This window comes from Anomaloglossus baeobatrachus, chromosome 5 (assembly GCF_048569485.1).
Source record: "Anomaloglossus baeobatrachus isolate aAnoBae1 chromosome 5, aAnoBae1.hap1, whole genome shotgun sequence".
Taxonomy (NCBI): Eukaryota; Metazoa; Chordata; class Amphibia; order Anura; family Aromobatidae; genus Anomaloglossus; species Anomaloglossus baeobatrachus.
This window is the reverse complement of record NC_134357.1, coordinates 182,070,673-182,214,851: the sequence shown is the minus strand read 5'-3', so window position 1 is coordinate 182,214,851 and position 144,179 is coordinate 182,070,673. Positions and strand designations below refer to the sequence as shown.

General features: G+C 45.8%; 1 protein-coding gene across 2 annotated transcripts; it reads left to right on the top strand.

The window, feature by feature from the left end:
- The first annotated feature begins 45,824 nt into the window (after positions 1 to 45,824).
- PRXL2A (peroxiredoxin like 2A) lies at positions 45,825 to 103,471 on the top strand. 2 transcript variants are annotated; one of them, XM_075349026.1, is made up of 7 exons: positions 45,825 to 45,940; positions 62,773 to 62,896; positions 75,273 to 75,452; positions 78,964 to 79,055; positions 81,507 to 81,647; positions 85,265 to 85,429; positions 102,963 to 103,471. In XM_075349026.1, exons 3-7 carry the CDS (start codon positions 75,275 to 75,277, stop codon positions 103,065 to 103,067), a joined length of 681 nt encoding a protein of 226 aa, XP_075205141.1. In that variant the 5' UTR covers positions 45,825 to 45,940; positions 62,773 to 62,896; positions 75,273 to 75,274; the 3' UTR covers positions 103,068 to 103,471. The 2 variants fall into 2 exon arrangements, with proteins under 2 accessions (XP_075205141.1, XP_075205139.1); XM_075349024.1 differs by lacking the exon at positions 62,773 to 62,896.
- Positions 103,472 to 144,179: the final 40,708 nt, after the last annotated feature.

Sequence of the window (144,179 nt, the reverse complement as noted above, 5' to 3'; positions counted from 1 at the left end):
AAAGCTAGATCTTCAACTCAATTGTATCCAATGACTGGGTCACCGGAATATACAACCTCCAAATCAATTGACCCAAAACCACAATAAAATTATTAATTATTTATTAAACACTAAATACATATATCAATATATAAAAAAAAAATGACCAGAGAAAGGTCTCCTGAAAAATCAGCAATCTAGAATTAACAAATTATTTATACAGAAAAATTCTATTTGTGTCTGTGTAATTTCATTGGTCTCCTGGAACCCATATATAACTATATCCAAAAGTGTCAATGTTCACCATTACGTTATAAAGCTATACAAAAATTATATTTAATAAAGTGTCAGTGCTTATCAATAAAGCGAAAAGTTAAATTTAGTTCATGAAACATTTATAATTTAATAAAATGGAGTCCAGGAGATCAAAACATCAAGTATAAATAACAAGGGGTTAATCATTTGATATTGTTACACCTATTGCACCACCCATCATATATATCCTAAAACACTTTGCAAGATAACCAACTAAAGTGCATATGCAATGTGCAAATAGCAGCAGGATTTAAGGTAAATAATATTTTATCATCATTATAGGGTTAAATCCCCATCCTCTTTGCCATTATGAAATTAAAGTGCACAAATAATTACCATACTAGCACGTTTTACAAGTCCAATTAAAATGCATATGCAATGTGCGAATAGCAGCAGGACTTAAATAAGTAATTATATCAACATTACTGGGTTACATCCCCATCCTCATTGCCATTATGGAGTTAAAGTGCACAAAATCATTCGTAGTAGTAACACATCTAAAGCCTGCTTTACACGTTGCAATTAGTTGTACAATCGCATTTGCGATGTGACATGCCCCGGTTGCATATGGGATCTTTTGAGATCGCACGTAGGTCGTTTATTTGGTGTCAGACGTGCGTTCGTATTATGTGTTGAGTTGTACAATTTTGTGTTCGTTTTGTGTGATCATGTGTTCAGAGATGTATTTTTTTTTTTTTCTTCTCAAATATATGCAAATGTGATCACAAGTATACTCCCTTATTTCTCTCCAAGCATACAGTTAGGTCCAGAAATATTTGGACAGTGACACAATTTTCGCGAGTTGGGCTCTGCATGCCACCACATTGGATTTGAAATGAAACCTCTACAACAGAATTCAAGTGCAGATTGTAACGTTTAATTTGAAGGTTTGAACAAAAATATCTGATAGAAATTGTAGGAATTGTGCACATTTCTTTACAAACACTCCACATTTTAGTAGGTCAAAAGTAATTGGACAAATAAACCAAACCCAAACAAAATATTTTTATTTTCAATATTTTGTTGCGAATCCTTTGGAGGCAATCACTGCCTTAAGTCTGGAACCCATGGACATCACCAAACGCTGGGTTTCCTCCTTTCTTAAATTTGCCAGGCCTTTACAGCCACAGCCTTCAGGTCTTGCTTGTTTGTGGGTCTTTCCGTCTTAAGTCTGGATTTGAGCAAGTGAAATGCATGCTCGATTGGGTTAAGATCTGGTGATTGACTTGGCCATTGCAGAATGTTCCACTTTTTTGCACTCATGAACTCCTGGGTAGCTTTGGCTGTATGCTTGGGGTCATTGTCCATCTGTACTATGAAGCGCCGTCCGATCAACTTTGCGGCATTTGGCTGAATCTGGGCTTAAAGTATATCCCGGTACACTTCAGAATTCATCCGGCTACTCTTGTCTGCTGTTATGTCATCAATAAACACAAGTGACCCAGTGCCATTGAAAGTCATGCATGCCCATGCCATCACGTTGCCTCCACCATGTTTTACAGAGGATGTGGTGTGCCTTGGATCATGTGCCGTTCCCTTTCTTCTCCAAACTTTTTTCTTCCCATCATTCTGGTACAGGTTGATCTTTGTCTCATCTGTCCATAGAATACTTTTCCAGAACTGAGCTGGCTTCATGAGGTGTTTTTCAGCAAATTTAACTCTGGCCTGTCTATTTTTGGAATTGATGAATGGTTTGCATCTAGATGTGAACCCTTTGTATTTACTTTCATGGAGTCTTCTCTTTACTGTTGACTTAGAGACAGATACACCTACTTCACTGAGAGTGTTCTGGACTTCAGTTGATGTTGTGAACGGGTTCTTCTTCACCAAAGAAAGTATGCAGCGATCATCCACCACTGTTGTCATCCGTGGACGTCCAGGCTTTTTTGAGTTCCCAAGCTCACCAGTCAATTCCTTTTTTTTCAGAATGTACCCGACTGTGGATTTTGCTACTCCAAGCATGTCTGCTATCTCTTTGATGGATTTTTTCTTTTTTTTCAGCCTCAGGATGTTCTGCTTCACCTCAATTGAGAGTTCCTTAGACCGCATGTTGTCTGGTCACAGCAACAGCTTCCAAATGCAAAACCACACACCTGTAATCAATCCCAGACCTTTTAACTACTTCATTGATTACAGGTTAACGAGGGAGACGCCTTCAGAGTTAATTGCAGCCCTTAGAGTCCCTTGTCCAATTACTTTTGGTCCCTTGAAAAAGAGGAGGCTATGCATTACAGAGCTATGATTCCTAAACCCTTTCTCCGATTTGGATGTGAAAACTCTCATATTGCAGCTGGGAGTGTGCACTTTCAGCCCATATTATATATATAATTGTATTTCTGAACATGTTTTTGTAAACAGCTAAAATAACAAAACTTGTGTCACTGTCCAAATATTTCTGGACCTAACTGTACATGTCGTTAACGCATTTACGTCATTTAATTGATTAATTATCCACACCAGACAGAATTCCGCTAACTTTGTGTCTATAAAAGCCTCTCAATTAAGGTTTTTTGTTGGTAACCCCATTCGTGACATCGCATGTGCGTTTATAAACGCTTTTTCCTTGCAAGTTTGTTCCTGTTTTTTCACTGAAATATCTAAGGTATGTAACATTTTGAAACTTGAAGTATGAGCATTCATGATTAGTGATGAGCGAGTATGCTTGTCACTACTCGGTACTCGCACGAGTATCACTGTACTCGGGCTACTCGGCGGGTACCGAGTAATTTCGCGATACTCGTGCTGTACTCGTGGTCTTCATCCCTGCATGTTGGCGCTCTTTTGAGAGCCAGCCCTCATGCAGGGTTTTGCTGGCAGACCACTGCAATGCCACAGCCCTGTTAGTTGTGTAATTGCAGTGATTGGCCGGCCTGCACAGCGTGACCGAGCCTTTATACCGGCGGGCGCGCTGTGCTCTGCACACAGCCATCTCGTATTCCCTGCTTTCCTGCTTTTTGGCGCCTATGATTGGTTGCAGTGAGACACGCCCCCACGCTGAGTGACAGGTGTCTCACTGCACCCAGTCACAGCAGCCGGTGGGCGTGTGTATACTGTGCAGTGAAATAAATAATTAAATAATTAAAAAAAACGGCGTGCGGTCCCCCCAATTTTAATACCAGCCAGATAAAGCCATACAGCTGAAGGCTGGTATTCTCAGGATGGGGAGCTCCACGTTATGGGGAGCCCCCCAGCCTAACAATATCAGTCAGCAGCCTCCCAGAATTGCCGCAAACATTAGATGCGACAGTTCTGGGACTGTACGCGGCTCTTCCCGATTTGCCCTGATGCGTTGGCAAATCGGGGTAATAAGGAGTTAATGGCAGCCCATAGCTTAAGTCCCCGCACACATTAGGCTGCATTCACACTACGTTGTGTGACGCATGTGACGGATGCCTTGCAAATAGTGTGCTAATAAAGTAACGGATTCCTGTAAAAGAACATTTTGCGTTTTGTTTTTTTGTGTTTTTTTTTTTAATGTTTCGCCGGGAAAAGGAGATTTGCGGTCGGGAGGAGAGAGAGGTAACCGCAAATCCCCTGAGTGACCACAGTGAGCCGCGCGATCAGCTGTGCCGCCACTCAGGTGACCCACGGCTATAGCTGCAGTCCTCCACCGCGGGTCACCTGAATGAGGGCACAGCTGATCGCGAGGCTCACTTCAGTTGCTGCGTGGAGCTGATAGAGAGCGGTTGTGTTCTACTGCCACTCCTGTTAGCTTCATGTATCAGAGCTAAAAGCGTCGTGGGACCTCTGAGCATTACATCGGACCTGGAGGGGTATTTGGGGATTAATAAAGTGGTGAAAGAGGGTGGGGTTTTTGTCTTTCATTACAAATAAAGGATTTTTTCAGGTGTATGTGTTTATTTTCTTTAACTTACAGGTTAATCATGGAAGGTATCTCGAGGAGACGCCTGCCATGATTAACCTAGGACTTAGTGGCAGCTATGGGCTGCTGCTAGTAACTCCTTATTACCTCGATTTCCACCGTACCAGGGCAATTCGGGATGAGCCGGGTAGAGTCCCGGGACTGTCGCATCTAATGGATGCGGCAATTCCGGGCAGCTGCTAGCTGATATTGTTAGAACGTGACGGAATTTGTCAGCGGATTCCACCGCTTAGCGCATAGCGGCAGAATCCGCCACCATAGACAATCATTAGACACCTTGGCGGATTACAACGGAATCTGTCAAGGTGCATATTTTAACAACCCAAAAAACGCTATATGTAGCGTTCCCTCCGCCCAACGCTGCGTCAAAATAATGACTCAGCGTCATCCAGCGGATGCAACGCAGACACTTGCATTACACTGCGTCGTCAATACAAGTCTATGGAGAATAGCACAGTGCATTAACGGACTGCGCTATTCTCCATAGCGGCAGATTGCGCTGAACACAAGTGTGAAAGCGCCCTTACCCCGCAGGATGGGGGCACATGTCAGGATGGTGGCTGCACCATGTTGGGGTGTACCGCCCCGTGCTCGGCAGCCGAGCCGCTTGGATCCGGACCTTCAGTGGGTGGCTCAAGGGTCTCCGGACCCGGGGGTCTCGCGGTCACTTCAACTAAAAGGGGGGTTGTGGTTTGGGGAAGTAGATGTACGGCCGGAGCTGCATTACGTTTGTGACGTCACCCACGGGATGTGGTGAAGGTGGACACCACCGCTGCAGCTACGGGGCACCCGGGGAAGATGTTATGCAGCATGTTGTTAACCCCTCTGTGGGCAGGAATGGTGGCCCCGGGACCTGTTGGGGGTGTTTGGCGGTGCAGACAGATGGGCGACCGGAGGGTGCTGATGTACTCACTATTAGTAAACACACGAGTCTCTGGTAAACCAAGGTGATGGTGGTCGGTGCCCGCAGCCAGCTGCGGTCTGGTCCCCCACCTGGCTGGTGGTCTCTGTCTTTCTCCCACACCTGTGTTGGATGGTGGACTGCCTATGCTTGCAACTTCAGGAATCCGCTCCCAGCTTGTTGTTGCCTAAGGAGCCCTTTGCCCGCAGATGCTTGCCCGCGGGATCTCTGAGCCGTGGCAGTGGCCGTTTATCCCCCTCGTTGGGCTGTTGGCTTCAGTCGGGACTTTGGGTGGGACAGGACCTCTAGTCCTGGCCAAAATTAGTTAATTAGCTAGCCCCCAGTAGCTTCTGGACCTAGCTTCAGGGTCTGAGTACCCCCCTTTGTGCTCCGGTTTCCGAGTCGGTTCCTCGGGTCGGTACCGGCTGGCTACAACCCTGTCCCGGTCCACCTCGGTTCCACCGAGCCGTCTTCCCGGCTCCTGCAGACGGAGACCTCCATCTGCCTCCTAGCCAAAGGTACCAGGGCTCCTACCCCAGCACCTGCTCAAAATGGTTTCTTGCCTCTGCTGGAGCTGCACACAGCTGCAGCCCACACCTCTCCAACTTGAACTCTCAACCTTATCTGGCTACTTTCCCGTCCCAGGCTGTCTGAGACTCCTTGGTGGGTTTCTTCCAATCGCCTGGTTCCGGCCCTCTGGTGTGTCCATCAAGCCCTGAGGGGGGTGACTAGGGTTTAAATGTTTGGCTGTGTGTTACCTATGAGGGACAGGTGTAATGCGGGGCCCTATTTGTGACTACCTGGCCTGGCCAGTGCGTCACACTGGCACATACCAGCATTGGGCCACATCACAGCATCAGCATATTTTTACTTAACTTTACACTGTTCATGGCCTTCTTTCATTACAAGCCATGGAAATCATTAAACATTAGACTCATCTATTAAAACTGTTTCTTCTGTTGTTTGTCATTTTAAAACCAATAAACAATTATAAGAATACTAAATTAAACCTAACCCATCCAGTCCATTCATTACCTTATTATTCAATCTGCTAACCTACATACACATTCTAGACTACCCGATACGTTAGAATCGGGCCACCTTCTAGTATATACAATATCTACACAAAGATATATATTTTTTTAAACTTACAGAAGGGATTATATATGACACTAAATTCTAAACTATTGTGAACTATGACACCAAAATTAAACACCAAATCATTAAAAATTCTTAGCAAATTCTTAGTAATAATTCTTTGTAATAATAATTTGTGATAGTTAATGTGCGTGCGCCGTTGTAACAATCCAATTGGCTGGGACACCAAGTGACAGGTCCTGGAAAATTCAATGCGGTCACATGACCGCCTACTTAGTGTCCTGTACATCTGTATTTTAGTCTCGATGCTCCACTCTAACAGGGATACGAGGGGCTGCTGATAAGTCTTTGGCTTTGGGATCTTTTTTTGTTTCTATAGTAAAGAATGTTACATCACATGAAAGCCTTATGTGTCTAATATATGTTTTCAAAATGTTGTGTTTGCTGCTTGTGTCAACAGTGTTCTACACATGTGGGAAAACCAAATGGCGGAGTCTATTGTGATATTCACAGCAACTGAGAGCAGAGGAGTGATAAAACTCTTGTTTTTGCAAGGAACGTCTGCGATAGATATTCATGGTGATATGTCACAGACATGCCCTTCTTATTCCACAGTTAAGAACTGGATTGCAAAATTTACAACGGCCCACTTCAGCACCAATGATGAGGAATGTCCTGGACGATCGAGAGTGGTTGTTGTTCCAGAGATCGTCGATGCTGTGCACAACCTCATACTGAAGAATCGAAGAATTTCAGCTAAAGCAAAAGCAGACATCATGGGGATTTCCCATTAACGTGTTTGTGTCATTATCCATGAACATTTGGACATGAGGAAGCTATCTGAAAAGTGGGTGTCCAAATGTTTGACAACAGATCAGAAAAGCATGCGAGTGAAAACTTCCCGATTCATTTATCAGTGTTTCCGGACTGATAAGGACTTGCTGGATCGACTGGTCACTATGGAAGAGAACTGGATTTATTTGTATGACCCTGAAAACAAGGAGCAGTGAAAAGAGTGGAGGCACAGTGTTTCTCCTCATCCAAAGAAGTTCAGGGTGCAAAAATCAACCACTAAGGTGATGGCATCTGTGTTCTGGGATAAGGAGGGCGTGCTGCTAGTGGATTACCTTCAAAAGGGTTCCACCATCAATGCAAGGTACTACATTGAACTTTTGGACCAATTGAAGGCAACTCTGAAGGCCAAAAGGTGTGGCAAGCTATCCAAAGGAATCTTGTTCCTGCAAGACAATGCCTCCTCTCACACTGCACAAGCAACCACGGCAAAACTGGCAGAGCTGAGCTTCCAGCTGGTTGACCACCCACCTTATTCACCAGATCTAGCTCCCTCTGACCATCATCTTTTTCCAAACCTGAAGAAACACCTCAAGGGTACCAAATTTCACACCATTTCTGATGCCATGGCTGCTACGGATGCCTGGTTTGAGGCACAACCGAAATCCTTTTTTTTTACTAGGCTTACAGAACTTGGAATATCGATGTAAGAAGTGTGTTGACATCGGTGGATAGTATGTGGAATAAATGTAAAGTTTCATCATCCTATCTCGTTTCTTTGTGGGTAAAGCCAAAGAATTATCAGCAGACCCTCGAAACGTCTAATAGGTCTTTGCACATACAGCAGCTGTAGTGTGGGACCCTAGAGTCAATTCTATCTGTGGACTTTAGACTGGCTGCAGCCATCATAATTCTGTACAAGTAAAATAAATTATGTGAATGTAAATTGTAAAAATTCTTTTGTTACATATATTAATTTTAAATTCTCATTCCTCCTCTAATATGACAGGTCAAACCAGGAAAATCTGTTTCTAAAAATATTCTAAAATATATACATATTTTGTTTACACTTTGGATGATGGTATAATACACTTGAGAGACTTACATATTGCAGTGTATTATTGCTGTCAGTTTTACACTGATACAGAGCCTAACAGACGCCATACATGGCAAATTGAGAGACCATTGGTCTGATAGATGGTGGCCTATGGGTACCTTTGACATATACTGTATGTCTACAGAGCTCTTCTTGCATGTACTATTGAATTGCTTTACTTTGAATTTATTCAAAAAGCTTCATATAAATGAAACACTGACTATGCAAAGTATTATATTTTCTCTCACATGTAGAATAAGTCTTTATATGAACTTTCACCTCTGAAACCTCAATTGCCAGGCAGAAATGTGGTTACAATGCTGACCAGTATAGGGATGTAGCATGTTTATGTTTTTATTGTGGATGTCAAACCTTTACATATTATTATTATGCGTCTGGACTTGAACCTTTACGGCTGTGCTTTGTGATTGGCTGCGCTGTCCACTGGACCAGAGAAGATACATTTTTTGTTGGGTGTTTAGTCACTGTTATCCTTACTTTAGTTCTATGAGGGTAGCAGGTGTATTCATTTACTCATTTGCCTGCCCAATCATCCTTTGGTGCAGCTTTAAATACTTTCCTCCTGCTGGTATTTCCTGCTGGTGTTAGTCTCATTTTGAAGTCCAGCTATATTGCTGTTAGTTTCTGCCAGGCAGTGGAAGAGCAGCTTAGATTTATCTCTCGGCTATTTATGTTCTCCACTCTACATCCTTCTTATGTTTGTTATTAGTAAGTTAGGAAGAAATAACTGTGGAACAGAAAAGCGCAATAGGGTCTTACCCGGTAGGGAAAATGATAATTGTCAGAAAAGGCACACTAGCCTTATCGGGTTGTGAAACAGTCACAACTCCTTAATGCACATGTAGTAATGGTGATCAGCCGGACCCCCAAGGAGTAGACGTAGATATCCAAGGTAGAAGAAATTGGGTTTAAACGCTGCGCTGAAATCACGGATTCCAAAGTTAATTTAATTCCTTTATTGTTTATACAGGTCAACGCATTTCAGATATTTATCCATCTCCTTCATCAGGACATCAAAGGAACAAACCTTTGATGTCCTTTGTGTCCTGATGAAGGAGATGGATATATATCTGAAATGCGTTGACCTGTATAAACAATAAAGGAATTAAATTAACCATGGAAGCTGTGATTTCAGCGCAGCGTTTAAACCCAATTTCTTCTACCTTGGATATCTCTGTTATCAGTAAGTAGCAGGCATTTTCTTTAGCAATATTCACTGCTATGATTCATGGACCTGGGAGGATCAAATAATGCGGAATCCCAAAAGGTAACAGAGTGGCTACAAACTAAACGGACAGCAGACCTAATCCTGACACACAACTAACAGTAGCCGTGGGGCGTGCCTATGATGACCTGGACACCTCGACAAAACCGGAGAACTAAATAATCTCACAGATAGAAATATAGGAAAGCTAATCTGCCTCGGAGTAGTCCCCAAAGATAGATAGATAGCCTCCCACATGTAAAGGCTATGGTGATATAGAAAAACACAATACAAAGCCAGAAAGGACAGATTTCAGCAAAGGTGTGGCCCAAACTATCTTTATAGAAAAGGATAGGAAAGAGCAGCTGTCTTCAGCCTTAAAAACCCTATAAATACCAGCACTACTGATATGGAAAAATCCTGAGGTTACTAAACCTCTCCCCAACTGTACCAGCACTCAGATGTTACTGGGATCCAAAAAACACTAATACAAATGAGGGACTGAAAAATACCAAGCATGACAAAACACAGATCTTGCAGAATCATGGAGCTAAGTATACAGACACTCCCAGCAGGGAATGATCCATTCCACCACAACTCCACACAGACAAAATAGGAATCATGCATAGTATCAAGGCAGAACAACAACAAAAGGTGGTAAACAAATAACAGAGGTACAAAACCACTTATCTGAGGAAAGTTCTAGAAGTGATCAGAGCTGGTTGCAGAATGTCCTGGACACACAGGAGCAATTGACCACCGGCAAGTAACAAGAGAAAGCTACTAAGTTAAATAGCCCAATCTGACCCTGACTGCCAGTCTTCTGCAGGTGTGTTGCTTCCATTCCACACATCAACTGCACTGCCAGCACTGACACAAAAGGGAGCTCCGAACTGGAAAACATATTCACAACAATTCACCTTCTCTGGTATTTTGTTACTTGTCTTACGCACTCTGGGATCACTTTATACTTGAGCACACCTTCCCTTCTGTAAGTAATATGCACTCTGCTCTGCCCTTTAGTTCTTAAGGAAGAACATTAAGTACTCGATGGCCAATCAGGCAGCAAAGGCCCAAGTTGCCATCATTTAGGCTACTTTCACACTTGTGTTCAGCGGAGTCCGTCACTATGGAGAATAGCGCAGTCCGTTAACGCACTGCGCTATTCTCCATAGACTTGTATGGATGACGCACTGTAACGCAAGTGTCAGCGTTGCATCCGCCGGACGACGCAGCGTCGTTATTTTTACGCTGCGTCGGGCGGAAGGAACGCAGCATGTAACTTTTTTTGAGCAGCGGAATCCTTTGGATTTCACTGCGCATGCTCTCTCTGGCTCCCTCCACATGTAACCAGGGTACACATCGGGTAACCAAGGAACCCTGGTTACGTGTGCTGGGAGCCCGACACTTCCCCGCTCGGCTCCGTCCCCTCCCCGCATTCCGTATGTATACACACACACAATCGCACGCACACACACACTCTCACACTCACTCACCTGTCCCCCAGCTATGCAGTCCCCACGGCACTGACGTCCTCAGCCATGGCCCCGCTCGGCTCCACCCACTTCGCACTCCGCCCCCCGCACACATCGTCGGCGACCGAACGATCAGCTGATCACCCGGCGGCCGGCTACTGTGAGTGATCAGCTGATCACCCGGCAGCCGGCTACTGTGAGTGATCGGCTGATCACCCGGCGGCCGGCTACTGTGAGTGATCGGCTGATCACCCGGCGGCCGGCTACTGTGAGTGATCGGCTGATCACCCGGCGGCCGTCTACTGTGAGTGATCGGCTGATCACCCGGCAGCCGGCTACTGTGAGTGATCAGCTGATCGTTCACAATAGTCTGCCGACGGTAAAACTGTAAAAAAAAACAAAAACAAAACGAATTGCGTTGTTTTGCAGCATCCGTTGCATCCGTTGTGCCACTATATGCAACACATCCGTTGCATCCGTCGCACAATGCAATGCAACGGATGCCGTTCAATGCAAGTGTGAAACTAGCCTTAGTCTGTGGTTAGGGCTGTTGTAACTCCCGCAGGAGCCACTAGAGACTGCAGGACTGGGATCTCTAGTCTGTACAGGAATCAGCAGAGTCAGTTGCAGGATTTTTGGTGTGTTACCTTCAGCCATGGTCAGTTGCTGTAAGAATATAACAAATTATCTTTATTTTCACACCCCATTTTTAAATCCAATGAATACTAATTTGTTTTTTGCTTTAATTTGTCACAGTTAACATTAAAACAGGATGCACCCAGAAGAAAACAAATACACAGGCTGTTCTATTTTGTGATTGAATAAGGATAGATAAAGCAGCATGGATAAACTTCTTGAAGCTTTGTTCGGTCATGTTGAAATATAACACAACATGCAGTATATAGTCCATGCATGAAATCCCAGCGCGTTTCTGGTGCAGATATGATTATAGGTGCTGTATGCATCAGCAATGCGTTGATGTTTCGTGGACTGTATTGGATGTATTATGAAATGTTGTCATGTACAAATAAAGCTTCAAGAATTTTCTCAGTGCAGCTCCATCTATCCCTATTGTTTTCCTGCCCCAAGCAGTGGCTCTCATCCGAGTTCTGGAGAACTTCGGGCTCATGAGCTGAGCTGACTACCTCCTCTCTCTTCTATGTTCTTTTTAGTTTAGCTGAATAGATCCAGATTGATCCTGTATTTCTAATAATAGCAGTCAGTAACTGCAGAAGGCAAATATATATTCAGCTTGCTGCATCTTGTTTTAAAGAGGATTTCACAATAGAAGCTGCATAAATTATTAATAGATATCTTACACCTGATAAGGATAATTTATTTACTTTGAAAATCCATGATAGAATGGCTGTCCAATCCATTATTAAAGCATTTACGGGAACCCAGCTGCTCAGTGATCCTCCTGCCGCTCAAATCTCACACTGCTCAGTACAAGCTGCACATTTTAAAAAGGACATTCAGAAGTTAGAGTCAGTTCAAAGGCGGGCAATTAGACTACTACAAGGAATGGAAGGCCTTCCATATGATGACAGGTTGAAAAAGTTGGATTTGTTTAGCTTAGAAAAAAGACGTCTCAGAGATCTGATTTATATGTATGCATACAGTGCCTTGCGAAAGTATTCAGCCCTCTTGAATTTTTCAACCTTTTCCCACATCAGGCTTCAAAACATAAAGATAAAAATTTTAATGTTATGGTGAAGAATCAACAACAAGTGGGACACAATTGTGAAGTAGAACAAAATATATTGCTTATTTTAAATTTTTAAAAAAATAAAAAACTGAAAAGTGGGGCGTGCAATATAATTCATCCCCTTTACTTTCAGTGCAACAAACTCACTCCAGAAGTTCATTGAGGATCTCTGAATGATCCAATGTTGTCCTAAATGACTGATGATGATAAATATAAACCACTTGTGTGTAATCAAGTCTCCGTATAAATCCACCTGCTCTGTGATAGTCTCAGTGTTCTGTTTAAAGCGCAGATAGCAGCATGAAGACCAAGGAACACAACAGGCAGGTCCGTGAAACTGTTGTGAAAAAGTTTAAAGCTGGATTTAGTTACAAAAAGATTTCCAAAACTTTAAACCTCCCAAGGAGCACTGTGCTAGCGATCATATTGAAATGGAAGGAGTATCATACCACTGTAAATCTACCAAGACCCAGCTGTCCATCCAAACTTTCATCTCAAACAAGGAGAAGACTGATCAGAGATGCAGCCAAGAGGCCCATGATCACTCTGGATGAACTGCAGAGATCTACAGCTCAGGTGGGAGAGTCTGTCCATAGGACAACAATCAGTCATGCACTGCACAAATCTGGCCTTTATGGAAGAGTGGCAAGAAGAAATCCATTTCTCAAATATATCCATAAAAAGTGTTGTTTAAAGTTTGCCACAAGCCACCTGGGAGACACACCAAACATGTTGAAGAAGGTGCTTTGGTCAGATGAAACCAAAATCGAACTATTTGGGCACAAGGCCAAACGATATGTTTGGTGTAAATGCAACACAGCTCGTCACCCTGAACACACCATCCCCACTGTCAAACATGGTGGTGGCAGCATCATGGTTTGGGCCTGCTTTTCTTCAGCAGGGACAGGGAAGATAGTTAAAATTGATGGGAAGATGGATGGAACCAAATACAGGACCATTCTTGAAGAAAACCTGTTGGAGTCTGCAAAAGACCTGAGACTGGGACGGAGATTTGTCTTCCAACAAGACAATAATCCTAAAACATAAAGCAAAATCTACAATGGAATGGCTCACAAATAAACGTATCCAGGTGTTAGAATGGCCAAGTCACAGTCCAGAGCTGAATCCAATCGAGACTCTGTGGAAAGAGCTGAAAACTTCTGTTCACAAACGCTCTCCATCCAACCTCACTCAGCTCCAGCTATTTGCAAAGGAAGAATGGGCAAGAAATTCAGTCTGTCGATGTGCAAAACTGATAGAGACATACCCCAAGCGAATTGCAGCTGTAATCACAGCAAAAGGTGGCGCTACAAAGTATTAACTTAAAGGGGACTAATAATATCGCACACCCCAATTTTCAGTTATTTATTTTTTTAAAAAGTTTAAAATAAGCAATAAATTTCGTTCAACTTCACAATTGTGTCCCACTTTTGTTGATTCTTCACCATAACATTAACATTTTTATCTTTATGTTTGAAGCCTGAAATGTGGGAAAAGGTTGAAAAATTCAAAGGGGCCGAATACTTTCGCAAGGCACTGTACATATCTGGTTAATACAAAGGACTGATACATAACTTTTTCCTTCCAAAGACAATACTAAGGACCAGGGGGCATTCACTGCGAGTGGAAGAAAGGCAATTTCAGCAGCAAAGTAGGAAAGGGTTCTTTACAGTTAGAGCAGTCAGACTTTGGAATGCCCTACCATAAGAGGTAATAATGGCAGATACTATAACAACTTTTAAAAAAGGGCTGGATGATTCCCTCAGTACACACAACATTGTTGGTTATAAATGACTTAATGTATAATTGATGGAGGAAGGTTGAAGTAGATGGACCTAGGTCTTTTTTCAACCTATGTAACTAAATAATCTTCAGCTATCAAATAGGTTGGATGGGCAGAGACTGTATGCTCTTGGACTCCTAAGCTATTTCATTCTAAAATTGGACTCATAATTAGAGATGAGCCACCCCCCTAGAGTTCGAGTTCGGTTTGTCGAACGGTGCCCCGTTGGACGAGCCGTTGGACGAGCCGTTGGACGAACCTCTCGAACCCCATTGAAAACAAAGGGAGGCAATCACAAACACATAAAAACACATTATAAATGTACACATACAGTTAATAAACATTGCCATAACACTTACCTGTCCACGCGATGCGTCCTACACTCTGTCTCCCGCAGCTTTTCCATCGGTAATCGCTGCGTCCTCCCGGTAACCAGCAGTGATGACAGGACCTATCGTGACGTCAAAATAGCCATGTGACCAGTCACGTGTCTATTATCTCATTGGCTACAGACTGGTCACATGGCTTTGATGTCATGCTAGGTCCTGTCATTGCACTTTCTGGTACACGGTGCACGTTTGTGTATCGCCGTGTACCGACGACATGCTCTGGCACACGGTCGACTCCCCGTTCTACTTCCCCGTTCCGTTGTTGACCGGCTGACACAGCGGACAATAACGGAGATCACCATTGCCATAGCAACCTGCCTGTTAGCGGTGACGTCACCGCTTACAGCCGCAGAGGCACCGGGAATCACGTGATCGGAGCACCGTTGCTATGGTAACCCGTCTGTCAGCGGTGACGTTACCGCTAACAGCCAGCAGCACTGATCACTCACGGAGTGAAAAGCCTGCACGGGGAGCAGCCGCATCTTTCTCCCATGCAGTGCTGCTGATGGAGCAGAGCTGCATGGGCTGAAGGAGAAAGAAGACAGAAGACCAGGATCATGGAGGGATGAGAGGGAGTAATAAACATGGAGTCTCTAATGTGTCTGTGTATTTATTTCTATTAAAGTATTTTTTCTCTGTGTGGTGTCTTTTTTTAACCCTTTATTGGAGATTCTTAATAGCTGGGTCAAACTTGCCTGACATTAAGAATCTCTGACTTAATACTAGCTAGTAAAACAAAGCTAGTATTAACTCATTATTACCCAGCAAGCCAACCGGCTTCAGGGCTGTTGGAAGAGTTGGATACAGCGCCAGAAGATGGCGCTTCTATGAGAGCGCCATTTTCTGGGGCGGCTGTGGACTGCAATTCGCAGACTAGGGGCCCAGAAAGCTCGGCCTAACCTGTGCTGCGGATCCAATCCCCAGCTGCCTAGTTGTACTCGGCTGGACACAAAAATTGGGCGAAGCCAACGTCGTTTTTTTTTTTTATTATTTCATGAAATTCATGAAATAATTAAAAAAAGGGCTTCCCTATATTTTTAATTCCCAGCCAGGTACAAATAGGCATCTGGGGGTTGGGGGCAGCCCGTACCTGCCTGCTGTACCTGGCTAGCATACAAAAATATGGCGAAGCTCACGTCATTTTTTTTGTAGTTTTGCTTCCCTGGATGTTCCTTTGCCAGTGAAGGTAACACCAAGCAGTGGGGGTTAGCAGCCAGTAGCTGCTTGGATTACCCTTAGCTAGCAATACAAAAAAATGCAGCGGGAGTACATATATATATTTTTTAATTATTTATTTAAATAACCAAAAACAAAAAAGGGCTTCCCTGTATTTTGATTGCCTGACATCACAGTGCTGTAAAAATAAATCTTTAAAAAAATGACGTAGCGCTCCGCTGTATTTTTGATTCTCAGCGCAGATAAAGCAGACAGCTACGGGTTGCCACCCCCATCTGCCTGGCGTTACCTTGGCTGGCAATCAAAATACAGGGAAGCCCATTCATTTTTTTTATTTAAAAAAATAGTAAAAAAAAAAATGACGTTGGGTCCCCCCATTTTTGATAGCCAGCTAGGGTAAAGCAGAAGGCTGTAGCCTGAAAAACCACAGCTGGCAGCTTTACCGTGGTTGGGGATCCAATGTGGAGGTCACCCCAGGCTCTTTTTATAATTATTTTATAAATATTAATAATTACAAAAAAAAAGTAGGGTCCCCCCCAAATTGGGTCACCAGCCAAGGTAAAGCGGACAGCTGTGGTCTGGTTTTCTCAGGGTGGGAAGGGCCATAGTTATTAGCCCTTCACAGCCTAAAAATAGCAGGCCGCAGGCGCCCCAGAAGTGGCGCATCCACTAGATGCGCCAATCCTGGCTCTTCACCCCAGCTCATCCCGTGCCCTGGTGCGGTGGCAAACGGGGTAATAAATGGGATTTATACTAGCTGTAAGGTCTCCTGACATCAAGCCCAGCAGTTTGTGATGTCATGGCGTCTATCAGATACCCGACATCACAAACTGTCAGTACTAAGAAAAAAAATAGACAAAAAAAAAATGTATTTGAAAAAACACTCCCCAAAACATTCCCTCTTTCACCAATTTACTGTAAGGAAAAAAAATAAGGGGGTCCCACGATGACTCTGGACCATCTAGAATATGGGGGGACACGCTCAGGGAACGTATCCTCCATTTTCTAGGAGTGCAGACCCTCCATGTGAGGAGTGTGGGTGCAATGAATCTGCACCCACTCTCCCCAGGTCCACAGCTGCAGAGTCCATGTCGTAACTGTTGCTACCAAAGCTGCAATGCCCTGCTCATGAGGTAAGGGCATGCCTAATCAGGAGAACTATACTAAATTTGCTACTATAGGCATGTCCTAATAATATTACTATTCCACCTACTATATATTGGGGATAGGATCTTGGAGATTGAATACCCCTTTAAGTCCAGTTATCCAGCTGAATGAATACTAAACAACAGAGCTCGCTATTTAGACATGTTTTCTTGTGGCGTATAACGGATGTTTGGTAGTCGTTCAGCAGGGCAACTTTAAAATCAAATACCTCCATTTGGAAATGTAGTATAGCTCTCATGATCAACTATTTTCCTTACCTCATGAGCAGGGCATTGCAGTAGCTTACAGATGCATGGTTACCACCACTCACTGTGTCTGAACACAGGAAGCTGAGCTGACAGCCGCTCTGTGCATGCGGCAGCGTCTATTGTAAAGGAGGGGGCCGCGGGTATCAACGCTGCACAGGTACCGTGGGAAACTGGGGAACACCGGTGGAGTTATAGGGGGTGACCTGGCATGGCCTGGGGAGGAGTTTTCTGTCGCATGTGTCATGGTATATGCGACAGAAATCAGAGGAGTTGGGTGAATGCGGCCGGCGCGCTGCTGTGCACGCGGCCATTTTGGATTTCCGGGAGGGGGTCGGGGGGGCACTTTGGCGACACCGGGGGACCGAAGGGGGCAGGGGAGGAGATTTATCTCCCATCTGACATGTTTGTTCATGCCAGATGGGAGATAAATAATTTTTTACCGGCGCTGTCATTTACTGTAACGTGATCATTGGTATACGGTGTATACCGGTGATTACGTGAGCTGAATCATGATCTCCAGGGTCTCAACTACCCCCTGAAACCCCAGAGATTTTCTGACGCTGGGGGGCGCTATTCACTTATTTCTGCCTGCTGTTTATAAACGGCAGATCAGAATAAGGCTACATTCACACGACCGATCCGTTTTTGCGGTCCGCAAAAAACGGTCCGTTTTTTTCATGGGTGCATCCGTGTGGCATCCGTTTCCGTTCCGTATACGGTCCGTATGTCATCCGTTTGTCATCCGTGTGCCTTCCGTTTTTTTTTGCGTACTGCAAAAAAACTGAAGGAGGGAAAATACATAAATTTACCCAGGATCCATAGCTTCAACCTACATGAGGCGGTCACATGCTCACTCCAGTGCCATTTTCTACTGCTTTTCACAGCGTAAAGCGCTCTGGTGATTTTCTTGTGCTTGTACACTTCATAGCAGTCTTTTCTGTCATTATAATGGCAGAAAGACACATAATGTCCCACTCTCCTGCATTTTGTAATTTTGCACCCTTTGGTGCCTTTCATGTGACACTAAGGGTTTCTTAGCCTTGTATTTAGGCTAAAAAATGAAAAAAAAATGATGTAGGGTTCCCCTTATTTTTGATAGCCAGCTAGGGTAAAGCAGACAGCTGCAGCCTGCAGACCACAGCTGGCAGCTTCACCTTGGCTGGTAATCCAAAACTGAGGGCACCCCACGCTGTTATTTTAAATTAAATAAATAATTTAAAAAAAAAACAAAAACACGTGGGGGTCCCCTCAAAATTGGATCACCAGCCAAGCTAAAGCAGACAGCTGGGGTCTGATATTCTCAGACTAGGGAGGTCCATGGTTATTGGACTCTCCCCAGCCTAAAAATAGCATGCCGCAGCCTCCCCAGAAGTGGCGCATCCATTAGATGCACCAATCCTGGTTCTTCGCCCCAGCTCATCCCGTGCCCTGGTGCGGTGGCAAACGGGGTAATATATGGGGTTAATACCAGATGTGTAATGTCGCCTGGCATCAAACCCTGGGGTTCGTGATGTCAGGCGTCTATCAGATACCTGACATCACCAACCCAGTCAGTAATAAAAAAAAAATAGACGACAAACACATTTTTATTTGAAAAAACACTCCTCAACACATTCCCTCTTTCACCAATTCATTACAAAGAAAAACAAATCCAGGTCTGCTGTAATCCAAGGGGGTCCCATGACGATCCATACCACAGTCATTGTCCCAGTCAATGAAGAACAGAATGTTCCCCATTGGCTGGGAGAGCAATGCAGTGACCTGAGCTAACATCAATAGGTCAAGCCAGGTCACTGCAGGGCATGACAAGTGCTGCTGTCAGGAGCGAGGTACATTACCTGCGGTGACGATCTCCTGCACTGCTGATAGCAGAGCTGTCACTGACTTCAATGACCGCCGCCTTCACAGCCAAGTATCGTGGGAGTCTGTGACGTCACCGCTAGTCACAGTCTCGGGCTGGCAGTGAGAGGAGATGTGACAAGCAGCGGCAATGGAGGACAGTGACAGCGCTGAGGTCGGGAGGTGGGACTTCATCACCGCAGGTAAGCTGAGCGTTGTAATGTGTGCGGAGCGTGAGTTGGGTGGAGTCAAGCAGGGTAATGTGTGTGGAGTGCGAGGTGGGTGGAGCCAAGCGGGGTAATGTGTGCGGAGTGCGAGGTGGGTGGAGCCAAGCGGGGTAATGTGTGCGGAGTGAGAGGTGGGTAGAGCCTAGTGGGGCCATGTGTGCAGGCGGTGGAGTGCAAAGTGGGTGGAGCCTAGCGAGGCTATGTGGCGCTGAGGACGTCAGTGTCGGGGACTGCATGGCTGGGGACAGGTGAGTGTGAGTGTGTGTGTGTGTGTGTACATGTCGAGTGCAGGAGGGGGCAGAGCCGAGCGGGGAAGTGTCGGCTCCCTGCACACGTAACCACGGTAAATATTGGGTTACCAAGCAAAGCGCTTTGCTTAGATACCCGATATTTACATTGGTTACCAGCTTACCGCAGGCTGCCAGCGATTGCCCCCTGCACACTGTAGCTGTGAAAAGCCCTGCTTTTGGTGATCGAACCGTTCTTGAACGTAACTCGAACTGTCGAGCTTTTAGCAAAAAGCTTGAGTTCGAGTTCGATCTCGAGCACCCCCCAAAATCACTCGAACATGAAATTGGCGAACCTCGAACCTCGATCATCGCTCAACTCTACTCATAATATGCTTATCCTAATATTAGGATTATTATTTGCAAAGTAAATACACAGGCCTTATTAGGTCTTAAAGATCTATTTAATAGTGTATGCATTTTGCATTGTGAAATCTGGCGATAGATGCATGTTAAAAGGGTGAATTGATAAAATTTGACCACATTTAAAGGGGTTGTCCAGGACTTCAACATTGATAGCCTATCTTTAGGAGAAGTCATCAATGTCTGATTGGTGGGGGAGCAACACTTGGAAACCCAGACGATTAGCTGTCACGGTGTAAGCAGCAGCTGGTTCTGCTTGGTTATAGAACTGCACAGCTTTATCTATGGTATAGAGGCCACTGCTGGGTGTTGCACATCTGCCGCCTATTCAAATCTACTGTATAAGGGCTGGATGTGCAGTACCAAGCAGCTGCCATAATTACGTCGATGGCGCTGTGCTGTTCAGCTCTGCAATTGAGCAGTTCCGTCCTCCATCGATATGAGGAACAGCTGAACATCTTGGGTGATGGGTGTCACATCTTCACAGGTCAGACATTGGTGACCTATCCTAAGGGTGGCTTTGCACGTTGCGACATCGCAAGCCGATGCTGCGATGTCGCACGCGATAGTCCCCGCCCCCGTCGCAGGTACGATATCGTGTGATAGCTGGCGTAGCGAAAATTATCGCTACGCCAGCTTCACATGCACTCACCTGCCCTGCGACTGTCGCTCTGGCCGGCGAACCGCCTCCTTCCTAAGGGGGCGGGTCGTGCGGCATCATAGCGACGTCACACGGCAGGCGGCCAATAGCAGCGGAGGGGCGGAGATGAGCAGGATGTAAACATCCTGCCCACCTCCTTCCTTCCGCATATCCTATGGAAGCCGCGGTGACGCCGGTAGGAGATGTTCCTCACTCCTGCGACTTCACACACAGCGATGTGTGCTGCCGCAGGAACGAGGAACAACATCAGACCGTCGCGTCAGCGTAATTATGGATTACGCCGATGCTGCACCGATGATACGATTACGATGATTTTGCGCTCGTTAATCGTATCATCTAGGCTTTACACACTACGATGTCGCATGCGATGCCGGATGTGTGTCACTTTCAATTTGACCCCACCGACATCGCACCTGCGATGTCGTAGTGTGCAAAGCCCACCTAAGGGCTCGTCTGAACCTAGCCTAAAGATGGGCCATCAAGGTTAAAGTCTCAGACAATGCTTTTAAAGAGTTTTTGCCACCTAATCTGAGAGCAGCATAACATAGGGGCAGAGATCCTGATTCCAGAATTGTTTCACTTACTGGGCTGCTTAGTGTAGTTTTGATAAAATCACTGTTTAATCAGCAGTAGATTATCATGAAAGCACTACTTGGCCTGCTGTCAGGTAGTCCAGCATATTCATGAGCTCTGTATAACAGCTTGATCTGTAGCAGAGAAAACATTAATTTTATCAAAATGACAGAAAGCAGCTCAGTAAGTGACACATCGCTGGAATCAGGGTCTCGGTCTCTACATTATGCTTCTCTCAGATGGGGAAGCAAAAACCTAGAGACAGATCCCCATTATTAGTACGATAATTTTATGGTAAAAGTTTTTAATGTAGTGAACCTTCTGTATGTGTCTCAAGCTGACTTTCCTGTCCCAGGTTCTACTCCAATACAAGGTAAAAAGCAATGCATTATTTCAAAAATCACAGGAATTGACCCCATCCGTCACACATCACTTGTGTTTCATCTCAACAAGGCTCACATAGCAGCTATGGATCATCGGTTTAGGTTACATCAGAGCGGTAGAATTAATAGAGAAAAACTTGGCAGTGGTATTCATTCCCATTCCCTGCATTGTGTACTGGTACAATGAGTGACCCTCTGGCATTGTGTAATTACAAGCCTTTACTCAATATAGTGTTACATCATATTGAGACATTTTTACTGCATACGTATAAATAAAAGGAGCGACCTGCCCTATCCACATAGGGAAATATCAATGTATACGAGCACAAACAACAAATCAGTGTCCTGATCTATAAGCATAAAGCAGAATTCTTGTTAAATGGTTTTACTCTTATATTTCATATAATGTATTATTTATTTTATTAGAAGGTATATTACATGTATTTCATCTGGTGCCGGGTTAACACGAGAGTATTTCATGGGACACGGACTCGCCCCAGCTCTCCTGCCCCAAACTTACCGAATCGTTGACACATATGAGGCTGTAAGTTCAGATTGTGAGACTCGCAGCCAGATCGGGCAATAAGGTCCGCATAGGCCCGAGTGGACCCGGCCTAAGACTAAAGCGGGCTTTACACGCTACGATATCGTTAATGAATTATCGTCGGGGTCACGGTGTTTGTGACGCACTTCCGGCGTCATTAACGATATCACAGCGTGTGACACTTTTGAGCGACCTTAAACGATTGCAAAAGCAGTCAAAATCGTTTGCCGCGGAGAAGTCGTCCTGAAACAAAAAATCGTTTAATGCTTATTAGCGATGTTGTTCCTTGTTCCTGCGGCACCACACATGGCTGTGTGTGACACCGCAGGAGCGACGAACATCTCCTTACCTGTGTCCACCGCCAACGCGGAAGGAAGGAGGTGGGCGGGATGTTACGTCCCGCTCAACTCCGCCCCTCCGCTTCTATTGGATGCCTGCCGTGTGACGCCGCTGTGACGCCGCATGAACTGCCCCCTTAGAAAGGAGGCGGTTCGCCTGCCAGAGCGACGTTGCAGAGCAGGTAAGTGCGTGTGACGCTGCCGTAGCGATAATGTTCGCTACGGCAGCGATCACACAATATCGCACGTACGACGGGGGCGGGGACTATCACGCTCGACATCGCTAGCTGATGCTAGTGATGTCGCAGCGTGTAAAGCCCACTTCAGACCTATATTAGCCACTAGTAGCTCTGAAGGGGAGACTTGTGTGTTACTTGTTCCCCGGCCACATGTGGGCTGTAATGAGGACCTTCGTAATAGGATCTGAGAGGCATCAATATGAAAATGATGTCTATTATGTATGGAGAAGTTATGACTTAGGTAAAAGGCTGATGCGCACACATTTTTGTGACAAGAGAAGACTTGCTGAAGATAGTATAGATATTGGTTGTCATGCAATTTATCAAACTGATAAAGATGAAAGTTTTTTAACAATGTGTCACCAGGCATTAGTCATTCAGTAAATAGCTACCGAACAGGGTTTGTTTTGAAGCAATTGGAAAATTACCTTTTGGTTTTCTTGAGGAGTAAATACATCAGTCAGGCTGACTACAGACCAGATGTTACATACCTTCCAAATAATCGTGACTCAAGGGAAATATTTTCTAAAGATCCTTATACAGTATCATTGGTTTCCATGAAGTTAGAGTGAATGAACCTGACAGCTGATTTATGCTGCCCCTGATCGAGCAGCCATGTATCATTGAATAAAATAGGACGGGGTGCAACACCCTGAGCCAATGTGGCATAGGAGACACCAGGCCTACGCATTCTGAGTCAGTATAGGACTCTTTATCATGACATCAGCAGGTATCAGACACCAGGGCCAGGTATGTTTGACTCTGATATGCTGCGGTGTCCAGGAGAAATATGGAGTAGAACCACCAGGAACTGAGCTGCACAGGAGACTAGTCAGACAGATGGGCCCCTGGTGGCTTCTCCCTACCTGATCCTTGACTGATAGGTTTTTCCCTGTGTACGTATAAAGGGAAAAACCTATCAGTCACTGGCAATGGATAAGAGAGATCACCAGGGATCCGCCTGTCTGACTAGTCTTATGGTAGCTTCTAAAATATGTTTTTCTCTAAAACACTGCAGCATCTCGAGGCAAACATACATGGCTTTTATCACAGATGGTGTCTGATAAATGTTGCCCGTGCATCGGGCAGTGTGTATCAGCTGTCGGGTTCCCTATAATTCAATATCAGCTCTATTGGAAAACCTAGTTAGTTCAGCTCTACCTTAAAGGGAATCTGCCACCCCTAAAAAACGAATTAATCGAATTAAATAGTTATACCTGGTACTGTCCCTATAGAAATCATATAAGCAATATTCATTACATTGCTGTAATTACTTTTAAAGCTCTTTCATAGTCAGTGTGCACGTACAGCGCTGTAATTGGGAACTGCTCAGTATGCAAATTAGTGTAAAGCTGCACCAAGGGGCGCACCGAAGTCCCCCCTTTGCATATGACATCATAAAAATTGACATGAGGTCTCCCCCATTTTTCTAAAACCAACCAAAGTACAGCAGACAACTGGGGGCTGATATTATTAGGATGGGAAGGGCCATCAATATTTGGCCCTTTCCAGCTTTATAATAGCAGCCCACAGCCACCCCATAAATGGTGCATCTATAAGATGCGTCAATTCTGCCGCTGGGCCCGACTCTTTCCGTTGCCCTGGTGTGGTCGCAATTGGGGTAATAAGGGGTTAATAACAACCCACAGCTGCTACTAAGCCCTAGCTTAGTGATGGCGTCTATGAGACACTCCCATCACTAATCTTTAAGTGAAAGTAAATAAACACAAGCACCCAAAAAATCCTTTATAGGATATAAAAAGACAAAAAAGCCACCCTCTTTCACCACTTTATTAACCCCCAAATACCCCTCCAGGTCCGACGTAATCCAAACGAGGTCCCACGACGCTTCCACCACTGTTACATATCTGATGCTCACAGCGAGCGCCATAGAATAAGATTGTTCGCATAGACCAAGAGGGTGCTTTTTTGCCTTTTATTCCAAATAAAGCATTATTTCGGTGTTTGTGTTTATTTAATTTCACTTACAGATTAGTGAATGGGGGTATCTTGGGTAGACGCTTGCCATTACTAATCTAAGACTTAGTGGCAGCTATGGGCTGTTATTAACTCCTTATTACCCTGATTGCCACTGAATCAGGGCAATGCGGGACGAGTCGGGTAAAGTGCCGGGACTGTCGCAACTATTAGATGCAGCAATTCTGGGCAGCTGCTGGCAGATATTTTTAGGCTGGGGGTGCCCAATAACCATGGGTATCCCCAGACTGAGAATACCAGCCCCTAGCTGTTGTGCTTTATATGTGCTGGTATCAAAATATAGGGGCATCCTTCCCCAATTTTTTTTATTTATTTATTTTTCATTTTACTGTACAATATAGACCCACCCACTGGCATCAGTGATTGGTTGCAGTCAGACACGCTGTCACTCAGGGGGCTTGTCTGACTGCAAGCAATCACAGCCACCAGTGGGCGGGGGAAGCAGTGCATATTCATTGAAAGTAATGAGCAGCCCGGAAATGACTGGCTGCGGGAGTAGTGTGACAGCCACGCCAGTGATTCAGTAAATATAAAAAATATAAAGTAATTGCTCCTACCCTTTTGCGCCAGATTCTGGTCCCGATTGACTTTACGGGAACCGGCATCTAGCCAGATACCAGGGATCAATCTCCCACCGACCCTGAGTCAGCGGGGGATTGATCTGCCAGTCCTCCGAAATGCAGGGACAAGATGCAAAAAGAATTGACATGCTGCAGCTTAGCTGTGTTTACAAAATGCAGTAAAAATGCAGCCAAAAAAGGTGCCCTGTGTAGACAGCAAAATAGAAATCTCATAGACTCTGCTGGGAGAAGGAAATGCATGCATTTAGATCTTTGTAATGCCAAAAATGCACCAAAAACGCAGTAAACATTGCAGTGTGTGAACATACACTGTATGCAGAATCATTAGGCAAGTTGTATTCAAGCGGAATTTTTTATTATTGATCAACAACTATGTTCTCAATCAACCCAAAAGACTCAGAAATATCAAAGCTTAATATTTTTGGAAGTTGGAGTGTTTTTTTTTTTAGATTTGCCTATCTTAGGAGGATATCTGTTTGTGCAGGTAACTATTACTGTGCAGAATTATTAGGGAATTTAATAAAAACCAAATATATTCCCATCTCACTTGTTTATTTTCACCAGGTAAACCAATATAACTGCACAAAATATAGAAATAAACATTTCTGACATGCAAAAACAAAACCCAAAAACATTAGTGACCAATATAGCCACCTTTCTTTATGATGACACTCAACAGCCTACCATCCATAGATTCTGTCAGTTGCTTGATCTGTTTACAATTAACATTGCGTGCAGCAGCCACCACAGCCTCCCAGACACTGTTCCGAGAGGTGTACTGTTTTCCGTCCCTGTAGATCTTACATTTTATGAGGAACAAGAGGTTCTCTATGGGGTTCAGATCAAGTGAACAAGGGGGCCATGTCATTATTTTTTCATCTTTTAGACCTTTACTGGCCAGCCACGCTGTGGAGTTCTTGGCCCAGTCTTGAGATTTTATCTTATGTTTCTTGTTCAAAGGTGGTCTTTTTTCAGCCTTCCTTACCTTGGCCATGTCCCTGAGTATGGCACACTTTGTGCTTTTTGATACTCCAGTAACATTGCAGCTCTGAAATATGGCCAAACTGGTGGAAAATGGCATTTTGGCAGCTTCACGCTTGGTTTTCCTCAACTCATGGGCAGTTATTTTGCTCCTTTTCTGCCTAACACGCTTCTTGCAACCCTGTTGGCTATTTGCCATGAAACGCTTGATTGTTCGGTGATCACGCTTCAAAAGTTTGGCAATTTCAAGACTGCTGCATCCCTCAGCAAGACTTCTCACAATTTTGGACTTTTCAGAGCCCGTCAAATCTCTCTTCTGACCTATTTTGCCAAAGGAAATGAAGTTGCCTAATAATTAAGCACACCTTATATAGGTTGTTGATGTCATTACACCACACCCCTCCTCATTACAGAGATGCACATCACCTGATTTACTTAATTGGTAGTTGGCTCTCAAGCCTATACAGCTTGGAGTAGGCCAAAAGGTGCTGTACTTCTGACACAGCATATGAAAAAGATTGCAGTACCATCTGAGACAGATTTGAAAACAGGGGATAATCTGATGAGACAATAAATATTGCTAAAGATCGGACTGATCAGAAAAATCGTACACAATATTTGGAAAATAAATCTAAAAAATGCTTTGAGAGTTGTCCCTTAGTTTTCTCTACAAAATTCAGTGTGTATTATCATACAGTTACTACCATCATTAAACATTTTTACCTATACTTTCCACTGATGCTGTTTTAAAATCCATATTGAAAGATGGAGTGAAATTTGTGTCTAAACGAAACCGCACCATTGGCTCTTCTATTTCCTCCAGTGATCATACTAACCGCATAAATAGAGACCCTGACAACTTAAAAACATGGCTTTCTACCACAGGCTCATACAAATGCGGCCAAAAATTATGCGGCCTCTGTAAATACATATTTAACACAAAAAAATTCTCCTCCTGCACCACAGAAGGGGAATATGACATTAAAACTTTAATTAATTGTTCAACTAGCCATGTCATTTATGTGATAACATGTACCGCATGTGATGTTCAATATGTGGGTAGCACTGGCCGCACTCTGAGCCGCACAATCTCAGAACACATATATGATATAGGGAATAAAAGCAGAAGTCCATCAGGTGCTTCCCAGCATTTCATCACCGTTCATGGAGGCAGTACCGACAGCTTCAGGGTTAATGCCATAGAAAAAGTTTCACTACCTAATAGGGGTGGCGATATTATTAAATTAATGCACAAAAAAGAATCCAAATGGACTTTGTAATGAAAACTAGATCACCATCAGGGATGAACCTGAGAGATGAGTTAAAAAATTTATATTGAATAAATATTTTTTTTGTATAAAAACTCACCATGTATTTAGCTTTAACTGTGTTAGTCTATGATGTCACATCCTGCAGACTTCTTTTTGTTCCCCACCCTTGTTTGTAATGGTATGGATGCAGACAAAGGGGTACTTTGCACACTAAGACATCGCAAGCCGATGCTTGCGATGCCGAGCGCGATAGTCCCCGCCCCCGTCGCAGCAGCGATATCTTGTGATAGCTGCCATAGCGAACATTATCGCTACGGCAGCTTCACATGCACTTACCTGCCCTGCGACGTCGCTCTGGCTGGCGACCCACCTCCTTCCTAAGGGGGCAAGTCGTGCGGCGTCACAGCGACGTCACATGGCAGGTGGCCGATAGAAGCGGAGGGGCGGAGATGAGCAAGATGCAAACATCCCGCCCACCTCCGTCCTTTCGCATAGCCGGCGTGAGCCGCGGTGACACAGGTAAGCTGATGTTCCTCGCTCCTGCGGCTTCTCACACAGCGATGTGTGCTGCCGCAGGAACGAGGAACAACATCGTACCCGTCGCTGCAGCGAAATTATGAAAATGTCGGACACTACACCAATGATACGATTACAACGCTTTTGTGCTCGTTAATCGGATCAAAAAGGATTTACACACTACGATATCGACAGCGACGCCGGATGTGCGTCACTTTCGATTTGACCCCACCGACATCGCAGCTGTGATGTCGTAGTGTGTAAAGTACCCCTAAGAGCACAAGACACTCGAAACGCGTACCATCATTAACTACCATGTAGTTTTTATAATGTAGAACCTGCAAATTTTAAAGTTTTTTCAATAAACAGGAGTTTTATTATATATTTTTGGACTTGGATACTGGAGCTTTCTTTCCATTTGGATTATCAGTCTGGCTGATTTTCTTCTGTGCACCTGTGACACCCTGACAAAATCAGGGTGTCACAGATGACTGCACCCCTCTTCCAGGTGCAGGAGTCCCTCCTCTTTGGTCCTCCACCACAATCTCCACCCTGGTGCACAACATCAGCCAGGAAAACCCAGTCACCCCACATGACAATAGGGACACACCAGTTGGCGGGGCCAAGCAGATGGCGACGCCCACCTAGGGGTTCTGAGGTGTTATGGGAGGGGCCAGTTTCAGTCAGTGAGACAGAGAGACAGAGAGTGAGACAGAGGGTCGTGAAGAGAGGAGTGTGAAGTGACAGGTTAGTCAGGCGTTAGAGCTACTGGACTACTGGACTACTAACAAACTGACTAGGTGGCAGTCGGCAGCCAGGGCCACAGGCGATGGAGATCCAGCCGTGGGAGACCTTAAGTGGACCGGGGCAGGGTTGTAGCCCGCCGGTACCGACAGAAGGAATCAGGTCTGGAGCCGTGCACGACAGGGTACCTGGACCCTAGAGCAAGGATAGCATCACGCAGCTTACTAATTGACCAGCCGGGGACAAGATTTCAGGTCTTGTCCCACAGGAGGCCCAGATAGAGCGAGACGGAAGCCCAACGAGGGGGATAGGGCTCCGCAATTGCCTGCTAAGACCCCATGGGTCAGTTCTTGCAGGCCACAGCTCCCAACACACAGTATCACCGGGAGTGGACTTCCCGGTTTCACGTGGAGTAGTTAACACAAAGAACACAAACACTAAGTGCAGGAGGAAGGGACCCATGTTCGCTGTACCAGGGTGTGGGATCTGAACACACCCGCCGGAGATCACTGGTCACTGACAATTTGGATTACCATCTGGACTCTGTTTGAATTTATTCAGGAACTGTGAGTATACCGGTACCATCCGGTCCAACCCTGCAGACTGCACCCCGTCACACCATACCACCTGCACCCGGGTCCCGGGCCTACACCTCCCCTACCCGTGGGGGGGATAACATCCAGCTGCCCCACTCCATCAGCCCCGGGCACAACCTCCAGCGGCAGCGGCGATGCCACCAAAATCACCGCACCCCACGGGTGGCATCACTGACAAAACCTCCCCTATATAATAATCCCCTTTTTACTTGCGGGCGATGAACGGGTGCTCAGACCCAGGTCCGGCTTCCCCTCGAGCCAACGCCACGACCCCAGGATCAGAGCGTCTCGAGCAGCCTGCCTGCCGTGGTATGTCCCCTGCCCGCAACACACCATCCTCCTATTTGGTCTCCATGTGGATCGGGTGAGACTAAACTCTTTTTTCTCTTTGAGCTTGGAGTAGGACAACATGTATAAAAATTATCATGTGATCAAAATACTCATTTGCCTAATAAGTCTGCACACAGTGTAGTCTTAGTAATCTCCTTTCTAACCATCACTGACTCTGATCCATACTGAGAAAATGCCAGCTATGTTACATGTCAGGCATCTGCGTCTTACAGCAGAGACTAGAGATAGCTCCATTCACTGCTGTTTAACCATTTACATGTGTCGCGGGCGGAGGAGGGGACGCTGCGCTCACCCACTGCTCGGGTCCGGCTGCTGCTGCTGCTCGGTGGTGGCTCGAGCGGTGGGCCGGATCCCGGGGACTCGAGCGGCGTTCCTCGCCCGTGAGTGAAAGGGGGTGGTTTGGGTTTAGGGATATTGCCCGTGACGCCACCCACGGTTGTGGTGAGATTGGTGACACCACCGCTGCTCTGGAAGGGGATCCCGGGAGCGATGACAGGGAGCAGCTTGGATGTTGGTTCTCCCATCCGTGGGTAGGGGGTTGATTGTCCCGGGGCCCGGTGAGGGAGGTAGGGATGGATGGCAGGCGGGTTATGGGGCATGGTGAGGTGCAGGGTCGCGGGGGCAGCGCTGTGCCGCACGGCACGGTGGTACTCACTCAGCCAGTAATTCACACGGAGTCTCTGGTCAAACAAACGGCTGGATGGACGGGTCCCACAGGCGGCTGCGGTGTTTCTCCTCCCAGCAGGTTGATGGTGACTGCCTTTCCCTGCACCTGTGTTGTGTTTACAGTTCCAATGGCTTCCCACCAGTAACCCGCTCCCCAGCTTGGATGGGTGCTGAAGGAGCCCCTTTTGCCCGCAGGCTCTGGCCCTGGGAACTGAAGCCTTGGCGGTGACTGTGTTTCCCTCTACGGTGTGAGCGGTTGCCTTCAATCGGGTCTTGACTGCTGGGAAACCCCAGAGGTTCCCTTCGCTAACGGATTTGACCAGTTTTACGGCGACTCCTAGCCTGGTCGGGGTCCGTAAGCCCTGCCGGATGGTGCTGGCTTCTCTTTATTCTTCGATCCGGTACCGCCGGGCCACCGCCCGTCCATGGTCCATACGGTTTGCTCCAATTAGCCTCTCCTGCAGACGGTCACCACCGTCTGCCAACCTTGCTGAGTGCCCGGGCCACACACCCGGACACGGTCAGTCTCCTCTGCTACCACTTCACTTCCTAAAACTGATCTCTCTACTTTTCCCGCCTCCAGGACTGTGAACTCTTCGGTGGGCGGAGGAAGGCAACAAGGATTTTGTGTTTGGCTTCAGTGTGCCTAACCGGGGTGTGGGGTGTGTTGATGTAGTTCTGTGAGGACCTGGCTTGTCCAGGGCGCCACACATGCTACTGTCAATAAAACACAGCAGCAGTTAAATGGAGCAATCGCCCTCCTCACTTGCTCATGGGTAACAATGGCAACAGGGGGCTAAGTTTCATAGGAGACAGTGATTTATTTACTGCAATACTGAAGTGCCATAAGAAAGTTCAAGTGCCCTAAGAGGATTAAAAAATAAAGTTTAAATTAAAGAAAAAATAATAAAGGGGACAATGCTGGTGTCACTCACTGCTTCTATCTCCGCCCCCGACAATCTCTTCTTTCACAGAAGCAAATTTGGCGGGGATAGGAGACTGTGGGCACTGCCTGCACTCATCTCCCTCAGTGTCTATCAGCATGAATCCAGGACACCTTCAGAGGGGACGGCAATGATAGAAACTAGTAACTGACGCGCCACCACCTGGTGATGTCCTGATCCAGGCGGGGCAATAGATGCTGGGAGGAGTGAGTGCAGCCCCAGCCTCCTGTGTCGTCACTTTTGTGACTCCTGTCAAACGAAACATCACAAGACGTGCAGTAAAAAACAAGAATTAGGGAGTAGCCTGATAGAGAGAAGTGTACGGTAGTGTGTAATAAAGTAAGTTAAAAAAGTGGTCAGGGTGTAAAGATAGATGTTTAGAAAATACATTTTAGGTGCTGGACTGTAGGGGGTTAAGGGCCCTGCATCTGTACCCGGCACACTTATGTCCTGTTACTGTAAATACTTTGTATAGTTCGCCACCAGGTGGCAGTGTTGCAGTACAGTTGTCTGGCACCTGGGTGGGCAGATATAGAGAAATGGGAGAAGAGTAGGTTAGGTATAGGGAAGTGATAGAGGGAAGGAAAAAGGAAAGTCCGCAGGAAGATGTAGATGAATGAGCCCCCAAATAAAGAATCCTGACCCTATGGGTCACCCCCATAGCTGCGACACACGGGATCCTGTACTGATGGTGGAGCCATGTCCCCCAGGTAGAGGGGTTTAGTTGGACAGTTGGGGGCTTGGCGTTGGTGTCTGCTGGCAGTAACCTAAAGAAGCCTCACTCACAGAAAAGGTCAGTGCGCCTCTGTTGGTTGGGGTATGTCTGGATGGCCTAGCACGAAGGGGAGACCCCTGGATGGATCTGGGCCCCTGTGTGGTACATGAAGTAAAGTGAGGGAAAGAGAGGCCCATACAATCTAGACGGTCCAAGAGAACCGATTGCTGCAAAAGTGTATAAAGTATGAACCCCTATTAGATGGATACCAGTGCCGGCAGGATGTGGACCGAAGTTGTATGAAGATCCCAGGAATAAAGTTGGAATGTTTAGTTTAAGAAAGACCCAAGTCCGAACTTTATTGTCTGATGAAGAGAAGTGAATGTGTGTCGCCTGAGACTGTTACGGAGTCCTCCTATGTGTGGTGCTGCGGCAGGGAGGTGAGGGGTTCAAGGCAGGTTGTGCTGTAACCTCTTGTTCCCCTGCTGCCACGACTAATACACACTGCCTGCCCCATGCCATCAACTACAGGACCACCTCTTGTTTTAAGGGTTCACTAGTTAACCTTACAGAGCGGTACATCTGGGTGTTTTGACAGTTTGTCGCCACTTGTATTAAAAAAGCAGAAACTGCACTGATAATGACAGTCCTGCATTATCAGTATCATTTCTGAGATTAGAAGTGTAGAAGGATCTCTGGTAACATCATAGTCATGTGAGCAAAGGTTCTTCACAGTGAAGAATGCTGAGGACCTGAAAAGGAGGAGAGCCTGGAGGAACAAAGAAGAGGAAAGAGTGTGTGTGTAACATACAGTGTGTATGCAACAGGGATTATGTGTGTGTAACATAGTGTGTATGTGTGGCGCCCTGGCCTAGCCAGGTCGTCACAGATAACATACAAACACCCCCACCCCCATTAGACAGGGACACCAGCCAAACAAAAATCCTTTTTGCCTCCCTCCAGTGTCTGATGTCCACACCACGTGGGGCGGAGCCAAGCGGTTGGCCTCACCCACCGAGGAGTTCACAGGCCTGGAGGCAGGAAAAGTGACAGTAGTTGAGTGTTGGAGTTTGAGAAGTGAGGAGTAAGCACTTGGGTGTCTGGGTTTGTGGCCCAGGCACTAACAGCAAGGTTGGCAGACGGTGGTGGCCGTCTGCAGAAGTGGTAGAGCAACACGGAACCGTAGGACCGGGGACGGGCGACGGCCCGCCGGTACCGACCGGGGAGTGAAGCGAAGCCAGCATACACAGGCCATCGGACCCCGACCAGGCTTGGAGCCGCCGATAATAGTCAGATCCGAATGTAACTGGAACCCCAGGGGTTTCACAACAGAAAAAGTCCAGATTGAAGGCAACCGCCCACACCGTGAGGGTATACAGCTACCGCCTAAGGCTAGAGACCCAAGGACCAACGTCTGTGGGCAAACGGGCTCCTCTGGTACCCATACACCGGGGAGCGGACTACCGTTGGGAATCCATAGTAGTCAGAAGGAGAACATCAAGGTGCAGGGAAAGACAGCCGCCATCACTTGTCCAGAGAGAAGCACTGCAGCCGGCTGCGGGACCCGTCCATCCAGCCGTTTGGTTTACCGAGGACTTTGTACCTTTCTTGCTGAGTACACCCGTGCCATCGGCACCGCACCGCGCTGTCCCTGCAACCCTGCACCTCATCAACCCTGCCTCCCCGTTACAACATTACCAGGCCCCGGGACCACCAACCCCTACCCACGGAGGGGGAAAACAACATCCCAGCTGCTCCTTACCATCGCTCCCGGGATCCCCCGTCATCAGCAGCGGTGGTGCCTATCTTCACCACGTCCCGTGGGTGGCGTCATGGACTAAGGGCGGCTTTGCACACTACGACATCGCAGGTTCGATGTCGGTGGGGTCAAATCGAAAGTGTCGCACATCCGGCGTCACTTGCGATGTCGTAGTGTGTAAATCCTAGATGATACGATGAACGAGCGCAAAAGCGTCGTTATCGTATCATCGGTGCAGGCTCCGACATTTCCATAATGCCGGTGCCGCGACAGGTACGATGTAGTTCCTCGTTCCTGCGGCAGCACATATCGCTGTGTGTGAAGCCGCAGGAACGAGGAACATCTCCTTACCTGCTGCCAGCGGCTATGCGGAAGGAAGGAGGTGGGCGGGATGTTTACATCCTGCTCATCTCCACCCCTCCGCCGCCATTGGCCGCATGCCGTGTGACGTCGCTGTGACGCCGCACGACCCGCCCCCTTAGGAAGGAGGCGGGTCGCCGGCCAGAGCGACGGTCGCAGGGCAGGTGAGTGCATGTGAAGCTGGCGTAGCGATAATTATCGCTACACCAGCTATTACAAGATATCGTACCTGCGACAGGGACTATCGCGTGCGACATCGCAGCATCGGCTTGCGATGTCGCAACGTGCAAAGCCCGCCTAAATCCCCCAAACCAACCACCCCTTTCACTCACGGGCGAGGAGCGCCGCTCGAGTCCCCGGATCCGGCCCACCGCTCGAGCCACCGAGCAGCCGCAGCAGCGCCGGACCCGAGCGTTAGCGAGAGCGCAGCAGCGACGGCATCCTCCCCGCCCGCGACATATGTAACAGGGATTACGTGTGTGTAACAGCGATTGTGTGTCTAACATACAGTGTGTATGCATATCTCCCAACTGTCCCGGATTCTGCGGGACTTCCCCGATTTTAGAGGTGTGTCCCGCAGGCCCGCGGCTCACAGCTGATGTCCCGGCTCCTTCCCTCTCTGCAGTGAATAAATTAAATTCTCATTAGGTCTGGATTATCGGGGCGGTTGGGACTCATTGTTCAATAGATAGGAGCTCTACCACTGAGCCACTGCCTGTAATGAAAAGCATAGGAAGATTTGGTAATCTTGACCTCTGTATTGCAGGTGAAAAACCAGAAGCAGAATATTCAGCTGCAAAGATGGATGGATGGATGGAGGGATGGATGGAGGGAGGGAGGGAGGGATGGATGGATGGATGAATGATAGAGGGATGAATGGATGATAGAGGGATGGATGGATGGATGGATGGATGATAGAGGGATGGATATAGATAGATAGAGGGACTACACTCTGGCCCCATATCTGCAAAGGTTACGCCACCCCAAAGACAGGCAGACCCTGAGCCTGTACAGACTAAGTGCCCACAGCCTAGAGGTGGAAACAGGGCGGCACCGACAGACATACAAGCCGCGGGAGAACAGACTGTGCAGCACTGCCAGCAGGGGGCTCTGGAGGACGAGGTGCATTTCCTACTGCACTGTGACAAATACTCAGCAGTGAGGGCCTCCCACTTCCAGATACTTACCGTGTTTCCCCGAAAGTAGGACCCCCCCGAAAGTAAGGCAGGGTGGGGGTTTCGGGGGGGTCCGCCAATGTAGGGCACCCCCCGATTGTAAGGCAGGGTAGCGGGGGGGCCGGGGAAAGTAAGGCCGCCTATGGGTGGTGGTCGCGGCGTAATGTAAGGCCGCATATGGGTGGGGGTCCCTGGGGAAAGTACAGGAACTTACCGCTGCCGCTGTTCCCTCGCTCCATCCAGGCCTTCTCCAGTCTCGTGCCACCCGTGGTCCGCCTCCGGTGAATGGCCCCCGCAAGGCTCCCTGCTGGCCATAAGCTCGAGCTGTGATTGGCCAGTCAGCCGGCTCGCAGCTGATTGGCCCTCAGCTCGAGCTGCGATTGGCCAGTCAGCCGGCTCGCAGCTGATTGGCCCTCAGCTCGAGCTGCGATTGGCCAGTCAGCCGGCTCGCAGCTGATTGGCCCTCAGCTCGAGCTGCGATTGGCCAGTCAGCCAGCTCGCAGCTGATTGGCCGAAATCAGCCGCGACGTCACTGCCTGCAGGCTCGCTCCGATTTCGGTAAGTTCCGAAACTGTGTGTGTGTGTGTGTGTGTGTACGGTATGTGTATGGGTGCCGTATGGGGCTGTATGTGTCAGTGTGTGTGTGTGTGTACGGTACCGGTACGATATGTGTGTGGGTGCCGTGTGGGGCTGTACCGGTACCGTATGTGTCAGTGTGTGTGGTGGCAGAGTGGGGGGCAGAACCACTGTATGGGGAGGCTGCAGGGGGGAGGATGGGGTGGATGCCGGATCTCAAACAATGGGGAGGCTGCAGGGGGGAGGAAGGGGTGGATGCCGGATCTCAAACAATGGGGAGGCTGCAGGGGGGAGGAAGGGGTGGATGCCGGATCTCAAACAATGGGGAGGCTGCAGGGGGGAGGATTGTCATTTTTTTTCCAATGTAAGGCCTCCCCCGAAAGTAAGGCAGGGTGGGACTTTTGGGGGTAAAATTAATGTAAGACAGGGCCTTACTTTCGGGGAAACACGGTACCACTCATACCCCGGACTTTCCATTCATGGACGAGGAGAGGAAACTCCGCATCCTACTGGGGGAAGAGGAATCAATGGTGGAGATGGTGTCATGGTGTCATCACATGTCATAAGATGAGGGGTACTAAAGACCTCCAAATGGACCATCATTCCCTAAATTGTGGCCCAAACACCAAATCCCCACAACCCTAACCCACTCCCTTGTCACACTTCTTTTTTTGCTTTGGCAATGCTAATAGTTTTTGGTCTTGCCAATAAAGCCGATTTGATTTGATAGATAGACAAATAGATAGATAGATAGATAGATAGATAAAATCATAGATAGATAGATAGAATCATAGATAGATAGAGGGATAAATAGATAGATACAGTTAGGTCCAGAAATATTTGGACAGTGACACAAGTTTTGTTATTTTAGCTGTTTACAAAAACATGTTCAGAAATACAATTATATATATAATATGGGCTGAAAGTGCACACTCCCAGCTGCAATATGAGAGTTTTCACATCCAAATCGGAGAAAGGGTTTAGGAATCATAGCTCTGTAATGCATAGCCTCCTCTTTTTCAAGGGACCAAAAGTAATTGGACAAGGGACTCTAAGGGCTGCAATTTACTCTGAAGGCGTCTCCCTCGTTAACCTGTAATCAATGAAGTAGTTAAAAGGTCTGGGGTTGATTACAGGTGTGTGGTTTTGCATTTGGAAGCTGTTGCTGTGACCAGACAACATGCGGTCTAAGGAACTCTCAATTGAGGTGAAGCAGAACATCCTGAGGCTGAAAAAAAAGAAAAAATCCATCAGAGAGATAGCAGACATGCTTGGAGTAGCAAAATCAACAGTCGGGTACATTCTGAGAAAAAAGGAATTGACTGGTGAGCTTGGGAACTCAAAAAGGCCTGGGCGTCCACGGATGACAACAGTGGTGGATAATCGCCGCATACTTTCTTTGGTGAAGAAGAACCCGTTCACAACATCAACTGAAGTCCAGAACACTCTCAGTGAAGTAGGTGTATCTGTCTCTAAGTCAACAGTAAAGAGAAGACTCCATGAAAGTAAATACAAAGGGTTCACATCTAGATGCAAACCATTCATCAATTCCAAAAATAGACAGGCCAGAGTTAAATTTGCTGAAAAACACCTCATGAAGCCAGCTCAGTTCTGGAAAAGTATTCTATGGACAGATGAGACAAAGATCAACCTGTACCAGAATGATGGGAAGAAAAAAGTTTGGAGAAGAAAGGGAACGGCACATGATCCAAGGCACACCACATCCTCTGTAAAACATGGTGGAGGCAACGTGATGGCATGGGCATGCATGGCTTTCAATGGCACTGGGTCACTTGTGTTTATTGGTGACATAACAGCAGACAAGAGTAGCCGGATGAATTCTGAAGTGTACCGGGATATACTTTCAGCCCAGATTCAGCCAAATGCCGCAAAGTTGATCGGACAGCGCTTCATAGTACAGATGGACAATGACCCAAAGCATACAGCCAAAGCTACCCAGGAGTTCATGAGTGCAAAAAAGTGGAACATTCTGCAATGGCCAAGTCAATCACCAGATCTTAACCCAATTGAGCATGCATTTCACTTGCTCAAATCCAGACTTAAGACGGAAAGACCCACAAACAAGCAAGACCTGAAGGCTGTGGCTGTAAAGGCCTGGCAAAGCATTAAGAAGGAGGAAACCCAGCGTTTGGTGATGTCCATGGGTTCCAGACTTAAGGCAGTGATTGCCTCCAAAGGATTCGCAACAAAATATTGAAAATAAAAATATCTTGTTTGAGTTTGGTTTATTTGTCCAATTACTTTTGACCTCCTAAAATGTGGAGTGTTTGTAAAGAAATGTGTACAATTCCTACAATTTCTATCAGATATTTTTGTTCAAACCTTCAAATTAAACGTTACAATCTGCACTTGAATTCTGTTGTAGAGGTTTCATTTCAAATCCAATGTGGTGGCATGCAGAGCCCAACTCGCGAAAATTGTGTCACTGTCCAAATATTTCTGGACCTAACTGTAGATAGATAGCATCATCGATAGATAGAATCATAGATAGATAGATAGATAGATAGATAGATAGATAGAATCACAGATAGATAGATAGAATCATAGATAGATAGATAGATAGATAGATAGATAGATAGATAGATAGAATCATAGATAGATAGAGGGATAGATAGATAGATAGATAGATAGATAGATAGATAGATAGATAGAAAGATAGATAGAAGGATAGATAGATAGAATCATAGATAGATAGAGGGATAGATAGATAGATAGATAGATAGATAGAATCATAGATAGATAGAATCATAGAATCATAGATACATAGATAGATAGATAGATAGAATCATAGATAGATAGATAGATAGATAGAATCATAGATAGATAGATAGAATCATAGATACATAGATAGATAGAATCATAGAATCATAGATACATAGATAGAATGATTGATAGATAGATAGAATCATAGATACATAGATAGATAGAATGATTGATAGATAGATGGAATCATAGATAGATAGATAGCATCATAGATACATAGATAGATAGATAGATAGATATAATGATTGATAGATAGATAGATATAATGATTGATAGATAGATAGATAGATAGATAGAATCATAGAATCATAGATAGATAGACAGATTAGATAGAATCATAGATACATAGATAGATAGAATCATAGATAGATACATAGAATCATAGATAGATAGATAGATAGATAGAATCATAGATAGATAGAATCATAGAATCATAGATAGATAGATACATAGATAGATAGATAGATAGAATCATAGATAGATAGATAGATAATAGATCAATAATAGACAGAGGGATAGATAGATAGATAATAGATGTCACGCTCCCCGGCTCCTCTGCCATGCTCCCCGGCTCCCCTGCCATGCTCCCCGGCTCCCCTGCCATGCTCCCCGGCTCCCCTGCCATGCTCACCGGCTCCCCTGCCACGCTTCCCCGCTCTCATGTCACGCTCCGTTGCTCCCGTGCCATGCTTACCGGTCCCCCGCTCCACAGTTTCCATGCCCCATCACCTGCGGTCTCCAGGCAGCCCGGTCCCCGCTCCCGGCGCCCATCGGCAACGCTGAGCCAGACCGGCACTCCTGCCTCCTGTGCACCGCTCCCTGCTCTGGCTTCTGGCACCCGGGCCTCGCGCATGCGCATTAGGGCGCGCGCGGTCATTGACCCTCTCTTAAAGGGCCAGTGTCCTCCAACAGGATATTGAAGAATCAGGTACAGGGTATATAGGGGGATCCTTTCCAAGTGGGCGGGGCCTGTTCTTCGTGTTTGCTAAGCTAGGAGTCAGGTCTCCCTGTGTCTTGTTCCATACTTACCTATCTCTCATGTAGAGTCGCTCCTGTCTCGCCAACCGGTCCTGATGATTCCCAAACCCCGAACGGTGACTGTCTGCCATCTCGTCAGTCCATACCATCTCCGATCCCTGGATCCGTGTGGTGACTCACCTCCTCGCTCCGTTGGTTCCGGATTCTGCCCGACATCATCTCGGCCTCCGAACCTGAGCTCCGTCACCCGGACTACCTTCAGAGACTCCGTGGTCCCAGGGTCTTCTTCACTCCACTCCTCTGAACGGACTGTCCTTCTACCCGTAGTGCTCCGGCTACCGGGCACCTTGCCCTCCGTGAGGTGTTCAGCCCAGTGGATCCACCTCCTGGGCCTACCCGTCCACCTGGTCCTAACAATAGATCAATAATAGACAGAGGGATAGATAGATAGAGGGATAGATAGATAGAATCATAGATAGATAGAGGGATAAATAGATAGAATCATAGATAGATAGATAGATAGATAGATAGATAGATAGATAGATAGATAGATAGAATGAATGAATCATAGATGGATAGATACATACATAGATAGATACTGCATCTCTTTGTAGGTGAAGGAAAGAGTCAGATTCATTTGTTCCCACAAAACTACTATAAAGAAATGAGGAAAAAAAATACAAATACAATTTTTTTTTCTCTTCACCACCTTGGATTCAAACCAGCAACTTTCAAAACATGTGTCCAGCAGCCTCCTAGCTTTCCTAGCTGCTCTAGCTGTTGAGCCACTAGGGAGGATTTTACATAAATGAACCTACAATGAAGCCTCTGATTACAGAGTAGATTATACAGGACACAGAGCTCCATTGTACAGAACAGCGTCTCTATGTCCTGTATTCTAGAGGGAGAGGAAAAGAGGTTGTTTTTTTTCTTCTAATAAAATTACTAAAAATAATAAAAAAAATAGAATAATGTAATTTTATTACACTTTTTAATAAAATAATAAACATTAGAAATCAGCAAAATAACATGGTCATATCTGGTGTCCCTGTAATGGTAACGACTCGAACAACACAGCGATCAGATTATTGACGGGGATCGGTAAATGGCGGGAAAAAAATGGCGTAAGTTATTATTTTTTTTATTAAAACCCATAAAAAATGTAATAAAAATGTATCACTGAGGCCGTGTTCACACATGGCGTAAATGCTGCATTTTTTCTGCAGGTGTCTGCACCACGAGTGCAATAACAATCTCCTCTGATTATTGCGTGTCTGCGGTATTTTTTATGCATTGTCCCCCTTATTACATACATGTTTGTTGCTGATGTGAATCCTGAAGCTTATAAAGAAAAAATCACCAAACCGCACAGTTCAGCGGTGTTTTTAGACACAAAAGGGGTGGAGATTTGATGATGTCTGATCCACTTTGCTTGGACAATTAGCCCGTGTTCACATGTAGTGTAAATGCCGCATTTTTTTTCTGCTGTGTTTAATTATCCAAGTAAAGTGGATGTGATTACATGAAAAGACGCTGCTGAATTCTGCTGTTTTGGTGCTTTTTTTTCTCTGGAGGTTTCTATGTGGAGCTTAAAAAAATGCAGGAAAAAGCTTCTCTACAATAAAAACACCTAAAAACGCAGATTCACATCTGAACCAAAAACACATTAAATAATGGAGAAAAGGCAGAAAAAATGCACTAAAAATGGAAAAATCAGAGAAGATTGTTATTGCTTGAAACAATTTTCATAGACAAAAGGGGATTTAAATCATTATGATTATACATATTGAACATGTGTCATCTGACCATAATAGTCCCCATAATAGGATTTACATAATAGGAAAACTCCAGTTCAAACTCTTAAAAAATGTGAAACCACACAATGGAGTAATTGCTATCCAAAATTATTTTATTAAACAATCACAAACATTTAAAAGGGGTGCACAAATACACTCCTATCCTGGTAACAAGAAGTAAGAGGACATAGAGAACCTCACAAACGTGGGGACCAAGGCCAGAAGATAAGTATAAGGGTCTGTGTCTGGGGGATCACAAGGCAAATCGCCTCTCTAATAACCCATAATATATATACCCAGGTACAGACTGTAAAACTCCCCTCTTATTGCCTCACCAACGGGTGTGCGCAGTAAAATCTCCCAGAGTGCTCAAATGAGCAGGGACGGAGACATCATTATCTATGTTACATACCGGAGGCTGGGGTAGGAAGGGAGCCGGTCCAAGGTCCACGCCCGACGCGCGTTTCGGGTACCTTTCTCAGGGGCACCGCACGCTGTCCAACAGCTCCCTGCTCATTTGAGCACTCTGGGAGATTTTACTGCGCACACCCGTTGGTGAGGCAATAAGAGGGGAGTTTTACAGTCTGTACCTGGGTATATATATTATGGGTTACTAGAGAGGCGATTTTCCTTATGATCCCCCAGACACAGACCCTTATACTTATCTTCTGGCCTTGGTCCCCACGTTTGTGAGGTTCTCTATGTCCTCTTACTTCTTGTTACCAGGATAGGAGTGTATTTGTGCACCCCTTTTAAATGTTTATGATTGTTTAATAAAATAATTTTGGATAGCAATTACTCCATTGTGTGGTTTCACATTTTTTAAAAGATTGTTATTGCGTAGTTTGGTGCAGACAGTGGTAGAAACAACCAGAAACAGAATGTATGCAGCGTGTGAACACGACTTTATAGGCACAAATAAGCAACATGTCATATAGTGACACATAGAAATATAAGACAATTCTGGCTGCTATGAATATGAATGAACAGTCCGGGGCATCTGCTGAATGACCCTTACTGCCAAATGGGTGTGGCTAGGGTCGTTATCATAATTTGCCAGGTCACACTTTAACTAGAATCAGGACTGAGCTGACATTTTTATTGCTACTATTTTGGAATACATATGACGTCTTGATCGCTTTTATTGTATTTTTTTGTGCGCAGTTGTGCTGGCTCATATTTGTTTTTCATATGGATTTAATTATGTTATGCTTTGATAGACTGGATGTTTTCGAACACAACAATGCCAAAAATGTTTACTTTTAATTTTTTTATTTTTAAGGGGGAAAGGGTTGATTTGAATAGGAATAACGTTTGGAACACCATTCTAAGTCCAAACTGGGTGCAAAAACCTAAAAAACATCACTATGGGGAGATAAGGTATGCACACCAGTGACTATGTAAGGGGAATACATGAAATAGCAGAAACTGCTGTGTGAATACTGACTTGAAAAATCCAATAGCAATAATGTTATATTTATTTTTTTTTACCTTTTTGTTTATACCTTTTTTTAGTTTCTTTAGTCTACATTCCCATGGTGAGTAATGGTGAGTTTTTGATGTTGCAGTATCATAGACATGCATTTGTTCATTGCGTTTTTGACAATGCATTTTTTTGTCTCTGTTTAATGTGTCAGGTTTTTAATAAAGTTGCTTTGTTATTGATGTTTCTTGATTCTTGGCTTTGACAAAACTTTATTGATACAGTCATGTGTCTATTACATGCATTTCTTATGCGTTTCTGCAGCAGATAAACACTAAAAATGCATGTGCGTTTTTTACCTACAGATTTTCCACATGGACGTCTATGGTGAAACTCTGCACAGAAAATTGACATGTTGTGGATTTATAATACAACTCAACGAATAAAGTTTAATTCCTAAAAATTTAGTTTTTATTTAAATTAATGGTAACAAAGTCTTAAAAATATATGCATAAATTTGCTCAACAGGTGTGGGAGACACAGGGGGACTGAGCCCAAATGCATTTATTGATACTATTCTTAATAGATAAATATATATTTTGCGTTACTTCAAAACATGCGCATATGCCTTTAAATCTCACATATTTACGTATTTGTCTTTAAATCCACACTGGACCATGAGTGTTATTAGCAGTGCTAAAATGTATATGCCTTTAATTCAAAAGTGCATGTATACCTTTAATTACAATAAAGTGCCTTTAAATCCACGATGTGGACTGAATTCCAGAGCGTTTTTAACATTGTTATGTTGGATATGTCTTTAAATGCAAAAATTGCATATATAGCCTCAGATCCAAATAAGTGCATACATGCTTTTAAATTTACAAAGAATTAATAGATATCCTTAAGTACAAATTATGTCTCTGACCAGGAGAGTGGCCTAAAATAGGCAGTCTTCAGATTAGTACCATAACATTAATTCAGTTGAAAAGATTATAGGCATAAAGAGATTTAAGACTTACATATGCAAGGGCCAGTCACCATCTCCACTCCCGCCGCCTCAACGCACGTTTCATAAGTTACTTCCTCAAGAGGCGTGTGTTGGGGAGGAAGGGGGTGATATTTAAAGAGCCTATAGCCAATGTGAAAGCAGTAGGGAGTATGTGTCATTGTGTCATGTGGGTCTTAACGTGGTGCGGAGAGGCGGACAGTGGAGCGCAAGCGTCATCCGCTGTTATGGAGACGTTGTGGATTTAAGTGTGGCTTCTGGACATTTGTCAAGTCTTCCATGTAAATGTGTAGCCTACTGACCCAGACTAAAGGTGGTGTCACACACAGCGACAACGACAACGACGTCGCTGCTATGTCACCATTTTCCGTGACGTTGCAGCGACGTCCCGTCGCTGTCGCTGTGTGTGACATCCAACAACGAGCTGGCCCCTGCTGTGAGGTCGCCGCTCGTTGCTGAATGTCCAGCTTCATTTTTTCGTCGTCGCTCTCCCGCTGTGACGCACAGATCGCTGTGTGTGACAGCGAGAGAGCGACGAAATGAAGCGAGCAGGGAGCAGGAGCCGGCATCTGGCAGCTGCGATAAGCTGTAACCAAGGTAAACATCGGGTAACCAAGGTGGTTACCCGATATTTACCTTCGTTACCAGCCTCGGCCGCTCTCACGCTGCCAGCGCCGGCTCCTGCTCTCTGCACATGTAGCTGCAGTACACATCGTGTAATTAACCCGATGTGTACTGTAGCTAGGAGAGCAAGGAGCCAGCGCTAAGTAGTGTGCGCGGCTCCCTGCTCTCTGCACATGTAGCTGCAGGACATATCGTGTAATTAACCCGATGTGTACTGTAGCTAGGAGAGCAAGGAGCCAGCGCTAAGTAGTGTGCGCGGCTCCCTGCTCTCTGCACATGTAGCTGCAGGACACATCGTGTAATTAACCCGATGTGTACTGTAGCTAGGAGAGCAAGGAGCCAGCGCTAAGTAGTGTGCGCGGCTCCCTGCTCTCTGCACATGTAGCTGCAGGACACATCGTGTAATTAACCCGATGTGTACTGTAGCTAGGAGAGCAAGGAGCCAGCGCTAAGTAGTGTGCGCGGCTCTCTGCTCTCTGCACATGTAGCTGCAGGACACATCGTGTAATTAACCCGATGTGTACTGTAGCTAGGAGAGCAGGGAGCCAGCGCTCAGTCTGCGCGGCTCTCTGCTCTCTGCACATATTGCAGCACAGCGACGCCCGTCGTTATGATCACTGCTTCTGCTGTGTTTGACAGCTAAGCAGCGATCATAACAGCAACTTACAAGGTCGCTGCTACGTCACAGAAAATGGTGACGTAACAGTGACGTCGTTGTCGCTGTCGTTTAGTGTGACCCCAGCTTAAGTGACCATTTTAAACTCTTAGGAAGCCTTTGGGGTGTTTTGTGGTAATTATTCTAATTTTCTGAGATAATGACTTTTGGGTTTTCATTGGCTGTAAGCCATAATCATCAACTGTAACAGAAATAAACACTTGAAATAGATCCCTCTGTGTGTAATGACTATATGTGTTTCACTTTTTGTACTGAATTACTGATTAACCTTTTTGATGATATTCTAAGTTATTGAGATGCAGCTGTATGTACGATGTAGTTGACGACAACATCTTCTATCAATCACAGGCTGCAGAGGTTCTGTGATTCAGCAACAGAGCCGCACAGAACCACAATTTCCCCATATACTGCACAATACTGTCATCAATGGCCATGTGAAAATCGGATTGATCCATTTACATTTCTAGTGTATTTGTAACTTACAGATACTTAGGAGAACACTGGAAATTCCTATGTGATATGACGTAACACGGCAGACTACTACCTGTCGCAAGAGCGAACATTGATCTGGCGCTGAACTTGTGACAGCCTCGGTCTCACCCACGGCCACGCCCCCTGAATACGCTCTATCAGATAAGCGGCCGCCAGAGCTCTGTGCCTGCAGTGTCACCGTTCGCCGGGAGCCTATGCTGCTGCGGTAGAGCCGGACACCTGGGATTACGGCTCATGTGAGTACAGCGGCGATCCGCCTGGTGATGGTGGCAGTCCATGGGCCACTTTAGGCTGTGGCTCCTAGCCTTACAGTGTATTCTGGGATTTGTAGTTCTGTAACGTCACAGCTTCTGAAAGGGCAGTGAGTGCCATGGGTCCTATATGGGTGGCAGCAGCTCTGCGCCCCACATTACACCTGCGGTCTTGTCTTCTCTGATGGCCTCAGTTTCTGGAGCTGCATCTTCTCTCAGGTCCTGACTGTGCCTCATTCAGCAGCAGCTGCCCCCGCCCGGCGCCCCCTGCCCTCTGCTCAGCTGTGTGTATAAGGCAACTGAAAACTCACACGTGTGCTTGTGTATATATGTATATGCTATAGTATGCAAAAGCAGCAGGGGGCCCCTACATGTGTATATATCTATATGGGCACAGGCAGCAGGGGGCCCCTACATGTGTATATATCTATATGGGCACCGGCAGCAAGGGGCCCCTATATGTGTATATATCTATATGGGCACCGGCAGCAAGGGGCCCCTATATGTGTATATACTATAGTATGCAAAAGCAGCAGGGGTCCCCCTACATGTGTATCCATCTACATGGGCACCGGCAGCAGGGGTCCCCCTACATGTGTATCCATCTACATGGGCACCGGCAGCAGGGGTCCCCCTACATGTGTATCCATCTACATGGGCACCGGCAGCAGGGGTCCCCCTACATGTGTATCCATCTACATGGGCACCGGCAGCAGGGGTCCCTCTACATGTGTATCCATCTACATGGGCACCGGCAGCAGGGGTCCCCCTACATGTGTATCCATCTACATGGGCACAGGCAGCAGGGGTCCCCCTACATGTGTATACATCTATATGAAGTCGTCAATATTCGGTCAGGGCGATCGGCCACTGCAACCAGCGTCTGACACAATGTCACATTTCCGCTGGCACAGCAGCCATAGAGCAGGATGGACTGTTTACGTTGTATTACTGTCCTGAATTGATTAAGCTGGGGTTCTCCGGCAGTGGGCTGCCCCTTTACATTGTGGGGGGTTCAATCAGCTGTGGCATTTGTGCCAGTCCAGCAGCCTCTTCACTGTGTACCTTTTTTGCCTCCACCATTTCTATCACTGTATATGAAATCGTTGTGGCTTCCCTGCGGTGATGCCTGCAATGCTCGGGCCACGGCTTTTGAAGCCTGAAGACATATAATGACTAGTCATGAGCAGGATATTTGTGTTTGGCGAACCAACAAAGGGTAAAAAAAATTGGGATTGTCCAGCGAACTTTAAGCCGAAATTAACCCTGGACAATGAACCTCATATAAGTCAATGGGGAGCTCAAGTTCATGGCTGTAAAATGGTCATAGTAAGGGCTAGGGGGGCTGCAGAGGGAACCTGAATGGGGGTAAGAGCAGGACAATTACCCTGCAAATAATTTGCTTCTGTCACCATAGCAATTATGGTTACATAGCAAGTAAATGAAGAAACCCAACATTTTAACCTTGTCCCCACAGAGATGGGTTTCAGAGATTCTCCACAGACCAACAGTTTAAAAAAAAAAAAAATTCCCAGTTCCCTACACAGCACAGAGCCAAGATTGCTCTTCTACCACAGACCACTGAATTGTAAAAAGGGCCCCTAAGCAGACTCTTTCGCTGGGAACTCTCCCAGCCAATTGCCCGAGATCCACCACACAGGACCCAATTAAAACCGAGATTGGCCACAGACTCCATCCAACAGATTGCTCAAAAACTAGAAGTGCCTGTGTGAAGCCCCACCAGTGATGTGTCGGTGCATTACCTTCAGGGACTCCACGCAGCTGGATCCTGTCACAGGTAGGAGATCTTCTTTTAGGATTGTCGTGACGCCACTCTCAGAATTGCGGTCAGTGGGGACCGCCACTGCAGGTTAAGGGATGCCTGGGGCTGATGGTGGGTGCAGCCAGTTGTAATAGCCTCGAGAGTGAGGCAAGCCCCAGGGCCCTGTGTAGGTGTGTAGAACCACAAGGCGCAGAATAACTCCACACAAGCAGAATGTCTTTCATGGGTTTTACTCACAGAAGGTGGCAGGGTGAGTAACCCGGGCGTAGCTGGGATGAACCAGGCTGGAACCAGGTATCCTTCAGGCTGACTGATGAGGGTGGCTACCGACTCGCCTTCCTTAGCCCTTCTGTGGTTTGTGGTAACCCCGACTTTTAGTCCCTATGGGGGTCACCCAGGGAAGTAGCTGCTCCCCTCGTTTGTTTGCCGTTTGCTTGTCGCCTGGACCAGATCACTCCAGCTGCTTGCCTCCTGTGAACTATGGGCCCTAACTGTGGCTGCGGCTTTTGTGGTGTTGTGGCGTGGGCTTTAAGGGCCCCACACCGGCAGGTTTAGCAAGGAAAGGTGGATCTATCCCCGCACCGGGATCTGCCGCCCGTTTGGGCCTGGTACTCCCTGACAGTCTCCTTACTTTCCACTACACTGCTCTCTCTCCAGCTGTGTGTGGTGTTCGGGCAGCACTACCAGGTGACCGTTCTCCCCCGTCGGTAGTCACTGCGCGGACGCTGTTAGACTGCAACAGCTCCAGGGTCTGCTTCTGCTCTTCCTGAGCTGCACACTAAACTGGCTCACTCGTGGGACCTGCACTGCTGCTCCTGTCTGAGCTCCACTTCCATGCTCCTCACTCCTCCACACTCTGCTTCAGACTGTTTACTCCTCCTTCTCTTTTCCCCTTGTGCCTGCCTACGCCACCTAGCAACCAGGCTCTCTACCACACCCCTTGAGTGGAGATGGAGGCTTCGCCCCCTCCACTCCTCAAGTGGAGGTGAAGGCTTTGCCCCCTCCTGGGATCCCCAGGGGTCCTCCCAAAGGTACATGTGTGAGACCTGATCACTATGCGCCTGTGTAGTCACACCTCGGTCAGCCTTCTGGATTACCTGTATTGTACTGTCCCCAGCATGGGTGCAGTACTCAGTGGTGCCTGACCAGGTCAGGGGCGCCACACCTGCCTTGTTGAGGTTCCCAGTGCTTTCCTTGTTTTCAAGTATGTGATGTTGACGAAAGATTCCCTTGCTCCTCAGGTTCCACCTCTGCGCTTTCATCAGGGCACTAGTTCTAAGGCTTAAGACCTACGGCATGAAAATCTGTGCGAGTGGAGTGCGATAAAAAAATTGCATTCCACTCGAACCAATATTATCCTGTGTGTCAGCACCCATGAGTGATTATTTTCTCAGCCCTAATTGGACCGAGAAAACAATGGCAGCATGCTGCGATTCTAATGCGAGACTCTTTCTCTCGCACCCATTCAAGTCTATGGGGAGAGAGAAAAATCGCACTGCACTCGCATACACTGGTGTACCGTGAGTGCAGTGCGAGAATGGCAATAGCTGGCTACAGAGGAGAGAGGGAGATAAATCCCTCCCTCCCCTCCTCAGTGACGGCCCACTCCTCCGCAGAGCCGGCCCGCCCCCCTGCACGGTTGGACCTCAGTCACAGGGACACTCGCATGATGCTCGGCTCTGTGGTACTGCCCGCGTGAGCAGAGTGTCATGCGAGGGGATTGCAGTAATACCCGTGTGTCCCCAGCCTTACACTGCCAGTTTTAACATTTCCACACAGAAACCAATTTTCTCCTCCAGTAGTGCACAGTCCAGTTGCTGCATTTAAAAAGCTCGTAGTTGGCTTTGGAATCGAGCCCGAGGTTCACCAGCTAGACTTACTACTGCCAGTCCCGGCCATTACACCAGAAGCGGCCCACCCATGCTGCTCAGTGTGTATCCCGGGAATGCAAAGCATTTATTTAGAAAAAAATATTGTTCAAAGCAGGGAGCAATGTGTGAATTCAGCAGCCATGACTAATGGACTACGACTCGGTTTCCATTTTGGGTTTTGGTGGTATTGTGGCCACGAAGAGATTACACTGCTTGTACATTGTTTTGCACCCCTTCACAAAGCTGCGGGATGTAACAGTATAAGGTTGCAGAGCTAATGGCACATCAAGGCACGCTGAAGAACAGTTTTTGTCTAGATTGAGCTAATAATTACACCGCCTGTACACTGCTGTTTGTACCGCTACACAAAGCAGCACTGTACGAGTTTATTTACAATGACATGCCCCTATCACGGTCCCTCACTCATACAACATACAATCCCTACAATGTATTTTTTCCCTAACTGCACCTGTCCTTGTCCCTCACTCCAAAAGCGTACTCTCCCTATTCTAGTGAAGGCAAAATGGCGCCACAGCCCATGATCTGGCCTTTATACAGGCCGAGTCACAGGGTGCGCCGGCCAATCACAGTCCTACAAATACTGGCTGCAATAGCTCTGGAAGTGACCACAGCCTAAAAGCTTGCTGATTGGCTGCTCTGCAACCTTTCAACAAACTTTATTCAAATGACAAACTGAAACAGGAACCCGTCGTACAGGTAAGTCTGTTCGGTGTGCAGCACCAGACAGTGCTCAGTACAGACTCCGCGCTTTACAGTCCGGGCTCGCTCATGTCTAATAAGGACTGCGAGCGGAGGACATTTCTCTGCACATGCTCATTATAGTTAACGTTTCTGGAACGTTTTGTCTTGTTAATAAATCCTCCTGAAAGACACTTTCTGCCCTTACTGTGTATCTAATGGGCTAAGAAAAATAAAACACTTGGGGCAATTTGTTTCAAAGCGGATACACGTAAGACCATTTGAAATACAATTAGCAAAAGATAATAGATTGTATACTCCTCACATGTATAAAAGGTTAGTGTGTCATTGTGGCCATGACTGTGGCCCTGGCTCTCCCTGGGCAAACACAGCCTCCCAGTGCCGGATGGCATCTGATTATTGCTTTCAGGAAGAATGACCATTGATGGAAACATATTGGCACATACCGCAACAACGATTGATTGGAAGTGCGTAGTACATTTTAAGTCAGATTTGGTGATCAGTTTTTGTTTTTTACTAGCAAATAAGTGTCCCATCCACCTTTGGACCCTAAACCACATAGGAAAATGAGCTATACACTGTGTGCAGAATTATTAGGCAAGTTGTATTTTAGAAGATTTTTTTTTATTATTGATCAACAACTATGTTTTCAATCAACCCAAAAGACTAATAAATATCAAAGCTTACATTTTTTGGGGTTTGTTATTGCATGGCAGAAATGTTTATTTCTATATTTTGTGCAGTTATATTGGTTTACCTGATGAAAATAAACAAGTGAGATGTAAATATATTTGGTTTTTAATAAGTTGCCTAATAATTCTGCACAGTAGTAGTTACCTGCACAGATATCCTCCTAATAGCCAAATCTAAAAACAAAAAAAAAAAAAAACAAACATCAATTACCAAAAATATTAAAGTGAACCTGTCATCAGAAATGTAGCTATAAAGCTAAAAGCTCCCCCCTCTGCAGCTCCTGGGCTGCATTCTAGGAAGTTTCCTTTAGTTTTTGTGGCCCCTTTTATTCCAAAATAAATACTTTACAAACTTGTACCTTTTTCGTATGCAAATTTCTTAAATCTTCCATGGGGGCGGGCTGCCTGATGTACGTTGCTGTCCTCCTGCCGATTTACGCCGCCCCCGAACACTGAATTTCAAACCTCAGGACGCCGCCCCTGGGCGCCCGTGGTCCCGCGCATGCGCTGTGCTACTGTAGCGGTGCCGTGCACTGTGACCGCTAGTGACACTTTGCGCGGGCACGAGGTTATGGGCGGCGCTGTGAGTGTCATCAGCAAGTGCCGCCCATAACCTCGTGACCGCACTTTCCCTTCTTCCTCCAGCGTTCTGCGCAAACGCTCGCTGGCCAGATGACCGGACGTCACCTCCTTCCCATCCTGCTCAGCAGCAGGAAATAGATGGGAGGAGCGGACGGAGCAGTCGGTGCCCGCGCAAAAGCGTCACCAGCGGTCACACGTGCATGCAGTGCACGGCACCGCTACAGTAGCACAGCGCGGGACCACGGGCGCCCAGGGGCGGCGTCCTGAGGTTTGAAATTCAGCGTTCGGGGACGGCGTAAATCGGCAGGAGGACAGCAACGTACATCAGGCAGCCCGCCCCCATGGAAGATTTAAGAATTTTTTGGTTTTTAGATTTGGCTATTAGGAGGATATCTGTGCAGGTAACTACTACTGTGCAGAATTATTAGGCAACCTATTAAAAACCAAATATATTCCCATCTCACTTGTTTATTTTCACCAGGTAAACCAATATAACTGCACAAAATATAGAAATAAACATTTCTGCCATGCAATAACAAACCCCAAAAAATATAGCCACCTTTCTTTATGATGACACACTCAACAGCCTACCTACCATCCATAGATTCTGTCAGTTGCTTGATCTGTTTATGATCAACATTGCGTGCAGCAGCCCCCACAGCCTCCCAGACACTGTTCCGAGAGGTGTACTGTTTTCCCTCCCTGTAGATCATACATTTTATGAGGAACCACAGGTTCTCTATGGGGTTCAGATCAGGTGAACAAGGGGGCCATGTCATTATTTTTTTTTTTCATCTTTTAGACCTTTACTGGCCAGCCATGCTGTGGAGTAGTTGGATGCATGTGATGGAACATTGTCCTGCATGAAAATCATGTTTTTCTTGAACGATACCGACTTCTTCCTGTACCACTGCTTGAAGAAGTTGTCTTCCAGAAACTGGGAGTTGAGCTTCACTCCATCCTCAACCCGAAAAGGTCCCACAAGTTCATCTTTGATACCAGTACCCCACCTCCACCTTGGTAATGTCGGAGTGGAGCTTTCTGCCCTTTACTGATCCAGCCTCTGGCCCATCCATCTGGCCCATCAAGAGTCACTCTCATTTCATCAGTCCATAAAACCTTTGAAAAATCAGTCTTAAGATATTTCTTGGCCCAGTCTTGATGTTTTATCTTATGTTTCTTGTTCAAAGGTGGTTGTTTTTCAGCCTTCCTTACCTTGGCCATGTCCCGGAGTATGGCACACCTTGTGCTTTTTGATACTCCAGTAACGTTGCAGCTCTGAAATATGGCCAAACTGGTGGCAAATGGCATCTTGGCAGCTTCATGCTTGCTTTTCCTCAATTCATGGGCAGTTATTTTGCGCCTTTTTTGCCCATCAAGCTTCTTGTGACCCTGTTGGCTATTTGCCATGAAATGCTTGATTATTCGATGATCACGCTTCAAAAGTTTGGCAATTTGAACACTGCTGCATCCCTCTGCAAGATATCTCACAATTTTGGACTTTTCAGAGTCCATCAAATCTCTCTTCTGACCCATTTTGCCAAAGGAAAGGAAGTTGCCTAATAATTAAGCACACCTTATATAGGGTGTTGATGTCATTACACCACACCCCTCCTCATTACAGAGATGCATATCACTTGATTTACTTAATTGGTAGTTGGCTCTTAGGCTTATACAGCCTTGGAGTAGGACAACATGTATAAAAATTGTCATGTGATCAAAATACTCATTTGCCTAATACACTGTGTGCAGAATTATCGCCAAATTAATCAAGGAACCAGTGCAGTTTTAGGCCTCATTCACATGTTAGTGTTTAACACATGTGGGAAAAATAATGGTATCGGCATACGGTCCGTGTGTCTCTTTACCATCAGTGTATCATCAGTGTACGATCCATGTGGCTGTTTTTACCATCAGTGCACAATCCGTGTATCCGTTTCGTTGTTATTAGCGTGTCATCCGTGTACGGTCCCTTTTTTTTTTTTTTTTTTTTTTTTTTTTTTTTTTTTTTTTTTTTACATTGGTGTGTTTCAGATAAATAGATGATGAAACTTCACCTATACTTTTCAGTGTTAAATATGCACAGTAAACCGACTGTATGCTGATATCATCGTATACTATGTTTTGGGGTTTTTTGTTTTGGGGGGGGGGGGGTTCGTGGACACAAACTTTTATTGGTTCTTTTCCTCCGCCATACTGGGAGGTGGACCTGACATGTTTCCCTGTGCTTTGCACATTTGCACATACAGTCTGCAAAACATACAAGACTTGTAAGGTATATCACAAGCAAAACTGTCAATAATTTTTGCAAATATAACATGTAGCCACTATAGTCTATAGGGCTGTTGACATGTCTATGGTGTTTTATGAAATTCCCCCCCCCCCCCCCCCCCATACTACTTACATGTTATTATGCACTTCCATTTGTAGGATAGCTGAGTTTTGCAGTATAGTAATCAGTGAAATCTAACACCTCCATACACTGCAGACAACACCGGATCCTCCTTTACACAGGGGTCGTGTTGCAGGTCCTTTCCTTTCCTTTGCATCAGTTCATGATGACCCTGATGAGAACATGCGCAGCAAATATTTCACTACAATTCTGAGAGTCGTAGTCCTTCTGTCTGCTAATGGCCATTGACCATTCTTTGTTCATATTTGTTTAACTAGTTCAAGACCAGAACGTTTACCACCCACTACTGACCAGGCACATTTTTGGGATCTTTTCATGCATCCGCTTTAGAGAGCCTATAAATAAATAAATCAGATTTTGAGTAATTTTTGCATCTAATTTTCATAAGATGGAGCTTAATTTTTATGTTGCTGTCATATACTATTTTTTTTTTTTTTTCTTTTATTTTATTTTACACCACAAGCTCTCTGTAAGGTGAAAGGAGACCTTTTTTAGGCAGCTATTTAAGTACTGCAATATTTTATTTCCCTTGTAACTGGGGCTGGGATTCTAGTTACAGGGGAAATGCAGCCTGATGGTAGCATAGCAGAGCTATCTGTGTGCCATAACCCAGCAGTTCCTTCTCCATCCCTATACACATGATCACATGACTGTAGACCGTGATCGAGAAGGTACAGACAATGAAAAAAATGGTACAGTCTGTGTCTTCTCTATGGGGACTCTTAATTTTTAATGGGGAGGCCTGAAACTGGTCAAGAAGAGCATACAGTTCTATAGTTCTACAGTTCTCCTATCTTTCTTCCTAAGGGCTTGGCCTCAGCTTCTCCTTGGTTGTCTTCTTGAGGACAAAGTCCAGATGGGTAAACAGACTAGTTTTATATACAATGACTAGGGTGCCATATCCTCTTCAATAAACTGTACGTAGCAAGCTGAAAAATAATCATAAACCTCATTGATTAAAATAAAAAACAATTTACTGCCTCTTTCACACGTCTGCGTAAAACACGTGTTTCATGGTCTCTGGTGTAGGTCTGTGTGCTGTCCCTGTGCTATCCGTCTAAGGGGAAAACTTTTCTCCTTGCGGAGACTGACAAACCAATCTGGCTGCCAGTGAGGAGACTTATAGCTGCATTGCTCCTACAAGGCAGTGTCATACTGGAACTAGAATGCTGAATCCAAGCATACGTTTTGTCGAAAGATCGGATGCTTGGTTGCTGAAATATCTTTAATGAAAGTTACAGAAAAGCACTGCACCTTTTGACTGACGTGTGCAGCGGAGTGGGTCTATGTGGGTCAGCTCCTTGGTGTATATTCCTCCTCCTGTGTCCTCTATGGCAGGCTCCCTTTTCTTTATTTAAATATTGTGCCGTGCCTCCGTGCTGGTGTTATCGGAGCCTGCGCATTGCCACAGTTAGGCTATGTGCGCACGTTGCGTAATTACATGCAGTTACGCTGCGCTTTGTAGCAGATTGTGCAGGGGCCGTGCGCACGTGACGTCTTAGAGCGACATGTCACTTCTTCCGTGCGCTTTGCCGGCAGCTCCTGCTCTGTCTATGGCAGGAGCTGCAGGCAGAGCGCATGGAATCGGCTTTTTTTTTTTTTTTTTTACTACGGACATTTTCGGCAGCGATTTGAAGCGCACGTGTGCTCTTCAGATCGCTGCAGAAATTTCTGCAGTGAAGTACGCAACGTGCGCACATAGCCTAATTGTGTCTTCATTACAATGGTGCTGCAGTCTGCCCATGTGGAGAAGGCTGAGTGGTGTGTGTGTGTGTGTGTGTGTGTGTGTGTGTGTGTGTGTGTGTGTGTGTGTGTGTGTGTGTTTTTATTATATTTTTTTTCATATCTCCAAATGTGCCACTGCTGCTCATATGTCTTCACCGCAGTGTCTTCAATAAAATGATGTAAGAGATCCTGGTATGCGCATGCTCGGACTCCAGTGCCATTTTAATAAGGACATAATTACTGTGGCAGTGCGCACGCGCCGGTAACTGCAATGGTGGCACGATATTTAAATAAAGAAAAAAGGGCAGGTAATACAAGATGCAGAAGGAGGGAAGTATCCGAGGACCCGACCCACAAAGGCCCACCCTGATGCACATGTCATTCAATGGTGCAGTGTATTTCTGTAACTTTGATTACAGATATTTCAGCAACCACGCATCTGATCTCTCTACAACAGGTATGCCTGGATTCCGCATCTTACTGCCTGTACGGCACTGCCTTTACTTCACCCATCACCTGACCCCCGGGCTCCGTAACCTCGGGGATCTGGTGATGTCCCATCAACTTCCTGCTCACCTGACATCACCGCGGCCGGCCCCAGTCTCTGTGAGTCAGTGGGCTGTGGGCGGAGTTTCACCGCTCATCACAGCCCTGCGTGTCCCCTGCTTGAGCGCTCTGCAGTGAAGGAGGAGTGAGCAGGGAGATGTGGGGGCCACAATATGTGAAACAACTGAATACATTTAAAAAAAGCCACCACAAAACTAAACTATTTATAGCTGCAGGATTCCAGCAAAATTGTCCGCAGGTTTACCGCAGATATCATGTGACTTACCTGCAGAAGTCCCAGCCTCTATCTCCATAGTGGAAGGCCGGGAATTCAGCAGGTATTTTCCCATAAATAATTGACATGCAATTACGTGCGTCTACGGGATATCTGCAGCATATTCCGCAGCCGCACATACCGCAGCATGGACACACACTCCCTATGTCCCATAGGATAACATGGGGAGTGTCTGTACTTGCTAAAACCTGCGGATTTATCTAGAAAATCCAGATAAATCTGCAGGTTTTCCGCAGCTGATTCAGCTTTTATCTGCAGGGAAAACTGTTAAAGGCTTTGTGCGCACTGGAAAATGGAATTTTCTCAAAATTCTGCAAGCACTGAAAGATTACCGCACCCGCGGTAAAAAACGGTGGAAAACCGCATGTGGTTTGCCGCGGCTTTACCACAGTATTGTTTGCGGTATTGCCGCGGTTTTGCCACGTGCGGGTTGGTACATGTGCTTTAATGCATTCAATGCAATAAAGCACATTGAGAAAAAAATAAAAAAAATTCCGCATATAGATAAATAGAGAGATGGTTAGAGGGATAGAGTCCCTGTGAGCACACGCTGCATTTCTCACGGTCAGTAGTGAGTTCAAATTACCAGCCGTGGGAAATGCTCTGCGGTTACCTGTGCTGTCTCGCTGCGAGGCTGCATTCAGCGCTGTGTGTCAGTCGCAGCTGGATGTAAGCATCGGAGGACGTGGATTACGCCGGAGCGGTGTGTTTCGGGGGGGTGGGGGTTAATAAACGGGTGAACCAGGAGCTTTTTTGTGTTTTATTTAAAATAAAGGTTTTTTTCGGTGTGTATGTGTGGTGTGTTTTTCTTTTTTTTTTTTTTTTTTTTTTCCTTCGGGTTGATCATGTCAGCTGTCACAGACGCTGCCACGATCAAGCCTGGACTTAGTGGCGGCGATCCGCCGCCATTAACTCCTTATTACCTGGATCGCCACCGCATCACAGCATCTAGAAGAGCTGGGGACACTCCGGTACTGCCGCATAATGCATGCGATAGTCCCGGGGCAGCTGCGGCTGATATTCTCGGCTGCGGGAGGTGTGAGAGAGGCGGGGGACATTAACCCTGCCCCTCGTCCTCCCTAGCCTGAGAATACCGGGCCGCCGCTGTGTGCTTACCTCGGCCGGAAGGTAAAAATACAGCGGAGTCCGTGTGTGGTGGTGTTTTGTGTTTTTGTTTTTTTTTTTTTTTTTTTTTTTGTTTTGTTTTTTTTTCTCTATATTTCCGATTTGCTTTCTGTGTGTATTCTATATGTCTGTGGTCTGTGTTCTGTGTGTGTTTACTCTCTGCTCCGCTTCCTCTTCCTGTCATAATGACATCACTTCCCTGCAAACCGCAGGCAGCGATGAACATTATGTCCCCAAACCGCAAAATACCGCATGGAACAACGCAGTGAACCGCACAGCATTTGCTGCCTGTGTTATTCCCTGCGGGATTTCACGATTACATTGCAGTCAATGGAGTGAAATCCCGCAGCGACGTGCAGAAAAGAAGTGACATGCAATTGTTTTTGCTGCGGGAAGCCCGCAGCAAAACATGCAGCTGTCAAATTCCGCATAGTGCGCACAGCATTTTTTTTTTTTTTTTTTTTTTTTCCCCCATAGGTTTTGCTGGTGATTCACTGTAGAGATGTTATGAACATTTTCTGCAGCAAAACCGCAAGAAATCCGCAGGAAAAAACGGTAAGTGCGCACAGGGCCAAAGGGTTAAGCATTTTCCGTGGTATTTAAATTATTTTTTTAGTTTACTATGCCATTATTGGTAGAGATTAGGGTTTCCAGATGTCACCTGCTTTAATCATTTGTGACTCTTTGAGAAGTCACAAATACACTTCCGGCCAGATTCCCCCCCCCCCTCCCCCCCCACCCTTCTGGAGACATTTTTCTGTAACTAGAATATTTTTGTGCAACTGTGCAAAATGTGACTGCGCTAAGAAGTCATAAAGGTTAAATACAGAAATAAAGATAATTTGTGACTTTTTAGGAAATGTATGAACCATGTGCACCTTTTAGGAGGATTTGTCTAAAAAAAAAAAAAAAGGCAAACACAAGACTAGAAAGCAAAATGATTAAAAAAAAATAACAAACCTGGGCTCTTTTGTGTTAATGCATAAAAAAAGACACTATTTTCTAATAATTTACTTTGAGAGCCTAAGGGCACTTTCACACTGTTTTCTCCTCCGTTCAGTGGTTTCAACGGGGCTTATGTCAATCCCCCTGCAAAACGAGATTCAGACTTAAGGTACTTTCACACTTGCGTTCAGCGCAGTCCGTCACTATGGAGAATAGCGCAGTCCGTTAACGCACTGCGCTATTCTCCATAGACTTGTATGGACGACGCACTGTAACGCAAGTGTCAGCGTTGCATCCGCTGGACGACGCAGCTTCTTTATTTTAACGCTGCGCCGGGCGGGAGGAACGCAGCATGTAACGTGTTTTTTTTTTTTTTTTTTTGTTTTTTTTTTTTTTGAGCAGCGCAATCCGTTGGCTTTCACTGCGCATGCTCTCTGGCTCCCTGCACCCGTACCCAAGGTAAATATCGGGTAACCAAGCAAAGTGCTTTGCCGGTATTTACCCTCGCTACGTGTGCAGGGAGCCCGACACTTTCCCGCTTGGCTCCGCTCCCTCCCGCGCTCCACTCCGCATGTATGTATACAACACACACACACTCACCTGTCCTCAGCGCCATGGCCCGCTCGGCTCCACACACTCCTCACTCCGCCCCCCGCACACATTCTCGGCGGACGAACGATCAGCTGAGCGCCCGGCCGCCGGCATGTGAGAGCGCTCAGCTGATTGTTCACAATAGTCTGCTGCCGGTAAAACTGTGAAGAAGGAAGAAAAAAAAAAAGCTTTCCGTTGTTTTGTACGATCCGTAGCATCCGTTGTGCCACTATATGCAACGCATCCGTTGCATCCGTCACACAACGCAATGCTACGGAAGCGATCCAACGTAAGGGTGAAAGTAGCCTTAGGGCAGCTTCTCACTTGTGATTTTCTCGGATGAGTGCAATGCGAGCAATTCTCGCATTGCACTCGGACACCTGTTAATCAATGATGCAGCTCCCAGTTGTAATTTTTTTTTTTTTTTTTTTTTTTCTCTCTTCCCCCTTGACCAAATTGGACTGAGAAAAAAAAATCGCAGCATGCTGCGATTTGGAGAGTTTCTCGCGCAAGTCTCTGCAATGATTCTCTATGGAAGCGTGTAAAATAAAGGAACACGCACCACAACGTTCACATGCGTTCTCTGTTGTATTTAATGTCAAATGTGAAGACATGATAAAATAAATTTATCAATAAAGGATAATGGAACAATGTTCAGCAGCATGCAGTTTAGCTGTGAGATCAAAAATAGCTACTGTTCCATTGAGCCACGTGGGGGCGAGATCATTTACATGAGCGGACATGTCTAAATTATTTAATGTTTGTAGGGAAACATGCATCCTAACGCATCACACACGCATTAAACACGCACTGCTATCATGATAAAACTCACAAAATCGCATAACAGTTGCATAGCATACTGATCTTAACGTGAACTAAACTCATCTGACTTTTTATCATGGGACCGATTTTATCGGACCGATTTTACACGCATAAGTGTGTTTCCAGCCTAATATGTCCACAAGCCCACTTAGGCTATGTCCGCATTTTGCGTCGTCCTAGTTGCAGTTCTAAACCTATCCTCTGGCAGAAATTGCTTTTGACAAAGTTGCTTTTGGCCACAAACGCAATAAAAACGTGTGCGTTTTTAGCGCTTTTTACATGCTTTTTCATTGCTTAAACTCCGATGCGTTTTAAAACGCATTAATCATCCTTAAAATGAATGCGTTTATGTAGTCCAAAACGCATGTTTTCTGCACCTAAAAAGCAGGTAAAACACTGGATGTTTGTTGCTTTTTGCAACTTCTCATTGACTTCAATGTTAGCATAACTCAGCACAAATGGCAAAAACAATTGACATGCTGCTTCTTTGAACGCTGAGTTTTTGCCCAAAATTATGCGAAATTAAACGCAGCGTTGTGAACTGCAAAGTGCGGACAAGACATCCACTTTTCCCATAGACTGCTAGAAAATGAAAACGCTGCAGTTAAAAAAAAAAAAAACAAACAAACCTGAAACGCAGGTAAAAACGCAAAGTACGGACATGGCCTTAGGCTACTTTCACACATCCGGATTGAGCAGTGCGGCTCAATCCGGCTGTGAAAACTATGCAACGGATGTGGCGAAAACACCGCATCCTTTGCATAAGTTTTTACATGAGGCCCGTCCGTTTTTTTTTCCGGTTGCGGCATGCTACTGAGCATGCGCAGTGGAAAAAACCGCATGCGGCGAGCGGATGCGGTTTTTTCCACATCGTGCCGCATCCGGCCTCCATAGGTATGCATTGAAAAATGTGCCGCAGCGGCCGGATGCGATGCGGTGTTTTTTGCCGGAGCAAAAAACGTTGCAGGGAACGTTCGATCCGGCCGCGGCATCGGCTAAATCTGCCGCATGCGGCAAAAACCGGACCGAACGCAAGCCCCTGCAGCACAATACGGCACTAATGTAAGTCTATGCAAAAAAAAAAACGCAACCGGCGTTACAAAAGCCGGTTGCGGTTTTTCTGCAGAACGCCGTATTGTGCCGCAGAGCAAAAATCCGGATGTGTGAAAGTAGCCTAACTGTAATGGTGCAGACGGAATCCCTGTGTGCTTAAGGCTACTTTCACACATCCGGATTTTTGCTCTGCGGCACAATACGGCGTTCTACAGAAAAACCGCAACCGGCTTTTGTAACGCCGGTTGCAGTTTTTTTTGCATAGACTTACATTAGTGCCGTATTGTGCCGCAGGGGCTTGTGTTCGGTCCGGTTTTTGCCGCATGCGGCAGATTTAGCTGATGCCGCGGCTGGATCGAACGTTCCCTGCAACGTTTTTGCTCCGGCAAAAAACGCCGCATCCGGCCGCTGCGGCGCATTTTTCAATGCATACCTATGGAGGCCGGATGCGGCGCGATGCGGAAAAAACCGCATCCGCTCGCCGCATGCGGTTTTTTCCACTGCGCATGCTCAGTAGCATGCCGCAACCGGAAAAAAACGGACGGGCCGCATGTAAAAACTTATGCAAAGGATGCGGTGTTTTTGCCGCATCCGTTGCATAGTTTTCACAGCCGGATTGAGCCGCAGTGCTCAAACCGGATGTGTGAAAGTAGCCTTATCGTGCACCATTTTCAGGCGTATACGACTACTGGAGGCGGGCATTCAAATGCAGTCTATTACGTATGGGTGTCCTCCTCTGGTAGGCCTGTAAGTCTCAAAGTGTTGTGTGGCAGAGCACACGGTAAGGCTATGTGCGCACGTTGCGTAAATACATGCAGTTACGCTGCGCTTTGTAGCGCAGCGTAACTGCATGCGTCATGCGTCCCCTGCACAGTCTATGGAGATTGTGCAGGGGCCGTGCGCACGTGGCGTTTTAGAGCGCAGCGCTTCGGCTACTGCCGAAGCGCTGCGTAAAAAGAAGTGACATGTCACTTCTTTCCTGCGCTTTGCCAGCAGCCCCTGCTCTGTCTATGGGAGGAGCTGCAGGCAGAGCGCATGGAATCGGCTTCACTACGGACATTTCTGCAGCGATTTAAAGCACACATGTGCTCTTCAGATCGCTGCAGAAATTTCTGCAGTGAACTGTACGCAACGTGCGCACATAGCCTTACTCCGTCTGCTCCATTATGCACTGACAGGCCACTGATTAAGGCTGAATCCCATTTGGCGGTGGGTACAGATGTAAGCCGTGACTGGACAGAAAACAAAGCGCGGTGTGATAGGGCCTAAGGTTACTCGTTCTAGTTAATGCACAGAAACTGCTCACCAGTGATAGTCCATTATTGGTGCATAGCACTGGTAATTGGGACGATTCTGAGAAATTAGCACTCATAATAGTCTAGATGTTCTGTTTCAATTTCTTTATTTAAAATAAAACAAAACTGGAAGTGAATGCAAAGTGAGTGATAGGTATGGTGTGAGCAATTCAGGATGAAACAATAGATATTGTTGTTAGCAAGGAGCATGTACTGTGATAGTTGCCAATAATAAACTGAAAGGGCCCACACCTGAGCCGAGCCACCTGACTATTCTCTTATCAGAACTTACAATATTTTGAGGAAGTTGATTTCTCGCCAGACCCTTGAAGCACCTGTCTACTGTAATGTCATAATAGGAGCATTCATCTCTGAAATGACCATCAAGCTGTGGACAAGGAGAACTATTGGGAAGACTCATCAGATGAGCCAACAAAGACATCCCATCTCCTATCCGGGTGTGTACTGGTGTCTTGGTGCCTGGTAAGTCAAACATTTTCCCCAAAAACTCACTGTCATGGGCGTTACTGAATGCTGAAGAAAATGTATCGTTCTTCAGCTTACAACAACCAGAACTTGTGTTTGGAGACCAGAGCATTTCTTCAGTGTTGACTGGGTAGAAAGCGGTGGGTCCTCATTTCACCAGCGAAGCAGATCTTGGACTGTCAGGTGCAATTTATTAGGCAGATCATGTTATTTGGAATGAAATGTGGCGTGCATCAGTGGCACCTTTTGGATGCCACCATCTCCAGTTTCCCTATGTCCATGCCATAGTCATCAGTGTTGATGAACTCCTAAGTTTCCTGAGGTGAGCGATGCCACAAAGTTTCTACTATATTTTGGTACACTATGGGGTGAACTGTGCTACTGAGTTACTTTTAACCAGTTATTCTGCTGCACACTCACCAGCTTAATATTTATTTATTTTTTGGACAGCTAATCTTATAAATCCAAAGAGGTTTTACCAATGTGTCAGGTAAAAAAAATTAAAAATAAAAAAAAATCACACGTACTACTTGATATACTGATATGAACACCATACCAGTATTCACTGAACAATTGAAGCCTCGTCCAACCTTAAAGAAAAAATGGAGGACTGACCTTTTTAAATAAAAAAAGTAAATTTTTAAGATCTGTGTCCTGAACAGTAGGCAACACTTATGTAATATACTGCATATTTTATTTTGATTTTTTTGTATTAGTTCTCTATAATCGAAATAATTCTCTCACGACAAATCTAATTGTAATAAAGTTCATGTTTTAGGGGAATAACTAATATAAGATGTCAGTGTGAGGCAATGATGTTTGCACCTTTTCTGCATCTTTAAAAAAAAAAAAAATTGGAGTTCTGGAAGCAGGATTTATAAAGTCTAAAACCATCCTATGTGTATTGTGATTGAAAGACTTCAGAGTAGTGATGAGTAAGTGTGACGCCTCTGGACTATCAGGTCATCTCAGGGTACTGCACAAACTGCCCTTCCGTGCAGTATTTCGCCTCCCTCTTGGTTCTGGGTCCTGCTGACCATCCTCCTTGACAGGTCCAGAAACCTAGCCGCAATCCCCTGCGACCGGGGGTCAGACTCCTCTAGGCCCAGACCACCGTCTGCAACCTAGACAGCTTCTCTTGGGAGCCACCAATCCCAACCACCTCTGAGCTCCTCACAGCTTGAGGGCCACTTCCCAACTCTCCAGTCACAGACAGACTGACTATACTACTCACCTCCCCCAAATGGGCGACTCTATTCCACTCAAGCCGTCCACTGGTGTGCCTGGTGGGTGTAGTGCAGTGTGTATCTAGGATTTGATTTGCTGTTGGAGGCAACACCATAAGATAGGTCTGGCACTGTCACTGGTCTGGGACCGAAGGCACGGCAGGGTACACGGACCCTAGGTCGGGGAGAAGCTTCAGGCAACCCAGCAATTAACCTGAGGAGAACAGAGCCTTTATGATCTGTTCCCACCCGCTCCAGAATCGGAGCACTAGCGCAACGAGGGGGATAGGGCCTTCCAACCAAACTGTCCCGAAAATCCCAAGCGTGAACCGTGAGAGCAGGCTCCCACACTTAGCCACAGTGGGGAGCGGGGCCTGGCAAGTGTCAGACTACTGGGCCACCACGTTGAAGTTAAACTTAGTGCCAGGAGGCAAGTCATGGATCACCAGGCAACACCATAGGGGATGGGACCCGGACGTGCTCCCCTCAAGCGGCAGCGATACCCTGAGATTTAGTTTACCCGGTTGTCAGCATCTGCTTATTGACTGAGTGAGTACGTGAGTGACCCCTGCATCCCCGAGTCCCGGGGCCTTTCCCTACTTATGGAGGGTGACGACACCTTAGCTGCCCTACTCAATCACCCCGGGTACTCCCAACAGCAGCGGTGGTACTCCCAATTACCGTACACCATGGGGGACGTCACGAACTGTCTCTCCCCTGTAAATACCCCCCCCCCCCCTTCTTCATTCGAGTGTGGTCCCTAGCCCCCAGGTCCGGAGACCCTCGAGCCACGAATAATCACCCCCGGATCCGAGCGGTTCGAACTGCTGCAGGGGTGGCACATAATCGTCCATGCCACTGCTTGATACTCGGTGGACCATCAGGATGCTTGGGTACATTCATTACTTGATTGAGTATCACTGGTGCTTGAGCGCCATTCTAGAGTCCCCGCTCTGCATGTTTCTTGGCTGTTAGACAGCCAATCAACATGTGGGAAATTCCTGCCGTACACTGTAATGCCGTAGCCATATTGGCTATTGGTATTACTGTGATTGGCCAGCTACATTGCGTTATCGGGTTTTATATTTGACCCAATAATGTGATGCTTAGAACACACTCCTGAAAGCAGTTCAGGGAGACTTCATCTAGGAGGGAGAGCTTCGATTAGAGCAGGCATATAGGCAGTGTTTAATTTCTATTGCAGTAATTGTATACCACTGCGGCGCCATTACAAAAAGTCTATTCAGGGCTACATACTGTCTTTTCTCTAGTAAAACCGCTGTTACCAGCATCCAGTGTAGGAATAGCTAGTTGAGGAGGCATAGTTTTGAAAGGCATATAGGCAAGGTATATTGCCTTAGAGTATGTGCACATAAGTGTTTGTTCAGGCCTTCAAGCAGCTCAGCACACCACAACCCTGCACAGTGGTATTTTCCACAAGTACATCAACTACATAGAGGAAGCATAGTCCATGTAGAGTTTTATTGCACACCTGCGCCTCTTGATCAAGACCACATAGGTGGAAACATCGCCTTAAGCGGGCTTTACATGCTACGTTGGGGTAATGGATTTTGTGACGCACATCCGGCCGCTGTAGCGATGCCGTTGCGTGTGACACCTATAAGCGTTTTTTTTTTTTTTTTTTCCCCATCGTCGCAAAAAACGTGCAAAATCGCTCATCGATGACATGGGGGTCCATTCTCAAATATCGTTACTGCAGCAGTAACGAAGTTGTTCCTGTGGCAGCACACATCGCTCCGTGTGACACCGCAGGAACGAGGAACCTCTCCTTACCTGCCTCCCGGCCACAATGCGGCAGGAAGGAGGTAGTCGGGATGTTATGTCCCGCTCATCTCCGCCCCTCCGCTTCTATTGGGCGGTAGTTCAGTGATGCTGCTTTGACGTCACTGTGACGCTGAACGAACCGCCCCCTTAGAAAGGAGGCGGTTCGCCGGTCACAGCGACCGTCGCAGGGAAGGTAAGTCCGTGTGATGGGTCCGGGCGATGTTGTGCGACACGGGCAGAGATTTGCCCGTGTCGCACAACCGATGGGGGCGGGTATGCACGCTGGCGATATCTGTACCGATATCGCAGTGTGTAAAGCGGCCTTTAGTCTCCCACGTGTGTGCTAAAATTTAAAAACTTGAAATAAAAAATCTATTCATACAAGCATCTTGTGTGCGGTGGTTTACATATTTTCAGTTAGAGTACTAAGTAGTCAAGCTTTGTAGTGCTCGCTCATCACAAGTCAAGAGTAGGTATCGAATTCTTAAATCTTACAAAAAATTCATATTCTCCAGAACGCAAAATTATTTTTTTTTTCCCCCTTCCCCCTTCCCACCCATTCCACATTTCTTATGCTCCAGAGACAGGAGAGACCTTTTGTGCATGAGGATCATGCAGTTGATTCTATGATTTTCAAAATCGTAATCTCTGTGGCTTTTGTTGAGTACTTAGATGGGTTGTCCACTACTTGCACAATCCCTTCTTAGGCTATGTGCGCAGCATGCGTTTTGTTGTTTGTGTTTTTTTTTTTTTGTTTTTTTTTTGCGTTTCTGCAGCATTTTAAGCTGCAGCGTCACATTGTTAAATTGCATGCGTTCTGCTTCCCCAGCAAAGTCTGAGAATCATGCAAAATCTGTGTGCACAATTCTTTTTTTAAATGCAGAGTTTTGATTGTCAAATTTTTGACAATCTCTGCATTTAGAAAAGCAGCATGTCAATTCTTTTGTCCATTTTGGCAGCGTTCTACACCCATTGAAATCAATGAGCTGAAGAAAAACGCTACCAAAATGCTAAGCGGTGAGTTTGCGTTTGTTGCGATCCGCATGTTTATTTAACATAATAAACGCAGGTCTCCCTCTCCCTTCTCCCATACTCACCGTTCCACGATCACCAGCACGGCGTTCACACTATGCTACTCCTCTTTTGAAAGTGCCGGCCGCTCATTGATCTCTCGTATTCCCTGCTTTCCCCGCCCACCAGCGCCTATGGTTGGTTGCAGTCGGACACGCCCCCACGCTGAGTGACAGCTGTTTCACTGCAACCAATCACAGCCGCCGTTGGGCGTGTCTATATCGACCAGTAAAAAATAAATAAATAATTTAAAAAAACAAAAAACGATATGCGGTTCCCCCAATTTGGATACCAGCCAAGGTAAAGCCACACAGCTGAAGGCTGGTATTCTCAGGATGGGGAGCTCCACGTTACGGGGAGCCCCCCCAGCCTAACAATATCAGCCAGCAGCCGCCCGGAATTGCCGCATCCATTAGATACGACAGTCCTGGGACTCTACCCAGCTCATCCCAAATTGCCCTGGTGCAGTGGCAAACTGGGTTATAAGGAGTTAATGGCAGCAGCCCATAGCTGCCACTAAATCCTAGGTTAATCATGGCAGGCGTCTCCCCGAGATACCTTCCATGATTAACCTGTAAGTTAAAGAATATAAACAAACACATCCAAAAAATCCTTTATTTGTAATGAAAGACAAAAAGCACCCTCTTTCACCACTTTATTAACCCCTCAAAAACACATCCAGGTCTGATGTAATCCATGCAAGGTCCCACGACGCTTTCAGCTCTGCTACATCGGAAGCTGACAGGAGCAGCAGTAGAACACTGCCGCTCCTGTCAGATCCATGCAGCAACTGAAGTGAGTCGCGCAATCAACTGTGCTGTCACTAAAGTTACTCGCGGCCACCACTCTCAGGTGGAGGACTACAGCTGTGGCCGCGAGTAACCTGAGTGAAAGCACAGCTGATCGTGCGGCTCACTGCAGTCACTCAGGGGATTTGCGATCACAGGCGAGTCCTTCACCTGTGATCGCAAATCAAGCCGCGGCGCACAGTCGCGCAATCACAATGAAGTCGGGTGGAGTTCATATGAGCTCATTCTGATCTCGCGGCACTGTCTCGCAGCCAGCCATGGTCTTTTTGACAGTGCGATCCCACTCAGCTCTGCTGCAAGTCTATGGGGATGCTGCAGAGCCGAGTGGGACCGCACTATCAATGTGCGTTCTGGATGCTTTTCCCACTCTGTCTATGGCAGAGCAAGCATCCAGAACGCATGAATTCTGCAGTAACAATGCATCTCAGAACGCAGCTTTTCGTCTGCGTTCTGAGACGCACATGCAGTGACTTAAACGCTGCAGAATAGAACGCAACGTGCGCACATAGCCTTAACCACCATATTCCCGAGTAGTGGATAACCCCTTTTTAAAGGCAACCTGTCACGTGTGCCCGGCACCTGCATATTCAACCCTGCTGCCATGAGGCATTTTGTTTTCAGTCACTGGGATGGCGCAGGCTCAGTCACTGCTCTGTGTATAAAGAGTGGCAGCTGGACCCACCCCCCGCACAGACTGACAGGGGCACAGCATTAGCAGAAGATTGCTCAATGCATTTGCAGTGAGTGAGGCCGAGCCCTCTTTTGCTGTCAGAACTTTCTGACATTTGACTTCCCAGCAAAGTCTATGAGAAGTCAGCTTTTTCTATGTGCATGTTGCAGTTTGTCAGCATTTTCTTTTTTAAAAAAAAAAAAGTTTGACCATAAAGAAGAAGCATGTTCATTTCTTTCTTGCGTTTTTGTCAACATTTTTCACCCATTGAAATCAATGAGGGTTTAAAAAAATGCAAGGAAAAACTCAATGAGGGTTTAAAAAAATGCAAGGAAAAACGCATACTATCAAATTGATGCGTTTTACCCGCTGTTTTGCCAACAAAAACGCAGCTCACCAACTTGGTTCCAGAATGACAAAAATCAATGCTGGAGTGATTTTGGCATGTCGGTGTCAGTCGCTGTCTCTCTCACTCTCTGGCCAGGCACTACTTGCTCACCTAGTGAGTATCACCGGTTGTCACACTGCTTCCACGGCCTCTCATCTTCTTCTGGACTGGTTCATTAGGTTCATACATATTCACTCCCCCCGTCTGTGACTGGTTGCAGTCAGACAGCTGTCACTCAGCATGGGGGCATGTTTGACTGCAACCAATCACAGCCACCAGTGGGTGTGTCTACATCGTACAGTACACTTCAGTAGCGGCCTGACCCTCACAGCAGTGAGCCTGTGACTTCACTGCTGCAACACACGCCATACTGTGGGACCCATAGATGTGATGTCATGGGTTCACCCCAGTTCATTCTGACCGCTGAGGCTCTGTCTGTACTCAGAGCTGGCAGTCATGCTGTATGGCCGCTGGCTGTGTCAGGATAGGGATGTAGCAGAGCTGAATCGCCGTGGGACCTCATGTGGCTTACGTCGGACCTGGAGTAGTGTTTGGGGGTTAATAAAGTGAAGAAAGAGGGGGCTTTTTATTTTATTTCAAATAAAGGATTTCTTTGGCTGTTTGCGTTTATTGACTTTCACTTACAGATTTATGATGCGGGGTGTCTCATAGACGCCTGACATCACTAACCTAGAGCTTAGTGCAGCTAAGGGCTACCATTAACCCCTTATCCCGATTGCCACCGCACCAGGTCAATCTGGAAGAGCTGGGTCCATCTTATGGGTGCGCCACTTTTTGGGCAGCTGTGGGCCGCTATTGTTAGGCTGGAAAGAGCCAAATAATGATGGCCCTTCCCACCCTAATATCAGCTCCCAGTTGTCTGCTGCACCTTGGCTGGTATTCGAAAAATAGGAGGACCCCATAATATATATATATATATATATATATAAATATGTATGTGTATATATGTATGTGTATATATGTATGTATGTAATATAGATATAGGGTGTTTTTGTTTTTTGTTTTTTACCCGCAAAATTTTAAAAAAAAAATAGCTAGCCAAGCCGGCTATCCCTCTCTGTTCTTTCTTACTATCTCATCTATGTGTTCTTATTATCTATTCATCTAGCTATTCTTTCTATCTATCATCTAGTCTATTCTATCCATTATCCTATCATATTTTGTTTCTCCTTTATAAAACGCAATAACAAAAACGCACCTACATTGCAAGCGGGGTTTTGTATATTATTTTTTTTAACATTTCCAGGCTCTCTGACAAGGTGCAGTTTTGGTTGCAGTGTGCGCATTTAACCTTAGTTGGATTCTGGCTGGAAGTAAGGATATTGCACACTTGTGGTCAGATGACTGCCATTCCCGACTCTGAAACCGGCCAATCCTCACAGTGCAAGGTGCGTGCGTGCGATGTGAGGATTCGTAGAGTGACTGCAGACTTATGGATTTAGACAACCCCTTTAATTAATAATGTCTTTTCTAGCTCATCACAGTCTGTTTTGTGTAAGTCTTCTGTGACCTGGATTCCAGTTGCTAGCCGGCCCATAACTCGAGCATTAGAGTTACAATCTCTGAACGGTTTAATGCAAACTTCCTGCAATTTTCTACTTATTTTGTAGAAGTTATTTTTCTCGTAGTAAAATTTCTTCATACGACCATTACAGTTCTTTATGCCTTTTGTATTAGTACATTTGCATCCAATTATATTTATATATTTTTTTTTTTTTTTTTTTTTTTTTTTTTTTTTTTTAATGAAATTCTCCAGTGCTTCAGAGAAAACCTAGTTGTGGCCGGGGACTATAGACCGAGATGAGTTTTTCGCAGCTCACGGCCAGCTTCCTCCCTCACCGTTTTAGTTGACTTGCACGTCTCTAGCATGAGTGTTCATCAGAGAAGCGGTCAGTCACCTGGAGTGGGGAGAAGGCGACTAGTCCGATCTCACCAGATAGCTGGATCTCTAAAGTGTGTTTTGTCAGAGCATTACCGGACAAACCCTTTTTAAAATGATGTAGTCCATTTTGTATAATTAAACAAAAAAAACATACATATACTCAACTCCTGTACTAGTGCTGCTCCAGTGACGTCTGCCCCGTGGTTCCCTTGACATTGGCTGCAGAATCTTGACCTGTGCAATACTTTACTCGCCCGGCTTTCTTCAATAAATGAGAATTTAGAGAAGCGGGCTGATACCAGTCTGCATGTGACTGCCAGTATGGAAATCTCATATATGCAGTCTTGTGACCACCCACTTGCACGCAGAATACATGGGAATCGTGACTGTGCATTGTGTACTGCAGACTTTCAGCCTGGACAACCCCCTTTAAATGAAGACCAATGGCCTTCTCGGTACTGCATGGACTTTCTTAAAGAAAAGTGGCTATCTATTCTGGCATATTAGAGGGGATTCTGTCAATCCTTATAAGAGTTGAGCAAAGTTATTTTCAGGATTCTGATGCAGTGGCCAAGTTGGTAGTCCACCATGACCAGATCTTTGAGCTTTTCCTACCTACCAGCATCCTTGGCGCTTCTAATTAGCAGGTCTGGTGGAACGTCATGCGTGCTTCACACCGCAGTGATATCATGGTGCGCTGTCTAGTTAAAGAGGTGATTGCTGCCAGCAGGTAGTGGCTTGTAGAGTGCCGGGCCTGTGGCCCCGGGCTACTGACATGGCCACTAGACCATTGTGCTGCAAATCTTTTAATCAGCTCTCCCTAATTCTCCTTTTTAAATACTGAATTTGGCCCACCCTTGTGAGTTGGCATCCAGTCTTCCCTACTGTAGAAGTGTCCCTGACTTTAGCAATGTGATCTGAATGCCGGAAACTTCCTTGTGTGCTTGTATGGGACAATGCCATGGAAACATGACGTTCTCGTGAGATTACAGCCCTATCAGATGGGGATAAAGACATATGATCTTTGTCCTCTTTAAGTAGCTCAATGCCAAGTCATCTGGTGGCCGGCAGGCATTAGAGCAGCGTAATCTGTAATCTGCATACAGAGGAATTCTGGAATAAACCACTATCCGCCAGGGTCGGGTGACATGAGTGTATTTTACATGAACCCACAATACCTTGTTATAGAATGTTATATCAAATTATACAAATATTTACCTGTTTGTCTCCCCATTTGTATCTGCATTTAATCCTAAAATAAAAATCTGTATACAGCTGCTCTACATCCATATACAGATCCCATATACAACAGAACGGGGCAGATGTGCTGTAGAAGAAATACTTTTGTTGTCAGACGGCCTAGCACTAATCTAGGACGGGTAAAGCACCTGTATTTGCTGTTAGTATTCACAAGTGTTAAAGGGGCGTCCTGAAAATAAGGCTCAGCCCATTTTTTGCTTTTTCTTCTATATTAAAATAGAGACTGCTTCCTTCCGATGCCTCAGTGAATCGCCTCCATCACTGCACCGGTCTTTGTTTACATGATGCAATAGCATACCTCCCAACCGTCCCGGATTCTGCGGGACTGCCACGATTTTTCAGGTCGGTCCCGCACTCCCGCGGCTCACAGCTGATGTCCCGGCTCCTCCCCTCAGTGCAGTGAATAAATTATCATCTGCTCTGGATTTTCGGGGCGGCCAGGACTCGAACCCGTGGAACTGTGAGTTCTTTGTTTCAAAGGCAGCAGCTCTACCACTGAGCTACTGCCTATATTGAAACCAATAGGAAGATTTTGTTATCTTGACCTCTATACTACAGGTGAGACACCAGAAGCAGGTTATTCAGCTGCAAAGATGGATGGATGGATGGAGGGATGGATGAATGGAGGGATGGATGAATGGAGGGATGGATGAATGGAGGGATGGATGAATGGAGGGATGGATGAATGGAGGGATGGATGAATGGAGGGATGGATGAATGGAGGGATGGATGAATGGAGGGATGGATGAATGGAGGGATGGATGAATGGAGGGATGGATGAATGGAGGGATGGATGAATGGAGGGATGGATGAATGGAGGGATGGATGAATGAATGGAGGGATGAATGAATGAATGAATGGAGGGATGGATGAATGAATGAATGGAGGGATGGATGAATGAATGGAGGGATGGATGAATGAATGGAGGGATGGATGAATGAATGGAGGGATGGATGAATGAATGGAGGGATGGATGAATGAATGGAGGGATGGATGAATGAATGGAGGGATGGATGAATGAATGGAGGGATGGATGAATGAATGGAGGGATGAATGAATGGAGGGATGGATGAATGAATGGAGGGATGGATGAATGAATGGAGGGATGGATGAATGAATGGAGGGATGGATGAATGAATGGAGGGATGGATGAATGAATGGAGGGATGGATGAATGAATGGAGGGATGGATGAATGAATGGAGGGATGGATGAATGAATGGAGGGATGGATGAATGAATGGAGGGATGGATGAATGAATGGAGGGATGGATGAATGAATGGAGGGATGGATGAATGAATGGAGGGATGGATGAATGAATGGAGGGATGGATGAATGAATGGAGGGATGGATGAATGAATGGAGGGATGGATGACTGAATGGAGGGATGGATGAAGGGATGGCGGGAGGGATGGATGGATGGATGGCGGGAGGGATGGATGGATGGATGGCGGGAGGGATGGATGGATGGATGGCGGGAGGGATGGATGGATGGCGGGAGGGATGGATGGATGGCGGGAGGGATGGATGAATGGCGGGAGGGAGGGATGATAGAATCTGTCGTGTATCTATATATCCCTCTATCTATGATTCTTAGATAGAGGGATAGATAGATAAATACTGTATCTCAATGTAGGTGAAGGAAAGAGTCAGATTCATTTGTTCCCATAAAACTACTATAAAGAAATGAGGAAAAAAATACAAATACAATTTTTTTTTTTTTTTTTTTTTCTCTTTTTCTCTCTTCACCACCTTGGATTCAAACCAGCAACGTTCAAAACTTGTGTCCAGCAACCTCCTAGCTTTCCTAGCTGTTGATCGAATAGCATTGACCATGTCAGAGGGAGGATTACACAGGACACAGCATTGTACAGAGCAGCATCTCTATGTCCTGTATTCTAGAGAGAGAGGAAAAGAGGATTTTTTTTTTTCTTCTAATAAAGTTACTAAAAATTCTAAAAAAAATAGAATGTAATTTTATTACACTTTTTTTATAAAATAATAAACCTCACAAATCAGCAAATAACATGGACATATTTGGTGTCCCTGTAATCGTAATGACCTGAACAATACAGCGATCAGCTTATTTATGGGGATCGGTAAATGGCGGGGAAAAAAAGGCGCAATTTATTATTTTTCTTTATTAAAACCCATAAAAAATGTAATAAAAATGGATCACTGAGGCCGTGTTCACACATAGCGTAAATGCTGCATTTTTTTTCTGCAGTTGTCCGCGCCACGAGTGCAATAACAATGTTCTCTGATTATTGCGTGTTTGCGGTATTTTTTATACATTGTCCCCCTTATTTGATACATGTTTGTTGCTGATATGAATCCTGAAGCTTATAAAGAAACACCAAATCCGCACAGTTCAGCGGCGTCTTTCCACGCACCAGGGGCGGAGATTTAAGGACGTCTCATCCACTTTGCTTGGACAATTAGTCCATATTCACATGTAGTGTAAATGCCGCATTTTTTTTTCTGTTTTTTTTTTTTTTTGCACATTTATTCTGCTGTGTTTAATTGTCCAAGTAAAGTGGATGTGATTACATGAAAAGACGCCGCTGAATTCTGCGGCTTTGTGTTTTTTTGTTTTTTTTTTCTCTGGAGGTTTCTATGTGGAGCTTAAAAAAAATGCAGGAAAAAGCTTCTCTGTACAATAAAAACACTTAAAAACGCAGATTCCCATCTGAACCAAAAACACATTAAATAATGGAGAAAAGGCAGAAAAAATGCAGCAAAAATGGAAAAACCAGAGAAGCTTGTTATTGTGTAGTTTGGTGCAGACAGAAACAATAAACAGAATTTATGCAACGTGTGAACATGGCCTTATAGGCACAAATAAGCAACATGTCATATAGTGACAAATAGAAATATAAAAAAATTCTGACTGCTATAAATATGAATGAACAGTCCGGGGCATCTGCTGAATGACCCTTACTGCCAAATGGGTGTGGCTAGGGGTGTGGTCAAAATTTGCCGCGGCGCGCTGTGCGCGCCGCATACTTTGTCCCTCTTTCCTTTCTTAAAAAGTTGGGAGGTATGCAATAGTGACGTCATCAGCACTGCAGGCAATCACTGAATTCAGTGGTATGCTGATGTAGATGGCACGAGCTGCCGAAACACTTTTCAGGATCCTCCAGGTGACTTGTTAGTGAAGACACACCTGCAATATTACAGTGAAACATGTTTAGTATGTGCTTTACAAGTGCCAGGCATTGTAGCCTTTACACAATAACATTTTTTCCTCATTTTTCTTTCAGAGATGTGGGTCGTGCCAGAATCTGAGTTTTTCACTATGGCACTGTGGTCGATCAGCATTGGAGCTCTCGGAGCAGCAGTAGTTGGCATTATTTTGGCAAACACAGACTACTTCCTCCCGACAACGGACAAGGCTACCCTAGAATATTTAGAAGACACAGATCTGAAGCCGATATCAGATGGTAAATGCAATGTATAGCAGGATTAGAGTCTGAAACTAGGTTACCGTATTTTTCGGATTATTAGACGCACTTTTCCTCCCAAAAATTTGGGAGGAAAGTGAGGGGTGCATCTTATAATCTGAATGTAGCTTACTGGGGGTGATGGAGAGGGGTCGCAAGAGGCCGGGGGAATGCTGCGGAGGCTGGTGCGCCTGTGCAGGGTCAGCCGCTGCTGTGCGGGGTCTCCAGATACTGCAGCGGCTGTGCGAGGTCTGTGCATGGTCTTCGATGGCTGGTGCTGGGGCTGCTGTGCGGGATCTCTGGCAGCTTTACCTGTGCTGCGGGTCCGGCAGTGAGGACTTCAAATAATGCCACCCGGAGTCTGCGCATGCGCAGTCGGAGCTCTCGGCTCAAGATCTCATCTGCGCAGGCGCCGCCTCCGGCCCATTGATTTCCCTCCAGTGGCCTTTAGGAAAATGGCGCCCGGACGTGGCGCTTGTACAGATGAGATCTCGGCTTGCCATTGAACCTAGACCTAAATCTGTGCTTACTTTGGGTGCCATTTCTCTGAAGCCCTCACTGTCCGCAGCTGCAGCCACCGCAGCCCTAGCCTCCGCTGTAGCAGCAGCTGTCGCAACCAGAGCACGGCAGCCACAGTCTCCGCCGCTGAACCAGCACAGCCCCCTCTACCATAGCTACTGCCCCCTCCGGTAACACCCCACCGGATTACAAGACGGACCCCATTTTTTTAATTTTTTTTTTTTTTTTTTATTTTTTTATTTTTTTTTTTTTTTCACCTTTTCTCTGAATTTGAGGTGAGCCTTATAATCCTGTCAGTTCTAAAAGGCACTTGATCTGCAGGCAGCGAGTTTATTGAGCAGGTAATCCAGGAGATTACTCTGTAGGTTTGTGGGAAAAGATTCAGCATCGCTTGTATTAACGTCTCCATTACTCTGCTGAGGTGTCCATGATGCGTGAGACCACCTACTGGACACCTAACCTTGGAAAAAGCAGGGATGTAAAGGAATCAAATGCTAGCTATAATGAATCTCTCCCACAAAACCATACATGTATTTATTTTACTCACTATTAATTCCACAACACTTTACAGATGTGAAAATCATAATCTAAATTCCCTATCAGTATGTCTTTGGTGTTTGGAAGAAACCCATGCAAGCACAAGGAGAACTTACAAACTCCTTGCAGATCCAACACATCTAGCAAGGATCTCAGAGCTAACCACTGAGCCACTGTACCACCCCATATTTCAGTCTGTTCATCTCCTGCTTTCTAAAATGTGCTAACTGCAGATTAGATGCCAGTACTTTTAGAAGACCAGGTTCCCTTTAAAGAAAGTGACTGTGCTGTTTTTGGTTTATAGTCTTAAGCCCGCTTTACACGCTGCAATGTATCTTACAATGTGTCGGCGGGGTCACGTCGTAAGTGACGCACATCCGGCATTGTAAGTTACATTGCAGTGTGTGACAGGCACTTGCGATTGAACGGTAAAACGTTCATCGCATACACATCGCACCTTTCTCTAGAATTGCACGTCAGATTTTTCATCGTACCCGGGGTAGCACACATTGCAGTGTGTGATACCCCGGGAACGATTAACAGATCTTACCTGCGGCTCCCGGCCCACAATGCGGAAGGAAGGAGGTGGGCGGGATGTTTACGTCCCGCTCATCTCCGCTTCTATTGGCCGGCTGCCGCGTGACGTCGATGTGACGCCGAACGTCCCTCCCACTCCAGGAAGTGGACGTTCGCCGCCCACATCGAGGTCGTATGGACTGGTAAGTATGTGTGATGGGGGTTAATCGTATGTGCAGCACGTTCAACAAATTAAACCTGCCGCACATACGATGGGGGCGTTGCAAATCGTATGCGAAATTGCAACGTGTAAAGCAGGCTTTACACCTGCAATCCTTCGATCACTTGTATACTGCAGAATATGATGGAATTTCTGTCTCCTTTTGGCGCTCAGCTTTTGCCAGAATTACACAGGAGTACCAAGATATTAATCAAAGAACCTTCCTTAGGCCCCCAGTGCCCCGCAGTCGTGTTGTGGGGGCTGATGGGAGCCAGTTTGTGCAACCATTGGCATGCATTCTGTTTAAATCCTGCCATCAAAGATTGACAGTGGCTTTTAAATGGTTAATGGCAGTGAAGTAGCTCAGCTCTTGTTGTATGGCGTGTGCCATGTGTGGAGAGCTCCGCTCCTGAGCCCTTTCATGGGCACCACCTCAGTCATGGACACTTCTGTTTTATTAAATATCCCCATAATTGCTCATCCTGGAGCTTCTTTTCCTAAAACTCCACATTGTGCACTTTTTTTCTTTTCTCCTAATAGTTTCCCATTCCCATTGGACACTTCAGGGACGCAGTACATAGTTACATAGTTACTTAGGTTGAAAAAAGACCTAGGTCCATCTAGTTCAACCTTTCTCCACCAGTTCTACATTTGGTCACTAAGTCACTTATAACCAACAATGTTTTCTGTACTGAGGAAGTCCTCCAGCCCTTTTTTGAAAGCTGTCATAGTATCTGCCATTACTACCTCTTGTGGTAGGGCATTCCACAGTCTGACTGCTCTAACCGTAAAGAACCCTTTCCTATTTAGGTGTCAGAATCGCTTTTCTTCCACTCGCAGTGAGTGGCCCCTGGTCCTTAGTATTGTCTTTGGAAGAAATAAGTCATGTGCCAGTCCTTTATATTGACCACACATGTATTCATACATATAAATGAGATCTCCTCTGAGACGTCTTTTTTCTAAGCTAAACATATCTAACTTTTTCAACCTGTCATCATATGGGAGGCCTTCCATTCCTTGTAATAGTCTAGTTGCCTGCCTTTGAACTGACTCTAACTTCTGAATGTCCTTTTTAAAATGTGGAGCCCAAAACTGAATCCCATATTCCAGATGTGGCCTTACAAGTGATTTATAGAGGGGTAACAATACGTTGGGATCCCGGGATCTAATCTCTCTTTTTATACACCCTAGAATCTTGTTTGCTTTTGCAGTTGCTGCTTGACATTGAGTGCTGCTGCTCAGCTTATTTGTAATGAGAATACCCAAGTCCTTCTCCTGATCTGTAGTCCCGAGTTTACTTCCATTTAATGTATACACAGTTATAGGATTACTCTGTCCTCCGTTGACGGTGCTTACCGTGACTACAATAGTGGCGCTTCAGTAGCATAGATTGAAGATTCTGCAGTGGTGTGAGGCACACATTAGGCAGGGTTTATACTAACCTCATCCCAAAGTTGCCATTTTTGGGGGCATTTCTGTGTTTTTAGGATGTTCTTAAGCAGATTGTGGGAGTGGGGGGCTTAAATAGGTTTTGGTTGCAATTGTACGGCTCCTTGTCTAATTATCAATATATTATCTAATCTATTGCCAATACCACATGCTACTTTAAATAGGCGCGGTGTGGATCATATCTCATGTAATTGTATAATGACTATATACAGTAATATGAGGCAGAGCTATGACCAATAGACTGATATTATTGCATTTTTTTTCTTACAGAATCAAGGACGTTCAAAGCAAAAGAGCTGTGGGAGAAGAATGGCGCGGTGATCATGGCTGTGCGCAGGCCCGGGTGTTTTTTATGTAGGGAGGTAATTAAGGAAAAGCCGATTTCTGCTCTGTCATGTATCTGTCGGCTTTGCTGAACGTTTTCCTTGAGGGTGCAGTGCTTCCTCAGGTGGTATTGCCGTGTTCGTATAAACATGTAGGAGCTGTCTTCTCTGTAGTTAACTTTCAGAATTGATTGCCTCACAAGATGACATGAGCACGCTAGTCATAGTCTGCCATCACGGAGACTTTTCTGTCTGAATCCGCCCTCTTTGTTGTATGTTATAAAGGCGGTGCTGCAATATCGCACACAGCCCATAGATAGGAGTTCTGTGGCTTCTGAGAATAACAAATGCAGAAATCTTTTTATAATTGTGTCACACTTAATTTAGGCTAGGTTTACACCTGCGTTTACTTTTGCTCTGTTTTGGGGCCTGTTTCAGGCATCTAGATTTATTATTATTATTTTTTTTTTTTTTTTTTTTTTTCAGGTACCCATGACCGTAAATAGGGAGTTACCAGGCAGCTTAGTAGAGCGACGTGGGAGGGAGCTAGTGGGGACCAGCCACTTGACATGTCAATTGTTTTTGCCATTTGGGTTTTGCACTGCAAAGCTGAGTTTTTGCCCAAATTTCTGCCACAAAAAGGCTGCAGTTTGAACTGCATAGTGCGGACAAGAAAACCAAATTCCCATAGACTTTGCTTGAAAAGCAGAACACATCCATTTTGGCATTAAACCCTGCAGTTGAAAAAGCAGCAAAAAAGCAAAGTGCGTTCTTACCCTTAGGGCTCCTTCAGATGTCCATGCACATCAGTCTGATTATGGACCACTCTGCCCGGAATTGCCGTGGGTTTCCTGACCTGATCGTGGCAACCTTATTCTATATTCTGAGACTGCCGAGTTCGGGTCGGGAGACCTGGGACCAGTCTGGTCCGTAATCAGACCGATGTGCATGGACATCTGAATGAGCCCTTGGGCTTGGTTTTCACAGATGTCACTCGTACCTTTGATAGTCTATGGGGCAATTCACATGTCCATAATCTTTTGCAGGCCATGTAAAATCGTGGCGACTTATTGCTGATTTTTCATGCAACCCTTAAACCAAAATTGGATGAGTCTATGGGTACGTGAAAAAATTGGGCCGCACTCTAATTGCATCTGAATACAGTCCAATTTTTTTCAGGCTGTCAGAATGAAGAAGGTGGTAACTTGTTTTTTTTTTTTTTTTTTTTTTTTCTCTACAAAATTTAGTCTGTTTTTTTTCGTCCACATGGAAAAATTGTATGCCTGAATGAGGCCTAAAACACATGGCTGCAATAAGGTAGCCAGTCTTCTGCCTCATAAGACACCATGACCACAGACAGCAAGAATCAGAAGGAGCGCTTTAGGCACCAGGACCTGGCATGACTCCTATTTCTACACCCAATATAACTATGACCATGGCTAAGCTGCTGTTCACCAACCTGAAACACTGGTGCAAAATGTCACTTTCTCTATGCTTTAAATGTAAAAAAAAGAAAATGCACAAGAACACCAAAAAAATGTGTGTAAAGCGGCTTTGACTTTCATGTTTTATTCATTAGCGATATTACTTTGATAAGCGTTATTGTGCAATTGTTCTTTAATTGCACTGTATATCCAAAACTAGATGCCAACATGGCCGGCAGGCATAGTAAGATAATTACTGCACTCAGAGTTGGTGCATCACAACAAATAAGATTTCTGTAGCCTTGTGAAGAATATAGTCACTTTTTTTTCTTAATGGGTACTTCCAGATGACTTGCTTACGACTGGGTATCACTTATTACTTGCTAACACTGTATCCTTCAAATTGGGCTTTACAGAGCTGAACATGGAATAGAACATACAGTAGGTGCGCATGGTCAACCCTCTCTGCATTCATTAATGCTGTCTGATGTGTATAACTGGCCTTTGCAGAGGACACACACCGGTTAATGCTAGGTTCTCATTTCTACATTAATTGCAAGAAAAACTGTTTGCAAACCAATAAATCAGAGTATCCTTAGGCCATAAAGTGTGTGTGTGTGTGTGTGTGTGTGGTTTTTTTTTCTGCATGCATTTGTCTTTTATGTAATTTAAATGACGAAGATTCGGTTTCATAACATTGTATTTGCAGACGTACCCACGTAATAACATTTTTTCCACTAGCATTCTATAATTAGCCATGCGAAGGATATGAATGAAGATCGTAAGCATTATTTCTTTACATTCCTGAGGTTATGTAAACAATAAGGCTTGTCATCAAAAGCATGTCAGAGATTTCTTCACAATGAGAAATGAGGCAATAGAATTGAGTTAATTCTTTAAAATCCTGGTGTGAACTATTAAACCTGATCTGTAGCCCGCACTGCCTAACCAAAGCCGGTATGAGAAAGCGCATGTACTAAGGAAACTCAGTTAGTGGTGGTGTAATGTATGTGTGTAGGCCAGGTGTCTTGCTTTAGAACGTATATTATAGATCTCTCTATTGCAGGAGGCCTCGGAGCTATCCCAACTTAAACCTGAGCTTGACAAGTTAGGAGTCCCTCTTTATGGTGTGGTGAAAGAGAAGATTGGAACAGAGATCGAGGACTTCCAGCCTTACTTTAAAGGGGATCTTTTTCTTGATGTTAAGGTACTGATGTATTATCATTGTTCTTTTTATCATTAGTGTACCCCTTCTGTAAAGTAGAATAATTTGAAGGAACAGTCTCACAAGCAGTTTCTTTCCCTTTACCACCCCCCATCTTCCCTATTAATATGCAGTGGATATAAAGATTCTACACACCCCTGTTAAAATGGCAGATTTTTGTAAAAAGCATTGTTATAATCATTGTTAAAATCACACACAAAAAAAAAATAATTCAGAACTTTTTTTCATATTTATGTCACCTATAGTCTGTATAAGTTCATTGAGGAACAAACTGAAATAATTTCAGGTGGAAAAAGGTAAAGTAACTAAAATATGGTGTATAAATATGCACACCCTTAAACTAATAAATTCAAAAGCTACTTCAGTCTTTGCAGGTAGGAGTCTATCAGCATGGCACTGTCACGGGTTACACAGTCCTCCGGGGTCCAGCTATAGAAGGTCACAGCATTTGGATGCACAAACTCCTCCCTGACCTTCTATTATTCCTGCTTGAATGTTTGGTATTCTATTTATCTCCTCTGGTTGGTTTTCTTCCCTTTCCCTTTAGGATCCTGTAGAGTTATTCACCCTTTCAGCTGTTTTTCATCAGCACTTCCCTTGCTGTCTTTATACACCTTAATTTCCCCTTTGTGCTGGTGATGGGACTAATACCTTTTTAACTACTCTATACACTGCAAGCAGTCGGCTTGTATACATCTGGAAAAACTTTGTTGCTGTTGAAGTTCCTCTCCCTGAGTTATCTGCAGAGAAGTTATTCGTTCACTTTGCCTGTTTGTTATCCCTGTGGCTTCTTGGGTTTGACTAAGCACTCATCCCATCCGCTCCCTACCTAGGACTTACTTCAGGGTTAGGTATCCGGCTCTGCGCATAATAGGTGTGATACCGATCTAGGGTGGCGAGGGAAGCATGGGCCCAGCGGTAGGTTGGTCAGGGGTCACTATCTACCCCTTCCATAGACACAGGGTTTCACTTCCCTTTTGCTGTTTGCTTGGTACTTCCTGATACCTAGCATGACAGGCACATCTATAATTGCCAATCTTTTTCTACTGTTCTTGCAGTGGCTGGACTCGCCTTTTGTGGTCATTCACAAATTTTTCTATTGGATTCAGGTCTGGGCTGTCTTGCTATGCCATTCTATAACTCTGATTTTCTTCTGGCAAAACCATTCTTTTGTTTGAAGGTATGCTTAGGGTCATTGCCATGCTAAAAGATCAAATTCTTCTTCGTTTTTTTAGGGGAGGCTTGACGGTTTGTTGAAAACTTAACTGATGTTTGGAACCATTTATCATTCCCTTCATCTTTCACTAAAACCCCAGTTTCAGCTGCTGAAAAATAGCCAGAATGCACAATGCTGCCTCCACCCTGCCTCACTTTGAGTATGGTTTTAATTTTCTAATGCACAATGTTGGCTTTACACCAAACATACCTTAGAATTGTGGGTAAAAAGTTCAACTTTGTTTGTTTTTTTTTTTTTTCTCAGACCATAACATTGTTCCCTACATAATTTTAGCAGACCTGATGTAGGTTTTGGTGAAGCATATCTGGGCTTAAATGTTTTTCTTTGTAAGGCTGGAGTCACACTTGCGTGTGACTTGTGAGAGTATCGGATCGCATTGGCCGGACCGGCTGGCTTCTCTTCTGCCAGGAGCATCTCCGCTGCATGTATTTTTATGATGCTGACCCACCCCTGTCAGGAGAGCCTCGGCCGGTTCTATCAGTGCGTTCCAATATTCGCACGAGTCACACGCAAGTGTGACCCCCGGCCTTGCAAAAAGGCTTTGCCTCTCTATCCCACAGACCAGACATATGAAGAATTCAGTAGATTGATTTCACATGCCTTACTTAACCAGAAATTCCTGCAGCTCCATTTAGTGTTGCTGTAGGTCTCTTGACAGCATCCTAGACCAATTTTCTTGATTGATTGTCTTTTCATACATTTTTGAGGGACATCCAGTTCTAAATATTACTCTTATGATAAAAATAAGCCACTCCTTGATGTGTTCAGTGTTTCATGGTATGTTTAATGCAAGTACCCACTATTTTTGTGTGAATGGGACAGCCGAGAAGACCTCGCACTGTAGTCGAAAAAGTTGGCCAACGAGAACATCTTTGCAAATTGAACTCACAAACCTACTTGTCGAAAGGTGGTTTTTTTTTTTTTTTTGTTTTTTTTCTTTTTTCTAGTTGATCCTACTAAAAATCTCCTGCCACCATTCCACATTAAGCTTAAACTGATTTCAGCAGTTTTTGAAAGCTCTAACTAAAGAAGAAGAGACTTAAAATTTAAGTACCTGTGTACAAAGTTTCAGGGACTGAAGGAAGGCATTTTTGTGGTTCCGGATATTCACAAACTCACGAACGATGTGTTCAAAACATAAATGACAGCTGTTGAGAAAAGGGATTGGGTTTATTTTAAAGAAGTTGTGAAGAAATTTTCAGGTAACAACAAAAATCAAAATATTTATGTCCATCGTGGAGCCTTGGGTTGTCTGCTGAATTTGAAGTTATATTTTTTACATTCCCATTTGGACTATTTTCCTGAAAACCTTAGCGCTGTTAGCGAAGAGCCAGGAGAGATTTCATTAGGTTATCAAGAAGATGGAATGATGATACCAAGGTAGAAGGAAGGTGAACATGATGGGGGACGACTACTAGATACTTCACCAAGAAGATCCACAGGCCTTCTATAAGAGAAAAGGAAAAGTCGCAATAATTAATTTCCGATAAAGTTGCAAAATGAATGTTCAATAAAGTTATATAATATTATGTACATTTTTGGCTATAATAAAAAAAAAGTCTTGTTCATCTTGCTTGTACGTAATTTCACGCATACATTTTCTGCAAAATCCATACGTGTTTAAAAATAGTTTTTTGTTTTTTTTTTTTTGTTTTTAAATCTGAACATGAGAATCCAGTCATTGGATATGAAACCATTTTGATAAACCTTAATTTTGCATACCCATGATTGGTGACATTAAAGGTCAGAAAAGTTCTGAAAAGATTAAAGGGGTGGTTCACCCATATTTTTTATTGTCTAGCTCGATATTATATTGAGAAACAAACAATGTTTCTCTCAAATACCTTGTGTTGGCAATAGTGCCTGTGAGAGGCGCTATTGCAGACCGCTGTTCACCGTCCAGTGACGTCTCCGTCAAATGCTGCACACATCACATCCGTGCAGCCGGCTGTATTCTACCTCACACTGAGCTGTCAGCGTTGTTTCACTCCTATCACAGCCCATCTGATCCATGCTCCTCCCTTCTCCCCCCTCCCTCTCCCTCCTAGCAGAACGCTGCAAGAGACGCGACGCGCTGTGCTGTGATGGAGGAGGGAGGAGCAGATGGGCTCAGAATACAGCCGGCTGCACGAATGGGACGTGTGCAGCACTTGACGGAGACGTCACTGGAGCGGGATCAGCGGTCTGCAATAGCGCCTCTCACAGGCACTATTGCCAACACAGGGTATTTGAGAGAAACATTGTTTCTCAATATAATATCGATCTGGACAATAACAAATATGGGTGAACCACCCTTTTAAGCTTATTATGGTATTATAATGTAGTGGTTACTTATTTATATCCCCGTCTGTGCATTATTTAGAAACGCTTTTATGGACCCCAGAAGAGGAAAATGATGTTGTTGGGATTTATACGCTTGGGCGTTTGGCAGAATTTCCGTCGAGCCTGGAAAGGGGGCTTCGAGGGTAACCTAGAAGGGGAAGGACTTATTCTCGGCGGCATGTTTGTGGTTGGCTCTGGGAACCAGGTACTATGAATTACTTTTTAAAACGCTTCATTTAGTCTTTTGCTAGTTCATTCTGTGTGTGTGTTGTGTTTTTTTGTTTTTTTTTTTGTTTTTTTTTTCAGATTTAATATTAACAGCAATTAGCTGGCAAATGGTGACTAATCATACATAGCCACTAACCTAAGTAACAGTTTATTGTGTACTGTTCTGTAATAACAAGTTATGCGGGCGTCACATGATACGATCGCTCGTGCAATCGCACGATAGATTGTATCTGCTCCCGTCGTTTGTGCGTCACGGGCAATTAGTTACCCGTGGCACACAGTCGTTAAACCCCCGTCACACGTACTTACCTGCTGAGCGACCTCGCTGTGGGCGGCGAACAGCCACTTCCTGAAGGGGGAGGGACGTTCGGCGTCACACAGCGGCCAGCCAATAGAAGCGGACGGGCGGAGATGGCGGGACGTAAACATCCCGCCTCCTTCCTTCCTTCCTTCCTTCCTTCCTTCCTTCCTTCCTTCCTTCCTTCCTTCCTTCCTTCCTCATAGGTGGCGGGAGCCGCAGGACGCAGGTAAGCTGTGTTTATCGTTCCCGGGGTGTCACATGGAGCGATGTGTGCTACGCCGGGTCCGATGAACAACCGGCGCAGTGAAGAATAAACTATTTTTTTTTTTTTTTTTAAATAAACGACGTGTAAACGATCCATGATTTGTAACCGATTTGCGATCGTTCTGAGACGCTCGTAGGTGTCACACGAAACGACATCGCAAACTATGCCGGATGTGAGTCACGAAAACCGTGACCCCCGACGACCTATCACACGATGGATTGTCTCGTATGCCGCTTGCATAACAATGTCACTTAATGCGAACTCTGGGCTTACCATTAAAGTTAAGACTTTCTTTGCATCAGTTCTTATCAGCTTTTCTGAAAGTGTTACAGCAACATATATTCAATGGAAAACAAAACTTAGAAAGGGATAATACATATGATCAGGAATGTTTTGCATGCTCCAGAAACATACATTTCTACATCAATGCAGACAGCTGAGGGGTTGGGTTTAGGTAAGGATTATAGACAAAGCAGTGAGGAAAGGTCTATTCTGTATCCTCACAGTCTGGCTTTTCATAAGTCAAAGGAGAGCATGGCTGATCTCCTGGCACAAGCATAACATTAAATATTTTTATTAATACCTGTAATATTGTATTTCTTCGGCGCTCCATTGGGAGACCCAGACGATTGGGTGTATAGCACTGCCTCCGGAGGCCACACAAAGCATTACACTAAAAAGTGTAAGGCCCCTCCCCTTCTGGCTATACACCCCCAGTGGGATCACTGGCTCACCAGTTTTCTGCTTTGTGCGAAGGAGGTCAGACATCCACGCATAGCTCCACTGTTTAGTCAGCAGCAGCTGCTGACTGTCGGATGGAAGAAAAGAGGGCTCATACTAGGGCCCCCAGCATGCTCCCTTCTCACCCCACTTTATGTCGGCGGTGTTTGTTAAGGTTGAGGTACCCATTGCGGGTACGGAGGCTGGAGCCCACATGCTGTTTTCCTTCCCCATCCCCCTGAGGGGCTCTGAGGAAGTGGGATCTTACCGGCCCCCAAGCCCTGAGGCCGGGCTCCATCCACAGACCCATGGAACCTGCTGGATACGGAGCTGAGTACCGTTCAGGGACAAGGCCCTGCGACATTAAGGTACTCTGTGTCCCCGCTTGTACAGGCCGCGCACACTCCAGACTTGCTGGGTGTGCTAGTGCGCCGGGGACAGTAGCGCTGTGCGCTGGGGTTACAGTCACTGCAGTTTTTCTGAGTGACTTTATGTGTTGGGGACTGCCGCGCCGGCCGCCCCTGGAGCGGCGGCGCGGCTGCGACTTGTAGTGCGCCGGGGACTTAGCGCCGACCGTGCTTTTACGACGGCGGCGCTTATAAATTTAGTCCCCGGCTTTTGCGGCCTAGCTCCGCTTCGTTCCCGCCCCCACCCTGTCAATCAGGGCAAGGGAGAGACGCTGTACGTTTATTCAGCGCCGAGGGCTGGAGCCTTATTTACATGCTCCAGCCCTCTCACTGAGCACAGGGGGACGCAGGTTTCCCGCTTTTTGTCTGCACACGCCCAGGGCCCGCCCCTCTCCACAGGACGCCGGCAGCCATTCCTTACATGCAGTCTGGCTGGAGAACGGACACAGGCTCTGGGAGACCCAGACAAGGGATTTCTGGCGACCACACACCCGCGTTTAGCGGGCAGTAAGCAGCACTTAAGTGCTGGCCCCACTAGTGCCACAGTGTGATATTTGTGTACTTTTTTCTCTGTACTATATATATATATATATATAATATTTTGCACTGTAAGGTCGCTTCTTGGCTGTATACCCCTATTGCTCTGAGGAGACGACAACATGTCATCTGCAAAACGCAAGGGTGCCAAGACACAGGCTGTGAACGCTGCTTGTGCCGCTTGTGGGGCTAATCTACTGGCAGGTTACAATGACCCCCATTGTGTGCAATGTTCGGTCCCTGTGCCACTTCGTCAGCCGGAGCCTATGGTGGTTGTGGCCCAGGCAGAGTCGCCGGTGAACCCTGTCCCGGTGACGGGGACAGAGTTTGCTGTTTTTGCTGACAGGATGTCTGTCACTATGACAAAAATCCTAGAGACCTTGCAGGCCAGGCCAGTTACTCAGTCCATGGACACTGCTGCGGCAATGTTCCCCGGTCCCCCTCAGTTGGAGTTAATCCGTGCTTCAAGGGGGTCCCAGGCATCTCAGCCTGACGGCTCTGATTCAGATGACAGTCCCAGGCAGCCTAAGCGTGCTCGCTGGGAGAGACCCTCCACGTCATCACGCGGATCAGGGTCTCAACGAGAAGAGTCTCTACATGATGAGACAGAGGAGGGGGATCAGGAGTCTAATCCTGAAACCGCTCTAAATCTGGATACTCCTGATGGTGACGCCATGGTAAATGACCTTATAGGGGCCATCAATAGTCTATTGGAAATTTCTCCCCCTGCCCCTTCTGCAGAGGAGGCAGCTGCACAGCAGGAGAAGTTCCATTTCAGGTATCCCAAGCCTAAACTGAGTACTTTTCTGGACCACGCTGACTTCAGAGAATCAGTCCAGAAACACCATGCCTACCCAGATAAGCGTTTCTCCAAACGTCTTAAGGATACACGTTATCCCTTTCCCCCTGACGTGGTCAAACGCTGGACCCAGTGTCCAAAGGTGGATCCCCCAATCTCCAGGCTTGCAGCTAGATCCATAGTTGCAGTGGAAGATGGGGCTTCACTTAAAGATGCCAATGACAGACAGATGGACCTTTGGTTAAAGTCTGTCTATGAAGCTATCGGCGCGTCGTTTGCTCCAGCATTCGCGGCCGTGTGGGCACTCCAAGCTATTTCAGCTGGCCTGGCACAGGTGGACTCTATCATATGTCCAGCAGTGCCGCGAGTAGCGTCCCTAACCTCGCAAATGTCTGCGTTTGCGACTTACGCTATCAACGCTGTCCTGGACTCTACAAGCCGTACCTCAATTGCGTCTGCCAACTCTGTTGTCTTGCGCAGAGCCTTGTGGTTAAAGGAATGGAAAGCGGATTCTGCTTCCAAAAAATGTTTAACCAGCTTGCCGCTATCTGTAGATAGACTGTTTGGTGAACAATTGGCTGAAATCATTAAGCAATCCAAGGGTAAGGACTCCTCCTTACCCCAGCCCAGATCAAGCAAACCTCAACAGAGGAAGTGGCAGTCGAGGTTTCGGTCCTTTCGAGGCTCCAGCAAGACCCAATTCTCCTCGTCCAAAGGGACTCAGAAGGAGCAAAGGAGCTCAGATTCCTGGCGGGCTCAGTCACGCCCCAAGAAAGCAACCGGAGGAACCGCTTCCAAGGCGGCTGCCTCATGACTTTCGGCCTCAGCCCTCCGCATCCTCGGTCGGTGGCAGGCTCTCCCGCTTTTGCGACATTTGGCTGCCACAGGTCAAAGACCGGTGGGTAGCAGACATTTTGTCCCACGGGTACAGGATAGAATTCAGTTCTCGTCCTCCGCCTCGGTTCTTCAGAACCTCCCCACATCCCGACCGAGCAGATGCCCTTCTGCAGGCGGTGTGCTCACTAAAAGCAGAAGGAGTGGTGATCCCTGTTCCTCTGCAGGAACAAGGGCAAGGTTTTTACTCCAATCTCTTCGTGGTTCCAAAAAAGGACGGCTCGTTCCGTCCTGTTCTGGACCTAAAGCTGCTCAACAAGCATGTGAACGCCAGGCGGTTCCGGATGGAATCCCTCCGCTCTGTCATTGCCTCAATGTCTCAAGGAGATTTCCTTGCATCGATAGACATCAAAGATGCTTATCTCCACATGCCGATTGCTACAGAGCACCAACGTTTTCTACGTTTCGTGATAGGAGACGACCATCTCCAGTTCGTAGCTCTGCCATTTGGTCTGGCGACAGCCCCACGGGTTTTCACCAAGGTCATGGCGGCAGTGGTAGCAGTCTTGCATTCTCAGGGACATTCGGTGATCCCTTACTTAGACGATCTACTTGTCAAAGCACCCTCTCAAGAGGCATGCCAACACAGCCTGAATGTTGCGCTGGAGACTCTCCAGACTTTCGGGTGGATCATCAACTTTTCAAAGTCAAACCTGGCACCGACTCAATCACTAACGTATCTTGGCATGGAGTTTCATACTCTCTCAGCGATAGTGAAGCTTCCGCTGGACAAGCAGCGGTCTCTACGGACAGGGGTGCAGTCTCTCCTTCAGGGTCAGTCGCACCCCTTAAGGCGCCTCATGCACTTCCTAGGGAAGATGGTGGCAGCAATGGAGGCAGTCCCGTTCGCGCAGTTTCATCTGCGTCCACTTCAATGGGACATTCTCCGCCAGTGGGACGGGAAGACAACTTCCCTGGACAGGAAAGTCTCCCTTTCTCAGACGGCCAAGGATTCTCTGCTATGGTGGCTCCTTCCCACCTCATTAACGCATTAACTGCCCCCATCCTGGGCAGTGGTCACGACAGACGCGAGTCTGTCAGGGTGGGGAGCAGTTTTTCTCCACCACAGGGCTCAAGGGACGTGGACTCAGCAGGAGTCCACCCTTCAGATCAATGTTCTGGAAATCAGGGCAGTGTATCTTGCCCTATTAGCCTTCCAGCAGTGGCTGGAAGGAAAGCAGATCCGAATCCAGTCGGACAACTCCACAGCGGTGGCATACATCAACCACCAAGGAGGGACACGCAGTCGGCAAGCCTTCCAGGAAGTCAGGCGAATTCTCTTGTGGGTAGAGGAAAGAGCTTCCACCATATCAGCAGTTCACATCCCGGGCGTAGAAAACTGGGAAGCAGACTTCCTCAGTCGCCAGGGCATGGACGCAGGGGAATGGTCCCTTCACCCGGACGTGTTTCAGGAAATCTGCCGCCGCTGGGGGGTGCCGGACGTCGACCTAATGGCGTCTCGGCACAACAACAAGGTCCCGACCTTCATAGCGCGGTCTCGCGATCAAAGAGCTCTGGCGGCAGACGCCTTAGTGCAAGATTGGTCGCAGTTCCGGCTCCCTTATGTGTTTCCACCTCTGGCACTCTTGCCCAGAGTGTTACGCAAGATCAGATCCGATTGCGGCCGCGTCATACTCGTCGCCCCAGACTGGCCGAGGAGGTCGTGGTACCCGGATCTGTGGCATCTCACGGTCGGCCAACCGTGGGCACTACCAGACCGTCCAGACTTACTGTCCCAAGGGCCGTTTTTCCATCGGAATTCTGCGGCCCTGAACCTGACTGTGTGGCCATTGAGTCCTGGATCCTAGCGTCTTCAGGATTATCCCAAGGGGTCGTTGCCACCATGAGACAGGCTAGGAAGTCCACTTCTGCTAAGATCTACCACAGAACGTGGAAGATTTTCTTATCCTGGTGCTCTGCACAAGGAGTATCTCCCTGGCCATTCGCGTTACCTGTCTTTCTTTCCTTCCTGCAATCTGGGTTGGAAAAGGGCTTGTCGCTCGGCTCCCTTAAAGGGCAAGTCTCGGCACTATCCGTGTTTTTTCAGAAGCATCTAGCACGACTTTCTCAGGTGCGCACGTTCCTACAGGGGGTTTGTCATATCGTACCTCCGTACAGGCGGCCGTTAGATCCGTGGGATCTAAACAAGGTCCTTGTTACTCTCCAGAAGCCGCCCTTCGAGCCTCTGAGGGATGCGTCACTTTCTCGACTCTCACAGAAAGTGGCCTTTCTGGTAGCGGTCACGTCTCTTCGGAGAGTGTCTGAACTAGCAGCGCTGTCATCCAAAGCTCCTTTCCTGGTGTTCCACCAGGACAAGGTAGTGCTGCGCCCCATTCAGGAGTTTCTCCCTAAGGTGGTATCCTCTTTTCATCTTAATCAGGATATCTCCTTGCCTTCCTTTTATCCGCATGCAGTTCATCGGTATGAAAAGGATTTACATTTGTTGGATCTGGTGAGAGCACTCAGAATCTACATTTCCCGCACGGCGCCCCTGCGCCGCTCGGATGCACTCTTTGTCCTTGTCGCTGGTAAGCGTAAAGGGTCGCAGGCTTCCAAAGCCACCCTGGCTCGATGGATCAAAGAACCAATTCTTGAAGCCTACCGTTCTGCTGGGCTTCCGGTTCCATCAGGGCTGAAGGCCCATTCTACCAGAGCCGTGGGTGCGTCCTGGGCATTACGACACCAGGCTACGGCTCAACAGGTGTGCCAGGCAGCTACCTGGTCGAGTCTGCACACTTTCACCAAACATTATCAGGTGCATACCTATGCTTCGGCGGACGCCAGCCTAGGTAGAAGAGTCCTGCAGGCGGCAGTTGCCTCCCCGTAGGGGAGGGCTGTCTTTGCAGCTCTAACATGAGGTATTTCTTTACCCACCCAGGGACAGCTTTTGGACGTCCCAATCGTCTGGGTCTCCCAATGGAGCGCCGAAGAAGAAGGGAATTTTGTTACTTACCGTAAATTCCTTTTCTTCTAGCTCCTATTGGGAGACCCAGCACCCGCCCTGTTGTCCTTCGGGATTTTTGGTTGTTTTTCGGGTACACATGTTGTTCATGTTGAATGGTTTTCAGTTCTCCGATGTTACTTCGGAGTGAATTTGTTTAAACCAGTTCTTGGCTTTCCTCCTTCTTGCTTTTGCACTAAAACTGGTGAGCCAGTGATCCCACTGGGGGTGTATAGCCAGAAGGGGAGGGGCCTTACACTTTTTAGTGTAATGCTTTGTGTGGCCTCCGGAGGCAGTGCTATACACCCAATCGTCTGGGTCTCCCAATAGGAGCTAGAAGAAAAGGAATTTACGGTAAGTAACAAAATTCCCTTCTTTAGGAGACATTGAACAGCAGGGGAGTAACTCCCTACGTTGTTTTCACTGCTCAAGGTGCCTCCTTTGTTATTTTTTTTTTTTTTTTTTTTTTTTTTCTAGGCTTTAATAATCTTGCTGTGGGGGTAGAAGAGATTTTGTTCACTTTGTGGACTGTGGAACCTCAGAACAAATTCCAATAAACTTTAGTTCAAGGGAAGCCATGTAGGGTAAGGGCAAGTTCACACAGTGCATTTTTCGCGGCGTTTTTTGCACGTTTTTCAGGTGCGTTTTTGGCCTCAAAACTGCATGACTTTGCTTCCCCAGCAAAGTCTGAGTTTTCGTTTTTGCTGTCCGCACACAACTTGTTTTTTTTTTTTTTTTTTGAGCTTAAAAAAAAAAAAAAAAAAAAAATGGACATGTCAGTTCTTTCCTGCGTTTTTCTGCGTTTTCCCCCCATGCAATGCATTGGAAAAACGCAGAGATCAAAAACACATGCGTTTTTTTGCCGCAGGTGCGTTTTTGTGCGTTTTTTAGCGGCCAAAACCGCGTAAAAAAAACGCAGCGTGTGCACATAGCCTAAAGGTTTTCACACATAAAGCCCTTCTATAGATTACAACACAAGAGACAGACCATATACATGAGGCCTATTGTCTCTTAAGCCTATGTGCGCACATTGCGTTTTTCGCGTGCGTTTTTGGGCTCAAAACTGCATGATTTTGCTTCCCCAGAAAAGTCTGACTTTTCATTTTTGCTGTCCGCACACAACTTTTTTTTTAAGCTGCATTTTTGAGTGTAACAAAAAAAATTGACATATCAATTCTTTCCTGCGTGTTTTTTTTTTTTTTTTTTTTTTTTTTTTTTTTTTCCCCCATGCAGTGCATTGGAAAAACGCTGAAAAAAGCAGAGATCAAAAATGCAGTCAAAAAACGCACCAAAACATGGTAAAAACTGATGCATTTTTGCCGCGGGTGCATTTTTTTGTTTTTTGAGTTTTTTTTTTTTTTTAAGCGTCTAAAAAGGCACAAAACCGCAGCGTGCGTACATAGCCTAACAGTCTTGTTGTAGATGAGATTAAAATAAAGCGCACATAATGCTTTAGGCTATGTTCACACTAGGCGTTTTTACAGCGTTTTTTTAGCTACGGATTTGCCTTGGTTTTATGCAAATCCATGCTAATAAAACACTCCTTTTTTCTTTTTGCGCACCCACACAAACATGTCAGGATTTTTTTTGGAACCACCTCCAGTTTTACTGCGTCATTAAAAGAATGAACATGTCAATTCTTCTTACGGTTTTTCACCCTAGTGACAGGTGAACTCGCAGATACCCTGGATCGGCGGATCTAACCTGGTTAGTAAAAAACCCGGATAGGCCCGGAATTAATCCAGGGTATCTGGCCGGCACTTAAATGGTGGTGTGGATAGAAGGATTGGAGCAGACGCGGTATATTTACCGAATCACCGGCATGGTATCACGCTCCCGCGCCTCCTCCACTTCCCCGCTCATTAGATATTCACTTCTTTCATCTGTGATTGGTTGCAGTCAGACGCGCCCCCAGCATTTGACTGCAACCAATCACAGACCTGGTCTGTGGGTCTATACAGAGAATGAGGGAGCTGCTTATTCAGCAGTGACCTTACTCAGGCTATTTACGATCACAGGTATCGCCAGCTGTGATCGGGAATCACCTAAGTGAAGTGACTGCTGATCGTGTGGCTCATTCATTCCCTGGAGCTCACAGCGGGCAGTCCTGTTCTATGGCGCTCTCTGTGATCTTCAGATGTAGCAGGGCTGAATCGCCGTGGGACCTCGTGTGGATTACATCGGACCTGCAGGGGTGATTATGGGGTTAATAAAGTGGTGAAAAAGGGTGCTTTATGAACTTTATTTAAAATAAAATGAAATTCATGTGATGGGGCCTGTTGAATGATGTCATAACTGGAAGGAGCCCATACACTCTAGCATCTACCTGAGACCGGTAAGTATAGCGCACTTGCTTTACTTTTTTTTTTTTTTTTTTTATTTTTTTTTTTTTTTTCCCTACCCGTGTGCTGGATCCAGGTCAATTTGTGCCCCGGCCCAGCACTTGGGTACTCTTGAACCCTTGCTGGTCTTGACATCACAGAAAAAAAATACACTGTAAAAACGCCACAAAAACCGCAGATCACTCCCAGGAGACATCCTGCCACAAGATCAGGTTTTGGTCAGGTAAACGCTTCAAAAACGTCCTGTGTGAACATAGCCTTAAAGTTTTTCATGCAGACAGTTTACGTAGGACAATATTTGAACTTCATTTTGTGTTCAGTAATCTTATAAGTATCTACATTGTACAGATGCACAATTTATATGATGTCCGAATACAGTGATCAGAGTGAATCAGGGGTTGCAATGCTTGATAAGAAACATGCAGCGGTGCTCAGTATTCCAAGTACACAGTTAAGGCCCAGTCACACACAACGACTTACCAGCGATCCCGAAAATGATGCGACCTGATAGGGATCGCTGGGAGGTCGCAGGTGAGATGTCACACAATCAGATTTTACCAGCGATGCAGGAACAATACAGCTCGCAGTAGCGACCTGTATAACGATCTCAGCAGTCACTGTGACCCTGTCACACAGTGTCAAACACAGCGATGCGTCCTGTCCAGCAGGACATCGCCTTTGAAGAAAATGGCCTGGACCATTCTGCAACGACTAGAGATCTCACAGCAGGGGCCTGATTGCTGGTAGATGTCACACATAAGATCGCTAACGGGATCGCTACTGCGTCACGGAAACCGTGACTCAGCTGCGATCTCGCTAGCGATCTCATTATGTGTGATGGTACCATTAGTTAAAGTTAATTTGAGGACTGATGTGAAAGTGTTGCATGTGCTTTCTTTGATTTCAATAGTCAACACTATTTAGTAAATGATGGGTCAAAATAAACTATATATTATAAGATAAGATTTGTATTTATGTACCTAGTGTGTTGTCAGGTGCCCCAGACTGCTGGATAATTGCTGTATTGCTGCTTTATCTGACAGAGCTTTTATCTACACAGCCACAGACCTAAGATCATTTTCTGTGAAGCAGGTTAATTTAACCAATCTGGCTTCTCCCCTTTGCTCTCGAACATTGACCTAACTGTAATAGCCAATTAAATGGCAAATTTTCAATCCTACTAATCATTGAAGTCCCCAAACTGTCCCTGCTCCTTTATCAATCGCTCCTATAGAGTAGTTCATATAAGGAATCTTTCCACCTTAAGCCATTTACAGCATATCTAAATATTGCATACCATAGGTGGGAGCCACTGACCCTAAGGTCCTCAAGCAGTGGTGGCCAGTGGCAGCTGCAATCGGGGCACATGAACTTTGCATGAGGCCACTCTTGGCTGTTTTCATAATTCTTAAAGATCTAATTGGAAAGGGCCACTCCATTGATCAGCAAGGTCTTACGAGTATCTGGCTTTTAGCCTTCGTTGACTTTGCCTTGTAGTTAAGAGTCAAAGAATCCTCATTTTTATCCCAACCACAGTACACCATACTTAAACCCGTGCCTATTACCTGTAATCCTGGTCAAGAAGCTGCCAAGATACCTCAAGGATATCTACTTGGAATTCAGTTTCCCTATAAATATTCCATAACTTGTTGTGTAATGTAATAAATTACTTGTAGGTAGCAAAACTATAAAACCTGAATATTTATTTAAATGATTAACTCCTATAAAAACAAGAAAATTGCCTCAGTGCAAGAATCAGTCTCATGCAGTTATACACTGGCATACAGTAGTGCTTCTTAATCATTATTCTCATGGTATCAAACACTAATTTAAGCTTATATGTAAATTATGGCATGTGAAGCTGGCCATACAGATTAGATAGTTGCAAGGCAAATGTACATTTGACTCATGACTTCTTCTCACAAACCCTCCATACATATGCAAACTTAGCTGAGCCTCCATGTGTTATACTGTAACAAGAAAATGGACTACATGGCTGGGGCTAAATGGTGATTTTGTGGCTGGTAGCATGACAGTGACAAGTAAGTCATAAAAAGGGACGTGGTTTGGACTTTGTGATTTTTGTTTCTTGGGGTTGCGTTGTGACCCCACACTTGTGTAGTGAAAAAAAAAACGACTAGCACCTCCAAAAGGAATAATGTAAATGTGAACAGGTGCAGGATGCTATGACTGCATAAGGCTATGTGTGCACGTTGCGTTTTTTTTCCCGCGGAAACGCTTCATTTTGAACTGCAGCGTAACTGCATGCGTTCAGCTTCCCCAGCAAAGTCTATGAGAAAGCCGAAAAATCAATGCACACGCTGCGTTTGTAAACGCAGCGTTTTGGATGCCCAAAATCGCTGCGGAAAAAAAGCAGCATGTCGCTACTGTTGTGCGTTGTAGCTGCGTTCTGCACCCATTGAAATCAATGATGTGGGTCAGATCGCAACCAAAATGCACTTGGACTTCATTTTTGTTGCGTTCCACATGCTTTTTTTGACAAGCAAAACGCAGGTCTTTTCAGTCTCTGTGATGTTGGTCAATTTCTGTCTGTGGATGTCGGTGAATCTCCCTCTCTGTTAGTCGGTCTTTCTCTGTCAGTCGCTCTGTCTGTCTTTTTCTCTCTCTGTCGGTCGGTCTTTGTCTGTCCCTCTGTCAGTCAGTCTGCCCCCCCCCGCCCCTCTCTCATACTCACCGTTCCCCGATCACCGGCGCGGCGTTGCACGGCGTTCACACTGCTCCGGTGGCTTTTCCTCTTTTGAAAATTCTGGCCGCTCATTATTCAATCTCATATTCCCTGCTTTCCCCGCCCACCGGCGCCTATAATTGGTTGCAGTCACATGCCCCCACACTGAGTGACAGCTGTCTCACTGCAACTAATCACAGCCGCAGGTGGGTGGGTCTATATCGCGGAGTTAAATAAATAATTAAGAAAAAAAAACGCCGTGCGGTCCCCCCCCCCCCCCCCCCCCCCTTCCCAATTTTGATACCAGCCAAGATAAAGCCACACTGCTGAAGGCTGGTGTTCTCAGGATGGGGAGCGCCACGTTATGGGGAGCCCCCTAGCCTAACTATCAGCCAGGAGCCGCCCGGAATTGCCGCATCCATTACATGCGACAGTCCCGTGACTTTACCTGGCTCATCCCGAATTGCCCTGTTGCGGTGGCAATCGGGGTAATAAGGGGTTAATGGCAGCAGCCCATAGCTGCTACTAAATCCTAGGTTAATCATGACAGGCGTCTCCCCGAGATACCTTCCATAATTAACCTGTAAGTGAAAGTAAATAAACACATACACCCGAAAAAATCATTTATTTGGAATAAAAGACAAAAAACACCCCTCTTTCACCACTTTATTAAAATCCCCAAATACCCCTCCAGGTCCGGCGTAATCCAGAGGTCCCGCGCGACGCATCCAGCTCTGCTACATGAAGCTGACAGGAGCGGCAGTAGAACACAGCCGCCCCTGTGAGCTCCACACAGCAACTGAAGTGAATCGCGCTGTCAGCAGGGACGTCACTGAGGTAGTGTGTGTGTGTGTGTGTGTGTGTGTGTGTGTGTGTGTGTGTGTGTGGTGATGAGGGCTGTAGTGTTGGGATGTGTGCGGGGATGTCGGGATGTGTGCGGGGATGTCGGCGGTAATGTCGGGATGTGTGCAGTGAAGATGATGATCGAGACGCCACACACAGAGCTGCGGTATGACAATTAAGTCGGGTGCAGGTCACCCAAGTTCATTTTCATCACGCGACTCTGTCTGTGTCGGCTGTCAGCCGGCATGTAGCAAATCTGAATTGCCGGGGGAGCGCACTGTCAAAAATGCATCCAAAACGCATGGAAAAAGCATCCAAAATGCATGCGTTGTGGATGCATTTTATTTTATAAACGCAGTGTCCAGTCTGCCAGAGGGTGCGTTCTTTTCCGCACTGCAGAGAACGCAACGTGCGCACATAGCCTAATGCACAAACAAAACAATGCAGCATCACTCTTGAAGGCTACATTCACATGACCGTTCCGTTTTTGCGGTCCACAAAACACGGTCCTTTTTTTTTTTTTTTTTTTTTTTTTTTCTTAGGACCGCAAAACACGGAAGCAGCTAAATAGATGGATAGCTAGGTATAGATAGAGAAACAGAGAGAGGGATTAATAGAGGGATGAAATGAATGAATGGAGGGATAGATAAGAGGAATAGCTAGAGGGATAGATAGATAGATAAATAGATAAGAGATGAGAAAGACATATAATGTCCCACTCCCCAGCATTTTGTAAACTTGTACCCTTTAGTGCCTTTCATGTGGCACTAAAGGGTGCTTAGCCTTGTATTTAGCCAAAAAAAATAAATAATTAAAAAAAAAGACGTGGGTATTATTATTATTATTATTATTATTATTATTATTATTATTTATTTATTTATTTATTTATTTATTTATTTATTTATTTATTTATTTATTTATTTATTTATTTATTTATTTATTTTTTTTTTTTTTTAGCCAGCTCGGGTAAAGCAGACTGCTGCAGACCACAGCTGGCAGCTTCACCTTTGGCTGGGGATCTAAAACAGAGGGCACACCACGCTGTTTTTTATAAATCAAATAAATATAAAACAAAAAACCATGGGGTCCCCCCAAATTGGATCACCAGCCAAGGTTAAAGCGGACAGCTGTGGTCTGGTATTCTTCCGTGGTTCTAGGACCCTCACCAGCCTAAGAATAGCAGGCCACAGCCACCTCATAAGTGGTGCATCTATTAGATGCGCCAATCCTGTTTTTTTTTTTTTTTTTTTTTTTTTTTCCCAACTCATCCCGATGTCCTGGTGCGCTGGCAAATGGGGTAATATATGGGGTTGGTTGATACCAGATGTGTAATGTCATCTAGGATCAAGCCCTGGGGTTACTGATGTTACGACATCTATCAGATACCCGACATCATAACCCAGTCAGTAAGTAAAAAAAAAAATTAATTGACGACGAACAAATTTTTATTTGAAAAACGACTCCCCAACACATTCCCTCTTCAATTTTTTTGAAAAGAAAAAGCAAATCCGGGTCCGGCGTAACCCAATAAGGGGGTCCCACGACGATCAATACTCACTGTCCCAGTCAATGAAGAACAGAACGATCCCCATTGGCTGGGAGAGCAGTGCAGTGACCTGAGAGAACATCAGTAGATCAGCCCAGGTGACTTCAGGGCATGGCCAGCACTGACTTCAGGAGGTTAGCGAGGTATATTACCTGCGGTGATGGAAGCCGCTGCACTCGTGACCTCAGCGCTGGTCACTGACTTCTATGCCCACCGCGTTCTCAGATCACCTCTCACAAGCGGCTAGTGACGTTACCGCTAGTCAGTCTCGGGCCGCCCGCGAGAGGTGATGTGAGAGCGGCTGTCAGTCACGAGCGCTGACGTCAGGAGTGCAAGAGTTCATCACCACAGGTAATGATCTCATCTAACCACCTGATGGCAATGCTCATCATCCCCGCGGCTGCTTGCACTGCAGTGCAGGCAGATGCTGACATTGCAGTGCGGGCATATGCGGATATGCTGCAGTGCGAGCAGCCGCGGGTTTGGCGGGGGAGCTGGGCACAGACTGCACGATCGCCCGACGGAAGTCACATGGAAGTGCTTCCGTGCGGGAATTTTGCAGGCCCTTTGACTTGTATTGAGTCACGGTCCGTTATCACAGAACAGAATAGGACATGTTCCATAAGGCTATTTGCGCACGTTGTGTTTTTTCCCGCGTTAACGCTGCGTTTTGAACTGCAGCGTTTCCATGCCAAATTGCATGCGTTCTGCTTCCCTAGCAAAGTCTGAAGTCCGAAAATTCAATGCGCACGCTGCGTTTTTAAACTCAGCGTTATGGATGCCAAAAATCGCTGCGGGGGAAAAAAAAAAGCAGCATGTCACTTTTGTGTGTTGTAGCTGCGTTCTCCACCCATTGAAATCCAATGATGGGGCTCAAAACGCAACCAAAATGCGCTTGAACTGCATCTTTGTTGCGTTCCGTATGCTTTTTTTTTTTTTTTTTAACAAGCAAAACGCAGGTCTTTAGTCTCTTCTGTAGATGTCGGTTAGTCTCCCTCTGTCGGTCAGTCTCTCCCCCTCTCTCATACTCACTGATCCCTGATCACCAGCACGGCTGTCACAAAGCTCCGGCGGCTTGTCCTCTTGAAAATGCTGGCCGCTCATTATTCAATCTCGTGTTCCTTGCTTTCCCCGCCCACCGGCGCCTATGATTGGTTGCAGTTAGACATGCCCCCACGCTGACTGACAGCTATCTCACTGCAACCAATCACTGCCGCCAATGGGCGGGTCTATATCGTGCAGTAAAATAAATAAATATTAAAAAAAAAAGACATGCGGTCCCCCCCAATTTTGATACCAGCCAGGGTAAAGCCACACGGCTGAAGGCTGGTATTCTCAGGATGGGGAGGTCCACGTTATGGGGAGCCCCCCAGCCTAACAATATCAGCCAGCAGCCGCCCAGAAATTGCCACATCCATTAGATGCGACAGTCCCGGGACTCTACCCGGCTCATCCCGAATTGCCCTGGTGCAGTGGCAATCAAGGTAATGAGTTAATGGCAGCCCATAGCTGCCATTAAGTCCTAGGTTAATCATGGCAGGTGTCTCCCCAAGATACCTTCCATGATTAACCTGTAAGTTAAAGAAAATAAACATACACCCGAAAAAATCCTTTATTTGGAAAAAAAAAAAAAAACCCCACCCTCTTTCACCACTTTATTTACCCCCAAATGCCCATCCAGGTCCGGCGTAATCCACACAATGTCCCACGACGCTCTCAGCTCTGCTACATGAAGCAGACAGCAGCGGTCACAGACCACACCGTTCTGTCAGCTCCACGCAGCACCTGAAGTGACCCGCACGATCAATGATGATATCAGTCAGGTTACCTGCGGCCACCGCTGGATCCTCCAACTGTGACAGCAAGTCGCCCGAGTGACTGAAGTGAGCAGCGCGATCAGCGATTACGTCACAGGTGAGTTGCAGTCTCGGGTGGAGGACTCCAGCTGGCCGTGGGTAACCTGAGGGACGGCAGCGCTGATTGTGCTGCCCAGTTCAGTCAGTCAGGGGATTAGCGGTCACCGGTGAGTCCTTCATGGGTGACCGCTAATCAGGACGCGACACACACAGAGCCGCGGTATGACAATTAAGTCGGGTGAGGTTTATCCAAGATCATTCTCATCGCGTGACGCTGTCTGCTGTCAGCGGGCATTACAGAGCTCATTTGTTGTGGGACCGCACTGCAAAAAGTACATGCAAAATGCATGCAATCTGGATGCATTTTTTTTTTTTTTGACAAATGCAGTGTTTACAGTTCTGAGGGTGCGTTCTTTTCCGCACTGCACAGAAGGCAATGTGCGCACATACCCTAATAACGGAATGGACATACGGCGTCCAATGTGTGTTTGTTTTTTTTGTAGGATCGGATGCACACTGAAGTGTTTCCATGTGCCATCCGATTCTAAACAAAAGACATTGAAAAGATGGTCCTGTCCGTGGGTCTGCAAAAAAATAGGAACTGACGAAGACAGACGGAACAGTCATGTGAATGAGCCCTAAGTGTTTAAAATATAATCAAACAGAATATATGACATTTAAACTGCATTTCTGCTACATGGAATATACTTAACAAAATGAAGGTACTTCGGTTTAGGGTTCCATTAAAGAAAGGTCACCTTGCCGTGGTTTATAGGCTCACATGAATTGGACAACTTTATGCTTTAAGTACCTTCAATTTTCTTAGTATATTCTATATAATGGTAATGCATTTTAAATTTCATGTGTTTCATTATATCTTAGTGCTTAGAGTGCTGCTGTATTCTGTTTTTTGCCCATTCACTTGTATTGCCCTGAGATGTAGGAACATGGCCAGAGTTGCATGTGAGTCCCAGCCTAAATTGCTACTAGACATCTGAAAATGTAAAGATCAAGAATGAGCAGTTGGATTTTAACAATCTTTATCATTTGTAACATCTGCTGTAGGGGGAGACTCAAAAGCCCCTTACACATTAATTAATTAGTTGGTTGGTCCTGCTGATACAGGTTTGGCTAGCTTGTGTGCGGGTACAAATGCCGCAGCCAGGGTCTGAGAAGAAAAGGCTAAGACGTATTAAAATCCAACTGGCCAATCCTTTATCTACCTCAGCATCTACCATCAGAGGAGAAGCGGGAGACTCCTCTCAGTACTTGTCGCGTTCTGAGTATATACATTAATGTGTCTCACCAGCTTTAGTGCGTGTATAGAAGCCATAGCATTGCTTTTATAACTCCTTGCATTTCACAATTTCCAGGGAATTCTCCTTGAGCATCGTGAGAAGGAATTTGGAGATAAAGCAAATCTGACAGCTGTCCTTGAAGCCGCTAAGAAGATAAACACAGAGATGGAAGTTCATTAACATGTTTGCTAGATTTCCCCATAGCTTACCAGCAGATTTACAATGAGATTCATTGGGTGACTTTAATTTTCAGCTGTTGAATGCAACTTATTTATTAAACTGATAATAGAAGTGTTGTTGTGTTTTATTCCCGAAGGTACATGAGACATTACAGGAGCATGATCCACACTTGTGATGGTGTCAGCGGTGCTCGCAACAACCAATTTGTTTAGTTCATTTTCAAAAGCACCTCTAACGTTAGGATCTGGTTGCTATGGGCAACAGCAACACATTTCCCTTGCTCTAATTTTTAAAATTTCTCCCAAGAAATGTAGACAGGCCCCTAGATCCTATTTCCATATTCTAATATTTTGATATTTCTTTCGTGTCTCTTATTTACCTACAATTAAAATGTTCTCTCTTCAGTGCGTGTATTTCTTTCATTGTTCACGATGAAAAATGTCACAGCAAGACCCCAACACAGGGGACCGAGTCATGCCTACCCTATACCAAGTATATGGGCTCTGGCCACACTACATGGAGGAGGTAATGACGCAATGCCCATGGTCTAACATTGTAGTTTTGAGGACCAGTTCATAGCAGGTAGATACAGTCAGCCTGATATTACATGGGGTTTAGAGAGATGCAAGGAGCCATCACGTGATACAGTAACTGATGTGATGTGTCCTACTGATAAAAACCCAGTATGAGACTCCATATGTGTCCTGCAGTTGTTACAGCATCTTCCCACGTGCTGGTTTCCCTGCTTGGGTACTCGCCACTTGTTAAGAGTAATTGGATGACAGGATGAGCGCAAAGTTAATGGGGGACTCCAGCATTTTTCCACAAATTCTTCCAGAAAAATGCTTGAGTCCCCAATTGACGTCCATTATACTCGGGTGCTTGAGTTGTGCCTATCCGAGCATCCAGCTGCTGGTTACGAGTACCCAATCATGGTCGTGCTCGCTTATCACCACACCTGATGTAAGATCTGGTAGGATGAATACAGTATAGGGACATTAGATAATGTATAAAGCTCAGTGTGTGTGTGTCCGTCCACTAAAGGAATCTTCACCGTCGCATTTACAATCACAAAATTTTGGACAGACGCCATTTGACTCAGGGAACGTCATAGACTATATTTTGAAGGGAAATTTTAACCCCGCGCTTTAGTTATTTGCCAAAAAACTGCCTCGATTAAATTCAATGGAGCTGACAGCCACAGTGTAGCCAGAACTTTAGAAGAATGTGCAGTAATGCCCTTGAATGGAATGTTGGCATGTCACACACAATGCAGCCAGGGAAAGAGACAGAGAAAGCGAGAGACACAGACAGAGTGAGACAGACAGAGACTGGGAGAGAAACAGTTACTGTCCCGGGCAATGCCGGGTGCTACAGCTAGTCTAATATATAAAGCTGTGTGTGTGTGTCCGCTAAAGGAATCCGCACCGTTGCATTTACAATCAAAACATTTTGCACAGACCCCCCATGTGCCTCAGGGAACATCATCGAATATGTTTTGACAAGAAAATTTAACCCCGTGCTTTACAGTTAATCTCCAAAAAACCTGCCTCCATTAAAGTGAATGGAGCTGTGAGCTACAGGCTAGTAATAGGAGCTATGATTGGTTGCTATAGGAGCAAAGAACATAAAGTATAAGAAGCTTATGTGTGAGGTAATATGTCAGTGGAGAGACGGATAGAGAGAAAGAGACAGACACAGACTGAGACAGACAGACACAGACAAAGAAAGAGGCACACAGGGAAAGAGACAGATAAAGACAAACTGGGAAAGGGGCAGACCTGGAAAGAGGCAGACAGCAAAAGAGACAGACAGGGACAGACTGGGAAAGAGACACACCTTGAAAGGGACTGACCTGGAAAGAGCCAGACAGACAAGGACAGACCGAGGAAAGAGACAGACGAAGAAAGACAAGGAATGAAACTTTGGAAGAGACAGACGGGGGAAAGAGACAGACTGGCACAGAGAGAGAGAGAGAGAGAGAGAGAGAGAGAGAGACAGACACAGATACAGAGATAGAGAAAGACAGAGCGACTGATACAGAGTCAGTCAGACAGAAAGATAGACTCAGACCGACACGAAGAGAGAGACAGTGAGACAGACAGAGAGAGACTGTTACTATCCCGGGCAACGCCTGGGTACTACAGCTAGTCTAATATCTAAAGCTGAGCGTATGTATGTATGTATGTATGTCCGCTAAAGGAATTCGCACCGTCGCATGTACAATTATGAAATTTCTGCACACGTACTTCATTTGACTCGGGGAACGTTGTAGACTATGTTTTGAGGGGAAATTTTAGCCCTGCCCTTTACAGTTATTTGACAAAAAACCTGCCTCCATTAAAGTCAATAGAACTGGGAGCCACAATGGAGCTGGGGGCCACAGTGCAACCAGAACTTCAGAAGAATGCGCAGCCACGCCCTTAAATGGAATGTTGGCATATCACAATACAGCCAGGGAAAGAGACAGACAGACAGACACAGGGAGAGACCGACTTAGACTGGGAGCGAAACAGAGACAGTTACTATCTCGGGCAACGCCAGGTGCTACAGCTAGTCTAATATATAAAGCTGTGTGTATGTGTATATATATATATATATATTATAATATAATATAATGTGTGTGTATATCTATCTCTAATATGTATAAAGCTAAATGTGTGTGTGTGTCCGGGATTGGCATCTGCACCGTCGCAGCTACAGCCACAAAATTTTGCACACACACACACACACACACGTCTGGACCCCGAGAGCGTCATAGGCTATGTTGTGAGGTGAAATCTTAACATCGCGCGTTCCAATTTACCAATCAATTTTGCCCCTATGTACATAATGGGGAAAAAGTGAAACGAAAAGTGTATCCGCACAGTCGCATTTACAATCACGAACTTTTGCACAGACACCTCATGTGACCCAGGGAACGTCGTAGACTATGTTTTGACAGGAAAATTTAACCCCGCGCTTTACAGTTACTCTCCAAAAAACATGCCTCCATTAAAGTAAATGGAGCCTGGAACTACAGGTTATTAGTAGGACCTGTGATTGGTTGCTATAGGAACAAAAGACATTCATAGTATAAGAAGCTTATATGTGAGGTAATAAGATGTCGGTGGGGAGACGGATAGAGAGACAGACAGGGAAAGAGACAGAGAGAGACAAATGGTGAAAGAGACTGACCTGGAAAGAGACAGACAAACATGCAGACAGAGACAGGCAGACAAGGAAAGAGAAGACAGCCAGAGAGACAGACAAAGATAGATGGGGAAAGACACCGACCTTGATAGAGACAGACGGGGAAAGAGACAGGGACAGAGACAGACAGGAAAAGACACAGACAAAGAGATGGGGAGACAGACTGGGAAAGAGACAGACCTAGAAAGAGACAGATGGGAAAAGAAACAGAGAGATGGAGACAGACAAAAAAAAAAAGAGACAGGCAGACGGGGAAAGAGACAGACCTGGAAAGAGACAGACTGAGCACATTACTTGGCCAATTTAGTTAAATCTGTGTGGGATATGTGTGGTGTTGAAATATATGTTGTGAAATGCTTCTCTTAGCTTAGTTTTTGGCTTTTATATAATTACATTTCTATCTATTTGTTTTGTGGTTTTTGTGTGCACAATAAATTTTTGTTAATACATTCTATTTTGTTAACAATAGTTATTAACCCGGGTGAAGCCGAGTAGTACAGCTAGTGTGTGTGTATATGTGTATATATATATATATATATATATATATATATATATATATATATATATATATATATAATCTATAATGTATGTCCGCTAAAGGAACTCGCACCGTTGCATATACAATCACAATATTTTGCACAGACACCCCATTTGACTCAGGGAACTTCATAGACTATGTTTTGAGGGGAAATTTTAACCTCGCGCTTAAGTTATTCGCCAAACAACCTGCCTCCATTAAAGTTAATAGAGCTGTGAGCCACAATGCAGCCAGAACTTCAGAGAATGTGCAGCCATGCCCTTGAATGGAATGTTGGCATGTCATAATGCAGCCAGGGAAAGAGACAGACAGAGAAAGAGGCAGACGGAAAGAGACAATTAGGGAAAGAGAGACAGACAGAGAAGGAGATAGAGACTGGGAGAGAAAGAGAGAGACAGTTACTATCCCGGGCAAAGCCAGGTATTACAGCTTGTTTCAAATAATGCACAAAAATCACTATACATTATATACAGTATGTAAATATTACTTGTAAAATACCCCTGCAGGGCAAAGGCATCTCCCACAGCTGGCGCCAGAGCAAGGATATAAGGACAAATTAACAGCTACTATGTGGAATTGTTTTCGAATCCCCACACCCACCCACTCCATTCAGCCAGTGCTCTTCAGAGTGTGGGGGGTTCAGGATAGTCAGACCCCAGGGATTTGGAAGGTGTATCTTCCTATCCCATGGATGGGGATTAACTTTGAAACGTGAACACACTTTTACCTTAACTTGTCATACTTTGAGTAATTTGTTTAGGGGAAATGCTACACTACAGATTTAGTTTGAGGGTGTAAAATTTGCCTCCCCCCCCGATTTTAGCTGGTACTTTATATATTTTTAATGTAAAACAAATATTTAGTATGTTTTCGAGAATAATAAGAGCTGTTGTATTGGCTTCTTTTACACAGCAAAACAGCTATTGGTGGATACATACATAGTAGACATTTCTGTAACTATTCCATACATCTGAATGGAACTTACAGAATTTCATGTCCTTGACGCAAAACAGTCCTGTTAAGATGAATGGAGCGTATTGGACCCAGATAGGCTGTGATCTCAATGTGGCAACTCCTCCTGTGAACATGGTATTATACAGTACATAGCATACGCGAGAAGTCTGTTCTTCAAATGACTGCAATCTAGCATCAGATCATGGGGAACAGCCAGAGATCATGATCTGGCGGGTGTCAACAAGTGACTGTCTGGGCTGGGTATTAAGATGCAAGGTGAGTATACAGAACTGTCTGTCCGGGGTGAAGGAGAACAGCTCTGACTCAATAGAAAAACCAGAATTGTCTCTTTCAATAAAGCATTGACCTTTCTCATTCAGCGCTGTAGAATATAAATAAACTGAACTGTGCCTTCATGAGTCTCCATGCTTCCACATTTCTGTTGCAATTGAAAAATACGCTTCTGTGCAGTTACTGACTGTAGGAATAAGGAGAGAAAAGTTTAACGATATTTTGAAAGAAATGTGGTCACTTTTGTACATCTTGCACCAATACATTTAACTTTCACAGAAGTCTTTCAAAACCTTATGGAAAGGAGCCCTACCTGAATGTTTTGTGTAAGCGTTAGGACACTTAGATCCTGCATGGAGGTGGGGGCTGCTGTATGGTATTGAATTTGTCACAGGAGCAGGCATGGCCAAAAGGTTTCCTGCCTAAGATATACTCTATAGTTATGCTTCTCTCTACACGTGCTGCTTTGTTTTTGTCCCAAAGGCCCTTGATGTTTTTGCCCTTCTTTTAAGCCCGTATTCCAGATGCAGTCCCTTATACTCTAGGAAGCCTTCCCTCAGTGCTTCAGATACTACAAAGTACTCAGGTCTTTTATTTCAGGCTTTCAGACCAATTATCTTAGGAAAGGAAAGTGTCGGTTTTATAATTGCAAGGACAACAGTTGTTGTTTGCTAAACTCGTGATAAATGGGTTTTCCACTACTAGGACAATCCTTCCTCATTCACATGTGTTTGCCCCAGTTAAAATAAAATAAGCTCATACTCCCCTCCCATGCTGGCACCGTTAAAGTGAGGTTGATACGTCGTCAGCCTTGCACCCAATCAGCGTTTGCTTCACTGTCCCACCTTCGGAAGTATAAATAATGTAGAGGAAGCGAGAGCTGTGGCTCGCCACAGACTGCCTCTTGATTACTTACATGTAGGAAGGTGGGGGACAGTGAAGCCGGTGGTAATTGGGTGTGTGACTGTTGTGATGTATCAACCTCACGTGAGCCCCAGAAGAGCGAGTGCCGGCATCACTGTAATAGCGCCAGCACAAGAGGCAAGTGCTATTTTATTTTAAGGGGGCAAAAATGTGGAATGAGAAGGGGTTGTCCTAGTAGTGGACAACCCCTCTAAGATTCTCATGCCCATATATATTAGATAAGTCATTTAAACTCTCAGATGTCAGAGGAAGTTAGGTTCAAATGTAATTGTCTGATCCTGTTGTTCTGTAGACATGAAAGTCAATGCTGGTTTCTCTATAGAGAATGCAGTAACGCTTGATGGAGCCGAGTATTCATGTGTATGGGGGAGTAAGAAAGATGAATACTATTCTCACGACTTATCTAAGGCCACTAGACACCATTGGCGCATATTACAGCCTCAGTACCAAAGTTTAACATTTGGAGAACTAGTTTTGTCAACATTGTTTAGTAACCATCTTGGTGACTAGCTGATTGCGAAGTGATCCCACTGATGATACCCATAGCAGTTAGCTGATATTGCCTAAGAAGCAGCTAATAACATATCATTTCCTATTTACAAGGACTTTGTAATGCATGAACTTGGCTCGGCCTTTCAGAGTGAGACGTCCCATTTGCAAAACCTTTTTATTACGTGTGACAGGGTATGCGGCAGAGCAGTAAGGGACGCCAGGCCAAGGAACAATCCAAAGGGCTTTATTGGAACCACAAAGATAAAGCACCAAACAAATATAAATCCTTAAAGTTTGCAAGGAGTCCACAACAAAACAACAGATCCAGGGGCGCCTCCTGGTATTCCCACGCCAGGGAAAATATGGCAATGGTCCTTATATGAGTTCCTTGAGTCCAACAGGGTGAACAAAAAAAACGCAATCCCACGTGGCCACTGATCTTAATCTGTGACAGTCCATACACAGGCTCTAGGATCCAGCCTCAGCAATAGATCCTAGTCCTTCTCCAGCCGAGATCCAACCAACTGAACTAACATGGGTCTCATTGTTCTTCTCTCCTGGGATCAGCCCCTTAGGTGAGCAAAAGAGTCCAACTCCGACTTGACACTTGATACATGATTGGACTTTAGAAGTCCTGGCTCTTTCTTGTTTACCAAGTTGTGGATTGGAGAAGTCCCATGCTGAGAAGAACAAACAGTCCCCCACCAGTAGTACATACAGGACAGTCAAGGAGAGACAGACTATTACACCATGAGCAAAGGCGGGGGAGGGACACACTGTTACATTACGTTTTTATACTCTTTTAGGGCATTTGGACATATTGTGTATATCATCCCATTATAGCTTTTTAATGAGGTTTGTATAATGCTGATTTGGCAATAATTTACTTATAAGATTACTTTGACTGCTAAACCTCCTGCAAGCAAGACCGGATTTGAACAAGCAAATTTAAGTGTGTAGCAAAGAAATGTCACCATTTTGTTAAATGGAAATTATTCACATAGCTCAAATGGAAGAGAAACTTCCCTGTTGGTACAAACCTCATTTTAGAATGTATCTAACACTTTTCTTTCGTATCGGACATGCCCAGGCAATAAAGCATTTCTTCAGATCTTTACTTGGTTATTTATCTTGGCACACCGGGATTAGTTCATCTTTTTCTTTTTAATTTTAAACCTTTCGTAATCAATTGACTTGGAAAGTAATATAGTAACCTGAGGCTGATGTAGATTCTAGCATGCCACCATTAAGCATTTCTCTTAAAGTTCCAGATTTGCCTTTTTGCTGGCACAGAAAATTGTTTTCCAGTTTGCAGATAATTTATCTATGCATTGAAATTCAAAAGAACAATGGAAAGACTGATCCCTTTCATGCAGAAAGAAAACTTGGCAGCAGTGATCCAGATGAAATGCGCTTGAAACAAGAATGAGCTCTAAAAAGAATAGTGCATTAATCAGAAAAAATATTATGTGCATATTATGTGCTCAGCATCTGTTAACACTTCTTCATTTAAAGTGCAACTTCATTTTTGGAGAGATGATACAAAAGCTGTAAACTTCTGCAGAAAAGGGTTTTCCCATTGAATGACACTTCTTTAGGATGATTAGATTGTGATCTGCACTGTACAGAAAAACTGCAGAAAGGCCATTGGCTTCATTATTCTTAGGATTTATTGGGGTCTCAGAGGCCAGACCTCCTCAAATAGTGAAGTAATGCATATCCTAAGCATATTTTATTTCTTTTTATGGCATACACTCTAAAAAGCAGTAAGACACATTAGTAGCAGGAGGGCTAAAAAGCAACAGGGCTGTCAGGAATTGCAGATTGGCTGTAGCTTTTCAGTATCTTTCCAGTTTTCCATTTTTTTTATACACACTGTATGTCACGGGTGACAGACAGTCCTGTGGTGTCTAGCTATACAAGGTCACAGCGTTTGGCTGCACAAACTGCTCCCTGACCTTCTATTATTCGTGCATGGTGTATATGATATGTTATGCATCTCCTCTTCTTGGGGTTCACCCCTATCCCTTTAGGACCCTGTGGAATACCTCACTCTTTCAGCTGTTTTCATCAGCACTTCCATTTGTGTCCCTAAATATCCTCATTCACTTCTAGTCTATGCTGGTGATAGCTCTAACTACCTACAGATCCTGATTGCATGCAGTCCGCTTGCAATTGTGACGCCCTGGCCAAGCCAGGGGTCACAGGTCATGACACCACCACACACCCCACATTCCCTGCAGGAACACCAAGGTCAGAACACAAATCCTTGTTGCCTTCCTCCAGGGGCTGATGTCCACACCAGGGGGTGGGCCAGGCGGTTGGCTCCGCCCACCGAGGAGTTCACAGCCCTGGAGGCGGGAAAACCAGGCAGTTGAAGTTAGAGTCTGAGAGTTGAAGGAAGTGAGAAGTGAAGTGGTAGAGGAGCAAGAGAGAGGAGTTAAGGTGGAAGAGAAAGTGACAGTTAAGAAGTCGGTCCGGGTGTGTGCCCCGGACTGAGACAGCAAGGTTGGCAGACGGCGGTGACCGTCTGCAGGAGAGGCTGATCGGAAGTTGCCGAAAGGACCGTGGACGGGTGGTGGCCCGGCGGTACCGGAGTGGTATACAAAGAGAAGCCAGCACCATTGGCAGGGGCCTTTCGGATCCCGGCAAGGCTAGGAGTCGCCGTAATTTGCCAAATCCGTCAGTGAAGGGGACCTCCGGGTCTCCCAGCAGCAAAGTCCCGATTGAAGGCAACAGTCCAACCTTGAAGGGGAGACACCGCCACCGCCAAGGCACCAGTTTCGCAGGGCCAGCGCCTGCGGGCAAGAAGAGAGGCTCCTCCGGCTCATATCCAAGCTGGGGAGCGGGTTACCGGTGGGAATCCATCGCTACCAACAACCGTTTCTAGGTGCAGGAAAGAGACAGTCACCGCTAACTTGCAGGGAACATCCACACCGCAGCCGTCCAAGGGACCCGTCCAACCAGCCGTTTGTTTACCGTGAACTGTGTCATCTTCCTTGGGCTGAGTGAGTACCTCCGTGCCGTGCGGCACAGCACTGCCCCTGCGTCCCTGCACCTCCACAGGCCCCATAACCCGCCTGTCCACCATTCTAAACCCCCGTCATCGGGCCCCGGGACCACCAAAACCCCCCTACCCTCGGAGGGGCAAACCAACATCTAGCTGCTCCATACCACCACTCCCGGGATCCCCAGACAGAGCAGCGGTGGTGTCCACACAATCACCACAACCGTGGGTGGCGTCACGAACATTAATCAAATCCCCCACCAACAAATCACCCCTTTCACTCACGGGCGAGGAGCGCCGCTCAAGTCCCCGGGATCCGGCCTATCGCTCGAGCCACCGAGCAGCAGTAGCCGCAGAGCCGCGGCGGCCGGGCCCGAGCAGTGGAAGAGCGCAGCGTTGACACCCTCCTCCCCGCCCGCGACACAATCATCTGGAGTAACTTTATTGCATATTGTAGTACCTCTCCCTGAATCTTCTTGGAAACAAGTTGTTTGTTATTTTCCTTTGTTTCTTATCTCTGTATGTCCTTTTAACTCCTAGTGGGGTTGACGAAACGCTCATCCCATCCGTACCCTACCTGTGGCCCAGATCAGGATCAGGCTAGGGCCAGGTATACTGCTCGGCACATAAGTGCGGAATCTATTTAGGGCGGCGAGGGAAGCCAGGGCCCAGTGGTAGATTTTGTCAGGGGTCACCATCTCCCGCTTTCCTAGACAAAGTGTTTCCCTTCCCTTTCGTCGTTCGCTGGGTACTTTCCTGTACGTAGCGTGACACTGTATTGCTAAAAGTATGTTATCCCTTCATCAGTCAGTATAAGGTTTCAGCCAAACCCAAGCAGCATATAATTAACCACAAAGCCATGGGATCTCAGATAAAGGTCAGGTTCAGAAAGCCATATTGAAATTGGAGCAGTTGTCACCACAAATTGTAGACATGAGTGGCTCCATGAGCAGGTGTCTGAGTGGCCTTTTAATCTTGTCTATAAAACAGACCAAGGTAGTATATCCTGCAACATTTCTATCAACCCACCCCCCTTCCCAAATACTATTGGTCCATGGAGAAAAGTGACTATAAGCACTGGCTATGATAAGTCCACGTGTGGTCACACAGACTGATTTACTGTATATGGTTGACTAAACAAGCCCTATACTAAAAAGCTTAGTGACTTTAAAAGCTGCATTGTCATAGGATCCAATTGCCACAAGTGAGCTCATGAAATTTCTTATCCGCTAGTTGTGTTCGAGTGCAGTATAAAGGTTATTGTAGTGTAGTGTAGTGAATAAGTCTAGTTGTGACAACAACCATGAAGCAGTAGACCATGGAAACCTATAGAGCAAGCACCTAAAAGCTGGAAACCCAACCAAAATCCTGTGGAACACTTTTTCATAAGAAAAGAGGCTGCTGTGGTAACAAAAGATGAGTCCAACTCCTATTGCCATCCATCATTTTGAAAAAATGTCCTACAAACGTATGTATGGTAAGTGTTGTTAATTGGGTGTCCACATACTTTTGGCTTACTCTCCCAATGCTTAAGATTACTGAAACATGTTGTTCTGGTCATAGGCTAGTGTACTGCTTTTAGAGTATGTACACACAACATCTTTTTCAGACCTAACAACATGAAAAAGCCTCTCAAAACTGCTGGAAAAAGTGAACCTAATGCACAGTAATGTAAAAACAACATTCTTGTTACTTAACGCCTTCAGGGTTTGGAAATCACAATCTGGTTGAAATAAGTAACATGCTCATTTCTCGGGTGGCCTCAAATGGAAGCCGCTTGCTCTTTAGAAGTATAGGAAAGAGACGTTGATTTTGGAAACGCCGCAAAAAAAAAACAAAAAAAAACCCAAGGGAATACTGTCAGCAAAGCCACTTCAGGAAAAAATGGCCAGCTTTTATTGAAGTGGCTTCACCTAGGCAAAGCTTGGTAGGTGCATCGGCATATCAAAGACATCATGTGCAAATCCCCTTCTGCAACATGTAGTAAAAGTGGAGTTTCAAGGAATTCCATCATTGCTGGATCTTCTATTCTCTGACATTTTGTTTCTGATTGATTTCCTCTACAAACCAGAGAAATCCACCGCTAGAGCTTTGTTTTGGGATTTTGATGGGAGGAATTTCAGGGCCACACCTTTTACTTTTTTCATTACTGGCTTCCCCCATAATTTGTTGGTATAGGTAAATAAATTAGTGCGTGATCGTTAAATCAAAGCATTGCAGAATAATGAATGATTCATACATATTTCTAAACGCCTTTATATTTTCTTTTATTTGTTGAGAGTGGCCAGAAGCCAAACAACGTCTGTGCACTACGGTGAGTGACATGAGACTGGATGGACGTTATTTACAGTTATGTTTTATATTAGTTTGCCAGCTATAATTACATATATTAATAGATACAGTACAATGGTGAGTAGATTATCACCAGGACGGACCTTTGCTCTCATTTCACTGGAATAGCTTTGTATTGCTAATATTTGAGACCAAGCCCTCTGATAAAATGTAAAAAATGTATATCTTTTTCTAACCAAGATGATAATATGATGTGAAGGTTCCTGGCAAGTCCTAGATGTTCCTTCATGTGCAAAAACAGCTAGGAACACACAAGCCAATAAAGGGCGGCTTGACCTAAGAATGATCACTGCTTGCCCCAAACTGTAAGTCATTTACACAATCTTAAGTTTGTTTTCTGTTTTCTAATTTTCAGTTTCTTATTAACAATGTTTACTGCAAAGCAAAATCTGTTGTGTCCATCTCAGTGGACAGAACATTCTTAATAAACATTGAAATCAAAAATTTCAAAAATATATTTAGTGTCCCTACAGTCACTATATGATCCCAATAGCGCTTACTCTGCAAGAAATCTCAAATAAAAGATATGATGACACATATAAAATAAAGTAAAATATATTTATTTTTATTAAATGTCAATTAAAAAAAAAAAACATTAAAAACCAGTGTAGGAATGAAAACAATAGACCAATAAAGTGATCTATTTCAAGTGTTTATTTCTGTTAATGTTTATGATTATGGCCAATGAAAACCCAAAATTCATTATGTCAGAAAATTAGAATAATTACCACAAAACACCTGCAAAGCTTCCAATGAGTTTAAAATGGTCCCTTAGGGTGGCTTTACATGCTGCGATATCCGGCCCGATATCGCTAGCATGAGACCCGCCCCCATCGTTTGTGCGCGACGGGCATATTGCTGTCCGTCGCGCACAAAATCACGCACCCCCGTCAAACGTACTTACATGGCCTTCGACGTCGATGTGACAGGCGAACCGCCTCCTTTCTAAGGGGGCGGTCCGTTTGGTGTCACAGCAACGTCACTAAGCGGCCGCCCAATGATAGCGGAGGGGCGGAGATGAGCGGGACGTAACATCCCGCCCACCTCCTTCCTTCCGCATTGTGGCCGGGGGCAGGTAAGGAGATGATCCACGTTCCTGCGGCGTCACACGTAGCGATGTGTGCTGCCGCAGGGACGAGGATCAACTTCGCCTCAGTGACAGCACCGATAATTGGGAGCGGACCCCCATGTCAACGAGGAGCGATTTCTGACGTTTTTGCAACGATCCAAAATCGCTCCTAGGAGTCACACGCTACGACATCGCTACAGCGGCCGGATGTGCGTCACAAAATCCGTGACCCCAACGAGATCGCTGTAGCGAAATCGTAGCGTGTAAAGCCCGCTTAAGTCTGGTTCAGTAGGCTACACAATCATGGGGAAGACTGCTGATTTGACAGATGTCCAGAAGGCAGTAATTAACACACTCCACAAGGCGAGTAAGCCACAAAAAGTAATTGCTAAAGGATCTGGCTGTTCAGAGAGTGCTGTATCCAAGCATATTAATAGTAAGTTGAGTGCTTCAAAAACCACCACACACAGAGGTATCCAGGACATGGGCTACAAATTTTGCATTCCTTCTGTCAAGCCACTCGTGACCAATACAGTACACAATGTCAGAAGTAACTTAACTGGGCCAAGGAGAAAAAGAACTGGACTGTTGCTGGTGGTCCAAGGTGTTGTTTTCAGATTAAAGTAAGTTTTGCATTTAATTTGCAAATCAAGCTGCCAGAGTCTGGAGGAAGAGTGGAGAGGCACACAATCCAAGCTGCTTGACGTCTAGTGGGAAGATTCTACAATCAGTGATGGTTTGGGGAGCCATGCCATCTGCTGGTGTAGGTCCATTGTGTTTTATCAAGACCAAAGTCAGTGCAGCCGTCTACCAGAAAATGTTAGAGCACTTCATGCCCTCTGCTGACAAGTGTTTGGAGATGAAAATTTCATTTTCCAGCAGGACTTGGCACCTGTCCACACTGCCCAATGTACAAATACCTAGTTTACTAACCACAGTATCACTGTGCTTGATTGTCTAGCAAACTCGCCTGACCTAAACCTCATAGAGAATCTATGGGGTGTTGTCAAGAGTAAGATGAGAAACACCAAACTCAACAATGCAGATGAGCTGAAGGCTGCTAGCAAAGCAAACTGGGCTTCCATAACACCTCAGCAGTGCCACAGGCTGATTGCCTCCTTGCCACACCACACTGATGCAATAATTCATGCAAAAGGAGCCCTGACCAAGTATCGAGTGCATTTACCGTACATAATTTTCAGTAGGCGCCAACATTTCTGAGTTTAAAATCATGTTTTCAGTTGGTTTTATAAAATATTATAATTTTCTGAGATAATGACTTTTGGGTTTTCATTGGCTGTTAGCCATAGTCAACAATAGTAACAGAAATAAACACTTGAAATAGATCACTCTGTAATGACTTTATATAATATATGTGTTTCCCTTTTTGTATTTTATTACTGAAATAAATTAAATTTTGATGATTATCTAATTTATTGAGATGCACCTGTATATAATAAATATTCAAATACGATTACATTGCATATTACAGAGGTCTAAGGACACCTACATGTAATAATAAATACAAACCTGATAAAGTAAATGAATAATAAGTAAGGTAAAATTATATCTTATCAATGTCTAAATAAACCTAAATAAGAAAATTCAGGGTGAGCCATTTATATGGATACACCTAAAATAAAATGGGAATGGTTGGTGATATCAACTTCCTGTTTGTTGCTCATTAATATATAGGAGGGGGGAAACTTTTCAAGATGGGTGGTGACCATGACGGCCATTTCGACGTCTTACAGTTTGGATCCAACTTTATTTTTTCCAATGGGAAGAGGGTCATGTAACACATCAAACTTATTGAGAATTTCACAAGAAAAACAATGGTGAGGCATCATTACTGTGACAGTGACAGAGCACTGTGCCACCTCCACTCCTGCTCTCTTCTCACTGTGGCAGTGGTATCATTACTGTGACAGTAACAGAGTGCTGTACCACCTCCACTCCTGCTCTCTTCTCACTGTGGCAGTGTGGTGATCTGGGATGTCGTGGTGGCCTGCTCGGCTTCGTGACCCGAGGTGTACACTAATAAAGAGGGATGATGATAGGGATTGTAGTAGGATGATTGTCGTGACACCACCTGTGGTACGCGACCAGGGATTTGCCACCGCTGCTGTCTCTGTCCTCTGGGACGGATGGAAGTAGCAGGCAGAGATGATATCCCTCCCCACAGGTGGAGCAGGCCCCGGGAAGGATGATGAGGGGAGTAGTGAAGACGATGGCCTTTGGCGCCAAGTGCGGGGTGGCGGCACCAGTAAGAAGAGTCAGAGTCAGTTGATGCGGTTCCAGGTGTTTTTACTCACTCTTTGTGCCGCTCGCCCCAGTAGTACCGGTCACCTGCTGCGATGGGCCCCATTGACCTCAGATAAGTTGGAAGAAGTCACCGGTGTTTGAAAAAAGAAATTCCTTTGTCAGAGTTGTCCTTCCAGCCATGAGGAACCTGGGCTGAGCACTCCGCTCCAAGCTGCAGGTCCCGTGAAGAGAAGAGAGTGGTAGTGGTGTCATGTTCCAGAACTGGTGTCCTGGGTAGACTGACTAGTGATTGTGTGAGTTTACTACTTCTACCCCCAAGTGGAATCCGCCCCCCAGGAGGCTGTCCTAGTGACCGGGAGAGTCCTAAGCATTGTGTTGACCAACCCCCTGCCTACCCTAGTCTAGCTCCCTAATGAGAAAGCTCAAAAGCTTTATGTAAGGTGTGAATATGGAACACCGGTGATTAACCCCCCCTTACCCGAGGCAAGTACTGCACATTAAATGAGGTGCAATATTCAGATGTGCCACATTCCCCCACAGCAAATGGCAGCACTCTCAGGCTGCAACTAAACAAATTCAGTACACCGCAATATTTGTGTATGCAATAACAAATTACATATAACATAATCTACCCTTTATGGGAGGCACTATTAGTAAACAGTTTCAAACATTTTCAACAGTTACTGGTCAGCAGTATCATCATGCAATTAATATCAACATTTGCATATGGAAAAGAAAAACAAAACAGTTACTCTCGCTTGACTACTGGTCATGCCAGAGAGCTGGTCCCAACCCCCTGGCTGTAGGTACTCAATGCACACCCACGGGCAAAGTGTCCAACTTTATGCAGCGCTGGCAGATCGGCTGTTCATCAGCATCATAATGATCAGGAACTTGTGTCAGCCGGGCTCTCCTGCGTCGCCGCCATGGGAGATCATCAGCCCTGTAAGCCAGTTCAATTGTTACAGGTTGCTGAGTCCCCTGTTTGGATTGCACTGCCTTGGTTAAAGTAGCCATACTTTTAATCAGTTCCAACATGCGGAGCCGCAATTCATCAGTGGAGTTTCAATCCACAGTCTGTTCCTTAGCTCCCATTTGCACTGATGTAGGTGGTGATAATCCTGATGGCTTTAATACAACACTGCCGTGATTCGGTTGGCGTAGTGCTCGGATGGCCCGGGTTTTCAATTTTGCAAAACTGAGATCAGGGTTTTGCATGGATACAATGCGCATCTGGTCCGATGGGCATGAGACAGAAGCCCCTCGATGAATTGATCAGTCAGCAGGTGATTCTCATCTTTTACCTCCTCCGGGTTCACCTGTTGAACTGCTTTCATTGCCTCCTGAAGATTTAAAGTATAGTCCCGAATACTTCCTTGCACCATTTGCTTACATCTGTAGAACTGCATTTTTATTTCAGCTGCTGTACGGGTTTCAAAGGCTTCCTTAAGTTTAGCCAAAATGTCGTTTGCCACTCTTTTATCAGTCTTTGGCCAGGATTTGACTTCACGTCGGGCTGCCCCGGTCAATTGACCGATGAGGGCACTGACTTTCTGTCCTTCCGTCAGAGGGTACACCCAGAATAAACTGTAAAGTCTTTCCTTGAAATTAGCCAGGGTATATGCCTCCTCGGAATACTGGGGGAGCCACGTTGCCCCTGGAAGATATGGCATGGTGAATGGTAGCACTGGAGCTGGTGCCATTGCTGCAGGTCCGGCAGCAGGGACAGTTTGGTCTCTCTCCTTCCTGGACATGTTTGTGCTAGTCTCGAGTTTCCCGTCAATTGCTGGCAGTTGGGCTCGTTCTGGCGCTCTTTTTGGGCTCCACCCATGCTTTCGCGCTCTTTATGGGTACCGCACATGACGACACGCCCCTTCTTTTTCTCGCGCAAATTGACTAATGGCAACTGTCCTTTTTAAGCACAATGTTAAACACAGTCCAGTAAGGTGCACAGTACCCAGGTTTTTGGCCTGGGCACGAGATCCTGTTCGTGACGCCAAAATGTAGCACCCAGCGAGCAGGGGTTGTCAGGCATGGGGTCTCGTACCTGCGTTACTCGTCACTGGGCTGGTGTGGTGATCTGGGATGTTGCGGTGGCCTGCCTGGCTTCTTGCCCCAAGGTGTACACCAAAAAAAGAGGTATGATGATGGGGATGGTAGTAGGATCATTGTCGTGATGCCACCTGTGGTACGTGGCCAGGGATTAGCCGCCGCTGCTGTCTCTGTCCTCCGGAGCGGATATTAGTAGCACCCAGAGATGATATCGCTCCCCACAAGTGGAGCGGACCCTGGGGAGGATGATGAGGGGAGTAGTGATGGCGATGGCCTTTGGTGCAGAGGCACGGGGCGGCGGCACCGGTAGTAAGAGTCTGAGTCGGTTGCTGCGGTTCCAGGTGTTTTTACTCACTCTGTGCCGCTCGCCAGGGTAGTACCGGTCACCTGCTATGATGGGCCCCGTCGACCTCTGATAAGTTGGAAGAAGTCACCGGTGTTTGAAAGAAGAAAGTCCTTTGTCAGAGTTGCCCTTCCAGCAGTGAGGAACATGGGCTGAGCACTCCGCTCCAAGCCACAGGCCCCGTGAAGAGAAAAGAAGAAAGTGGGGATGGTGTCATGTCCACGAACTGGTGTCCTGAGTAGACTGACTGGTGATTGTGTGAGTTTGCTCCTGCATCTACCCCAAGTGGAATCCGCCACCCAGGAGGGTGTCCTAGTGACCGGGACAGTCCCAAGGTTTGTGTTGGCTAACCTAGTCTAGCTCCCCAGTGAGAATGCTCTCAAGCTTTATGTAAGGTGTGAATGTGGAACACCAGTAATTAAACCCCCTTACCCGGGGCGAATACCGCACCCTAAATGAGGTGTAATACTCTGTGGCGACTGGAGCCTCAGGGGTGCCACAGATATATACTCATTCATACAAAAAAGTCATATAAACAGATATAAATATATATATATATATACACACACACACACACACACACACACACATACATTAGGGGAGCTTTTACCTTCCCCTGGCTTGTCTCCACTTTGGCCTGCCTACTCCATTGATGATCCTCTCCGGTGGGAAGCAGGAGTCCAGGGCACACTGTGTGACATCACAGTTAGCAAACACGGCAGCGTCTGTTAACTGTGACACTGCTGGAGTGGCATACGAACATATGAAGGCGCAGTGCAACTCCAGCTGACATAGAAGTCGGTGGCACCGTCACAGCCACTGGTGGAGCCGCAGGGGACCCCTGCCGTAGCCCAGTCAGCCAATAGTAACCCGCGGTTAACCAGCCCTATAGGAAGCACAAGGGGGCCCACTGAGGCCCTTGGGCCTTCCGGGGAATAACCCACTGTCCCAGTCCAACCCTGCATACTCACCTCTCCTCGGTCCCCTGCCGCTGCTCCTTGTTCGCCCGCTATCTGTGCTCTGCATATCTCAACACTGTGGCGGCTGGTGCTGACTAGTGATGTCACCGCTGTGCTAAACTGTCGGGGAGAGAGGTCCCGGTGCTGAAGCTGACACTGCTGGCAGCCGCCCCCGGACACCTCCAGGTCACGGGCCCCATAGCTGTAGCGTGGCCTGCCTCTATTGATGGTACGCCACTGATTTTAAGTTGCCTGAGTAAACCTTTTAAAAAATGTCTGAAAATGTTGAACAATACATATTTACCCATGTAACATGGCGACTGGTTATGTAGGAGATGGCAGGTATGTACCACATAAGTGGTGTGATCCTGGAACTTTGTGCTGGTACTTGTAATACCACAAATGTTTCCTATTTTACTCACAGGGTCAGGCTGTTAGGTAGCTAAAGAGATGGGTGGGTCTGGCTACCTACATACCTCGCCTGTGGGTGTGTGTGACGCGTCTTAATGAGCTTGTTTTGCACATGATCTAATGATGGTGTTCAGTGTGTGAGGAGCACTGTGTGAGAAGCAGCCTCTAAGAGTGGTTACTGGCAGGAGCATCTGTGGAGAGGCTGTTAATTGTCATAGAGGTATGGAAGCCTCTGGAAGGAACCCCAGCTGAGGAAAGGTGAGGGTTCGCTTTAATGGACTGCAAGTGACTGAGTGGAGGCTGAGTGAGCTCCACTCAGATAGTGTTTTTTGGAACTGAGCGGGAGTACAGCGGATATAATGGACCTGATATCGTTTATGTTTTGAGTAGCAGTTTATGTTGATATGAATAAACTGCTGGACTTTTAATGAAGTGGTTTGTGACGCCACCTGTGGGTGAGGTCAGTATTAGCCGCCGCTGCGGGACTTCTTCTTTGGGGCAGATGACAATGCAGCTCGGATGGTATAGCTCTCCACAGACAGAGCTCAGGCCCCAGGGAGGATGGTGGTGGTAGTAGTAGCTTATGGTGCAGAGATGCGATGATAGGAGTGTTGGCAATGACGGGACGACACAGAGGGAGCAGTTCAAGTTCTTTACTCACTGCAATCACACTGCCATTGGAGTACCACACTCTGCTGTGATGGGCTTCAGACGATCCTGGATACTTCGGAGGTCAAGGCTGGTGTTTCCTTCTGTGCGTCACCTTTCAATGGTTTCCCTCCACCCCAACTACTGGGCCGTGGAACGGGTTACGGGTGCCTTCTGCACTCCCCGTGAACTCTGGGATACCCCTTCTTCCTAAGAACCCGGGTCGAGCCTCCAGCTCCAGACCACAGGACCCTGACTATTTGTGTCTGTGCTTGCTTGTTCCTGAATCCAACTTGACGCGGATGCGGTCCGGTGCTAACTCCCAACTGAACTGTGTGTGAGGTCACTCCTAACTTCCCCTGTTGGTGCCCCACCTCGCGGGATGCTGAACTAGTGGGCAAGAGGTCACATACCACATGATGGCCACCCCAGCACGTACCCTAGCCCAGTCCCAGTGGCAGAGCTCCCATGTTATGTGTTGGATGAGTGTATTGGTGGTGGTTACCGATGACGACCTCCTCTGTATCCGAGATTAATACTGCACCTCGGGTGAGGTGCAATACCATGTGGCGCCTGAAGCTGCAGGGGCGCCACAACTCCACAATGTCTTATTCAGATGACCCCTACAGAAATGGCTCACCAAGAGTTACCTGATTTTTTAAACCAATAGAGGCAACATACTTTGGAGATCATTGAGAAAGCGGAGAAGGACCCAAATCAAAAGCAGCAAATGATAAAACTGACACACAAGGGGCTGATAGAAATTGATACATCACCATATCAAATTTTTATCTTGGAGATCTGTCTGATGCTCCTTGGAAAAAAAAGATTAAATAACCAATACCTGCCAAACTTTTGCATTTTAAAGATGGTTTTATATTTTTAACGTTCTGTAATGTTTGTATTGTTCTCAAAACATTTAAATTCTAAATTTTAAAAATCCTTTCAGCCACATAGCAGTAGAGTAGCATCAATTGCCCCCTCCCCAAAGGGTCTTAAAAAAACAGGGAGTTAATGTCCATGCAACACATAGGCTGTGTGCCGGAAATTAGTGGCAGGCGAAGGACTCTTGCCAAGAGCACTAGCAGTAACCTCTACACAACATTTGGAGACCCATTTTTTAGTATCTGCCTTTATAAACAGCAGTTTAAACCATGAATTGCCCCCTCTCTATAGGGCTTGAAAATACCAAGGAGCTATGGTCCATGCAACACAGGATTTGTGCCTGAAATACTTCTTAATACTTTAGGGGAACCAAACAGAATTCTTGTGGTTTGAGGGGTTGAATAATAAAAGACCCTCTGAATAAACTTTTCACAATTTAAAAAAAAAAATAAAAAAATAAATAACATTCTTTTTTGCTGCAGTGCATTTCACACTTCCAGGCTGATCTACAGTCCAAATGTCACAATGCCAAGTTAATTCCGAATGTGTAAACCTGCTAAATCTGCAGTGGGTTGAACACTACTTGTAGGCACTGTATATCCGGGGTCATACAACTCCCAGATGTCTGAGTTTTTGGGTTCAGGTGTATTTATGGGGAGTGACCCGATGATTTGACAATGACATTCCAATTTTCCCTTGGTTTTGTTGTTAAATGCATTACACTATTGTCCACTAATGAAGAATGTTGTGTAAAGATCAGTGTTTGGGTAGTTCTAAATTCTTGGAGAAATTTTATTAATGACAACTTTGAGTGAGACACCCAACTACTGGGATCATGAGGTTTTGCTCACAGGAGGAGGAAGAAGCAATAGATACAGTTGATTTGGTGGCCGGTGGCCGGGTAGGCAAGGTAGTCTGCATTTTAATGCTGTCAGATTAGCCCAGTAATGCATGTTGTTGCGCATGTACTGGCGGTTCATGCATGTAGTAATAACACTTATTGAATTTTTTACTTTACTGAGTCATTTTTCACAATGGTGGCTGATAACTGAATTAATCTGGTGGTGGATAACAGACAGGTGTAGGCCTGGTGCTCCCATACTGATGTCACCACAGACAAGATCCAACTTGGAAACCCATCTTGGAGCCTCCAGATTCAAAAACCTTTCAGGCAAACAGCAGAGCAGTATAGTAGCATCAATTGACACCTCCCCATGGGGCCTTAAAACACCAGGGAATTATGGACCATGCAACACACAGACGGTGGCCCAGCATTTATATTTTAAAAATCAAGACATGCCTTACTGGGTCATTCCATGGTAACTTACATTACATTCACAAGCCAAAAACTGAGGTAATAATGGCTACAGACTGTTCTTTGAAGGAAGGCATAAAAATGAGTTAATGTATATTGTACATTGAACTATTCTCAATAGCTTTCAACACAGTTTGATTTTTCAACAACACAAATGAAATACAAAATACAATGTTATTACTTGTAACTTACTTTACACAAAAAGTAAACGTGCAAGGCGTGAGGCCACTTTTCAATTTTGAACACCAAAATGCAAAAGGGTCCAATCCCCCCCTGTATTGCATCCATATTGAGCTCTAGATAATCCAGCACCATCCTCTCTATTTGTTGACTGTGTCAGACTTGAGCCTGTTCTACTGGTGCATGCGATAGTGTAAATCTGTGTTCCAATAAGCATATAAATTTGTTCTGGCACTTGAACTGCTGTTGCTAATGAGGAGGTGATGTTTCTGTCATTGGAATTATAGAACTGCCATGCATGCTATGTGCCTCCCTGCTGGATTGCGGAAAAGTACTGGTAAGATGGTCTACAAGCTTGTTTCGATACTCCAGCATACGCGTGTCCCTTTCCAGGGGTGGAAACATCTTGCTAAATTGACTCTTGTAATGTGGATCTAACAAAGTGGCAACCCAGTAGTCAGCCCTATTTCTAATCTTAAAGATATGGACATCATGTTGCAAATAGTGCAGCAAGAAGGTTTTCATGTGTCGGACGCTTCCCTACTGTCCAAGTACATGTTAAAGTGCCTTGCGAAAGTATTCGGCCCCCAAATTTTTCAACCTTCTCCCACATTTCAGGCTCCAAACATAAAGATAAAAAAAAAAACATTTTATGGTGAAGAATCAACAACAGGTGGGAAACAATTGTGAAGTTGAACGAAATTTATTGCTCAGACTTTTATAAAAAAAATAAACTGAAAATCGGGGCGTGCAATATTATTTGGCCCCTTTAAGTTAATACTTTGTAGCGCCACCTTTTGCTGCAAATACAGCTGCAAGTCGCTGGGGGTATGTGTCTATCAGTTTTGAACATCGAGAGACTGAAATTCTTGCCCATTCTTCCTTTGCAAATAGCTCGAGCTGAGTGAGGTTGGTTTGAGAGCGTTTGTGAACAGCAGTTTTCAGCTCTTTCCACAGATTCTCGATTGGATTCAGGTCTGGACTTTGACTTGGCCATTCTAACACATGGATACATTTATTTGTAAACCATTCTATTGTAGATTTTGCTTTATGCTTTGGATCATTGTCTTGTTGAAAGACAAATCTCCTTCACAGTCTCAGGTCTTTTGCAGACTCCAACAGATTTTCTAAAAGAATGGTCCTGTATTTGTCTCCATCCATCTTCTCATCAATTTTAACCATCTTCCCTGTCCCTGCTGAAGAAAAGCAGGCCCAAACCATGATGCTGCCACCACCACTATGTTTGACAGTTGGGATGGTGTGTTCAGGGTGATGAGCTGTGTTGCTTTTACGCCAAACATATCGTTTGGCCTTGTGCCCAAAAAGTTCGATTTTGGTTTCATCTGACCAGAGCACCTTCTACCACATGTTTGGTGTGTCTCCCAGGTGGCTTGTGCCAAATTTTAAACAACACTTTTTATGGATATCTTTGAGAAATGGCTTTGTTCTTGCCACAATTCCATAAAGGCCAGATTTGTGCAGTGTACAATTGTTTGTTGATTGTTGTTGTGTGTTGATTGTTGTCCTATGGACAGACTCTCCCACCTCAGCTGTAGAACTCTGAAGTTCATCCAGAGTAATCATGGGCCTCTTTGCTGCATCTCTGATCAGTCTTCTCCTTGTTTGAGATGAAATTTTTGAGGGACGGCCGAGTCTTGGTAGATTTGCAGTGGTATGATGCTCCTTCCATTTCAATATGATCGCTTGCACAGTGCTTCTTGGGATATTTAAAGTTGTGGAAATGTTATTTAACCAAATTCGGCTTTAAACTTCTCCACAACAGTATCACGGACCTGCCTGTTGTGTTCCTTGGTCTTCCTGATGCTCTCTGTGCTTTAAACAGAACACTGAGACTATCACACTATGCATTTATACGGAGTCTAGATTACACACAGGTGGATTATATTTATCATCATCAGTCATTTAGGACAACATTGGATCATTCAAAGATCCTCAATGAACTTCTGGAGTGAGTTTGCTGCACTGAAAGTAAAGGGGACAATTAATATTGCACACCCCAATTTTCAGTTTATTTTTCTCTTATAAAAGTTTAAAATAAGCAATAAATTTCGTTCAACTATCTTGAAAAATTCAAGGGGGACGAATACTTTTGCAAGGCACTGTATATATATATATACTAGAAGGTGGCCCGATTCTACGCATCGGGTATTCTAGAATTTACGTATTGTGTAGTTCATGTATGATTTTTGTTATATATATATATATATATATATATATATATATATATATATAGAGAGATGTTGTTGTCTGTAGTTACCAAGTGTTTGTGTAGGCGCTGTACATGTTCTGGGTGTTGTCTGGGTGTGACGGGGGGTGAGAGCGGTGTTGTATGTGTGTTGCGTGTGTTGCGTTGTTTGTGGAGCGCTGTGTGTCTGTAGCGTTGTGTGTGTGTTGCGCGGTTTGTGTGTGTGTGGTGTGTTTTGGGGGGAGGTATGTTTTGTGCAATGTGTGTGTTGTGCGGTATGTGCGTATATTTGTGTGTGCCACGGTGTTTGTGTGTTGGGTGTTGTGTGTGTGCAGCGTTGTCTGTGTGTGTGGGTGTCTGTGTAGGGCAGTTGTTTGTGGTTCCCAGTGTGTGTGTGTGTGTGTGGTGTGTTGTGCAGTGCGCGCGCGTGTGTGTGTGTGTGTGTGTGTGCATCAGCCTCTCTTCTCTCAGCCTACCTCTCCCAGCCTCCCTCCTCCCAGCCTCCCTCAGCATCAGCCTCCCTCTCCCAGCCTCCCCAGCATCAGCCTCCGCCAGCATCAGCCTCTCTCCTTCCAGCCTCCTCCAGCATCAGCCTCCCTCTCCCAGCCTTCCCCAGGATCAGCCTCTCTCCTCCCAGCCTCCGTCCTCCCAGCCTTCCCCAGCATCAGCTTTCCCCTCCCAGCCTCCCTCAGCATCAGCCTTCCCCAGCATCAGCCTCTCTCCTCCCAGCCTCAGCCTCTCTCCTTCCAGCCTCCCCCAGCATCAGCCTCTCTCCTTCCAGCTTCCCTCAGCATCAGCCTCCCCTTCCCAGCCTTCCCCAGGATCAGCCTCTCTCCTCCCAGCCTCCTTCCTCCCAGCCTCCTTCCTCCCAGCCTCCCTCAGCATCAGCCTTCTGCTCCCAGTCTCCCCCAGCATCAGCCTCCCCATGCATCAGCCTCCACCAGCATCAGCCTCTCTCCTTCCAGCCTCTCTCCTTCCAGCCTCCCCCAGCATCAGCCTCCCGTTCCCAGCCTTCCCCAGGATCAGCCTCTCTCCTCCCAGCCTCCTTCCTCCCAGCCTCCCTCTCCCAGCCTCCCTCAGCATCAGCCTTCCGCTCCCAGTCTCCCCCAGCATCAGCCTCCCCAAGCATCAGCCTCCACCAGCATCAGCCTCTCTCCTTCCAGCCTCCCCCAGCATCAGCCTCCCGAAGCATCAGCCTCCACCAGCATCAGCCTCCCTCGTCCCAGCCTCCCCCTCCCAGCCTCCCCCAGCATCAGCCTCTCTCCTCCCAGCCTTCCCCATGATCAGCCTCTCTGCTCCCAGCCTCCTCCAGCACGCCGTGCTCCTCTGCCGACACTCACACACCCGATCGCATCCACTCACACACACCCGATCGCATCCACTCACACACACCCGATCGCATCCACTCACACACACCCGATCGCATCCACTCACACACACCCGATCGCATCCACTCACACACACCCGATCGCATCCACTCACACACACCCGATCGCATACACTCACACACACCCAATCGCATACACTCACACACACAGACACTGACGATATCGCACATATGCGCTTATACTCACAACATCCGGGGATATCACATGCTTCTGGCCATGTGATCCTCCGGCAGGTCCTGGAAGATCACAACAGCACAGTATCGCCGCCGAGAAGCAAGCGATATCCCAGGATGTTGTGAGTATGTGGATGCGATGTGATGTGTGTGTGTGAGTGAGTGTGATCTGATTTGTGTGTGTGTATGTGTGTGTGTATGTGTGTGCTGTTATGTGTGTGCTGTTATGTGTGTGCTGTTATGTGTCTGTATTTTCCGCCGCTGCAGGACCTTGATGTGTGGATGCGATGTGATGTGTGTGTGAGGTGTGTATGAGAGTGAGTGTGAGCCGGTGTACACTGGTAACTATGATACACATCGGGTAACTAAGGGACCTTAGTTACCCGATGTGTATAATGGTTACCAGCTTTCACGGCCTCCGTGAAGATCCCAGCATCGCAAGGTTATGTGTGGCGCTGCTGGGATCCTGACGGAGCCGGTGTAGAAGAAAGAGATATCCCAGCATGTTGTGATGTGTGAGGTGTGTGTGAGAGTGAGTGTGAGTGTGATCTGATGTGTGTGTGTGTGTACTCACCTGGGAATCGGGGCTCCGTATCAGTTGGGCCAGAGCGAGCGTGCATTGCGTGAGGGGGGCGGGGCCTGCAGAGAGCCGGGGCGAGAGGCCAATCCGTGTGGGGGGGCGGGGCCATGGCGAGCCCAGCGGCCAATCAGCTTTGTGTCACCGTAAGGACACAATTTCGGAGCATGACAGACAGACAGATAGACAGACAGATAGACAGACAGATAGACAGACAGACAGACAGACAGACAGAATAAGGCAATTATATATATAGATATACTGTACATATATATATATATAAAAAAATATGCATATGGCTGACTATTCCGCCTGGAGCTTGCCATTTTGACAACCCAAAAAAACGGTACATGTAGCTTTTTTCAGGCTGTCAAAATGATGACTATAGTAGTGAAGAAAGGGTTTTAACCAGCTCACCTGTATAGGAACAGCTCCCTGTTTTAGAAGCAAGGATAACAGCGTTGCTGGTGCAGGAAATTGTAATAGAAAAGATCTTCAGCTTCCAAATGCATAAAATCAATTTCTCAATTTACTCCAAAAATTAAAATCCAAAGTAGAGCAAAATATTAAGGACAATTAGAAATGCAACGCGTTTCAGACAAGATGTCCTTTGTCAGAGCCTATAGCTTATGTTTCATAAAGGCTCACTTTTAACCTTTAGGGGATGGATTTCTAGAAATCTCCTGCCCACTGTGCGTTTACTGTCCGGCCCGCAGTGTAAAGTGACCTGTGTCGTCGATCTCCGAGCCGCAGCATGTCAATTTATTGCTGCGGAGACGCGAGTGTTCTCTGCAGGGAGAACAGAGAAAAAGACCGCAGTGGCCCGAACCCTGACTGTGGGCTCAGGCAGCTGCAGTCCCTTCAGAGAGCGCTCATGGTCCCGCAGAGGATATGCTGCATCCAGGACACTGCATGTCTGGACTGTGGACACATACCCTTAAAATGTTGTGGTGTATGTGTAAAACATTTCTATCTTATCTTTAAGGGTGAGTGCCCCCCATCAGGCTTTCTCACAGTGTGGACGCAGCGTACTTTATCTGGCAGAGACGCTAGTCTCCTTAGTTGGAGAACGCGCTGTACGTGCACACAATCAGGGTGACTGACACAGTGGATTTTTGTTATGTTCTCCCACTCAGAGCACTAGCATCTCCATTAGAATAAAATGACAAGCTGCAGCTCAGAAACCCAAGCCATAAGTGAGTTTATGGAGCATCTAAACAAGCACGGTGGGCCAGAGATTTCTATAAATCCCATCCACTGTGGTAGTACTGTACAACGCAGCATTTTGGACACAGTGAAAAAACTCTGCATCCAAAAAACTGCTGACACTGATCGTGAGCACGGGCCCTAAGGACTTGATCACATATATGTTAGGGAATTTCATTTGTCTTTCAATGTTTATGAAAAGACAAGTGAAGTTAACCCCTTCCTGCACTGTGACGTAACTTGTCTTCTTAAGGCCTCCTTCACATGTCCGTATTTCTGGTACATGTTGTATCCATTTTTTTTACCAAATATACCCATTATAACCTATGGTGCTGCTTACATGTCCGTGCATTTACACAGACCATGTCTCCATGTGATTCACATGGAGACGTCTGTTTTTTTCCGGCAGCACAGATGACAATGGCCAATAGAAATCTATGGGGTCGTGAAAAATACGTAGAGCACACGTATGGCATCAGTGTATAATCTGTGTGCCATCAGTTTGCTGTACGTGTTTAACATTGAAAATATAGGAGAAGCTTTGTATTTGTTGTATATGTAGTTAGCTGGGTTATGGTACTGTATCTATGTATTAAGCGTGGTTTTTCTCCCATATCTATATAGTAAGCTCACATATGGTACCATATTTAAGCAGTAAGCTTAGTTCTGGTACTATGTGTATACAGTAAGCTTGTTCTGTTCCTGTATCTATGTAGGAGGCTTGGTTATGTTGCTGTTTCTATGTAGAAGACTGAATAAGTGCGATTTTGTTCCTGTACATACACAAAGGTCGGTTAGCTTCTGTTCCTGTATCTATGTGGTAAGCTCGGTTCTGCTCCCATGTCTCTGTAGTAAGCTCAGTTCTGCTCCCGTATCTCTGTAGTAAGCTCAGTTCTGATCTCGTATCTCTGTAGTAAGCTCAGTTCTGCACCCTTATCTCCGTAGTAAGCTTCTTGTAGTTCCCATAGCTCTGTAGTAAGCTCAGTTCTGATCTCGTATCTCTGTAGTAAGCTCGGTTTTTCACCCTTATCTCTGTAGTAAGCTTCTTGTAGTTCCCATATCTCTGTAGTAAGCTCAGTTTTGATCTCGTATCTCTGTAGTAAGCTCAGTTCTGATCTCTGAGCCTCTTTATTGTACTTGTTGGCCTACTCACTAGACAGGGCCAGCTGAAGGACCCAGGTATCCTGCTCACCAACAGGTTGAAAGAATCTGTATAGGGATGCTAGGGAGCTCAGGAGTCACCTTGAGGTGAGAGCAGGAGGTGCCCTCTCAACCCTCTCCCTAGTGGCAGGGACCTTCCTTATATTGCGAACCCGATGTCTCCCCCTTTTTGTGGTGTTATTTAGTAGTGCGACAGACGCCCGTTGGTCTGATCGCATGTGTCATGCGTTATATACGGACATATTCTACTCCGTGCATGACAAATATACAGCAAGATCTATCAGATATTTGGACAGCAGAGAAAGATATGGCCAAGTATAAAACTCTAAACTTTCATCTCCTCACACGGTTTACACCAACATGATAGTAAAATCAGTGGGATCAAAGTAATGAGACTGGAATAAATACATACTAACATTAGCGGTGGCGATGTGACAAAATGAACTATTATGTCATGACATGCAAAGTTGAGGGACAAAGAAGTAGCAGCATGACAATCCGGTAAGTAAAAAGCTACGGTTTATATCAACATTAATTTAACATTAATTAACTTAATTGGATAAGGTATTTAGTGTGGGCCAAAGATTTTATGATTGGTATGGTGATAGTATATATTTGTGATAATGTCAGTACTATGATTAAGCGTGAACTGGTCACCAGAAACGTGTCAGTTTTTTAACTATGTTTGGATACATTTTCTTTTTAGTATGTTGAAATAAACTCTAACTCTTTCCTTCCCGATTGTCCTGCTGCTACTTCTTATCTCCCTCAACTTTGTATTTAACGCTGTGCTGCAGCAGCTGGATCGGCCCCCTCCGAATACAATATGCAGCAGCATATCCTGGACAAAGAATAGTGTGGTGAGTTCCACCTCTTTCCAATGTGTATTACGTTGTGAGTCAAAATGGATTTCTGGCCCCATGGCCTTAATGAGGGAGTGCTGTTTACTGGTTTCTATAATCATAATTAAGGATAATTTTAGCAAAACAACATTTTGTACAATACTTGGACACACAACTGCATGTTTTTTCAAAAAAACAAATGGCTTAAACATGAATAATAGAAAAGCTAACCATTAAGTGCATTATTTTATTATTTTAGTCATGCGTCTCCATTCTTAATCATCTAGGTTTTTCTTCCTATTTTTTTTAATCCCCTCACAGGGTGTTCACGGAATGATTGACATTGGCCCTCACTGTTACACTGAAGACTGGACATTTCTGGTCACTGTAAATGCCTCATATAACAATTGCATTTTTTCCTTAGGAATGATTATTAGTATATATATATATATATATACATACAGTTAGGTCCAGAAATATTTGGACAGTGACACAATTTTCGCGAGTTGGGCTCTGCATGCCACCACATTGGATTTGAAATGAAACCTCTACAACAGAATTCAAGTGCAGATTGTAACGTTTAATTTGAAGGTTTGAACAAAAATATCTGATAGAAATTGTAGGAATTGTACACATTTCTTTACAAACACTCCACATTTTAGGAGGTCAAAAGTAATTGGACAAATAAACCAAACCCAAAAAAAAATTTTTAGTTTCAATATTTTGTTGCGAATCCTTTGGAGGCAATCACTGCCTTAAGTCTGGAACCCATGGACATCACCAAACGCTGGGTTTCCTCCTTCTTAATGATTTGCCAGGCTTTTACAGCCGCAGCCTTCAGGTCTTGCTTGTTTGTGGGTCTTTCCGTCTTAAGTCTGGATTTGAGCAAGTGAAATGCATGCTCAATTGGGTTAAGATCTGGTGATTGACTTGGCCATTGCAGAATGTTCCACTTTTTTGCACTCATGAACTCCTGGGTAGCTTTGGCTGTATGCTTGGGGTCATTGTCCATCTGTACTATGAAGCGCCGTCCGATCAACTTTGCGGCATTTGGCTGAATCTGGGCTGAAAGTATATCCCGGTACACTTCAGAATTCATCCGGCTACTCTTGTCTGCTGTTATGTCATCAATAAACACAAGTGACCCAGTGCCATTGAAAGCCATGCATGCCCATGCCATCACGTTGCCTCCACCATGTTTTACAGAGGATGTGGTGTGCCTTGGATCATGTGCCGTTCCCTTTCTTCTCCAAACTTTTTTCTTCCCATCATTCTGGTACAGGTTGATCTTGGTCTCATCTGTCCATAGAATACTTTTCCAGAACTGAGCTGGCTTCATGAGGTGTTTTTCAACAAATTTAACTCTGGCCTGTCTATTTTTGGAATTGATGAATGGTTTGCATCTAGATGTGAACCCTTTGTATTTACTTTCATGGAGTCTTCTCTTTACTGTTGACTTAGAGACAGATACACCTACTTCACTGAGAGTGTTCTGGACTTCAGTTGATGTTGTGAACGGGTTCTTCTTCACCAAAGAAAGTATGCGACGATCATCCACCACTGTTGTCATCCGTGGACGCCCAGGCCTTTTTGAGTTCCCAAGCTCACCAGTCAATTCCTTTTTCCTCAGAATGTACCCGACTGTTGATTTTGCTACTCCAAGCATGTCTGCTATCTCTCTGATGGATTTTTTCTTTTTTTTCAGCCTCAGGATGTTCTGCTTCACCTCAATTGAGAGTTCCTTAGACCGCATGTTGTCTGGTCACAGCAACAGCTTCCAAATGCAAAACCACACACCTGTAATCAACCCCAGACCTTTTAACTACTTCATTGATTACAGGTTAACGAGGGAGACGCCTTCAGAGTTAATTGCAGCCCTTAGAGTCCCTTGTCCAATTACTTTTGGTCCCTTGAAAAAGAGGAGGCTATGCATTACAGAGCTATGATTCCTAAACCCTTTCTCCGATTTGGATGTGAAAACTCTCATATTGCAGCCGGGAGTGTGCACTTTCAGCCCATATTATATATATAATTGTATTTCTGAACATGTTTTTGTAAACAGCTAAAATAACAAAACTTGTGTCACTGTCCAAATATTTCTGGACCTAACTGTATAAATATAAAAAAGCTGATGTGATTACTTCTGGTTACTCGCTAATCCTTCCCACTCATAAACTTCACCTCATCCAGCACCATGACAACCAACACAACAGAGTCCTGCATACACTTAGGAGCTGATCATGTGACCCCTGACTCTTCCCCTCCATGTGACATCATCACAGGTCCTGTAAGCACAGAGACAAATCCTGTAACCAGCACAGCAGAGTCCTGCATACACTGAGGAGCTGATCATTTGAAAACTGACTCTTCCCCTCCATGTGACATCATCACAGGTCCTGTAAGCACAGACATAAATCCTGTTGTGTACATTGCACACTCACACATCTCAAGCTGAGCTGATTCAGCCAATGACAGACAAAGGCCGCGTACTGCAAAATTGCAACTCCCAGCATATTTCAGCTTACGTTTTAGTTCCACTGTCACTACTATTACAACGTCTTGCTTTCCGTGTATCATTGGGATTCATGTTGCCAGTCGACAATTATTAACTTCCTTTACAAGTAATTCAACCATTTCAACTAAGGTAAACGTACATTTAATGGTAAAATCAGAATAAGGGAGCCAGCACAATTTCTAAAGTGTACTTATTAATAATGGAGATTTAATGGTACATTTAATGGTACCCGCATTCTCCCAAAGAAAATGAACCAAGAAGAGTCGCCAGCTCCATCTCACAGGCCGCATGAAAATCCGGACAACGATGCAGTAGCTGCTTGACTACAACAATATCGACAAAATCATAGGATTGCTTATCAACAACGAACACCTGAGCAGATAGAGCTGGATAAGCAAATATATAAGGAAGCTTATCAACAACAAACCGCTCAGCAGAATGAATGACACAGGAATGGGCGTGCCGAGTGTTAGCTGGCTGGGAACAGCTAGTACTTTTATATTGGTCACAAAGTATTTCTCATGGTATTTTTGTCAGCACAATCAATGCATTGTTAGCACAACCAATAATCAACACTGTTATATTTCATATCAGCTGCACATTTTAGAGTTTCAACAACACTTTTATAAGGGTTTATTGTTTAATTTGCCTGTATATATATATTTTTTTTTATAAGCAATTTTCAGCTATTTAGGCCCTCTAGTGGCAATATTGTATATTACATGATATAACACGTGGAACATGTTACTGAATAAAATGTGGTTATGTAGTTCAAAATGCAAAATCCTCTTGAGATTATTGAATTACATTATTTTATCACTGTTATGATACCAGTAATTACAGCCTCCTAAATATACATTAATCGCCAATGTGTGTATATATAAACAAGCAATTTTTAGTCATTTGGGCCCTCTTGTGGCAACATCGTATATTACATTTATTATGGTGAAATACAATGTGACGGAGGTAAAGTGCACCATTCACCAGGATTTTCCTAAATAACCTAAAGCAAGTGCTGGCGCTATCATGCTGATTCTCTACATACCTTTAGTTGCCAACTAGGATGTATAGGTTTTGAAACGTGACCAGAAGGGGTGGGGCCTCAGGCAACAGAAAAATAATGTTGCTTCCTGGTATCAGCTATGTTGGCTGAGGCCCCAGCACAGGTCCTTCTAGTCAAATAGTTAAACGATTCTATGACAGAATTACCATAAATAACAGGGATAGGATGGATAGGGCGGGAATCACTATGAATATCCACCCCAGCTATCAGCTGATTGGCAACTGCTGTCATTCAAAAAGCTGTTCATTTTACAAACTTTACTTGCTTGTGTTTCAAAACCTATACATCCAAGCTGACACCTAAAGATATGTATAGACGCCTGATAGCACCAGTATAGCACTGGTTTTAGGTTATATAGGAAAATCCTGGTGATTGGTGCACTTTAAAGAGGTTATCCACAACTTTTACATTGATGGCCTATCCTTAGGATAGGTCATCAATGTCTGATTGGCCAGTGTCCGAAACTAGGCACCCTCACTGATCAGCTGTTGTTGGAGCCAGCAGCAGTAGCAGGCGGCCAGAAATGCTCAGTTCTGAAACTGCCCCATCTTCTGATAGCTGTCGCGGCCGGGTACTGCACATTCTCCTATTAAATTGAATGGGAGACGGATGTGCAATACCCAGCTGCGCCACTATCAGTTAACGAGGCAGCTCCTGAAGTGAGCATTTATGGCCACCGGCTGCAACTACCAGGACCGAGAACAGCTGATCGGCGGGAGTGGCTGTTGTCGCACTCCAGCCGATCAGACATTAATGATCTATGCTATGGATAGGCCGTCAATGTAAAAGTAGTGGACAACCTCTTTAAATGTATTTTTTTTGGTGCAGAATGTAATGGCTTATTGATATTGTTGGATTTTATTTTTTTTATGGTGCCAATAACTGCAGCCTCCTAGAGCTGTATTTTTAGCCACTGCAGATTCATATGTAGCACACATGCGCTCTAATTTCCGTCGACCTGTTTAATGTATACATGCTTTATATGTATGTACAAGTTTGAAAACACTGCACATCCAGGTACTTATATACTAACACACATGCACAGGAGCAATTGTGAATATGTGCATGCGCTTAGTAGTATTATTATTTATTAGTACAGCGCCATCAATTCCATGGCGCTTTACATGTGAAAGGGGTGTACATAATAGGGACAAGTACAATAATCATAAACAATACAAGGCACAGACTGGTACAGAAGGATAGAGGTCCCTGCCCGTGAGGGCTCACAGTCTAGAAGGGATAGGTGAAGATACAGTAGGTTAGGGTAAAACTGGTTGTGCGGCGCTATATCAGACTGAGGGTTACGGCAGGTTGTAGGCTTGTCGGAAGAGGTGGGTCTTCAGGTTATTTTTGAAGCTTGTCAAGATAGGCGAGAGTCTGATGTGTTGTGGCAGATCAGTATATGTTGATCAGTAGATTGCGGGCATAGGTTTTCAATCCTGATAATACTGTGCATGTGCTTAGTATATGTTGATCAGTAGATATACTGTGCATGTGGGCACTTACGTACCAGCATGCATGTGCAGGAATAATCATGGCTCAGCCATTATATTGGAGCCATAGCGCATTCGTGGTTGCAGTACTTTGTTTCTTACTTGGCGATTGTACTGTTAGCATGTGTCGGACGACATTTACATGATTTCTTCCTTGTGTATCTGTAGTTCTGATCAGTGTGTAATGGCGGTTTCTATAGTTTATATCGCTTAGGTAATCAATAGGTATATACAGAGGGGAAAATAAGTATTTGATACACTACCTATTTAGTACGTTTTTCCCACCTAAAAAGAATAGAGAAGTCTGTAAATTTTTATTTTAGTTACACTTCAACAGAATCCCCCCAAAAATCCAGAAAATCACAAAACATAATTTTTAAATAATTAATTTGCATTTGATTGCATGAAATAAGTATTTGATACAATAGAAAAGCAGAACTCAATGTTTAGCACAAAAACCATTGTTTCTGATTACAGAGGTCAGATGTTTCCTGCAGTTCTTGAGCAAGTGTGCTCACACTGCAGCACGTAGTTTGGTTTCCTCCTCCATACAGATCTTCTCCAGATCTTTCAGGATTCAGTGCTGTTGATGGGCAACACTGAGTTTCAGGTCCCTCCAAAGATTTTCTATTGGGTTCAGGTCTATAGACTGGCTAGGCCACTCCAGGACCTTGAAATGCTTCTTATTGAGCCACTCTTTAGTTGCTCTGGCACGTGTTTTTTGGGTCATTGCCATACTGGAAAACTTCAGCCACAACCCATCTTCACTGCTATTACTGAGAGAAGGAGGTTGTTGGCCAAAAATCTTGCAATACATGACACCATTCATTCTCCCTTCAATACGGTGCAGTTGTCCTGTTCCTTTAGCATAAATGCATCCCCAATGTATGATCTTTCCACCTCCATGCTTCACGGTTCGGATGGTGTTCTTGAGGTTGTACTAATCCTTCTTCTTCCTCCTGCAAACACAGTGAGTGGAGTTGATTCTTGATACCAAAAAGTTCTATTTTGGTCTCATCTAACCACATGACCTTCTTCCATGCCTCCTCTGCATCATCCAGATGGTCATTAGTGAACTTCAAATAGGCCTGGACATGTGTTGGCTTGAGCAGGTGGACCTTTTGTGCCCTGTAGGATTTTAATCCATGACTGCGTAGGGTGTTAGTAATGGGAATCTTTGAAACTGTGGTCCCAGTTCTCTTTAGGTCATTGATCAGGTCCTCCCACGGAGTTCAGAGCTGATTCCTGACCTTTCTCAGAATCATCCTTATTCCACAAGGTGAGATGCATGGAGCCCCAGACCAAGTAAGATTGACAGTAATCTTGTGTTTCTTCCGTTTCCTAATAATTGCACCAACAGTTAATGCCTTCTCACCAAGCTGCTTGCCTATTGTCCTGTAGCGCATTCCAGCTTGTGTAGGTCTACAATTTCATCCCTGGTGTCCTTGGACAACTCTTTGGTCTTAAGCCCGCTTTACACGCTGCAATGTATCTTACAATGTGTCGGCGGGGTCACGTCATAAGTGACGCACATCTGGCATTGTAAAGTACATTGCAGGGTGTGACAGGTACAAGCGATTGCGATTGAACGAAAATCCGTTCATCGCATACACATCATACCTGTCTCTAGAATTGCACGTGAGATTGTTCATCATACCCGGGGTAGCACACATTGTAGTGTGTGACACCCCGTGAACGATGAACAGATCTTACCAGCGTCCTGCGGCTCTCGGCCCACAATACGGAAGGAAGGAGGTGGGCAGGATGTTTACGTCCCACTCATCTCCGCCCCTCCGCTTCTATTGGCCGGCTACCACGTGACGTCGATGTGACGCCGAACGTCCCTCCCACTCCAGGAAGTGGACGTTCGCCGCCCATATCGAGGTCGCATGGACGGGTAACTACGTGTGACGGGGGGTTATTCGTTTGTGCGGCACGTTCAACAAATTGAACGTGCCGCACATACGATGGGAGCGTTGCAAATCGCATACGCTATCGTATGCGAAATTGCAACGTGTAAAGCAGGCTTTAGCCATGCTGGAGAGCGTGGAGTATTATTGATTGACTATGTGGACAGATGCAAGTAATACAGGTAATGAGTGCAAAGTAGGAGGGCTTCTCAAAGAAAAAAATACCTGGTCTTTGAGGGAAAAGATTCTTGCTACTTTGTAGTAGATCAAATATTTATTTCATGTAATAAAATGCAATTTAATTATTTCAAAACCATAGACTGTGATTTTTCTGTATTTTTTTTATTCTGCCTGCCACAGTTGAAGTGTATCTGTGATAAAAAATACAGATCTCTCCATTGTTTGTAGGTGGAAAAACCTGCAAAATCAGCAGTGTATCAAATACTTATTTTCCCTACTGTATCTCTCTTTGGACATCTCTTTCACATCCAAATAATTCATTTCATTGTCATGCTTGTTTTTCCGGTACGTGTCACAGGGATGACCACTCAGATGGGCAAAACAGACAGAGGACCATGTGCGCTTTTTCAACAGATCCAATATGAATCAAAATTTATCTCAGCTTATCTTTGTTACAATTCACACGTCAGAATGAAAAGCCACAGGAAAGCAAAGTCAAATTCTTCACTGGATTCAGTTGAGATCTGTTCAAGATTTTAACAATAATCCTAAACTCATTAGCACAATTTAATTATGTTACTTAGTTTAGAAGAAAAAATATTTCTATGTGTAACTGGCGCCCCCATGTGGTGTAATCAGTAATGACAGAAAATGTATCAGCTGGATGCTGTGTAGCATATGTTCATCTCTGCTTTGTTCACTATGAGACCTTCTCCCACTTGTCTCTAAGGCTGCTTTCACACATCCGGTTTGAGCCGTGCGGCTCAATCCGGCTGTGAAACCTATGCAACGGATACGGTGAAAACACTGCATCCTTTGCATAAGTTTTTTACATGCGGCCCGTCCGGTTTTTGCCGCTTGCGGCATGCTACTGAGCATGCGCAGTGGCAAAAACCGCATGCGGCGGCCGGATGCGGTTTTTGCCGCATCGCGCCGCATCCGGCATCCATAGGGATGCATTGAGAAAAGCGCCGCATCGGCTGGATGCGGCGCAATGCGGTTTTTTTTGCCGCACAAAAAAAACGTGCCAGGCAACGTTCCATCCGGCCGCTGCATCGGCTAGATCTGCCGCATGCGGCAAAATCTGGACCGAACGCAAGGCCATGCGGCACAATGCGGCACTAATTAAAGTCTATGCAGGAAAAACGCAACCGGCAGCAAAAAAAAAAACGGTTGCGTTTTTCCTGCAAAGTGCCGGATTGTGCCGCATAGCAAAAACCAGAGGTGTGAAAGCAGCCTAACACACATGAATGCAATGCAAGAAAAAATAACATTGCTCTCGGACCAATGTTATTCAATGAGGCAGCGTCCATCTGCTATTGTCACCTCAACTGAGAAAAAGAATCGCAGCATACTGCGTATGGCTGCATAGGTCACACAAGACTAGCCAATGAAGTCTATGTGTGCCAGATAAAAATCGCACGGCATTACATATGTATGTCACACGAATGTCATACGCATGTCACACGGATGTCATACGCATGTTACACGGATAGTGTTGGACTGGCTACCAGAGAAACCGCCAGTAATACCAGGCCTGGCTGTGGTTATCAGGATTGAACTCAGGAGCTCTCATCTGAGCTCCAGAGTGCAGCCAGGACTGAACTCATTGTTTGAAGGACTGATCCGCGAGCGCCGACTGATTCAGTTCATGTCACAGCTGCGGACAGGCCAGGCTGAACTCCGGAGTTAAGGTGAGAGCTTCGGAGTTCAGTCCGGCCTGTCCGCAACTGTCATGAACTGAACCACAATCGCCGGGGAATCAGTTGGCGCTCGCGGTTCAGTCCTGCAAACCCTGAGTTCAGTGCTGACTGTACTGGAGTGCTCCGGATCCGGCAATCTGGCGAAAAACCGGATGTGTGAAATGGCCCTGACTGCCGAGACCCACCCACCGGTTCCCTTTCCAACCGCGCAATGAATGAGACCACACATGGATTATCTTTCTTTTGTACTTTATTGAAGGTATCCACGTAACACCATTCAATGTTGATATAAAAAGGGGTCGCTTGTTATTTTGGCCACAGCTCTAAGCACAGGCACAAATCCGCCTTAAACCTGAGGGAGGAAGCCTGATGCCTGTTATGCCCTACATCGCAGGTAGTCACGCAATAGGCCCCCGCATAACACCTTCCCTCACCTAGGTTACATACAGCCGACCTGAAACCCTAGCCACCCCCCTCAGGGCAAAACCGGCACACCAGTGGGCGGGACCAGGCAGTTAGGAAACGCCCACCTAGGGGTCTAGACAGCCCGGGGCGGGAAAACAGGAGTCGAAAGTGAGGAGTTGAAGTCTGGAGTTCAAGTTGAGAGGAGTGGAGGCTGGGGCTAGGTGTACTTGGACAATGAAGCCAGGACCGGAACCAATGGCCTAGCTAATTAACCAATTGAGGGCGGGATTTTAGGTCCTGTCCCAACCAAAGTCCCAAAAGCAGACAACCACCCACAGAGAGGGATAGTGCAACCGCCAGGGCCCGATAGATTCCACGGGTCAGTGCCAGTGGGCACGGCTCCTCAGGTACACAACAAGCCGGGAGCGGACTCCCGTGTTCCATACCGGGAAGTCCAACACAAGCAAACACAGTGCAAAGGGAAAAGACGGCAACCACCAGCCTGGGTGGGGGACCAGAGTACAACTGACAGCGGCGGCCGGCCACCAGCACCTTGGTTTACCAAAAGACTTGTGTGATTTATTCAACTGTGAGTAACCAAAGATCCCCTGGTACGTCTGGGCGCGCAGGCCTCTGCCATCGCCATTCCCTGCACAGAGCCACTGGGCCCCGGGTCAACCATCCCTACCCACGGAGGGATTAACATCCAGCTGCCATTACATCTCTCCCGGGGTGTCCCACAACAGCAGCGGTGGGGCCACCTTTCACCACACACCGTGGGTGGCGTCACGAACTGAATACGGCCAAGCCCGTACAACTACGTCCCCCTTTTCATTTGGCGTGTCTGCATGACCCCCGGGTCCGGAGGATCCCTCGAGCCACACAGCGGGTCCTGATCTGAGAAGCCCGGCTGCTACAGGCGTGGGGGTGGCACACTCCAAAAACTGGCGTCACGAACAGGATTGTTACCCATTCACTAACCCACTTTAACCCAGTGAAAGTGCGCCTTGTTTTGGACAGTCAGTGGTGATCCGTTGCAAAAATTTGAGAAGTCGCCATTTTGCCGCCGTTTTTAGGCGCGAAAAACAGCCCAGCATCTTCTTCCCCGAAAAAAGGCGCAAAGCTGAAGCCCCGCCCCCTGGGAACGAGGCCGGAAGGAAACAACACCCTGAGGCCGAAAACGAAACTATCTAGCCGCACGAAGGAGTGCTTGCAAAAGACCAAGGGAGGGCGGGCGAAGAGTCTGCAGCATGTGACCCGAGAAGATAAGTGGCAGAGACGCCAGGACTCTGCGACCCTTTTGTTCCTGGATACCAGCGGAGAAAAATGGCTGATCAGTCTGGCAATCCAATTGTTGAGGAACCCGTGCCCGGAACAGCCGACTGGGTGGAAGCCCAGACAGACCGCATGTGCCGCAGAATCCAGGCCCAGGCCAATTGCCTGCTAAAGCGATGGACGGCCGAGATGCGTGAACTAGCTGTAGCCATTCGGGCCCGCGAAGTGGAGGCGACCTCAGAGGAGCAGGTAAGCAACCCACGCCCCTACGTCCCACCGGGACAGGCCTACCAGGCCGAGGAGCTCGGTCTGCCCCCGTTCACCACGCCGCCTCCCTCGCTGCCCGTACCTGTGGCCGACACCCCGCTCGGTCCGCTGCCACAAACAACTGTAGCGGTACCCATCCCATCTGCCTGTGAGGACCCGCCAGCGGAATCTTCAGGCCATGAGCACACCATTGCCCTGGCACCTACACCAGCTCCACGCCAGACTAAAGCCCGGAAGAAGCCCCCTCCGGTCCCGAGCCAGGCCGCAGCCCCGATGATGTCACCCCCAGTCCCGGAGAAGGCAGCGCAGTCAAAGACGACGGCCCCCGCAGTCCACCCGGCCGCAGCAGAGGCGGCGCTCGACCGGAAGTCGGCATCGGTAGAGACGCCGACCGCTCCCCAGTTCCCGGTCCCGGCTGAGGCGTAGTCGGGATGCACTTGCGGGGCAGCAGAGTGGGCCATGACATAGCGGAACCCTCCATTGCGAGTGACGCCGGTCGTAGCCGGCACAGAGGGTATCCGGCTGGGCCCTGCCCCTGCGCAAGAGGAAACGGAGTACGGAACCGGTACCCCGTATTGGGAGCGGCAGCGGCACCAGTTAAAGATAGAGATTGCTGCTCCGGAGAAGAGGGAGGTGGAAGTGTTATCCCGGACATACACCGAGAAAGACCACCTCCGGAACGCCACCTTCCGGGTGCGTGGCCCAACATACAAAGGCCAGGTCCGGCACTTTAATGCCCAAAGAGGTTGGGGCTTCATATACGAACCGGGCCTGGAGGCCGAAATCTTCGTCTCCCGTAGAGATGTGGCCCCTCACCTACCTGTTGGCCACCCGAATCGAGACCTGGAACCCGAAGAGTTGGTCTCCTACA

Coding starts and splice junctions, on each gene's coding strand:
- PRXL2A (XM_075349024.1), top strand. CDS start 75,275: ATGTGGGTCGTGCCAGAATCTGAGTTTTTCACTATGGCACTGTGGTCG. Junction 75,453..78,963: donor TCTGAAGCCGATATCAGATG/GTAAATGCAATG, acceptor TTTTTCTTACAG/AATCAAGGACGTTCAAAGCA. Junction 79,056..81,506: donor GGTGTTTTTTATGTAGGGAG/GTAATTAAGGAA, acceptor TCTCTATTGCAG/GAGGCCTCGGAGCTATCCCA.